General features: G+C 42.3%; 3 protein-coding genes across 3 annotated transcripts in view; all 3 read right to left on the bottom strand.

Moving 5' to 3' along the window:
* Positions 1 to 11118: 11118 nt before the first annotated feature.
* TCEA3 (transcription elongation factor A3) lies at positions 11119 to 35525 on the bottom strand. Its single transcript, XM_015832173.1, has 13 exons — positions 35256 to 35525; positions 29957 to 30019; positions 28363 to 28468; positions 27537 to 27660; positions 24777 to 24848; positions 19804 to 19860; positions 19188 to 19268; positions 18708 to 18785; positions 17134 to 17285; positions 15151 to 15207; positions 14138 to 14292; positions 12750 to 12968; positions 11119 to 11331 (listed from the first exon to the last, which is right to left on the bottom strand). Exons 1-13 carry the CDS (start codon positions 35322 to 35324, stop codon positions 11323 to 11325), a joined length of 1242 nt encoding a protein of 413 aa, XP_015687659.1. The 5' UTR covers positions 35325 to 35525; the 3' UTR covers positions 11119 to 11322.
* Positions 35526 to 46993: 11468 nt separating this feature from the next.
* ASAP3 (ArfGAP with SH3 domain, ankyrin repeat and PH domain 3) lies at positions 46994 to 122096 on the bottom strand. The gene is made up of 26 exons (XM_029287348.1): positions 121971 to 122096; positions 100983 to 101055; positions 98252 to 98397; positions 92325 to 92399; positions 86473 to 86522; positions 84773 to 84899; positions 74535 to 74620; positions 74085 to 74160; positions 71771 to 71857; positions 69133 to 69242; positions 67542 to 67611; positions 65785 to 65872; positions 63883 to 63931; positions 62379 to 62566; positions 61210 to 61343; positions 60332 to 60426; positions 58732 to 58912; positions 57976 to 58061; positions 56901 to 57016; positions 56153 to 56220; positions 55672 to 55773; positions 54040 to 54268; positions 53329 to 53602; positions 50966 to 51137; positions 48365 to 48487; positions 46994 to 47306 (listed from the first exon to the last, which is right to left on the bottom strand). The coding sequence occupies exons 1-26, from the start codon at positions 122094 to 122096 to the stop codon at positions 47232 to 47234; spliced, it is 3006 nt and encodes a 1001-aa protein (XP_029143181.1). The 3' UTR covers positions 46994 to 47231.
* Positions 122097 to 138624: 16528 nt separating this feature from the next.
* Positions 138625 to 144179, bottom strand: part of E2F2 (E2F transcription factor 2) — a 40531-nt gene continuing 34976 nt past the window's right edge. The window contains exons 4-7 of the mRNA XM_015832073.2: positions 142203 to 142361; positions 140939 to 141053; positions 140299 to 140446; positions 138625 to 138872 (exon numbers count right to left, since the gene is read on the bottom strand). Coding sequence (XP_015687559.2) covers positions 138625 to 138872; positions 140299 to 140446; positions 140939 to 141053; positions 142203 to 142361 — 670 coding nt within the window. The remainder of the gene's footprint in view (positions 138873 to 140298; positions 140447 to 140938; positions 141054 to 142202; positions 142362 to 144179) is intronic.

Below are 144179 nucleotides of genomic sequence, written 5' to 3'. Positions count from 1 at the left end.
GGCTAGGATTCCCAATTCCCAATGGCTAAAAGCGTTGTTACTTTCTTTCCCCTTATTTTTCTTTTGTTAATTTATAACTGTCTTATGTATAATAAACCAAACCTCAGAAAGTATACAAATTCAGCAGTGGAAACAATGAAAAGTTGCACAGGCTGAACCCTTAAATGGGGCCAGATGTTTTCATGGGTTTCCAAGAGGGACCTATGACGGGAGATTTTTCAACTTCATGGTCACATAAAACTGCAAAATTGGGACACACAAGCTGCAGATGGCTCTGATATTGTTCACCAGGATTCCAGCAGATGCTCCTTCAGTTCATTGAGTGGGACATATGTTGACATCCTATCCTGAAATACTACCTTCAAGATTGATAGCTGTTGTTGGAGCAGGTCCAGCTTTAATTAAAGGCATTTTCATTTAAGCCCTCTTAAGAGACGTTCGTCTAGCTGCTAGAACACAGCAATCACCAATGCCTTTTTCTGAAATCCAGGGGGAGATATTCCATGCAGAAGCAGAGAGACACAAAGGACCATCCTAAAGAATTGTAATGTGGGTTGGTCTTGCAACTAGGATAGACTTACCATACACAGGATGCAATAATGTAAATGGCCATTGGGGGCAATAAAGAGTACCAACCACCTAGAGGTCCTCTGAAGTATTGCAGCCCCTATAGAACAGACCTTCAAGTAACCCGCTCCATTCTAACCAACTAACCAAATGTGTGGTCATCTGAGTTTAGATTGGTGCGTTTCACAACTGATGTGGACCACTTCCTCTCCTTAATAGTGATGTGCATTATTCCATTTACATCAAAATGCTTTAATCCGGTTCGGTTTTGTTTACTATACACAACTGCAATACAGGTAGTCCTCAACTTTTGACCACAACTGAGCCCAAAATTTATGTTGCTAAGTGGAACATTTGTTAAATGAGCTTGCCCCTTTTTACACCTTTTCTTGCCACAGAGTTAAGTGAATCATTGCATTTATTAAGTCAGTAACCCGGTTGTTAAGTGGATCTGGATTCCTCATTGACTTTGCTGGTCAGAACGTCGCAAAAACTGATCAAATGACCCCAGGACACTGCCGTCATAAATATGAACCACTTGCCAAGCATTTGAATTTTGATCCTGTGACCATGGGGATGTTGCAACAGTCGTGTGAAAAATGGTCATAAGTCACTTTTTCCCCCACCATTGTAACTTTGAACGGTCACTAAATGAACTGTCGAGGACTACCTGTATATTTGCTTTACACTCTGCCTTTCCAGCCAGCCAGAAGGATCAAGAGGGAGGATAGCATTTTAAAAATCCAAAGGTGAGATAAAAGTGAACTGAAAGCAATTCAGGAAAGCAGGTGGCCACATTTCCCTCACAGTCAAGGTCACCTGATTTACAGGTAGAGAATTATTTGCTGCAGCTTCTTCACGGTTAGTTGAGCTGGTGAGACATTATTATGGCCTTTTTTCTTCAAACACACCATTTTACTGGGATGGCTTGTTTTCCCCTTCATCTAAATATTTCTGATATTCATTTGCACTTACAGGTAGTCCTCGACTTACAGCCATTTGTTTAGTGTCCATTTGAAATTACAACACCACAGAAAAAAGTGCCTTAAGCCAGCCTTTGCACTTAAAAACTGTTACAGCATCCTCAGGATCACATAATAGCATGATCAAAAGTCGGATGCTTGGTAACTGGCATATGTTTATCACAATTGCCCATCCTGGGATCATGTGACTGCCATTTGCAACCTTCCCAGCTGGCTTCTGACAAGCAAAGTCTATGGGAGAAGCCAGATTCAGTTAATGACCACGTGACTAACAACTACAGTTTTTCACTTGAAACCTGAGTAAAAATGGTCATAAAATCAGGACCGACTCACTTAAGAATCATCTTGCTTAGCAATGCAAATTTGGATCCCCGCGGTGGTCATAATCTCAAGGACTAGGTAGTTACACCAAATTTCCAAAGCACAGAACCAAAAGTACAGGAGAATGACAAGAAAGTTCAATTATATTGCTGCAGAACAGCAATAGAAGAATCAAGGGATGAGAACAATCCCTTCCAACTGTTTATTACATGAATAAATTCTGTTTCATTCTCGCTAGACTTTCATTTCTTGAAGGTTAAAAACAAACCTCAACCACTTCAGTTTAATCCAGACCCGAATAAAAAGAATCAAGCTGTCCCATATGATTGTTGTATTCTCTGGATGTGCTCGGCTGATTTCCTATCCTACCTGAGCTGCAGGAAGCCACTCCTCACCAACGCGCAGGAAAATGTTTTCACAGGGGAGGAGGGCAGAGCAAAGATGGACAAAGTACAGCTGCCAGCATCTCTCATCAGTGGTCCATCTGGGATTGCTGGGAATTGTAGTTTAGCAACATCTGAGTGGCCACATGCATCCTATGTATTATTGTTGCACAGTGTGTCTGTGCATATACCTACAAGTCAACTGCTGCCTGGATGTGTCCCTGCAATTTTCTTGGCAAGATTTTGAAAGTGCTTTGCCACTTTCTCTTTCCTAGGGCCAAGAGAGAGTGACTGGCTCAAAGTCACCCAGCTGGCTTTGTGCCTATGGCGAGATTAGAACTCAGGATCTCCCAATTTGGTGCTTTAACCACCAGACCAAAGTGGTTCTTGCATAGACAGTGTTTATGATAAAATCATCTGGATCTTTTTAGAGGGAAGGCAGACCAAGGGGAAGCAGGAAGATTGACTCCTGGGAGTTAGGGACAGGCTGTCAAATCAAGAGCCACAAAACGTCAACTCAACATTGAAATTTTCAACCACTTAAAACCATTCATTTTCTTGACATTCGTGCAAAATTACAATAGCACTGAAAATAAAGGACGGGACTATTTTTCCACCTTACAGTAATGATCCTTGTAGCATCTCTCTGGTCACATGGTCAAAATTCAGATGCCTGGCAATTGACAATCATATTTATGAGAGTTGCAGTGTCCCAGGGTCATGTGATCACCTTTTGTGACAAACAAAGGCAATGGGAAGCCAGATTTACTTTACAACCGTGTTACTAACTTAACTGCAGTAGTTCACTCAACAACTGTGGCAAAGAAATGTCATGAAATGGAGTAACATTCACTTAACTGTCTTGCTTAACCACAGAAATGCTGGGCTCACTTGTAGTCGTAAGTCAAGGACTTACCTATATTAAGACATTATTCCAAAGAACTGTATTTTCCAACAAGAAGATCAAGCTCCTGGTTTTTAAGCCATTTTCTTGCCATCCTAATTTTGAACATCAGGAGGTACCTAAAGACTGGTCTCTTAGGCAACCATTCCATCTGGCTGACTGATTTAGTTTGGAATGAGATGCTGTCACGCTGCAGGAATTATTTTCCTGCCCCGTTAATCTCTGGGGCAGCTTGGCCTCACCAAGAAGGGCCTCAGGGCACCTGAAAAAGCTAACAAACTTCCTTACATTTGTGCAAGTTAGAATCACCAGCTTTATACCGTGTGTAGAATAAAATGCAAAATATTTCAGGGTAAACACTGTATTTAAGGCCTCGGCTGCTTCTGCCCAGCCCTTTGTAATGTTGATGAAAGACCACAGATAGGTTTATGGTTTTATGACCGGCCTTGAGAATAAGTGAACTGATTTACCGCAGCTTCTTCGTTTGATTCCCTGCCTGAATCTCATTAGGCTTGAAGCCTAAAATGAAAGGAAATGAAAGAATAAAGAATTCTAAGGAAGAATAAAGTCTACCGGCTGCCTTTATACATTTTAACTAGCTCAGATGGAAAGTTCTCAAGGTTGTATTGTCCAGTGTGCAAAGTTGGATGAGGGTGAGACTAGCTTGCTTGTGCCTTAGTGTAGCATATTGTGCAAATCCAATAAGTGGCCCCTTAATGTATGGTGTCATCCTCGAAGATGAGTTAATTTTTGTAAACATGTTGTAAAAGTACAGGCCAGGGTAGCTACCAGAATCAGCCACCCTAATTTTGTACAGAAAAGAAGGACTAGGGTTGACATGGTAGCAATATTCCAGTTTTTGAGGGGCTGCCACAAAGAAGAGGGGGTCGACTATTTTCCAAAGCAATGGATGGGAACTAATCAAGGAAAGAAGCAACCTGGAATTAAGGAGAAACTTCCTGACAATGAGAACAATTAACCTGTGGAACAGCTTGCCTTCAGTAGCTGTGGATGCTCACTGGGGGGGGGGGGTTAAGAAGAGACTGCACAGCCACTTGTCTCAATCTGTATAGGGTCTCCTGCCTGAGCAGAGGGTTTGACTAGAAGATCTCCAAGGTCCCTTCCAGCTCTTTTCTGATTGATATGCTTGCAGTAGAAAAAACACGATGACCCAATGCATTTAGTTTGTTATTAATGAAGCTATGCCATCAAGTCAGTGTCAATTCTTGGTGACCACATAGATTTTCTCCACAATTATCTGCCCCTAAACTTGGTCTTTCAGGTCTTCCAATGGTGAATCCACCACCTCTGTAACGTAGTCCATCCATTCTGCTGGTGATCACCCTCTTTATCTTTTCCCATCACCTTTCCCAGCATTACATCCTTCTCCAGAGAGCTGGGGTTTCCCATAATGGATTTGAAGTATGATCGTTTGAGCTCAGATGCTTGTGCTTGGAGTAAGAACTCTGTGTTGATTTGGATCGGTTGTGGGTTTTTTTAGTTAATTTAGCAAAAATGACTCATAATAAAAAATCGAACTTGATAAGCAATTGCATTATTAAGTTTATATATAAATAAATTAACGATAGCACTTGCATATATACACATATACCATTGCCTTTCTACAATATGGGAATTCTCTGGAAACAGCAGAATTGCAATTACAAAACTAAGAAGGGGGGCAAAGAGCTCTTCCGATGCTCGGCTACGAGATGAACGGAGAACTTTAGGGGGGTCAGCCGCCCCCCCGCCCCCCGCCAAGTTTTCTCCTGCTCCGTTGGGCGAAATCGACAGCCGTGCCAACGTGCAGCGGCCTTCTATCGCCCTCTAGAGGCCAGAGCTAGGAGAGTTCCTTATGATGGAGGGAATGGCCAAAGGTCGGGGTCTCTGGGTGGGCGCAGGTAAAGCCAAACTGTTGGCCGGGGCGGGGTGGGGGAGGGATATGGGGCGAAAAAGCAGTGCTTCGCGAACCGGAAGGATAAAGGCACATCGCGCAACACTTGCGGGACTTAGGATTCTTCGTGCAAAATGGGAGCGCTGCTTGCAAACTTTAGCAGAGGATCCTGGTTAGTATTAATAGCGTGTGCTCTCCAGGATCGAACTCTACAATTTAAAATTCATGAGGGGAGGGCGCCGTAATAGGTCAATGTTGGTTAATGTAAGGGAGATAAGCGGTTCCAAAATGTGAAAAGTAAAAATAAAACCGGGGCAAGGATAGGATTCAGGGCTTCAGCCCAACTGGGCTATTGTACTCTACAACTACAGTACTCATTTGACAATAGTAATAGAAGTTGGTCGTTTCCAGACTAAAACCCGTCTTAGGGAACAGAACATCACATAAAATATGCATGGATTCTGTGATCTATTGAAATGGAAGAAACTAAGACTGAGCATCAAACTAGGATTCATTGCAGCCCCAACAAGTTTTTGTAAGTAAGAGTTCAAGTATCTCATCTCTAGATTCTGTCCCTGACTGCACGACTGAAGAGACCACACTTACTAGAGGACCAAGATCAGACTTATTTTCAAGCACAAATCTTAATAGCACTAGTATGGAACAAGGGTGATGCTTAACCTGGCTACTTAATTGTTTTCTAGGTTCTTATAGTACGCATTGCCAAACTAACTTAACATGCAACACATGGAGTCACTAAAAGGCTATCCCAACTTTAATCAAACTCAACATGCCCCTGCCAACTTAGTCTGCTGGTAAAGCCATATAAAGACAAATCAAGGCTTACAAAGCCAATGGCTGAGTTCACACAACACACTAAGTCAGGGGTCTTCAAACTTGGCCCTTTTATGACTTGTGAACTTCAACTCCCAGAATTCCTCAGCAAGGTACACTGGATGAGGAATTCTGGGAGTTGAAGTTCACAAGTCATAAAAAGACCAAGTTTGAAGACCCCTGCACTAAGTCAAACCACTCACAGCTCATGATGGCTTAGTGTGGAGTACAAGTTCAGGTTTCTTCAAGATCAGCAGATTGTTCCTTCTACCAAAAGTTTCTCCAACCACAAGTCTTACCTTTCAGGGAGTCTGCAGAGAAATCCTCCTTTGACTTCATGTTGGCCAGCTCACATGGATAGTCCATCTTGATGGAGTTTCTTCCAGGCAGAGAAGCAGTAAAGGTGCTGAACCAGAAATGGGGAAGGCATAAATTCTAAGCCTCCCTTTGACGTGAGACCCAGCTGGGCAACGTTAGGCCAATCCCTCCCTCTCAACCTAACCCATCTTACAAAATTGTAATTGTGGGGAAATAAATGGAAGGAGCATTGGGTATGCCACCTTCAGTTTTATAAACTAGGCAGGCTATGAGTCTAACCCATTGTTTCTCAACCTTGGCAGCTTTAGATATGTGGATTTCAACTCCCAGAATTCCCCAGCCAGTCATAAGATGACAATTAGAGTAGTTATATTTGCCCTAATACTATTAAAGTACCCTAATTACCCTAATTAAAAGGAGCATCTGTTAACCAGGCAGATCAAATGACATGAAAAACATATGAGTAATACGCTTGTAAATGTAAGAGCAATACTAGTTGATATCCAATATTTTGCACCAACAAAGCCAAGTCAAAGTTCATTTGCAGGAAGCAAAGAATGAAATGGGGGAAAACTCAAGAGAAGGTACCCTTGGTTGCCCAACATTTTCAAAAACAGACCCAAATCCAAGTTGTACCTTCCCCCCAACCTGTGTGCCCCTACTCACAGATCACATTGTTGCTGCAGTATGTTAGAGCATCAACAGCTTTCTGCTGTTGTCTGCTGTTTGATAAGGACCAAACTCAGAGTTATGTTCTTAGAGAGACACCAACCCCAGATTTATTAACTTATATGCCATCAAGTTGTTTCCAATTGCTAGTGGCCCCACAGTTTTTCTCTGTGATGATCTGGTCCTAACCTGGTCCTTCAGCTCTTCCAACGGTGCCCCCATCATCATTTTAACTAGGTCTGTCCACTCTGCTGCTAGTCGTCCTCTTCTTCCTTCCTTCCATCTTTCCCAGCATTACAGCCTTTTCCAGAGAGTTGGGTCTTCACATAATTGCTGGAGCAGTGACAGATGGTGCTATGTTATGACACATTACACCAATGGAGGCACATTTGACAAGCTACTAGGAGACAAGAGGCCTTGAAGAACAGAATAAGCAAGCTGAGAGGAATACAAATTTTGTCCTTCATCAATGGTATTAAATTGACCCAAGGATGATTGCATTTATTTAGCATATTAAGAGAAATACAGACATGGAATTTTTATTCTAACCTTTAGGCTTCACCAAATTATCAAAACACTGTAGATGTATGTAGTGAAGTTTTACCAGGGTTCTCAAATGGATTAGAACCTAGGATTGGATTAGATTAGGATTGGTTCTCAAATGGATTAGAACTAGGGGTTCTAGGTAATACAATTCTTAGTGCCTGTAACTTTTATTGCTGGCTCTCCCAACATTGTCTCCTGTCAGACTTCCAAGATTTTCAGCTCCCAGAATTCTCAACAATGGCTGGGTTAGTCCAAGGCGATTCTGGGTGTTGGGAAAATGTTACTCTACAAGAGGTGAATTTTGCAGTCTGTTCCAGTTTTGAATGTAGAAACAGTGAATATAAGAAACAATTAACTAAAAATTCAATTTTCCCAACCATGGAGGGAAATTTTACTTTCCCCTTACTCCCAAAACTTCACCCCATACTTTCTGAGTTGAAGCAAGAGTGATGTGCTCCTTAGATGTTTTCACGAGACAGCACTTTGGAAATTAGAAAAATATTTTGTAACTATCTCAAGGCCCAATTGTTACAAGGATAAGCATGCAACAAAAGTTGTAAAACAAACCTATTCACAAAATGGCTGTGTCTAATAGCCTCTCCCTGCTTGCTGCTTTCCTGCTACAAATTGCTGTAAGAGAATCCCAAAGGTATTTTTTTTTTCAAAAGGCAACTGGACTTTGTTTTTCAAATTCCAGTTGCCTTTTGAAAAAAGCACCTTTGGGATAACCATGACCTGGATGACTGAGAATCTCCATAGATATTTACTGTAAGAGAACTGACTTGACTTCTGTGTATAGGCTGAGCATTAAATCTTTGAGCTGCAACTCAACATAGGGTCCTCATCCTTTGCACCTCTCATTAATTTAGTCAACTAGATCAATACTAGATTAGTGCCAGATAAGGGTCAATGGAATTCAAGGGTGGGGCTTGGACCCTTTGTGGCAATGTGAGGACTCTAAGTTATCTCTGCCCCCACAGCTCTGCCTGCTCTTCTCCTACAATTACTCATTTGCTTGTCCTGTTTGTTGCAACTCAACAGCAGAATCCCTGTTTTTTATGGAAAAGGTTCCTGTCTGTCAGCATTTCAAGGTTGAGAAACATCTCGGCCTGAAACCTTAGGATAGAGGTCTCCAAACTTGGCCACTTTAAGACTTGTGGACTTCAACTCCCAGAATTCTTCAGCCAGCCATGACATGGACCCAATCACTTTCCTTTGTTCTAAAGGGCCTTGAAAAGTTTGGAGTGGAGCAGTAGTGAGGTACACAAATGGTTAAGCATTCCTGTTCAGATCTGATTCCAATGTAACTTAAGCCAAAAAGTTGCTTACATACATTTGCATGCAGCATTTAATTAGTTCTCAACACCCAGTGGTTTGTTTTCATGTCTGCCCCTCTAGGTTAGCTTTATCTTTGGTTTCTTCCAAATTAAAATGGAATTCTCAGCTGTAATATCTCATCAACATACTGTACCTTGAAGATAGAACCAAACCATTTTGTTCTTAATTATTAATCAGTGATTAATCACAAACAGTGGAATGACCTCATCCAGAAGTTGTGGGTGCTTCAACACCGGAAGGTTTAAAAAAGAGATTGGGAAACCATTTGTCTGAAATGATATAGGGCAGTGGTTCTCAACCTTTCCTTCACCACGGACCCCCTTTAAATACCTTTTGTGGCCATGGACCAGCAAGAATTAACTCAAAATTTAAACCATAACATTTCTTCAAGCCTTTGCGGACCCTTTGTGATAACATTGCGTCCTTCCTAGGGGTCCACACACCACAGGTTGGGAACCATTGGTATAGGGCTTCCTGCCTGAGCAGGGGATTGGACTAGGAGACCTCCAATATGCCTTCCAACTCTGTTGTTCTGTTGGAGTCCCTGACTTCAGAACCACAGATATCATAACACCCGATATTTTGAAGTAGATCCCTGTACCGATTGGAGCAACTGGTGTAGGAATTCCCATGTCCCAGAATGGGCAGAGCCACAATGACAGGTGAGCATCAGTTTACTTCTTTCCATTGAGTATTTGGTTTAGACAATTCTAGTACTTGCTCTACATGGCACAAAGTCATTTGAAAATAAGAGAAAAATAAACATTAAAGTAACAAAAAAGGAAATTCCTCATCATGCAATAGCTGTACACATTTCATTACTAGTTCTGTTCCTCCTAGGTAGAGGCAGAACTTGAGCAAACTCTCACATCCCAAACCACTCTAGCAGGATTCACTTGTTTGCTGAAAATCCTTGATAATTTAATAGCAAAATTATAACAGGGAAAGTATCTGCCATTTTGAACGATTTTACATCCCCATTACATCTACTAGGGCTGCTTCTCAGACCTAGCTCCCTCCTTACAAAAAGAAAATGTCCATCTTACCCCAATTTAACTGACCTCCAGAAACAGGAATCCAGAATACCCATGCTAACTAGGGGATTCTGCAAGCCCACATAGCAACTGAATGCCCAAGATGGAGAAGACTGATAAGTAGATGAAACTAGCCACAGATCCATCGATGGAGGATTCATAACTACCTTATATCCAGTGACTGACATCCTTTTCTAAAATAGGTATCGCAAGAACAGTTGCTTATTCAAAACCAGCTTCTCAGTGTACTTGGATGACCCTGAATCTATCATGGTTAATTTGCTATTATTTGCTTTTGTCTTTGTAGTGACGAGGAGCAGGAAGGGGACCAGCTATGTCATCCCTTGGGGTTAGGAAGCATACTTTACATGCAGATTCAGCCAGTGCCTTTTGTCTCATATAAAGGATTCCAGGAAGGCAGCTTTGGGAGAATTTGGAGTGACAGTGCCAACACAAAAAGATCAATGCTTTGATTTAGCCTCAGTAAAAGTCCACAGGATAGGAAACAAAATATTTTGGTAGCTGAGAGCATAGTCAGAAAATGGGAAGAGAAATTACCTGGGCTGATGGTCTTTTCTTTAAAGGTCTCTTCCTTGACATCTGGTGACCTCTCTTGCCCAAAATATACACCCCAAACCTAGCAAAATAAATAAAACGGGGGTTTCGGGGTCACTGTTGGGCTAAACAGTGGATGGAAATGCCAAGGGGATCAACCAATCCAGCCAATTAATGGTCACACCTCTATGAACTTTCTAAGAGAGGCCATCTCTGGTAACATAGGAGAAGTCTAGGGCAGGGGTCCTCAACCTTGGCCACTTTAAGACTTGTGGACTTCAACTCCCAGAATTCTGGGAGTTGAAGTCCACAAGTCTTAAAGTTGCCAAGGTTGAGGACCCCTGGTCTAGGGTATTTGACTCCAAGTTACAGAGTCAGAACTGCGTATATCCCATCCTTCCTTCCTCCCTTGCTGTTACAGATGCCGATTTTGTTACTTTCAATCTGCCTCAACAAACTATACTTTGTGATTTAAATAAACTGTTGATCACCAAGTGAGGCCTTCCAAATCCATGTTCTCGTGACATCAGAATCTTCCTCTGCTTTGGAGACTTCACTAGACGTTGCCTGCGCAGGCACTGCCAAACCAATCTTTGCAGCCTTAAGAATGGAAAATTTACATTTCCTCAAACAAAAGCAGGGAGCAACCCACAATCTGTGGCCTTCTATGCTCAGTATTAATGTCTGCCTTTGCATAATGTAACTGCAGAACACACACAGCCCTCCCAGTGAGGGCACCAAATATATCACCTGAATTAGTACAAAGACAGAATTCCATTTAAGTAGTTCATTCAAACCTACTGCGTTTTTTAAAGAGATATCTGATGAGAGGGGGTTGAAACATCAGCATTTCAACCTTGCAGGCTGTTTTTCTTTCCCTGCTTTATTTCATCAGTGAACAGTTCAAAGGTTCTCTTATTTTTGGCTGCAACAGGTACAACATCTTCGTGTCACTGGCATATAGGTGCAAAGAGCATCAGCAGAACTGTAAAACAAAATGTTTTCTCTTTAATAATGCAGGAAATTGCAATCCAGATGTTTTGCCACTCTGCAGCAGAATACTAAATTCTGCACCAGCAGTTAACACAAATTGGGCATAAGCCAAGCTCCCTATGAAATAAGGAAGGGTTAGGTTCAGAGAGCACCAAAGACCTCAGAGACACAGTGTTTGGGTGGAACTATGGGCTTGTGTGATGCATCTCTTGGTGCCTCCTTCAAAGAGCTGCCTGTTTGTCTGAGATTACACACTAACACAACAAGACACTTCAGAAGTGATGTGTGCATGCTGCCAATACCTGAGATATTTTGCTGGGATCGCACAGCCACTGCACACCCCATGGAAAAGATGCAATTTCTAGAAGACCTTACTCCCTCCAAAGTGCCACTTCGCACTTTGTACAATGCAGACACAAAAAGAACAGAAGTTGCATTGCATTGCATTGGCATAGTGCTGTTTCAGTCACTTACTCCCCCTTCCAGAACCTCTGAGTCTGGAGATGAATTACTGAATTTTTAAACTTTTTTATCTATCAAATTTAGGGATTACGCATCTCACTCACCTAGTGGGCAGTGTACAGCTAAAAGCATAAAAAAACATAAAAATACAAGTAATCCTAGACTTACACAAGTTCACTTAGTGACCGTTCGAAGTTACAATGGCACTGAAAAAAGTGACTTATGACCATTTTTCACACTTAACAACTGCTGCTGCATCCCAGTGGTCACATCATCAAAATTCAGATGCTTGGCAACTGACTCATATTTATGACAGTTGTAATGTCCTGGAGTCATGTGATCCCCTTTTTGACCTTCTGACAAGCAAAGCCAATGGGGAAGCCAGATTCACTTCACAAGCACATTACTAACTTAACAACTGCAGTGATTCACTTAACACTGAGCTGTGGTGGCACAGTGGTTAGAATGCAGTACTGCAGGCTAATTCCACTGCCAACAGTTTGGCAGTTCGATCCTCACCAGCTCAAGGTTGACTCAGCCTTCCATCCTTCTGAGGTCAGTAAAATGAGGACCCAGATTGTTGGGGGCAAAATGCTGACTCTGTAAATTGCTTAGAGAGGGCTGTGAAGCAGTATATAAATCTTAAGTACTATTGCTATTGCTAACTGTGGCAAGAAAAGTTGGGAAAGGGGCAAAACTCACTTAACAAATGGCTCAGCAGCAGAAATGTTGGGCTTCATTGTGGTCGTAACTTGAGGACTACCTGTACTGCTGCCCTTGGAGGTCTTCTGGCCAAAGGGAAGATGAATTACCCCAAATTTAGGGATTGCCCATCTCACTTCACTGAATAACTCTGGGCAATGTACAGCTAAAAGCATAAAAACCATATAAAAATACACAGGCGATGCTAATCATCTGCTTCAAGCATTTACTAGCAATAGTACAAACCTTCCAGCGATTGCCGCACTCATTACAGAGCACGAAAGTCGTCATGGGCTCGTCGGCGCTCCGGGTTTGCACCTGATTGTAGGTGCAGTTCTTTTTCTTGCACTTTCCGCACTGGAAGAGGTCGGTGGCAGTACCTCCTGTCTTTGCCATCTGATGCTCTCGAATAGCTTCTTGGGTCATGGCATTTCTTAGCTCCTTCAGTTCATCACTAGCCATTTCCTGCAATGCACAGCAGTGTTCACTGCACCAACTGCAGCAGCGCCCGTTTAGTTAGGCAGCTTTCATCAGAGTTCAGTCTTGCTGGCCCTGTTCGGTTGCAAAGCTAGTGGAAGCACTGGCACACAATGCTCAATTTGGTTTTAACCTTGGTTAGGAGTTTTTTGAGCAGGGACGACTTTATCTGATAGGTGAATCTGGTTAGTGAATGGGTTATGCCATCCAGAAAATGCTTACTTTAAAAAGTTTAAAAGCAGGGTACGGACACAGCCACAAGTTGTTAATTTGAGCTGAGAGATTAAAAGACTTGGATCAACTGGGCAGCAGGAAAGACCAATGGCTGAGCTAACCCATAATGTACCCTGTTTGGTTTTGGCTTCAATCAGTTGCTAAACTAATGGTTGTAAGTCAAGGGCTACCTATATACAGGTAGTTCTCGACAACAGTTCCTTTAATGACCGTTCAAAGTCACAACCTTTGCAGGTTGTTTGACCATTTTGCACAGTTACAACCTTTGCTTGGCAACTGGCTCGTATTTATACGGTTGCATTGTCCAGGGGTCCAGGGGTCATGTGACAAACAGAATCAATGGGGAAGCCAGATTCCCTTAACAACTGGGGTTACTAACATAACAACTGCAGTGATTCATTTAACAACTGTGGCAACAAAGGTCGTAAAATGGGGCAAAACTCACTTAACAAATGTCTCACTTTAACAGCAGAAATTTGGGGCTTAATTGTGGTCATAAATCAAGGACTACCTGTACAGGGTTACACTACGCTATGCTGTGCTAATTTATTTAGCCAATGACCAGCATAAAACTTGCATGAACCCAGATATGCAATAACTGTTATATATCATTAAAACAGCTGCAAATGCAATTAAAGATTTAAATTAAGGTAATCAAGCTTAACAAACAGATACATTTAAGATCTGATGTATCAGATCTCGATGCAACAGACTTTACACACTATAAAGCCAATCACTGTGACAATATCCAGCTTTTGCATAACGACGCCATCATTCAACCGAAGTAAACTGCCCTGGTGACACCCTCTCTCATTTAACAGACAACCAGACATTTCCTTCCCCCACAACTGATTTGTTAAATTCAAATTTTATTTGTATTATACAGGCCTGAGAAAAACAATATATCGCCTCTTTCTACTGACCTCTGCCGTCATCTTGGCAATTAGGGCTGGCAGGATGGTTCCACACAGCACATTGCGGCGCAAGCCAGGATTCTTGGGGTCCTTCAGGTTGCTAATTCTGCTCCTCACTCGGTTTCGGTATTTCATATCTGTGCTCTTCAGTTCTTGGTAGATATGTGGCAGCATTAAGGAACAATGTTTATTTTAGTCTGGACTAGTTAGTTTGTTCTAGTGATTAAAATACCAGGGAAGAAACCTGTTGTGCCTTAGGCAGGCAATTTGGCTGAGTGACTTTGGCCAATCACCAGGAGATGGCGAGTTCTAGTCCCACCTTAGGCATGACAGCTGGCTGAGTGACTTTGGGCCAGTGCTCCTCTTCCAGCCCAACCCACCTCACAGGGTTGCTGTCGTGGAGAGGAGGAGGAAAAATTATTAAGTATATTCTCTGTCTTGTGTTACTGAAGTAGTAATAAAGGTGAGTTAAAAATTAAATAAACATGTGGAAAATGAAGAGAACATGCAAAAAAAAAATGCATATCTAGAAATTCTTGGGGTTATTTCTGCTTTCTCATCCCACCCTTCTACTCCAAGGACTTTCCCCCATCTCTGAAGGTTTTGATTTTTGTTTTTCGGGTATTCCTGCAAACCTGGGATCTTGTTGCTTCCTCCATCTCCCATACAGGAGGAACAATCCTGAGAATTGCCGTTAGTCCTAAAGCCTAGCTATATCCTTATATATTTCTTATTACTCTCATTTTTAACAACGACTAATATATTTCCAGAAGAACACACTTTCTGTCTGAAGCAGTAGGCAATTAGTTCCCATACAAAATTTCGACCCATCTTTTTAGCCTCCTAAACTTTTAGAAAAAAGTTCAAGAAAACATCTCCTGAATTTATACAATTCAAATGGCTAAAGTTTTTGTTTTTACCCATCCAGCCAACATCTGTCCAATCTTAGCATAAACCTTTCCCAGTCTGATGCATTCGCCACCCATACCAATAACCAGCAGACCCGAATATCAAAAAGATATGATCTTCAATCTCGGCTGCCATCTTATCACAGTTGACCCCAAATTCTTTGTAATCATCTTTGATGGTGACGAAGAAGAGAAAGAAATGAAGATGGGGACAGAAGAAAAAATTGTTCAGCACAACCAGATGAAATTCAGTTTTGTGTCCAACCCCCCAAAATTGAACTTCTATGCTTAGATCAGGAATGTCCAACCTTGGCATCTTTAAGATGCGTGGACTTCAACTCCCAAAATTGCCCAGCCAGTGAGTTGAAATACACACATCTTAAAGTTGCCAAGGTCGGATACCCCTCTTAGTTTAAAAAAAATAAATGCATAAAATGAATAACTGGTGTAAGAGCAACAATAAAAAAATATAATTTCCTATAGAACGCCTATTAATATCAATAATGCAACAAACAGTAGTAGCAGCAGAAAATAATTGTTTACTTCTGAATGTGAATTTTTAAACTGTGGATTGTTGTTTCCACTATATTTATTTGAACCAGGAGCATTTGCAGGTGCTGATGCTTTCATTAAAATGATAAGCAACCAACATCCATAAGCTCTGTCCCTTCCATACCCACATTTAATGTCGTGACACACACCCAAAAGGGCAGAGTTTGCATTGTGATGCTCTTTTCATCATCTGCCTCCCTACAAATGCCTCTGATTTGGACTCACTTTTTATTTTATTGTTGCTCTTCATTTTATCTTATTTTACTGACTGTTTTTATTTCTCTGCATTGTCTTTTATTGTCCTTCCTTTGGAATCTCTATGTTCTGCTGCTACTTGGTGTGGCACCATAAGTAAAATCAATTCTATTGGTATTATCAATCATCTCATGCAGTATTGCAGGCTGACTCTGCTTACTGCTAGGAGTTCAGTCCTGACCGGCTCAAGGTTGACTCAGCCTTCCATCCTTCCAACGTCAGTAAAATGAGGACCCAGATTGTTGGGGGCAAGAGGCTGACTCTGTAAATTGCTTAGAGAGGGCTGTAAAGCACTGCTAAGCGGTATATAAATCTAAGTGCTATTGCTATCTTTATATCAATTACTGTGGAAATGCTTTGTAGTCATGTAATCTAATCCAGGGCTTTTCAACCTTTTCACCCATTGTACCACTTTTAGGATATGGCAACATCCGAGTACCACCAGTCGCCTAGCAAGGTGTCAAAAACTTGTTGACCCAAAACAAGAGAGGAAAAAGTGATGAAGTACAGGTAGTCCTCGACTTACAACAGTTCGCTTAGTGACTGTTCGAAGTTACAATGGCACTGAAAAAAGTGCCCCCTAAGCCACAGCCGAGCAAGACACCTGCCTGCCCGCCTGACGGCGCTCTTACTCCTGTCCGAGGTTTCCATTGTTGTGAGCATTTCTGTTGAGGATTGGCAGCGGGGGTGGGGTGGGGGGTGTTTGGTTTTTATTCCCCCCGTTTGCTGGGTGGTTGCAGCAGGTTTTGGTCACTTCACATGACCCTGGGACACTGTGACTGTCATAAATATGAATCAGTTGCCAAGCATCTGAATGTAAATCACAAGACCCTGGAGAGGCTGCAACATTCCAGCTGATCGGCGCTTCTTCTGGGCTCAGCAGAAGCACCAGGATCAGTGCTGCTTTCCAGCTGATTGGTGCTTCTTCAGGGCTCAGCAGAAGCACCAGGATCAGTGCCGAGCTCCAGCTGGAGCCTGGCGCTGATCCTGGTGCTTCCACTGAGCCCTGACAGCCCCGAAGAAGCGCTGATCCTGTCGCTTCCGCTGAGTCCTGACAGCCCTGCAACTCCAGCCGTCTCTCACTCAGGCTTATGCGGTGCTGCCACCGGTTCAGCTCATTCCCCTCCCCCGCTACCACTTTTCTAGGATGATCGCGTACCACCTGCGAGGTGCCAATGTACCACAGGTGGTACCCGTACCACTGGTTGAAAAGCCCTGCTTTAGATCCCCTTGACTTTCCTCCTAAGTTAACTTCTAACCCCCGCCCCCCAGGATGTTTTTTTTCCTCACCATCCATTTTCAGGGCTGCAGAGACCATCTCAATACACTTGTCCCTAATGGAGTCTCCAGTCAAGTAGCAGGAGGGCAAGAAGCAGACAGAAGTCCCAAATGTTGGCGTGACAGGGCTGGCAGGCACCTCACTTCGAGATCTGTCATTTGATCTGAGCAGGACATCAAGTGAGATTTTTGTTTTAAATGAAAAATGCTAATACTATCATGACGACCACTTTAATATAGCCTCTAGCCCAAGACAGAAGGCCATTTGGGATCATAGAAGTCAAGAGCAATCAAATGATTTTGCTATCCAAGCCAAACTATGCTACTCGCCTCTTCCTTCCCTAGCTGCAAAAATCCAATAGAGAGACATCAGAAAGCTAATTGTTTGCTTTCTTTTCTTGAAGCTCAGGTTGAGCAAGCTGGAGCCCCTGCTTAATGGCAGGGCCTGTCCCAAATTCCAATCTGGCCTGTGCTACTTACACTTTAAGCCAGGGCTGATGTGATTGATCGGCATGTTCATACAACATGCTTAACCAATTAGGAAAGGATTTAAGAGATGTATTTGTACAACTTTATGAGCTTGGTTAACATGCGTTTCATTTCAATCTTTGGTGCTTAGCTTACAAATCCAGCCTGACTGGTTGCATTGGTAAACCCAGCAAAAGGGTTAAATGAATCTCCGGATTATAAGCTTTGTATGAATGCGGCCAACTTTTTTCAAAGCCAATATTGTATGACATGAAAGCTATTTCTTTTGTCTCTCACACACAATATTAGAACTTCCCATGGAAAACTTGTGCAGAATTCATAAGATGCAAAAATGAAGGCTACACAAGAAGTCATATGCCAACAGCTACAAGGCATATCCTTTCACAAAAGGACAGTCCTCATGTGCTCTGTTTAAAAAGCTGCCAATTCATATTCTGGCCTATGGGAAAGCACCTATAAGGAGGAGCAGCCAGGGATCTTTAAGGAGTTTATCCTACATAAAAAACTGGCCATCAAACTGAACAGGTACTCAAATTACTTGTTTACATAATGAGATATTTCATGTTCCTTTTTAAGTATTGGTATTATTTTCAAACTTAAATCTTTACCAGAATTGCGCACCTCATATCCTGCCAATATCTTAGCCTGCAATTCTCATGATTAATGACTGGGATAGTGGAAGTTGTAGTCAAAGATATGTGCAAATTGCCTATCTCTTAAAAAAATTACATGTGTAGCCTTTTTCTGTCCACTCTAAGAAGTTGCAGTGAAGTTGATGGCTTAGATGGCTTTCAAGAAATGTCAGATAAAAACATAGGGAAAATGTCTATTAACAACTATTTGTTTTAGGGTGATATATGAAACATCCAGTTCTAAAGCACTGTGACAGTGAACAGCAGCTCCTGCAAAAGCAACTGAAGAGGGATATTGTCTGCACACTTTGATTGATCTGTTAAACAATGCCAATTGGCAATTGGAGCCACTTAAATTTTTTGCTCCTGCTCCATTTTTATACCTCAAGGTTTGGCTGTCCTCCTCCATGTAGCTAATTTATTCTGTTTTTCCTTTGGTTTGGAACAGCCCCAACCCAACAATACCTTTCATCTTTGCTATCCTCTTTGCTTTTATGAGATCCAGGAGGTGAGGCTGCTGGGTTGGAGCTGGTAGAGGTTCTCCTAGAGTGGATACAGAGAGGTGCGTCTTAACAATTTCAGTTCAGGTCATGATAATTCAAAGCACAATTTTAGGATTTTTTAAAAACAAAGATGCAGCATAGATTCTCTCCATGCCAACATATGTGATCTTGTCTTTTCTAAGGTAGGAGTATAAGAAGAGTTATTTCATCAGTTTATCAGTGGAATGACTTGCCTCCAGAAGTTGTAGATGCTCCAACAATGGAAGTTTTTAAGAAGAGACTGGACAACTATTTGTCTCAAATGGTATACGGTTTCCTGCCTGAGCAGGGGGTTGGACTAGAAGACCTCCAATGTCCCTTCCAACTCTTGTCATTCTGTATCTTGCTAGATCAGTCGGACCAATGTAGTAGCAGAATTAGCACAAGGGCTGGATTCACTTACCTGTCAACTGACAGTCTCTTGGGAGAGGAAGTAGAGGAAGCAGCAGTAGAGCTGGAAGATCTTGAATCTTTGGAATCCCTCCTTTATCAGGGGAAAAAGGGGTGAATAATATTGGCAAAGATGCATACATCGTTAGACCTCCTTGCCATAAAACTGAGTCTAACTCAACTTACGACTGTAATGACTTATAACAGAAATTCTGATCCCCATAATAGTCATAATTCAAGGGCTACCTGCATCCTGTCAATCACAAAGTGCTTGCATACACTCCCTCAAAGCTCAGGATGCTGTGGGCTACTGCATTAAAACCCATTAATTCTGGCTACAGCGGATGGGGAGGGCAGATGGCCAAGTACATAGAATGCAACATCATTACTGCCCTCATTTGTAGAAAGCTGTACTGCAATTACAAACTCATTTATAATGCAACAATTGCATACACAAACGACAACAGTCGCAATGGATGTTGTATTGATGGCGGTGGAGGGTGCTCCGTAGATATTCATTTGTCTGCGGTCAGCTTAAGAATGATTCTCCTTTTTCCTTTCTAATTCTTTACATCTTTAAGAACCTTCATTGGGAAAGGGTAGCTCTCTCCAGAGCCCTGAAAACATACCTCTCTTTTTTGAGCTCCACGTGTGACTTTTGGGAAGTAGAAGCATCTTTGGGATCTCTGCACAGGGAGAACAAATATTAGACTGTGTTACATCTTGACTCCACAATATTCAGAGGCGACTTCTTGATGACGTAATAAATAACTGTTGTCTCAGTTCTGTAATTCATGACCGTAAGTCATTTCTCAGTCAATTTTCTCTAGATAAAACAAGATAATTACAGAATATCTGTCTTCTAATGACAAAAGACAAAAAAAACACTGAAGCATAAGAAAAGGACACTCAAACTTTACAGACATTCCTCAACTTGTAACCAATCACCTAGCAACCGTCTGAAGATACAACAGACCTCCCTGGGGGTACTTAAAATCAGGTGCCAAAATTCCGATGCCTCAGCAGTTCTGTGATCAGATTCAGCAGCCAGCCTGCATTTGCAGCACCCTGCAGTCACATGACCAGGTTGTCAAGATTGACTCCTAATGCACCTCTACTTGCAGCTTGACAACAGAGACAATCTGGGGGGGGGGAGGGGGAATGCTTGGAATGTATTGGGAGCTGGGAGGGAGGTGAGGAATGTATATGAGCCCTTTTCAGCCTGAGAAAATCCTGAGACTTCAAGGCCGTGCAACGGGGACCTTATGAAGGCACAGACTTTTCCCAAAACAAAGCAAACGTGCTAAATTGGTGGTCAATTGACAGGGGGTGGCCCAAATGGGGGAAAGGGTTAGGGTTAGGGGAAATTAATTATGCTGTTTTTCACGTGAAAACCTCAGCGCAGCGCTGGCTTCGCTTCTCCCCATATGGATCTATCAATAAAGTTATACTATTGGTAAAAAAAATGTCCTAATAGTTTTTCTTTTGCTGCATATGCCAATGGGATGGTTGACACAGGTTTTACAATGGTTTTGCCAAAAACCAGCATTTGCTTCCAGTTTTCAGCAAAACTGGCCATAGTGAACAATTGGTTCATTTAATGACCACGGCGTTCGCTTAATGAATGCTGAAAAAAAAGGTCACAAAATCAGGTCAGATACGTGGGTGAGCCATTTTACAACTGGGCTCCATTACAGTCATAAGTTGAGGACTACTTGCTGTGGTGGGATTCAGCTGGTTCGCACCAGTTTGGCAGAACCGGTAGCTAATTTTTTGTTGCCCAGGCCCAGAACGGACTTCCGGAAGCGGCATCCACACAGAGAACCGGTTGTTCACCTATTTGAATCCCACCACTGACTACTTTTATTTCCGTTTCTTGCTCAGCTTTCTCCAACCTGGTTCCCAGAGTGAAGTAGATTTGAGTTATGTAAACTGCCAATTGCAGGCTTCTTATTTCAAGGAAAAGGCCCATTTCTCCGCCAGAGTACAAGAAGGCTGTTAGAACAAAAATCACAACATCTCCACCTAAATGTACAAGGGGATTAATTGGTTCTAAGTGCAAAAGCTGAAATTGCTTCCCTGTCATCTCAGTCAGTCTTGCTTGGAAGACTTATTGTCAGTTTGAGGCAGCTGCCAAAGAACCTGAAAATAAACAGGATTACAACTGGGATTCCCTGGAGGATTTCTCAACTAAACTTGTGGAAGTTTAAATTAAGTTAATAAAGTATCTGAAGAACTGTCTTGTCCTGTCCTGCTCTTTCCTCCTGGGAAAGGCAGCTGGAGATTTCCCATCTACTTTCCCCATCCAAGCAGAGGCAATTATTTCCCTGTGGTTGTGCCTCCCTTCCTTGAAGAGCCCCTCCCTCAACAACATCAACTTTTCCCTTGTTTAGAAAACCCATTAAAACAATGCTGTTTAATAGATCGCCTGGGGTGTGAAGGTTATCACAGAGATTGAGAGTCCAGAGCAGACCTTAATTGTGAATTCTGATTTCTTTTTAACACATGTCCTAATAAGCATGCCAAGAGATGGGATGCGTTTAAGGAAGGGTTGGGCAAACATCTCTAGTCATCAGCATCAGGGGTGAGTAAAATTGTCCTGATGACATCACAATGGAAGCCCTGCAATTTCTCTACAAGGGCGGAGTTTGCATAATGACATCATAACCTGTGTGATGTCATTTTTTCCAACACCCTAACCTGGTCTTTAAGAGATGATGCATCAAAATCTACACAAAATGTGATTTACTAAAGCAAGTAAATGAACTGCATTTGGGGCTATAGAATGCAAAGAATCGGTGCAAAGAATCAGGTTCATTCATAAAGTTGTAGCACAGAAGATTTATTCAAGCTTATACACAAGAATCTCCTCAATTAGTGATCACCACTAAATTGGCTCTAGAGTCTAGATAAAGGTCAGCAGAATTCAAGTAGGGTTCGACTTAGCTGACAATGAAGGGATTCCAAATTGATGATGCATTTAACTCCGCCTCCCAGCTCTGCCTGCTCTTCTCCTACACAGATCCTACCTAGAGCTGAGAATTGGATCTGATGTCATCTGAGATTTTCCCCCACCCCCTTTTTTACAATTTGGTGAAAACCTGCAAAACAATTACAGCTTTCCCCATCTTTCTGATGCCAACTTGAGACCAAAGATGTATGTGTCCTCTTTATAAAGAGGACAGAACAAATCTGTCCTCTTTATCTCCTCTGTCCTCTGCTATCAGAACAAATACCCAGAGTTTCCAAAGTTCATTTTTCATGGTTGTAATGCATGCACAGTCTCTGCAAGGCTTTTCTTTTCTGGATATGGAAAGACGCAATGAAAACTGCATATGAATAAGGCAAAATAAGTAAGCCTGCTGGTAAAGTACCTGGAAGGTGGGGGAGGGGGGGAGGGAGAGAGACATTTCTCTAGAACTGAATGTGGAGTTTAAAATTTTATGAGATTACAAGTCAAGTGAAATTGCTAAAAAAAGGAGGCAATAAAACATACAAATAAATCAGAGAGCTGTGGCATTTTTTATCTTTTAAGCTCATATTTACAGAAGATCCTACATTTTGCTTAGAAAGGGCAATCTATATTATTTATGAGTTTGGGTAGTAAGGCAGCTGAGAGATGAACACCCCGTAAGCAAGAAATGTACTGAGTCTCTCTTAATTTTGAAGGCAGCTATGGGCCAGCTATGGGCCAGCAATTTTTTTAATACAACTGCCACTCAGTGAGGACCTATTAATGCCATCTCTCTCTGCCTCAATAAAGTGCCACACTTCAATATATTGTTTCTGCTATTGCCAGAGAAAGAAGAGGCGATTAAAAGGTCAGGTGGATGTTATCACCTGGCACAGCACAAGCACAAAAAGCTGTTGAATGCTGCTTTTGTTAAGGACAGGTAACTACCATACATGGCCAACAGATGGCAGCACCTCTCAAGGCAGCACCTGATATGAAAAAAGCTAAGCAGGGACAAATGTGGCTAGGGTTTGGATGAGTTATCCTAGGGCTAAAAGATAGATCAGCTATTTTCAAACTATATACTTGATGGCATTCCATGAGAGACAGGGAGGGAAGGAAGGAAGGAAGGAAGGAAGGAAGGAAGGAAGGAAGGAAGGAAGGAAGGAAGGAAGGAAGGAAGGAAGGAAGGAAGGAAGGAAATCAGTTGAACACTGTCAATATTCTATTATTAGAGCTTTGCCTCTTGATTATGGGTCCTGGGGATTCTTTTTTATATAACAGTTTCCATATACAGTTTAATATGCAATTTAATTAAAGGGTAAAATGATATACAAATGCAAATGTGTTGATTTATGTAAACAGCCATCACTGAATAAAAAAGGCACAAAATTAATCTGGAGGAGAAAAATGAAATATTGAGGAAGAAAGAACAAGGGAAGAGCCATTGGGATCTGCATCTTGTACCACCAATTCTATTACAGAATTGAAGAATATTCAATAAATTGGCCTATTTTTACTCAGCTATATAACCATCAAAGGAGAAGATGTGCTGCAGACTTTATTTAATAAACTTTGGAGGAACTTCCCAAAGCCATCAGCTCAGCTCACCTCTGTCATCTTTCAAGCAGCGAGTTAGCCGAGTCCAGGGACAAAATCTGACTCACTAGCACTGAAGTGGAAAGTGAAATTAAAGAGGCTCTCTGGCAAAATAAAACTGGCATTTCACCAAGGACAAACAAGATCAAGGGAGAAACATTTTTCATCTTAAGAAACCTAGAAGCCGACTCCTATCCTGAGATAAGAATGGCACTGAAGGCCTAATAATATTCTTTAATTCAAAAAGCTAGTAATTACTTTTTAAGTTGTAAACCAGAAGGAGATAATTTTTTACTGGAAGCTGCATTTGAAAAATAATATTTGCAGCTGTAAAGATTGTAATATTATTGGATGAGCAGAAATATTTTGGCCTTTTGAGGCAGATTTGAGAAGAGTTAACTATGTCCATTGTGCTGATAAATTTCAGTAATCCCAACTCATTGGGGGGGGAGGGGTGTTAAGGAAAGTAGTATCTGGCCAGCAAATCTTGTCATTTCTTTCTTAAACGGATCTACCCACTGTAAGGAAAGTTGGCAGAAAGGGAAATTCTTACTTTCTCCCCCACAGAAGCTTGCAAGTAGGGAAGAAAAGGTCTTTGGATATCCAGTGAGGAATCAAAATGCAGGTTCCAAAGCATCAAGGCTATATCTGTACTAGTCAATGCTAAGAGTATGCACCAAAAGAACAGTAGGTGACATATCCCTGCAAACGAAGAGATGCATTCATATTTATGTATTTCAGAAAGGAAAATAAGGCCTATTTATAAGTAATAATGTAATAGATCTCAGGTTACTTCCTGCCCTCCTGTTATCTGCAGAGAACAACGGTCTTAGTTAGAAAAAAACATTTGCATCTTGAGGTTCAGGGATTGCTGTGGGAATGTTCTGATACACTCTGAGCTACAAGGACACATTCCTTATGTCTTCATTTATCTATCAAACAACCTCATTCATCTGAAAACCTGATTCCCCCCCCCAAAAAAAAACCCCAGGTATATCTCGTTCCTTTCACATCTTTTAAAATAATTACATTTCCAATTACAGAGCATACCTGTCTGGTTTGGAGACCAAGGAAGAACTACTCTTGAGCATGACTTCGTGTGAGGTGGATTTATTCAGTTTCCTAGAAAGGAAAACAAAGAACAACTGTCAACCTGTGGAGAAGGTCAGAGCTTAGGGATTGAACTATCTTGCTCTTCAACTTGAGAAATTCACACTTCTCTTCCAGGTGCCTCTGTGAAGCCCCAGCTTTCAGGTTTTTCTCCCAAGGTGATAACAATAACTTATTGATCAAAACCAGACAGTGTGCTTTCCATCTGAATTCAGATAAATCAAGATTTGCAAAGGTTCTATGTGATTTTGAACACTTGAAACTGTAAATCAACAAGCAAACAGAAATCAGCAATCTGCTTCACCACCAACCCTGGGAAAAAATCACCTTCACCCATTTTTGTGATTTTTTAAAATTTTTGATTGTGCAGTGCCCTGCTTTTTCCAATCCCCAATCAACCATAATTTTCATTTAATAATAATGTCACCATTTACTAACCAAAAATTATCCAGTTCTGCTTTAAAGCAAGACAAAGGCAAATATCGAGCTAACTGAATCTTTTTTGTTACTACAACTGTAAGATCTAGCAGTCAGATGCAAAAGATAAATGACATTTAGGAAAGCCTCCAATCCCCTCCTTCAATTCTCCCCATTTAGGGAGTCCATTTCAGAACACCCCAAATCTAGAAATTTGATTTCTGCACCAGAATTGAGCTGTAGACTTAAATATTAGTTAAAGCACTCCATTTCTTATACGCGTTCTTTCTTTCATGGGTTTTAACAGTCTGACGTAGGTGGAAAAATATTTTGTGGTCAGAACAATCAAACAGTTAAAGATTTATGATCCATTACAAATTACTCAGAAATCTACTTGTAAAACCCTAGAGCTCTTCTGATTTCAAGAGGCTGTCTTTGCTGTGAAGGGGATGGCTGCCCCCCACAACTGCAGACAACCCTGGGAAAGAATGAACTGCCCCAATTTGTGCCCCCCTGTGCACTCTGAATCAAACCCAAAGCAATGCTCATCCTTATTAAATGCCTTCTCTTCACCCCTTTCTACTTTAAGCAAGTATCTCTAAGCCTTAATTCAGTGATTCTCCTCCACCTCAAAAGATGTTTCTTTTCCATTCTGAGCAGTCCAGATACACTATAGCAAGTGTTTCTCATCCTCAACAATATTAAGATATGTGCACTAAAACTCCCAGAAAGCATGCTGGGTGGGTAATTCTGGGAGCTGACGTCCACACCTTAACATGGCTGCCGTCAAGAAATACTGTATTAGAATGTATATCCTGTAAAACACACTCCGTTGGGAACTACAAATTTCTATGTCAGAATATCTTTTCTTATCCAGTTAAATTGAATCCCAAGGTAGTCCTTGATTTACTATCACAACTGGGACCAGAACTTCCATTGCTAAGCAAGAGAGGTGTATTAAGAAAGTTGTGCCTGATTTTATTACTCTTTTTGTCACAGTAATTAAACAGATCACTGCAGTTAGGTGAATTATGCATTCCTTAAGCAAATTCAGCTCACCCTATTTGATTTTGCTTCTCTGGGAATATTGCAAATAATAATCACATGACTTTGAGTGACTGCAACCGTCCATAAATACACACATCAGTATGACTGCCACATGCCTGAATTTTGATATCGTGACCATGGGGATGCTGTGATGGTTGTTAAATGCAATAACCAGTTGTAAGTCACTTTTTTCAGTGCCGCTGTGACTTTGAACAGTTGCTAAACAGATGATTGTAAATTAAGGACTACCTATGTAAGTGAAGACTTAAGCATCCAGGCCAAAAGTATCTGAAAAGGTTAAATCATGGCAACTGGACCAAAGTTTATTAAACCAAGACATTTTGTTACTCATCCAAGTAACTTCTTCAGTCAAAATGATGATTTGGCCTGGATGCTTGAGTCTTCATTTACATATTGCAATACATTTGGGGAGAAATCCCTGCAGTTGGTACGGCAAGAATTACCACAGTCCAACAGTTCTCCGACTCTCTGCCTAACTATTTTTTTATTTTGACTGAAGAAGTTACTTGGATGAGTAACAAAATGTCTCTGTTTAATAAACTTTGGTCTAGTTGCCATGATTTAACATTTTTAGATACTTAAGGACTGCCTGCATTCAATTCTGCTCTCTCAAGTTTACCCATCATACATAGATAGATAGATAGATAGATAGATAGATAGATAGATAGATAGATAGATAGATAGATAGATAGATAGATAGATAGATGATAGATAGATAGATAGATAGATAGATAGATAGATAGATAGATAGATAGATAGATAGATAGATAGATAGATAGACCTTTATTGTCATTTTTTTTACTGTGGGCAAAATGGCACAAATTAAAAATGAAAATTTGTTGCTTGCTCTCAAAAGTGTACACATACATTAACACACATTTAAACATGCCATATACAACATATGTATAAACTTACACCTTTACATATAAATAGTAATATAAATATTAATCACTGTCCATCTTGAATACATAGCAGAAAGAGGAAGCTTGAGAGTTCACAAGGTTGATATTGTATGGAACAAAACTGTGGCTGAATCTGGATGTTCTGCTTCAGATACCACGAAGCCTCCTCCCAGAAGGTAACAAGGAAAACAGGTCGTGAAGAGGATGTTTAGTGTCCCAGACAATCTTGTGGATTGTATTGCAAAACAGTGTTATTCTAGCTATTCATTGCACGACGGACAGATTTGTGTAAACAGCTTGAATATGCCAATACCTGTCTTTCTGCTTTCCATCAGGATTTTTGCAGACATCCACAGAGTTGGAAAGTGCCCCTTCAGCTTTCCAGCCAGAGAGAGCAATGTCTTTCTCTTTTTTCCCTTTTTGTGTCCCGGATGACTCTGAAAGAAAAAGGGGGCATTCAGGTAGAATTGTAGCCAGCTGAGCAGCATAAGGATACCACTCAGTCACATGAAAAGTACCACAGTCACCCAAGCCCTTGGTATTCTTCCTTAGGTTGGATTGGTAAGGATCAAAAACTTTAAAGTAAATTTGTCTTTGAGAACAAGGGGTTGCAATAAAAAATCTGAATCCCCAATACTAACTCCCTCCCCAAGTTGTGCCATTACATGTCATTCTATTTGTCAAGGGGAAAAAAGTGGAATTAAGGGCAAATGTCACTTATTTCTAAATCCTTCTTTTATACAATGATTTACATTTATTCCCGATTTGTACTATTTTTGTCCTGCACATTCACAGTTAAAAATAATAACCCCCGAGCAGGCAGGGGTGCAATACACTGAAAAACTAGTTGCAATAAATAAGATTAAAATTTAAAAATAAGTTACACTATTTTTCAAAATTATTGTAGACAGATTATCTTTAAAAATAGGTTATAGGTTATAACTAGTTTAAAATCGCCATGATACAGGACCACCAAGGCAAACAAGAGGAAATGGGGCAGATTAAAGCATCTGGAAAGCGATTTTGTATGTATCCAAGATGCCAGTCCATCATTCCCTTCACATCTAAGAATTCCCCAGATCTGCAATGGCTGGTTGGCATTTCTGATCACCCATCATAAAGAACAGCTGGATTCTTACCTAATAGCCTCTTCCAGTTTTTGATAAGGAGTTTAGCCAGAACCACCACTTCCTTGTCTGAGCAATGTTTACGCACTGTGTTGACAGCCACACCAATTTTGGTGGTCTGAAACAAAGCAAAGAAAGATTTGCACTACTGGAATCTTTTGTGGGGAGAAGAATCTCAGTATCCCCATTTTCAAATCATCATTACAAGGGATGCCAAGACAGAGAAGACCTTTCCCTGTTCCAGATGCTGCATTTCCTTAATTCTTCCTCACCGCCAATGAAAACGATGAAAAATCATGTGTCCAATTTATTTATTTACTAGTTTGATCCATTTACAACCCTCCTCAATTGCCAAAGTGGTGACAATGCATTAAAAAGATCCACATGTGTCGAGAGGGGTAGCAGATTGTCAAAATCTGCACAATCGGGTGCAATTATTATGAAAAGAGATGGGGGTCCATTTTAACATCATGCAGATTCTGGTGCTCCCTGGCAAATAGTCCTGATTGAAACCAAGCAAAAAGAAAATGATAAATCATTGAACAAAACCAGAACAACAGAGTTGGAAGGGACCTTGGAGGTCTTCTAGTCCAACCCCCTCCTCAAGCAGGAGACCCTTTACCATTCCAGACAAATCTTAAGACCCTTGGAGCACCCACAACTTCTAGAGGTAAATTATTTCACTGATTAATTGTTCTGTCAACAAATTTCTCCTTAGATCTATGGTTGGTTCTCTCCTTGATTAGCTTCCACCCGTTGCTTCTTATCCTGCCTTCTGCCTTTTCTAATACTGGTAATAACCAGTATTACCACATTGGGTAATGGGGAGAAAACACTGTAAATAACCAAGGGTCAGACATTTGAGAGATGTGATCTTCAAGGGAATAAAGGACATAAAATAAGTGTTAAAATTCTCTTCAGGTTTTCCAACCATCCATCCGACTAGAACTGAAGGATGGCTGAGGGACATCAAATGCTGTATGGCATTGGATCACTTTTCTTCTCTTAGCCTCCCTCTCAGGGCTGTTGAGAAGACAAAGTAGATACTTGGACTGAGGAAGTCCCTCTGCATTGCCTCTGCAGTTCCTGCAGGAAAGCTGAAATTAACCTAACAGAAGCTGATGACAACCGTTTGTTAGAGATGCCTCTCTCCCATGCTGGTTCTGCTGCCAGTAATTTGCACTATCCTTACCATGAGCATATCAAGCATGTAACAGTGTGCTTAACAACCATGCAGGATTCATTTAACAGTGGTAACCGGAAGTGCTGTAACTGCTGTCACTAAGTGGCACGGTAACATGACATCTTGCTTTACAACTGTGTTGCTTAGCAACAGAGTTGCTGGTCCCAATAACCATTGTTAGGTGAAGACTGGCTGTTTTAGTGCTGAAACACTGTGGAATGCTTGGAGTTAAACAGGCCATGAAAAAGGTTTCAATCTACATTTCCCAAGACAGGGGTCTTCAAACTTGGCCTTTTTATGACTTGTGGACTTCAACTCCTAGAATTTCTCAGCCAGCCAGTCTGGGAGTTGAAGTCCACAAGTCATAAAAGGGCCAAGTTTGAAGACCCCTGTCCCAAGAGAACAAAGCAACCCCAGCCTTACCTGCAGCAGCTCAACGGTCATGGTGCAGCTATTCAATTTCTTCAATAAGTCCAGAGCTCCTTCCTAAGAGGGGGAGTGGGCAGAAAGAGCACAGAAGGCATCATTTAGACTTCATTTTCTGTTTTTCTATCGTTTTTCATCCAAGGCAAGTCCTTTAAAGGTTCCATGAGAGCAAAAAGTGCCAGCTTCTGAAGCAAAGAGAGGTTGCAAATGCTCTCATAAAAACGTCCCCCATCTTGAATGCAGCCGGTCACAAAGCATTCGCTTTTATTTATTTCATTTTTGGCCCACCTTTATTATTTTATAAGTAACTCAAGGTGGTGAACATACATAATACTCTTTCCTCCTCCTATTTTCTCCCAAAGCAAACCTGTGTGGTGGATTGGGCTGAGAAAGAGAGGCTGGCCCAAAGTCACTCAGCCAGCTTTCATACCTAAGATGGGACTAGAACTCACAGTCTTCTGGTGATTGGCCCAAAGTCACCCAGCCAGCTTACGTGCCTAAGGTGGAACTAGAACTCTCAGTCTCCTGTTTCTCTTGATCTTTTAGCCCCCTACCTCCTTCACAACTCTTTCATTTTTTAAGTATTTCCTAAGAGTTTCTGTTTGGCTTCTCTAAGACCTTGCTGCAAATAAAATATAAGGCAAGAGGCAGGGAAATTAAATTGGAATATGCCAGCTTCTCAATCATAAGTTTCTCTTCATTAAAACAATTACAACAATTGATAATTGGGGCATTGGCCAAGATAGATCCCAAACAAGGTGTCTGAAGACATATTGATAAGATGATCTTCGGGCAATAGATATTCCCAACTGGCTTTGTTAGCCACAGACAATGGAAATCAAAAGAAGTTGATTTTTTTTCTTTCTCTAATTTGTGACATTAATAAGAACAGATCCATGAAATAGATCAGTGTTTCTCAACTTTGGCAGCTGGAAGATGCATGGACTTCAACTCCCAGCATTCCCCAGCCAATCTTCTGGGAGTTGAAGTCCACACATCTTCAAGCTGCCAAGGTTGAGAAACACTGAAACAGAAAATCTGGAAGGGAATTTGAAGGGAAGACAAAGATCTTTACAAGATCCTTGTCTTCCCTTCCAATTTTGCTTTTGCAAGGCTCAGGGGTGGTCTCTGTGCCACAAAAAGTCAAAGTGCACGTCAAGTAATTTCCATCGTTATGTTCAGCAGCCAAGCCATGATCTGCATTTAATACAACGCCCCTCGGGGGGGGGAAAGCTCCCCTTTTCAGTTTGTGGTCTTCTTGTTTGGTGAAGCTCCCTGCAGAGATGAAAAGGTTAGCAAGTAAGAAGCTCAGCTACTGGCAACAGCGTAGGTAGAGATCTGGACTACAGCTCAATAGCGCCTCTAATGGTGGTGGTGGTGGAAAACTCCTCTTCCATAGCTTTGTTCAAGACTCCATCCAGTGAGGAGTCTTTGGTGCTCTCTGAGCTTGGTTGTTTTCTTGCAGATGTTTCATTACCCAAACTGGTGCAGTCAGTGCATTGATGATGTTACTTAGTTTAGATAATGAAAAGTCTGCAAGAAAACAACGAAGCTCAGAGAGAACCAAGGACCCCTCATTTTAACCCTGGGTTAGAAAAATTCTCCCTTTTTTTTGTACTCCATCCTGTATTAAAACACCGTAAGTAAAAGAAGTGGTAAATAGCTTTCATAAAGTACTGTATACATCCTGATATCTTTTCCGAGCCTGCTAGTAAGTAACCTCTGTTTCAGTAATATCATCCCCATCTGAATGTCTTCAAAGGCCAAAGATAAATCCAATATATAATTTTGCCATCTGTCTCTTGCATAGATTCAGTTCCCAGCAATTGCCAATTTTCTACTCATTTGGAAAGCTAAGGAAGAGCAGAAGGGGGGAGGGAGTGGAAGAGGAAAGAGAAAGAGAGAGAGAAAGTGATAAAACATATGCTTCTTTCTGTTGTTGTCTTCACGCTGTGATGTATGAATATCAGAAACGGAAGGGACATTACACTGCGCCATTTTGATCACACGATGATCTGTTCTAGAGATAGGTAAAGTTTCCTCGGCTAAAGGTCACACATTATTCATTCATTCTTACCTCTGTACACCACCTACTCCACATTTCTATGGAGCTCGCAATAAAACCACTAAAGCATCAAGAGACAAAACATTTAATACATTGTGTGCTTGTTAACTCTATATCCTTGGTGGTAGAGTCAGCAAATGCTAGACACCAGGAAATTCCAAGACTGGCTGGGGAAGTCAAAAAATAGCCTAGAAGAAGGCAGTGACACATTATTTGCATATGATTGCTTTAAAAACCCAATATGCAGTGGTGGGATTCAAATATGTGAACAACCGGTTCTCTATGTGGATGCCGCTTCCGGAAGTCCATTCTGGGCCTGGGCAACAAAAACTAGCTACCGGTTCTGCCAAAGTGGTGCGAACCGACTGAATCCCACCACTTCCAATATGCATGTGTCCATGACATGATCAAGAGCCAAGCTTAACAGGACAAGATTTTTGTTTTTCTAAAAAAGCAAAATGGAATGAAAAACATTGACAACACTGCAGTTGGGACATGTTTCAAAAATTAGAATCGTGTTTGCTTTACTGTCATCCTTATCCCCTTTGGCTTATCATTTTTATTCCAGAAACATATTGAAGCTGACTGTTGCTTAATATTGAAGAAAATTAGTGGCCTGATTCACCCAGGCTGGCCTTCCCCAAATCAAAAGTTCTAATGCTGCTCCAACATAGAACGTCCACCTTTGTAATTGAAGGAGATCTAGGAAAATAAGATTAAAGAAGTTGTTTGTAGTCCACCCAGGCTAGAACAAAGTTTGCAAGGAAAGTCAAACATTAACCTCCAGGTCTAATCTTGCTGTAGAGTGTTCAGTGCTTTTCATGCTTACATTTCTGGGATTTAAAGGGCTAAAACCTCCGATTCTAATCAAATGTGCTGCTTCTGCTGGCAAAAATATATCTTTCAGCTTAAATAGGTTTCTGGAATAAATATCATAAATCAAAGGGGATAAGGATGACAGTGAAGCAAAGATGATTCCCATTTTTGAAACATGTCCCAATTAAGCGACTAGCCTTTTCACCTTTTTTAAAGCAGGGGCACCTTTCAAGAACAGAATAGCTGACAGAAGCAGCCCCCATGTAAGAATTATAAAGTATTACAGGTGGACAACTTTTGTTCTTCACTTGCCGAAGTGTCAATTAGTCTTTTTTCTGCTTCCACATTCAAGACTTCTTTTTAATTGAACCTTTGAAAATGCTCAGTGTGAGCGTTTAAAGTCAGATGCCTTACCAGTTTAATCAGAGGAGGAATTTAATCATCTGAGTTTCTGTACACCATTGTTGTTGTTCTGTTAGGTCTGTATAGGTTCCAGAGGCCAAGGAACACATTTTGGGGAGAGGGCACCAAATGAGATAGACCACATCACATATATATAAGTGAGAGTTGATTTTTGGAAAGGAATTGGATTTACTTTTTAAGTGTCATTTGTCTATTTGGGGATTTATTATTTTTCATATGAAAAATGGTAGAAATTGTCTTGCATTTTCAACAATCATGCCTAGTGGGACTTCTGAGAGACCAAAAAGGAAAGATGAGGATCAGGTACAGTTCTTAAGCTACAATTAGCTTACTCTAGATTAGGCAATACAACAACAATATCGCTATCAGCAAAACAGTAACCACACTCACTATGAATAGAGGTTGGCCAGTTGTAGAAGAGCGAATCACTTTGGTCTAGTGCAGGGGTCTTCAGACTTGGCCCTTTTATGACTTGTCGACTTCAACTCCCAGTATGCCTGGCTGAGGAATTCTGGGAGTTGAAGTCCACAAGTCATAAAAGGGCCAAGTTTGAAGACCCCTGGTCTAGTGGTTAAGGCACCAGGGTAGAAAGCATGAGACCATGAGTTCGAGTCCCACCTTAGTCATGAAAGCTGGCTGGGTGATTTTGGACCAGTCACTCTCTTTCAGCTCACCTCACCTCACAGGGTTGTTATTGTGGCAAAAATAGGAAGAGGAAGGTGTGACGGATATGTTCGCCACCTTGACTCATTTGTAAAAATAATAAAGGCAAGATATAAACAAATTAAAAAAAATATCAATATCAGCAACAAAGTAACCATGAATAGAGAGGTTGGGCAGTTGTGGAAGAGTTGGCCCTGGAATGGATTTATTGAACCAACTTGAATGCTGCCAGTGGAAAAGTCTACGTAGAGCCAAGGTCTGGCAAACAAACATTTGATGAGGCTGAAGCATGCACTATGGGAAGAAAAGCAGGACTGCCTCCTACCTGCTGGCTCAAATCAAAACAGATTTTGTAGCTTAATTACACACCTCTAAGATCTTGTTCCCTTCTCAACCTCCAAGAGCCTTTAGCCGAGACCTTGAATATGGTCAATAAATAATCTAGGTTAACATCATAATTGCCAGTAAATATCTACTTGCCTCCAGAAGTTATGGGTGCTCCAACACTGGAGGTTTTTAAGAGGAGACTGGACAGCCATTTGTCTGAAATTGTATAGGGTTTCCTACTTGAGTTGGGGGCTGGGCTAGAAGACCTCCAAGGTCCCCTTCCAACTGTTATTCTATTATACTAGTAGGAGAAGGACTCTTCCTGCTTCACAAGGGTTCCATTGGCCTGGCATCTTCCAAAATTTCAGGCTGGGTTGTGTCATGTTCAGTTTAAGAAATAGAGATGTGGGCCACTCCACCTTATTGAAAGCAGATAGTGCACAGGGGCCCCTTCCCCTCTCCCCTCCTCCTCCTCTGATATTTCTACTTCTCCCAGACTATCCCTGCCTTAGGAGCCCTGCCCAAAGATCAAATTTAAGAGCTCCAGCCTTTGCCAAACACCTGTTCCCCAAAGCCTTCCGCCATCAGGAGGGTCTGGCTCTGAACGTTGACTGCAACTCAGATGTGATTTCTGCTTGGTTACACACGGGGGAACGGGGGAAGAAAAAGCTGGAACTGAAAGGAAGTGGAAGAGGTCACCGAGTGAATGGGCACTGACTTAGCCAAGGTTACATGAATGTAACCCCCTTCCCCTTCCTCTCCTCCCCTCCCCCGCGCCTTTTCCAAGATGCACGCCTCTCTTTGCCCTCTGAACAATTTGCAAACCCTCCGAAGGGTAACCGAAAGCAGGAAGCGCTTGAAAACAACAACGGCGGATTACACAAACTCCAAAGCCTGCAAAAGCCCGCCGCGGTTGTGTAGCAAGCGAAAGCGCAACCTTAGCCTCCCCCCCCCTCCCCAAGCCAACGCAGACACAACGCGTAACACGAAGTTTTCGCTTACCGTGTTCTTCCTAGACACCATCTTCTCCAACTTTTTGGCCATCCGGATTAGCTCCTCCGCTTGCCCCATGGTTTCGGCCGTCTAAACGGGCGTCCACACGCTCTCCCCCTCCGCCCGGGTCCAGAGATACGTGTTTGTTTATGTACGTATGGATCAAAACACAGCTCGGGGGACGACCCGCCGTCGGGTCTGTTTTCATAACACGTCTAAGGTTTCAGGGGTTCGATTTGTTTATTTAGGAAGGAACGGGGAAAGTGCTTGTGGCATTAAAAAAAAGGGTGGGGAGAAAAGAAAGGAAAAGTTTTTGCGCTAACTAACTACAAGTTGGACCAAGGGAAGAGAAAGCAGGAGAAAAGGGGGAGTGGCGACCCAGGGACTTATAAACGACGGCCATGCAGTCGAAATAGCACCCTGGGACTAGCTAAATATAGGAGTCAAGGATCAACTGGTGGAAAAAAAAAATCGCAGGCAGGGCGAGATGGGCGGCGATTGAGACCACGTGCGAAGGGATGTGCTGAGCTCCAGAGGGTGGGGTTAAAGCAAGGAGACCTTTCCGAGGAGCTGCTTCAGGGTTAGAAGGAGTTCTCGCCCAGCTGCCTTGCGATGCTATTGATGCCCTAAGGCAGGGGTCTTCAAACTTGGCCCTTTTATGACTTGTGGACTTCAACTGCCAGAATTCCTCAGCTAGGCACGCTGGCTGAGGAATTCTGGGAGTTGAAGTCCACAAGTCATAAAAGGGCCAAGTTTGAAGACCCCTGCCCTAAGGCAGTGTTTCTCAACTTTGGCAACTTGAAGATGGGTGGACTTCAACTCCCAGGCAGCTCAGCAAAGAACTCCACCGGCTGGGGGAATTCTGGGAGTTGAAGTCCACACTCATCTTCAAGTTGCCGAGGTTGAGAAACACCCGTCCTGAAGGGTAGGTCTTCCAAGTGACCTTTAAACTCCCATTCAATGGAATGGGGTCCCACACGCCCCATTTTGAAGTTAAGTTATAGCCTGTTGTAACATCAAGGGATCAAGAGCTGTGGCTTATGAGGTTTTGGTTTTGTTTGTTTTGGCCTCAGGTGTGTTAGCTAAAAGTTGTGTTATAGAATCTTAAAAGGGAAATTGGCACCTGATTGGTAGCAGTGGGTTGTTGATACGTTTTGACTGTCAACATTTGAATTGGATTTGGAGGTGGGGAGAGGGGGGAGAGAAAGAGGAAGGAATGATAGTTTTGAACAATATTATTCAAAGTTTGGAGTCATTCTGTTTATAACCTAATTTGACACACCATGTTTTCTTAATTATTAAAGTTGAAGGTACATGTTTTGGTTAACATGTGTATACTTTTCTGTTGTTAATTAGTTCAGCACTATTTTAAAACAAAATAAAATACGGGGGTCATCAAGGTGTGGGAAGTCAGCCCCCAGAGAAGAAAATATTAAAAGGGCAGAAAAATGTATTTCCTCAAAAGGATTTTAAAAGCAGAAACCAACCATGCCCCAAGTCTCTCTGCCCCAAGCAGAAGCCAGCCCTGTACAAATGCAGATGCAAACCATCAGGAAAGTTGGAGCTAGAAGCTTAGGAAGACAAAGACACCTAAAATCTGCATACCCCACCCAAACTCTAGGAGTCATTAGCCCCAGCACCAGGGAAGCAGGATATAACTCTTGGGACATAATAGGATTAACCCACCACCATCAAGAATACCAGAAAGGCACACCCAGGCTCAGGTCAGAATACGTGACACAGGAAATACAAAGCCTGAAACAGGAACAGGAAACTACTTCAAACAAAAGGCTCGAGAGGGTATAAAAACCTACTACCCACATGTGCTCAGTCCTTTTTCTCTCCTCTTTCCTGCCAGAACCATCTTTCTGTCTGGCTCTTCAATAAATTGCAACCTTCTTTCTAAAGCAGTCACCATGTTGTTTATCCCCGGCTTTGACACAATCTTGATCTCCCCAGGACAACAGCCTGCAACACTTTTGAGGACACTCTTTTGATTCCACCTATTCATCTTATCTGTCTTTCTCCCATTCCTTGCCAAATATAATCCTTTTTAGTCTAGTATCCATTTGCATGACAGACTCAAGGTTTATACATTTCATCACTTCAAGAGCCATTCAATCCATGGTACCTTCAGTAATCAGATGTCCATCTCTCCATCTCTTCATTTTCCTTGGTACTCTTTACAATACCACTGAAAAGGCTCTCACTAAAATTGTTATCTTCTGCTCATTGAAGTGCCCTTGTTCTTCATGATCTTGGCTCAGTCTCTGTCTCTTTTCCACCCTAGAATTAATCTCCTAACTTCTCCAACACAGTGGCTTTTATCTGTTGTTCTCCTATCTTCATCAAAACATTAAAAAGAAACTTGTTTTTAAATGTTTTAAAAAATGTTAAAAATAAGGAGAAGCAATTCCCACCTTTCCACTGGAAGAATGAGGCCACAGCTTTGCTTCCCCACCTCATACCACAAAACTTCATTCTTCCGGTGATACCATCACTTCACAGGAAATGCCCCTGGTTTTATTTTAGGGGGGAAATGGGGCCTCTTGTCAGTCATAAAGAATTGGGACCCCACAGTAAGTTCCAATTAAGAGGGCTTATTGCTCATGCCTATACAAAACAATCAAGTCAACAGTCAGTATTAAATTGGTGATGGAAGAGAATCAACAGAATTGAAGAGAGGTTGGACTTAGACATTTGTAGAAATGTAAGGATTCTATACTGATTACTTGCTTGACTCCATCCCCATGCTCTGCCTGCTCTTCTCCTACACCCTTTGCATTATAATGTTGGAGGTCTATTTTGCCTAATCTGACAATGGCTCTATGAGGAAACACATAAATGAATTCTCAACAATATGATTCCTGATTGGGAATTATGAGAGGTACATTCAAAACCATTAATTCAGAGCCAGCAGTATAAATATATTCTCCAAGGATTCCAGCCATGTCTACTCTTGCCAAAAGCAAGAAATTTTCTACCTAATACAAAACCACACTGAATTTCCCAAAACCTTTTAGCCAAGTGAGATCAATATGTCAAGAGTCATGTTGTATTTTCCTGTTCGCAAAGCCTTCAGTCTCTTATAGACCTAAAATGGAAGATATAATTCCTCTCTGATTACTTTGAAATGAAGGTAGACTTCCAAAATCTTTTTCCATAAAAAACAGTACTTTTAAGATCCTGGAGAAGTTACTTTCTAGCTGATTAATTAACTGTATCTTTCAGTAGAGGCTACTACCCCATTATCAGAGAAGAGATTGGGCAGACCCACAATAACTGTATCATATGGAACCACAGTGTTCAGTTTCTTCATCATATTTCATTTAACAGTCAGGGCTCTTTTATCTTCTCAATATCCTTCCGCAGTTATCTTTCACCCTTTTAAAGACAACACACCATTAACATCAACAGAAGCTCCCAAAGCATCACACTGATAAGTCAAAACAAAGTCTTTTGAGCAGAAAAGGAAATGCAAATGTAATAAATACTACTACACTTTTCAAGAAGTTTAAGAATAGTGTGGGAAACTGAAACAATGTGAAAATTTCACCAACTCATATTAATGTAACTTGGAGTCATGTTTTGTATGCTTACAATAACAAAAAAAAGTATAGTGCTGAGTTATTTTACCTGGTGCATTTCTAGGTGTGGATGTAGCCCTTAAAAGTTGTTGCCAGAATCCTCAGGGCTGGATTACTAGGAACAACACATACACACACACAATCAAACATGCATAAACACAGAGAAACTTCAGCAGATTGGCAGTAGTCCATTATTTCTGTCTTTCCCAAACAGCCAATTTTGTCTGGAAATCCTCACTTCTTCCCTCTCCAGAATGAGCCAATCTACAAAATACCATTGCAAGAAAGATGTTTGCATATATCTCAGAAGCAATAAAAACTGTTTTCTTTGGAAAAAGAAAATATGCAACCTTTGTACGCAAGGCCAAGTTAATGACACAAGAGATTGCACCTTCCTACGGTTCCTGCCTCTATGGCTCCTAAGCCTCTGAAACATTCCCTCTAGTCTACATCCTGGGAGGAAGATTGTCTGATTGGTTCACTCAACAGCCTTTATGACAGAGTTTCTCAATCTTGGCATTTTGAAGATGTGTGGAACTCAATCTCCCAGAATGTAGGAGAAGAAGTGACAGAGCCTGGGGGTGGAGTCAGGAGAGGAATCAGCCTGGAGTCCTTACGTTCCACTACTAAGCGATCCAAGTGCAGCCTCCATTGAATTTGATTAACTCTTTATCTAGTGTCAATTTAGTGAGATTAATGTCAGGCTGGGACATTAAGTTCCAGTTAAGATGATTTATTGCTAATGCCTAAACACAAGAATCTAGTCAAATTAATGTCAATACTAACTTGGTGCAAAATAAGAGTTAACGGCTTCCAGGGGATGCTGGTCGTGTTGCTTGTGGAAACATAACAACTCCAGACTGATTCCTCCCTTGACTCCACCTCCAAACTCTGCCTCTTTTTCTCCTACACAGAATTGTCCAGCCAGCATGCTGGGAACTGAAATTCAGGTGTCTTCAAGCTGTAAAGGTTTATCAGGTTAAATGCTGCAAACCTTAACAGGTGCCCACATTGCTAAGCAAGGATATACTGTACTTCAGATCCAAAGGTAAAAAGATGCATGGGGAGGTGAGTGGGGAGAGAGAGAAGCTGTCAGGACTTCCTTAATTCAAAATGCCCGTTCCTGAGATCACAAGCTAATCATGTGAACCTCTGCAAGTTGCACCTTCTTTAAGGAGGTATCTATCGTAAAACCCCTTTTCAACTTCAAATCCCACATGCTGAATGGGTGAGGGGTGACTTAGCACAAAGGGTTTATTAGTTTATTGTGCAGACTGTATGAATCCAGAAAGGGATTTAATTTAGTAACCAGAGAAAGGAAGGTTCTGAGATCCTTCAAGTGGAAGACTGACAGACGATGACTTGGGGTCTTTTGAATGCAAAACAAACCACATCACTGGAATTATGGAGGACCTCCTTCCCAATGGGCAACTTGGATATTTCCCCAGAAGTCTTGATGTTCATCCTAGACATCTCTAGTACATATGCCCAGTGGTGGGATTCAAATATGTGAACAACCAGTTCTCTGTTTGGATGCCACTTCCGGAAGTCCATTCTGGATCTGGGCAACAAAAAATTCTACCAGTTCTACTGAATTGGTGGAAACTGGCTGAATCCCACCACTGCATATGCCCAAATGCTATTAGCTGTTTCCTAGAAGTATAAATCAGCCAGAGACACACTTTCCACATAGAATTGAGAAACTAGAAATCTTGACTTCAGTGTTTTTGTTCCAAAAGAGGTATTTAAAAGCAATTAATTCAAATAGCTAAATAGATCAAACATCGATGATTAAAAGTGAGTTCTGATCATTATCCAGAAAGCTCTCTTTAACCTTGTGATTTATTTTTGTGTGTGTGTGAACATTGGTAACGTAGCTATTACTTGCTTATATTTCTCTTCAATTTTATACAGAACCCAACTTCAGATACAAGAATTTTGAATGAACCTTTGATAATGGACCACATAGCAACGCCACTCTATATATTTTTTAAAAACTTTATTAGAAACCAAGGACAAAAAGGCATTTTTGCTATGACACATTCAGCAATAAAAAAGAAAAAAAATGTGACTTTTTTAAAAAATGCATTAATACCACAAAGTTGCTGTTTGTTGTAATTTCATTTTGCAACAAGAGATAATTTGGTCCAGCAAACCGGTCATAGTACCAAAATATCTTTTTCAAGAAAATCAATATTTTTGCAAGTTTCCAGTCTGAATAAATCTTGCAATATACATGAAGGAAATGAGACACCCTCGTTTTTAAGCCTTTGCAACTAGTAAATGTAGAGGTAAAAGCCCACGGCTGAATCATATCAGAAAAAAGACAGTCCTAATTGTATCAACAATGTATTAAAAATCTGCTTTTCAATTTCTAAGTGTTCTTGCCTGTTGAAAAGGCTTCTGTTTCTTCTCATCATAGGAAAGCTGTTATTCATTCATTCATTTTTTTATTAATTTTTTATGTCACCCATCTCCCCTACAAAGTGACTCTATTCACCGGAGCAAAAATATCAGGAGGAATCCAGTGATCCATTGCTGATTAACAAATCTTATTAAAAGACATAGGATTACATGAGTGCACTTTAGTACATGGGAGGTGATGCCTTTTAATGAAATCTGTTAGCCAGAAAAAGTGCTACCATTTTCTTTCTACCTTTTTCTTTATTTTTGGTTTGTTTCTCATGCAGAAATTCTTGGGAATTTCTTTTGAATTTCTCAGGTATGTTTGAGCCAGCTTTGTAAGTGAGTGAGAATGCAACTATTGTTGAAACTGTTTCTTATAATATGGCTTCATACCATTCTGTAGCCTCCCTGGCTGCTCACCCTTCCCAAATCTGGGGAAAAAAAATCTCACAGGACTCCTCTCCTGATGTCCTTCCTTGGGGCTGAATGGAAGTATGGCGCCAGCAGTGGGAATGAAATGATGTAGACACTGGTGGGATTCAAATATGTGAACAACCGGTTCTCTGTGTGGATGCTGCTTCCAGAAGTCCGTTCTGGGCCTGGGCAACAAAAAATTAGCTACCGGTTCTGCCAAAGTGGTGCAAACTGGCTGAATCCCACCACTGGATGTAGACCACTGGCTCTCAACCTTTTCTTCACCATGGACCTCTTTTAAAAACCTTTTATGGACCACCAAGACTTAATTCAAGATTTAAATCATAAGATTTCTTCGTGGACACTCTGTGACATCACAGCCTCCCCCAGGAGTCTGCGGACCACAGGTTGAGAATCACTGATGTAGGAGATGACCAGGTTGAGGCGGTGTCAAATGCGTCATCAGTCATGAATCACTTCATGCCCACAAAAGATCTAAGTCCAGTCAGATTCTTGTAGAGAGCTTAAGCTTGCAATAAATCTTTACACCAATTTGAACTGTCTGGATCTCTTGATTTTCCTGGCGCTCCATGACAGAAGGTGTGTGAATGAAAACACAAACAGCACCTGTCACACTGAACAATTGCCAGAATTGCATACTCTACCAAGGAAGAATTTGAGAAGTCCTTTTATCTTTCAAAGTACATTTTCTTTCCAGAAGTTCCTACTAGATTGCAATACCTTTCAGAGGCTACTAGCAAAAAAATCTCTGCAAAAGTGATGGGCAATCTTAAAAGAGCTGCTATCATGGTGCATTATTATTAGATGCTATTTGTTATCTGTAATTTTACTAATAAAGTGCTTTTTAAAAAAGGAAACATATCTGACTCAAGCTTGTCTCTTGGTGACATCATAGACTTGTCTATATTATTTTCTCACAACAAGATGGAAGTGGTTTTCTATTATCTTTTTCCAGGACACTTTTTCCCCAAATTCACATCTAGCTAAGAACTCTGGAGGTCTCCCATTAAAGTATTAACCTGGCCTGACTCTGCTTAGCTTCCAAGCCCAGACAAGAAGAATCATGTGCTAAGATGAAACTGTTTAGTTAACGACATATTTTAATGAGTTGACACTGGCAAACTATTGCCCTCCAGATATAAGGGATTAAAACAACTTAAATTCTCTCAATTCTTACTTAAATCTCTGACCACATTTAATCCATGCTTAATTGAAAATGATGGATCTACATTCTTAAACACTGGGAGATTAAATATATATCTCTGATCTAAACAGATAATTATAGTTGTAATTTTGGACAACCTTATCTAGGAAAAGCAATGAATATAGGAAGGTTCGTTTTTTGATTCATAGAATCGCTCAGTTACACTTTTGTTTCCAGGAATATTTATCTGGGAGTAAGGACAATCCAGGATCCAAGCACAGGGACATTTCATTAAGCCTCAAGGTAACAGAATAAGAGAGTTGGAAGGGACTTGGAAGTCTTCTAGTCCAATCCCCTGTTCAAGCAGGAGACACTATACCATTCCAGACAAATCATTGTCCAATCTCCTCTTAAAAACCTCCAATGTTGGAGCACCCACAACTTCTGGAGGCGAGCTATTCCACTGGTTAATTGTTCTCACAGTTAGGAAATTTCTCCTTAGTTCTAGGTTGCTTCTTTCCTCGATTAATTTCCATCCATTGTTTCTTGTCTTGCCCGCTGATGCTTTGGAAAATGACCCCCTCTTCTTTGTGGCAGGCCCTCAAATATGCAGATGTCCCATTGTGGACTGCAGCTTCATCACGACATTTGGAGCTAAAATGGCACTTCATGCTTGAGTATATTTAGTGGTGCTTTTTTCCTTTAAAATTGTTGAAGATAGCCAGAAGTCATTTTTAGAGCAAAACTAATGCTATTTGAGCAGCTACCCCAGACTGTGGAACAGAGAAAATCTGATAGAATGGTTAAAATGGGGCTTTCATTTTCCAGATAAATGCATGCTTTCAAATGTGCCATGCTCTCATCAAAGGTTTCATCCCTGAGCTTTCATTAGCATGTTAGCAGGAGACAAGAAAACAAGTGAACGTACAAATTCTATAATAAGCAGGAACACTGATCTCAGGATAGCGAGAACGAAGGTTGCTTGTAGAAGTTACAGACCCCAAATATGGATGAACGTCTAATGCCATCAAATGTCACAACAAGGCCATCCGACATTGTGTACAAGTCACAAATATAATCAGGGCTACACAATACAGGCAGGTATAGGTGGCCCTTGACTTACGACCAAAACTGAGCCCAAAATTTCCATTGCTAAGTGAGACATTTGTTAAGTGAGTTCTGCCCCGTTTAACAATCTTTCTTGCCACAGTTGTTAAGTGAATTGCTGCAAGTGTTAAGTTAATACCACGGTTGTTAAGTGGCTTCCCCATTGACTTTGCTTGTCAGAAGGTTGCAAAAGGGGATCACATGACTCCAGGCTGCTGCAACTGTAATAAATATGAGTCAGTTGCTCAGCATCTGAATTTTGATCACATGACCACGGGGATGGTGCAATGGTTGTAAGCATGAAAAACAGTCAAGTCGCATTTTTCAGTGTTGTTGTAACTTCAAACAGTCACTAAACCAACTGTTAAGTCGAGGACTGCCTGTAGAGCTATCATTCCTACAAACAAAACTCTTCTGCACCCAGAATTAATCCATATCTTTAAAAAAAGAAAAAAATCACTCACAGAACCCAGATATATGATTAGGAGGGGAGTTGACCTCACCCACAGCAATTAGGAAGAAATGAAATGTCCAAAAGAGAAAGTCATTTGTTATTTAAGAATCTTGCATATAGCCAGCATTTCCTTCTCATTCCTCTGTCTTTAAGAGGACTAATGTTGTAAAAGAACCTAAAACTTTAGGTAAACAAACTGAAAGCCCAAAGCCAGGCTTTGTTATGTATACTTTGTGCCCAGACAGCCTTCTGCCTTTCGGCATTAAAATATTTCTTCATAATTCTTTCTTCCTCTTATTAGTATGCACAAGTGCATTTCTCTAGGTTTTCATTTTTGCCTGAAAACGAACTGCTGGACTTTTCTATATTGTGATTAATTCTGCATGAACAAGAAAAATGGCAATTCATCTTATTCATAGGACCTGAAGTAAATGGGGATTAAGTGGCACTGTTCTTAAGACACACCTTTCATCCGTCTAATTTTCTATCCAGCCTGTTTAACAATGTTCCTGATTATTGTTTGTTCAGGGAGACTGAAGGAACTTCAGTTGTTGCCATGGCTAAAAAAAAAAAATTTTAAATCATCTTTGTTGAGATCATGTTGTACCGTAAGTTTTAAAATCAGCAAGCATTCACTGTGTGTCACAGTGTTTTTCTCTCTGTCTCTCTTTTTTTAATTTTGCAAAATTTCAAATAAACCTAGAGGCTGGCTGATTTTGCAAAAGATCTGACACTGAAAGGTTTGCACAATCGTGAATGGAAAAAAAACTATATGTAGAACGACTCTTTAAAACTGGTCAAACCAGACTGGGAAAATCCGATAGACAAATAGATTTAACCTCTTAAGGTTATATTATATTTTTTTTCATGACCATGTAGGCACTTTGCACAATGGCATATATTCCAGGACATTTGGTTAACATCTAAAGCTTTGGGTCAGTTGCACAAGTTCAGAAGTAACATTTGAGGGGAAATAAATACATCTGTTTTCATTATAAGGAGTCCTCAATTTACACCAATTCATTTAGTGACCGTTCAAGTTACAACAGCACTGAAAAAAGCGACTTATGACCATTTTTCACACAACCATGGCAGCATCCCCATGGTCATGTGGTCAAAATTCAGATGCTTGGCAACAGACTCACATTTATGACAGTTGCAGTGTCCTGGGGTCATGTGATCCCCTTTTGTGACCTTCTGACAAGCAAAGTCAATTGGGAAGCTACTGTAGATTCACTTAACAACTGTGTTATAACTTAACAACTGCAATGATTCACTTAACTGTGGCAAGGTCATAAAATGGAGCAAAACTCACTTAACAACTGTCTCACTTAGCAACAGAAATTTTGGGCTCAATTGTAGTTGTAAGTTGAGGACTATCTGTATTAGCATCCTTATTTTAAAAAACAAAACTTTTAAAAAGTAAAACTAAAGTTTTACTTTAGTGATGGCACTGGAGAAGTAAATTTGGGTTATCATGCATGTTAGACAGTTATCTCTTCATAGCTGGATTTCCTCTGTTGGATTTTTTTTCACTTAGCCAAAACTTTCATGCCCTCTCCTTGAGCTCAGGGAGAAGTAGAGAAAACTTGAAGTTATATTCAGCATTTTATGAAAAAGGCTGAATTCAAATGAAGTGAGTTGCATTTCACTCCCAGTGGATTCAGAGAGAATTTTTCAGGACTCAACCCATAAATTTACATTGTTTTATTTAATCTAGATTCAACCATTATTTTTCTAACAACGATGATGAAGCTTGGGATAGCAGTACTTTTTTTCTACATCAGCAAGCCAATTGAAATGTTTCCAAATTTCTACCTATTGAAAACTGGGATTTTTATCGGCTATTCGTGTCAGAAGCCCCTTCAAATTATAAACATATAATGTTCAACACTGAGCAGATAAAATCATAGCTGAGGACTACAAGCAAGCTTGACAGTGCTGCCTCAAAGATTTTTTTGCAGATTTCTTAAATGGCCCTTGTCCCTTTCAGACACTAATTCTTGCTTGCAGTATTTGTAAGACAACTTTGCACAGCAGGGATTTTTACCCAACAAGGTGGGGTGTTTTTTTTTAATGAAGTTGTTTAGAGAGAAGTTGTTTAGAATTGTCCTAGAAGGGAAGCAAATTCTGATGAAACAAGGTGGCTTTACTTTGCTGAGTAGAGATCCATTTGGCTGGAGTTAATAACGTCAACCAGACAGAGACAAAATCCAGACTCTTCTATCGCAGGGAGTCATTATTCTGCAATAGTTGAATTATTTCCCCATGAACAAGACACGAAGGTGACTCATACAACTAGAGCAAGGATTGCAGCAGCCCTTCCCAACCCCAAAGGCTTCCCAAAACAATCTTCAGCATTGCGATTCCCCCCCCCCCCGAAAACTACTTTCTAAATATTTCTGCTCCCTCATGGCTGTTGACATGGAAACTGAGAGTGGTATAAAACCAAATGGTGCACTGGAGAACTTGGATCCATTCCTCCAAAGCTCAAAGTGGGCACAGGATACATTGAATGAGATCGGATGGCAAGGAGTAGAGTCTCCACATTACACAATGAATGTCACATACTACCCCCCCCCATGATTAAAAAGACAAAAAGTAGTCCATCAAGTCATATTGACATGTATGTCCTTTATCCATGGCCTCTCCCCTTTCTGTCTACAAAAATGAGCCTCAAAATCCAGATTCCACCATTTCTTCCTAGCAACATTATCATGGAACCGAATAAGGAAATGACATCCCATGGAAGACCAGGCTCTGTGGAGATCCAGCAAGCCTCTACACCTTGTCCATCTCCAGAGCAGATCATGCTGCCTCAATATTTTCAGAGAAGACCAATCTGGGTCCACTCAGTCTTGCAATGGCTGGACAAAGTTGGAGGGAAAGACACCTGTCCTTGTGCCATCACCTTCAATGAATCCAACCTGGAAGGAAAACATCTCATGAGGGTGAGCAACTACAAATAAAAAGCAGCAGCACATTAGGCTCTGATCCCAGTTTCTTCCCATAGGAAAAATGACAAGAACTGGATGTGAAGCAATCCTGCTTTATTAGATCTGCAGCTATGTAAGAGGTCTGCTCAAAATCTCTTGTTTTTTAGCAGAGGACAAAGGCTTGGAAAAAGCAGGTGGTATCAAAGATTTCTCTATTTCCAAAGAGGATTGTACACCTCAGTTCTCAGTTGCTTGGGGAGGTTTTGTTTCGCCCTCTCGTTTCATTTATTATTGAGTTCACATTTTCCAAGCTGGCACCTTCTAGTTACTTTGGGAATTCTAGTTCCAACACATCTGGAAGGTACCAAATTAGGATTGGTGGATCAAAGCCTAATAGAAAGGCTGAAGAGTGCAAAAGCTGGGAGGTTGTTTTCATTTGCCTAGTAAAATAATGGCTCTAACACAGATCCCCTAAATGAGAATTTCGTAATTGGGAAAGCTGGAGAACCACTGTCGATTAGGTAAACCAGAAATCCTCTTTGCAGGAAAGCTAAAACTATTTTTTATTGAGTTTGGCTATTGCAAGAGAATCTTGCAAGCCTGATTGTGCTCAAGCGCCTTGACCATCTTATACATTAGTGAATTAGGGATGTGCCACTTCCAAATGTAGTCTGGACTTAGAAGTTGCATCCCCTTTTCCCTAGCCAACAGCTTATGCATGTCTCTATCGAGGTCATTTTCTTTACTCTCTCTGCATGTTGAATTTTTAGCTCCCCTTTCTCCCAAAATGGCTCTTAAAAGTGAACTGATCTACAGGTAAAGATAAAATGAAATTCTCCTATATTAAGTCAGGGGCTGCGCGTAAGCAGGAGATTAGTTTTGGAGGGGAATATGAACAAAAATCATAATCTAGACTAGAACTTGAGTGTCCTTTGCAAGAATGCTTCCCAAGTGGTTTCTCTAAAGAACAAGCTTCTCCTTCTCTTCTGAAGCTAAAAGGAAAATTGCACTACCATCGTAACCCCCTGAGGAAAAGCAGCAAAACTCACCCAATTTTGTTCATCCTCTTCCCGTGTTACTACAATGACTTCGCCCTTGGAGAAAGTCAACTCCCGGGCCTTGCCCCCTTTGCAGTCAGCCAAAGCCTTGACTCGCTTTAACCGTCCTTTGGCCTGTGAAGGGCAGAACAGCCATTATCAGTTTTATGACAAGATCCCTTGCTTCCCCAGATGGCTTTTATGGCTGAAGAGGCAGAGAGGTGACAGCAGTGCTGGGTGTAAACAAAGTTGCATGAGAGCAGCAGCATGGGGCGTTCTCTGCCATAAGGAACCTTCACCAAATCTCTCTCAGTTGGTTTGATCACAGGGCACCCACTTGGGCAATGTATGGACTTCAATTCCCAGAATTCCCCAGCCAGCATAAGCATCGCTGAAAATTATGGGAGAAGTCCGTACATGTGGACCCAGGTTGAGGAAAGCTGCAAGAAAAGTCAAACACAATTCCTAGAAAATTAATGGGGATGTTCACATCATTCTGGCAGCAGTAGAGAAGTGGCGGTCTTTACATTCCTTCAGGATGCAATACAGGCAGTCCTTGACTTAAGACAGTTCACTTAGTGGTAGTTCAAAGTTACAGCGGCGCTGAAAAAGTAACCTATGACTATTTTTTACCCTTACAACCAGTGGTGGGATTCAGCCGGTTCGCACCACTTCGGCAGAACCAGTAGCTAATTTTTTGTTGCCCAGGCCCAGAATGGACTTCCGGAAGCGGCATCCACACAGAGAACCGGTTGTTCGCATATTTGAATCCCACCACTGCTTACAACCTTTGCAGCATCCTCATGATCATCTGATCAAAATTCAGATGCTTGGCAACTGGCTCTTACTTATGACTGTTGCTGTGTCCCAAGGTCACGTGATTCCCTTTTGCAAACCTTTTGGCAAGTGAAACCAATGGGGAAGCCAGATTCACTTAATAACTGTGTTACTAACTTATCAACTGTGGTAATTCACTTAACAACTGTGGCAAGGAAGGTCACTAAAATGGGGCAAAACTCACTTAACAAATGTCTTACATAACAACAGAAATTTTGGGCTCAATTGTGGTAAATTGAGGACTAGCTGTATCTGGGTTTAATTTTTATTGCCATTCCCTGCATCTATATACTACCAAAATCCTCATTCCCATAATCTCTAACTGGGTGAAATGGTGCATCACAGGGCAAAAACCTTTTCAGCCAAGGTCCTTCAAATGGACTAACTTTTGAAAAAAGTCCAAAATCTGGGACCAGTGACTCCCATGGAATTGAAATTTGGCAAATTGTATAAACATTTTGTGGCATAAAAATGATCCTAAAACAGGATCATTATGTCACCGTCAGCCATTCAGTCGTATCTGACCCTCAGTCACTCTATGGATCAGCACCCCTCATGCCTCTCTGTCTCACACCGCCTCCTTCAGATCCGCCATGGTCATGATCAATATGACATAATACAAAGTAGTCCTCAACTTGCGACCACAATTGAGCCCAACATTTATGTTGCTACTGTAAGTGAGACAGTTGTTGTCCCATTTTATGACCTTGCTTACCACAGTTGTGAAGTGAATCACTGCAGTTGTTAAATTAGTAACTCGGTTATTAAGTGAATCTGACTTCCCCGTTGACTTTGCTTGTCAGAAAGTTGCACAAGGGGATCACATGACCCTGGGACACTGCAACTGTCATAAATTTGAATCAGTTGTCAAGCATCCGAATGTAAATCAGGTGATCATGGCGATGCTGCAACGGTCATAAGAGTGAAAAATGCTCATAAGTCACCTTTTTCAATGCTGTTGTAACTTTGAACGTCACTAAGTAGGGAACTGTTGTAAGTCGAGAACTACCTGTATCAAATGCCATAAAACATTTCCTGTGCTGATGTTTGACTATGCTATATAGTTCAACAGTCAAATATATCCTGAATGTATCCCAGTATTTCCTATTATTGTGCTCTGTTATTGTTGAATTGAACGCACTGAGGAATTTGATAATGAAATATCTCTGAACAGATGGACTCAACAGGTCACAAGTTGTCTAAGTCTTACTATAGATCTAATTTTTTTTTTTTAACTGGCTCTCATTTTTGTCTTTTAAGACCTCCCCCTCCTCCTTGATAATCTTGGCTATAAGGATACTCGTATATTTTATATGCATAGACATAAATGAACAACAATTTTAGCTGGAGGAGTCATTACTTTAAAAATGGAAAATTGACACATCCTCATATGTGTCTAAATTGACAGGGAGGCCTTTCAGATCCTGGAACCATAACACAAATGGGCATTCAAAGGCAATTGCTCTCCCTTGCCAGCACAATATTACCCTACACCCGCTACGGTCTACAAAACACATGGTAGATCCATCACTGCCTCCTGGCATGTGTTCTTATTTTGAAACTTGGAGGAAGATGCCAACTACGTCTCTCCCCCGGCTTTCTGAGATCGCTGCCATCAGCTCTAAGGCTGAAATGGACACCCATCTATAACCGAGCCCAGATTGCTGCCCAGTGATACTATGGATAGCATAATGCTAGAAAGGAGACCCCCAACTCCAGACCAGGCTGCTCAAGCTATAAAAAATCACGACCTCTTGCTGTCTCTCCACAACTCACTGGAGCAAATCTTCTTGGCGTTGGCACAGGCAGAGGCGTTGGCCCTGGCACCCCAGTTTTGCACAAAGGCCCTTCTTCTGGGCAACCGGGGCTCTGCGGGGAAAGGGGGGTGCCAGAAAATTTACCCATCGAGCTGCTACTAATCCGTCGATAGGACCTGGTGCTCTCTGAGCTGTAGGAGAAAAGAAGCTGTCTCAGAAATCATTCCTGGTGGTGGGGAGTTCCTTCTCGTGTGACTGTCGAAAGGGATACCTGTTCAGCATGGGGAATAGACCGCCTAAGCTCATGGTCCATCTCACCTTCATGGTAAGAGTGGTTTAAGGCTTCCTCAGAAGAATTACTTAATGGCCATTTCTCGGGGATGCTCCAGTGGTGGGTTCCTCCACTGAGCAGAAGGGTAGATGATCTCCGAGCTGCTTTCTAACCCTTCCATTCTTCAATAGTCACTTGGCCAAGCACAATGATTGAAGTTCTTCTGTTGAGTTAGTGTTTAATCTTGTTGCATTGAACAGGTCCCAGAATTTAAATTCAGACAGAATGCTATGCCATAAGCACTGACTTCCAAGCCATGCTGTCTGAACACCACACAAAGACAAAAGCGAAAGAGCCACATTGTGGCTTAGCCTGACATATGAATCCTGCCAAAGTGTGGTGAGCTCCAAGGAAGACATGCAACGGATGGAACCAGGAAGTAGGCAGATCAGGGAAGATGTGAGACAGTAAGCCAGGAGCATGCTAGAATATGAAACATTTCAGTGGAACAAATCAGAAAATGCACAGCAAAGTATAACAAACAGTCATTGCTGTTCAGGCTTGCCACTGTTACTACTGTTAACTAGATAGGCAGGAGAGCCGCTTCATCACAGAGTATCTGAAAGTGACTTTCTGTGAAGAAGAAAAGAATCTGCTTTGAGAATGATGGTGTTCTCCATTTCTTCTTTTGCAACCCATTCTCATCATAAATCATCATTGCAGAAATCCCCAAACATTAAGAATTGATTCCTAGTTTGTTTGTTTGTTTGTTTATTCTCATGTTCCTTTTCTTTCTTCAATCACTTTCCTTTTTATGCTTGGTCAAAGATTTGGTCAAAAGCCTATTTTGTTTCTCCTTACTGATTTATCAGCAAAACCTATAGTAGAGGACAGAACCCACATCTGGTACAGATGTTACAATAATGTATGTGTGCAAGCAGGAAGAACGGGGAGGATATCTTCTCAAGTTACAATTTTGAATTAATATCTAAACTAAAAAGAAGTCCTACTTTTTTGAAGAGAGAGATTATGCTTTTATAGATATGAATGGCTAGAAGGTGCAAGCCTAAATAGATATAATAGATATTATTAAAAGGAAGTAATATTAGAAACAACACGCATATGGCCTAATTTTGGATCTATTTATATATAACTTTTATAGTGGTGTTTGATTAAAGCAAGCTGCCAGATTACTGAAGATTCTCCTCAATGCCCCTCCTTTGCAAATACTGTAAAAATATTACAGTATGTTTGTTTATTTGAGAAATTAAATACTGGCCGTCTTCATAAGGAAAACTATTATTGTGTCAATGGCAATGGATTCAAACATGTAAGCAACATATGAAGCTCCATACCTGGCTTGGATTCTCCACCAGCTAGATTCATGTGACATGTAAGCAAAACAACCATGCTATGGAAGGCTTAATGCAACAGCCTGGTTCATGCGACATGCAGGGAAAATGGCTGGGTTGCAAACACAGAGAACTAGAAATTATTCTCTAAATTAGACAGTGCAGTATGTACCAGACTACATACTGCACTAATTCATAGTCTGGTTACTCATAGTATATTCAATAAACTCCAGTTGCCTGGCTCCTTACTTGCTGAGCTACTAATGATGGTTTACAAACTGTAGTGGCTGGGTTCTCATTACCCTAACCCATTATATGATTGGCTTGCTTTGGCTTAATCAGAGACAACAGAAGAAACCCAAGTCCTTCCATAGATTTTAGCTGAAAACTATACAAACATTGTAAACTGCTGCTAATAATAGCAATAGCACTTAGACTTATCTACCACCCCACAGTACTTTACAGCGCTCTCTGAGCAGTTTACAATGCCAGTGTATTGCCCCCAATAATCTGGGTCCTCATTTTACTGATCTTGGAAGGATGGAAGCCTGAGTCAACCTTGAGCCTGTCGGGATCGAACTCCAGGTTATGGGCAGAGTTAGCCTGCAGTACTGCATTCTAACCATTGCGCCACCAGGGCTCAACTTACTAAGCTGCTCAACTTAAAACTGATTGATTTTTATTTTATTATGAGATGTACATGGCCACCCTTCTCATGGACAACATGCAACAATCTGGTCTGATAACTTCTGGTCTCACCTGAACCTGACTGGGGGCATCTGTCCTGGTTCAGGAGAGGTTCCAGGGGAAGGCTGCAGAGCTATCATCTGGACAGGCTCTGATCTTCGCCGTTGGGCGGCACCCTCGGCATCAGAGCAGGTTTCCCAATAGGCTGTGCCTTTGACTTCCATAGAGTTACGGAAGTTGGGTGATTGCCGGAATGGGCCACCCTCCAACACACTGGAGATGCTGGAAACCGATGAGTTCCAAACGTCGGGGCTGTCTGGTGAATGGGGTAGTAATTCAGAGGCATCTGGAAAGCAAAGGAAACAATCACTCACGGGAACAGACGCTCTAAACCCATGCTAGCTGGGGAATTCTGGGAATTGAAATCTACAGGATGACAGGGATGGACATCCCTGCTTTAAATAGTTGCTTTATCATGGCAATGAAGCCAGCCATTTGAAGAGTAATGGGGGATTTGTTGCCCATCAAGATTTCACGTATTATCACTTCATATCACTGGTCATTTGGGCCCTAGTTCTTGAGCACTCTAGTTCAACCATACTTTCAAGATCATACATTTCTCAGCCCTGAACTAGAATATATCAGTCCAAATTCTTAATACGTATTGTAAAAAATTATTGTACAACCCGGAAGGATGCTACAAGCATCCTGTTGGAATGAATGGGATGGCAATGCACAGCTTTGACATTTCCCTTGGTTGGCTTGCCAACATTTTTGCTTCACCTGGTTTTGGTCTGCTGCTCCCTTTGGGGGGCTTTTTGAGCGGCAATGGTGGTGGGGTCTTCTCACTGGTTGAGTTTCTCTGACCAGACTGCAAAGGGATCACAATGGTCTCGTAGGTCTTGTTGCTGATATCCATGCCAGAGCAGCCCCACCGATTTGAAGAGAAGAGAGTGGGCTGGCCGGTGGTTGGAGATGGTGAAGACCCAAAAGATCGCTGCAGTGGGCTAATCTATGTGACAAAGCAGAAGAAGTCATCAGCACCTGGAGCCCTATGTCACTTGCCCTGTATACCTTCTGCTTCTCCTTCATCCATTCCCAGTACTCTTATACCATCCAACCCTTCCCCAAAGAACTGAATCCAATAACTTTATGGCACTTGATACCCTCCATGCTATTAAGACTGAAAATAAGGAAACAAATTAATAGGAACAGGGCAAACATGAAGGTTGGTGGAACACAAGCAAGCAGACACCAGAAAAACAAAGCTAAGAAGAACATGGTAGGGTCAGGCCAAAGATCCATCTAATCCAGTGGTTCTCAACCTGTGGGTCGGGACCCCATTTGGGGTCGATCGACCATTTCACGGGGGTCGCCAAGCAAGGCTGTCCGCCATTTTTTTTGTCCGCCATTTTTTTTGTCCGCCATTTTCCCCCCTTTTCCGGCGGGTGCCTTACCTCCCTTGGGCTGGGCCAGCTGGTGGTCAGCCTGCTCCGTCTCTGCCACTTGCCAGCTACGCCTTGGCCGGCGCAGGGGGCGGAACCACGCATGCGCGGCGCTCCCGGCCAGGGAAAGTCCTCGACTTACGACCGGTTGGGTAGTCCTCAACTTACGACCGGTTTAGTCCTCGACTTATGATCGGTTTAGTCCTCGACTTACGACCGGTTTAGTCCTCGACTTACGACCGGTTTAGTCCTCGACTTACGACCGGTTGGGGTCGCGGCATTAAAAAGGTTGAGAACCACTGATCTAATCAAACATCTTATTTTTCATTGTGACCAACTGGCCTAGGGTGAATCCAGGCAAAATATGAAGCCAAATACCCCACTGTTGCTTGACAGAGCAACACGTGTGTCCTCTAAACTGAAGCTTGCAGAAGTTGGGTAGAAGTAAGAAGACAAAAGAAACACAGAGAGTTAGATGAGGAGAAGATGGGGACCTTATTACTGAAGCAAGAGTCAATCTGGCTATGTTCTCACAATATGCTAAAGCAGGCCAGGTGCTGATGACATCTTCTTTTTTGTCTGATAAGATTTAGCAAATGCACTTGTACAATATACTGAGCTTGTTTAGGGGGAATCTTGGTGGCTTAGCTTGTGATGAAAAATCAAGCTTATTTGGTCAATTTATGGTTCGGTAGAAAATGGGTTAATTCAATCACCAGCTTAAGAACATTGAAGGAATGCAGCCAATGTGTTGAAGACCTCTATAAAATCCTTCCTTGTACAGCCTAAGGTCAACCAACCTTTTGGTGTTCCTTTTCACAACCAGCTAGAGGAAGCTGAAGGAAGCTACAGACAAAGCTTTAATATCACTGCCATGTTTCTTGATAGAAAGGAAAACTGACACGGGACTGTCCCACCTGGAACATTATATGATGTGACACAAAAACAAATGGAATTGTTATCCCAGCACCTTTTCATCTAGCTCATCTTCACTGTCATACGAGAACTCCTGAGAAGTTTCCCAGTCGTAGTCCACATGCATAGCCAACTTCCCAGCCTGGGCCTGCTCCAGCTATCACAAAAGGATAAAAGAACATCCTTGGTCAGTTCATCATCTAAGAGGTTCTTCTATTTCTTCAAAGGTTATGATGTCGTTCTCCAGGCTGACACCATGCAGAGGAAATCCTCTGCCTTAGACAGCAGTCTGAGAAAAGCCCACCTCCTTTGGAGCTCCCATCCAGGGTCTGATTCTCCCAGTATCAAAGACCTTCTGACTGGTTGCTCTCTCCAACATCTCAGTCTACGTATTCTTCAAACTGAGACCTTCCTGCTGTAGGAAAGTTGTCAATGCAGCCTGGCCACTGGTCAAGAGGATGGCTATTGTGAAGTAACATTATCTGGAAGGCACAATTCTCCCACCTAAGGTCTTAGGCCCCCTTACCTCCACCTACCAAGTCTTTGCATTCAGCATTCTTGAATCTTCTTGCCATATCTAGAGGCGTTTCACCAGCTGCATTTACTAGAGAAGAACCAAAAAGACACACCAATCTGAATCTGGAGATTTTCAAACAACGTGCTCCACAAACAGCTAGGACAGATGCATCATAATTCTGTGTGGTGTGTAGACATTTGCACTTCATAGGGATAATCACATTAAGCTTATTATATACAGTATCTTAATAGAAATATGATGGTATTACATTCATCAAAGCCCAGCCACCCAACCTTCCAGTATTTGCCCACCATATTATTCAACTGATCAAAGAAAGCATTTCTTTTTAAAGAATCCCCAAACTTTTCCATGGAAAAAACTTTTCTGAATCTACACTTTTACAAGATGTTGCAAAGGATAATATTCTCATCCAGCCTGCAAAATTCCATTGACAGGACCTGACCAGACAGCTATATTTTATTTTTATTCTAGCCCTGGCAATGGGCTCCAGTCTTCTATCATGCTGAGAACAATAGGCAGGTTTGGGGCCATAAAACAAGCTTGGCACACACAATTTATCCTCCAAGAAAGCAAGAATAAACAAGAAGCTCAGGAGGAAAATGTATGAGGGTTGCTTCTGGCCATCTGCCATCCAAGCTGGTTGCATCGCTCTGCCTTATGGTAGGATCGGGGGCAAACTCCTTGGCAATAAGACTCTGAAGTTACCAATCCTTCTCCCTCAGTTTCCAGCCAGGTGAGCATCCTACCTGCATTTGTGGAAGCTTTCCCTTTCAGCAACAACTTGATGCAATTGGGCTGATTATACTGGACTCCATAATGTAAGGCTGTGTTCCCATCTATAGTGGGTCGATCCAGATTTCCCCTACGTACAGATGGATAGCAAAGTGGCAAATTTCAGGTTTGTTTTTTTATATATGCTTTTATTTAGTATCCTATTGATGTATTCATATTAATAAATTAATAAAACTAAATGTTACTTATTTAGTAAGATTGCTTTTACTTAGTATCTTATTATGATTTATATTGATTGCTTATTTAATATCCGATGACTATCGGATATTGTATCTTATGATTTATGATGATTGTATTTTATGATTATGATCATAAGTTACCACGTTGCTTGTATGTACACTGAGAGCTTATGCAGCAGAAACAAATTCCTTGTGTGTCCAATCACACTTGGCCAATAAAGAATCATATTCTGTTCTGTTCTGTAAATCAGAGGTCCCCAACCTTTTGGGCACCAGGGACCGGTTCCGTGGAGAGAGGTTTTTCCGCAGACCGGAGGGTGCATGGTTTTGTGTGCTGCCTGCATCCCATGGATGGGGCTTTGCTTGCTTGTGCGGCCCATTTGTTGGCATGCTGTGGCTCGGTACTGGTCCATGGACCGGGGATTGGGGACCCCTGCTGTAAATCATGGAAAACCTCAGTTCTTAAAATGGACATAAGACACATTCTGCACAAGGAATAGATTTGTACTTCCAAAGTGAACTGCAAATAGAAACATAGCTTTGTTTGAACAGCCACCCTTTTCTCCCCAGTTCTGCCAGTGTAATTTTCCAATAAGTTTTACAACTTATATCTCTGAAGGTTGCAAATAAATTTGGGGGGTGAGAAGGAATTAAAATGGGCAGCATCTATTGCAAACTGCATCAGGAGTCTAAATAAGTAGAGATACTTGCTTCTTTGAAAACATGTGGCCAAGGCTAGTAAGTTTAATTCTTACTCTTCCCTCAATACAAATCATACTAGGAGCAGAAGAAGACTTCCCAGAAGAGGCCCCAGAATCCAGTAACAAGAATCCTTCAGTCTAAGACTTACCCATTCTGAATAATGAAATCCACCAATGGAAGGGAAGTTTTGTTGGCGTAGCGTACTGCCCAATGCAAGGCTGGTTCACCTTGTTCCTATTAGAAAAAAGAAGGAGAAACACTCTGCAAAACTTTCTATGATAGAGGTCAAACCAAAATAAAAATAAAAAGTGAACCACAAAGACATCTGAATTATATTACATCAAGTTGATAGCAATAGCAATAGCATTTAGACTTAGATACCACTCCATAGTGCTTTACAACACTTGCTGGGCAGTTTACAATATCAGCACATTGCCCCCAACAATCTAGGTCCTCATTTTATTGACCTCGGAAGGATGGAAGGCTGAGTCAAGCTTGAGCCCATCAGGATCGAACTCCAGACTGTGGGCAGAGTTGGCCTGCAATACTTCATTCTAACCACTGCACCACCAGGGCTCTTTACTATCCTAAGTTGATATTAAAGGATGCCTCATAGGTGTCAGATGTGAGCTTTTGTTATAACACCTATGCCATAGTGGCCATTAGCCAGATAAAACCACAAAAAATGAAGTTTTTTAAAATAGCCATTATTAAAAACCAAACCCTCAGAAGATTTGGATCACTATAGTGCCCAGGAACAATAAAACTTGCCTGTTTTCAAGATGAAAACTTTTATGTTAAAAAAAAAATCTAAATAAAAATCAGAAACGTGAAGGTCATTTCTCAAAGCAGCCATGTTTTTGCTGATTTCTGTTTCTTGGGCCTCACGCTTTGTCCCACTTACCTGACCTTCAGGACTCACAAGGGGTTTGGACAGATCATGGCCTTCAGCAAAAGCCTGGAGCAGTGCCAAGAGATCCCTGCTTCGGATAGCTTCCCAAACTCGGTAAGGATCTTCCTTGGTAGCTTTGTGGACATACTTGCGTTCCATATACTTTGCCATGATGAATTCCTTCCTGGTATTCCTGCATTTGGGAAGAGAAAAAGTTCTCCAAAAGTGTTTTTTTTTTAAACTTTAGAGCAGGGGTGGGGAGCAAAAGCCCTTTTATGACTTGTGGACTTCAACTCCCAGAATTCCTGAGCCAGCCATGCCAGTTCAGGAATTCTGGGAGTTGAAGTCCACAAGTCATAAAGGGGCCCTTGTTCCCCACCTTTGCCTTAGAGCAAAGTTCCCCAAACTTTCTGGTTTGATGTCCTGGAAGGAAAGGGAGCAGCAGGGAAATGTGCGCGCTTGAGGCTCCATGTGCACAGGGGCTGCACACACCCACGGCACATGCACTGGCACCTGTGCACATGCACAAACGGGCTGCGTGTGTCTGCATGACATTGGTGGTGGTGCTAGCATCCCCGCGCATGCACAAATGGGGCTGCTATGCCCGCGTGGCGGTGCTACCGCAATTCCCGGGGCCTGGTGGCCAATAGGCCACGGCCCAGTACCAGGCCACAGGCCATAAGTTGGGGACACCTGCCTTAGAGGTTCGTAAGAAGGGCTCAGCTCAGTCAGCCCTGTCTTCTATTACAGTGGTACCTCATTACTAATCTACTTGGTTCCGGGAGGTGTGATCAGTACCAAAAATGATGAATACCAAACCCATTTTTTCCATTAAGGAATACTGCCGTGAGTCACAAGGCAGCTGACACCGACAAGTTCTAGCTCATGCATTGAGTACCAAACAAACAATGAGTACCAGGACAACATTTTCAAGTCAAAATGCGATGAGTACCAAATTTGATGAGTTTCAAAGCAATTGAGTACCAAGGTACCACTGTACTTTCAATGGGCAGGTGCTTCTTTATCCATCCCCACTGTTTAGTCCTCAAGTAATTGGTATTTAGAAGCAGGGACTGCCAAGATTTGAAGGACTGGAGATGGCTGTGGATGTGATGCAGAGATGTATCGTCCAGGGGGAAGTCATTTTGAAGCCTAAAGACTGCTGCTAAGCATGACTCCAAATGTTACACATGTGAAGGAATGGATGTTATGTACAGAGCATCCATCATTAATTCTGATCTATGGCTAACAGGTAGCTAGATCCATGGCTAATAAGATAGTCTTGATAGACAACGGCTGGTAAAGCATTCAGCTGGGGAAAGCAAAGGAGCAGATTTCTAAATATCAGAGTTAAATTGCAAAGTCACAATTATTTGCTTATTTATTACATTTATATTTATTAAAATTGTGCACAGCTTGGGTAGCAACATTCAAGTTTTCCTATTGGTGAAAGCAGATTTTTTTTTGGGGGGGGGGGAAATAAATATAGAAAAAATAGCAAGACTAAGAAACGGGTGAATGTTTTTGCCCCAAGCTTGTCCTCATCAGATGTCTCCAAAGCCATCCCCCATCCCAACTCTGCCCCCACCAAAGCAATGCCCATATCACTTACATATCGCTGCTCGAAGAAGGTTTGGGGCTGTTCTGGATTGGCAAGGTGGCTTCCATGACTTCATTAAACTTGGCATTTCCAATGCTGACTGCCAGCTGTAAGTGAGACAAGAGCCATTGTGTCACTGGCAAGATAGGGAACCATCGTATCATATCAAGAGTCAAGAGCAGGGATCTTCAAACTTGGCCCTTTTATGACTTGTGGACTCCAACTCCCAGAATTCCTCGGCCAGGCACGCTGGCTGAGGAATTCTGGGAGTTGAAATCCACAAGTCATAAAAGGGCCAAGTTTGAAGATCCCTGGTCAAGAGCATCCGCAAGCCATTTTGGACTAGCCAATAAAGTAAAAACGAAGGCAAGAGGCTGAGAAAGAACACTTGGGGTGCTATTTTATACCCATCTCCATTTACAATCTAGAAGAAAGTTTGGCCAGTGTGGTATAGAAGAATATCATTACTATGGTTTGTCACATAATCTGCCAGATGTTCAGACTGAAATTGGCATTTTTCTCCGCCTTTCGAGTTCTTCCAAAGGACCTGGGATAGGCAGATGTGGATGCTTGATGGTGTTACAGATATCGTTGCAGGATATATAAGCTATTCCAAGTAAAGCTATCTTTAATTATTATTATTATGGTTAGTTGCACAGTCAGCCAGATGTTTAGACTAGATTTGTTGTTATTATTGCTGCCTTTTCTCAGGAGGTCAAAGTGAGATATTCTGGCTTGAAAGAGAATGACCAGTTCAAAGTCAGTTTCCATGGTTGAGAGTGGACATGAACCTTGATCTCCTTCTCTTAAGTCCAGGACCTTAACCATTATGGATAGTCCTCAAATAGCAGAAAGAAAATGTTCTCTCCAATCTGAGAGTTAGCACTTACCAACAATTCCGATGTGCTGAGCACATCTAGTGTCAAAGATTGGATGCGGGAATAGTGAACCCCTAACTCACGGTGAATCCCTGAGCACTCAATACATGTCAAGATGCCAAGGTTGGTGGAGAGCCAGGTGGGATCTGCAAGACAACAACCCAGGAAGAAGCTGTGACATACACATAACGACACGTCCTTCCCTTACTCATACTGCAAACAGGCATTTATTTCCCAGTTCAATGAAACACATAACATGCCCCAGTTCTCTACTGCAGATGAGATGCTCTTCACGACCTACTGAGACATTCTGAAATTTGTCCTTTAAGCCTGCTGCAACAGTTGCAGTCTAGCATGCCCTTGACCTGGATTCTACAGTTGTGCCATTTTCCATTCTCTCTCCCCTGCCCTTTACTACATTGAGCATTCTCTGCCCTCGGATTTCCAGGTGATTTGTCAGTCAAATCATGTTAGGCCACCAGAGTGGTGGGAAAGTTATCCTGCTCTCTCAAGCAGGATCTGAACCAATCCAATCTCAATCCAATCTCATCAGTCCCAAGTCCCCTAAATTTATAGGGAGTTCTCAACTTACAACCATTCATTTAGTGACTATTCAAAGTTACAATGGAACTGAAAAAAGGGACTTATGACCCATTTTCACACTTATGAACGATGCAGCATCCCCACATTCGTGTGATCAAAATTTGGGCACTTGGCAACTGGCATGTATCTATGACGGTTGCACTGTCCTGGAGTCATGTGATCATCCTTTGTAATCTTCCCAGCTGGCTTCCAGCAAGCAAGTCAATGGGGAAAGCCAGATTCACTTAATGGCTACACAACTCACTTAACAACTGAAGTGATTAACAACTGTGGGGAAAAGATCATAAAATGGGGCACAGCTCACATAACAACTTTCTCGCTTAGCAGTGGAAATTTGGGGCTCTATTGCAGTCATACGTTGAGGACTGACTGTAAGTGGTGGGATTCAAATAGGTGAACAACCAGTTCTCTGTGTGGATGCCGCTTCCGGAAGTCCACTCTGGGCCTGGGCAACCAAAAATTAGCTACCGGTTCTGCCGAAGTGGTGCAAACTGGCTGAATCCCACCACTGTCTGTAAGTGCTTGAGCACATGGGAGCCCTTGCACAAAAAAGGATGCAGTGGGCTGCTGCAACCCACCTGGGGCTCCACAGTCACAGCACCATCGATTTCCTGGCATGTTTTTCACTTCGTCAATGATGAGCTTGGTGAGTTCTTGCAATCCGCTGTTGGCCATGCCGCCCGCTGAAGACACGGAGCCTCCGGGGTCCCCCTTGAAAGCATTGCTAAGGGCTTCGTCCTTACTGTTCTGGAGCACCGAAACCCACCTGTCCAATGGAAGAAAGCACCAACCAGATGCAACTGATTGAATGAAGGAAGTCAGCATATGTGATGTAACTGTTTAATCCAAAGGCCACAATTCACATCAATGTATGTATTATGTGTGGGCTTGTACACAGTCAGCAAAAAGGGAATCTGTCCCATGCTGTAATCAGCCATTTTGGAATGTCAGATCCCATAAATATAGGAATGGGTGGATGAGAGTCAAGTATTTACGTTTCTGAATTATTTGTTGTATTCCTTCTACAACAACAGCAAGTATATTAATTGTGCTTAATTGAATAAATGGCCTATATACTGTATATAGAACACTTACCCTATTCTTTTTAATTGATGTTTTTTAAAGTAACCGATAACTTATATGTATTTTTTTAATTCAAGCCTTACAAAATTGACTACGTATTTCCATCATACGTGTACCATAGTATTATGCGCTCTTTCTATATAATTTTATTATTGTTATCCTTCTGCTCTGTACTGTACGCTAAATAAATAAATAGCATGTATATTATCCCTGGCTGGTAAGTTAAGTTCCTTTTGGCCACATTCCCTCCCTGTGAAGTTATCAGAAGAGCATTACAAGGAAATGGACCTTGTCCTGCTTCATTATAATGTAAACACATTTCATGAAAGGCCTTGGCTCTTAGCAAGCTAAGCATATGTATTGGCATACCCACCAAATGTGTGGACTTCAGTTGACAAATTTCAAAGCTGGCATGGTGAATCCTAAGAATTTTGAGGGTTGAAGTCCACATGCCTGGAAAACCTCTAGGACAGTGTTTCTCAACCTTGGCAACTTTAAGCTGTGTGGACTTAAGCTCCCAGAATTTCCCAGCCAGCATTGCTGTTTAGACTTCAGCTCCCAAAATGCTGCTGGGGAATTCTGGGAGTCGAAGTCAACACAGCTTAAAGTTGCCAAAGTTGAGAACCGCTTTCCCCGTGTCTCATCTCAGCTGTTGGATAAACTCCTCTATCTGGTAATGTCTGTGCTAGATTAGTCGTACCCCACCTTTACAGTAGCCTCTGCGATTGATAACCCCTTCCTGCAGTGACTTTATCAAGGTATTTCACCCCTCCATCTGCCTTCGCTCACCCACTAGCCTCCTCAATGAGTCTGCAAATTTGGCAGAAAGGAACTGAGAGTAAGAGAAAGGAGTATCCAGGTCTTAATTTATTACACAAATATAATAGACATAAGTAAAGTAGAAGACCTATTCCATTACTTCACTCCTCAAGTAATATTTCTAGTTCACGGTTTTCCCATTCAAAAATGCAACAAGAGACCGAGAATCCTCAAACTTACACTATACAGTCCTGCTCTTCTTCTGCTTGAAAGTGGTATGTTCTATTGTCTGCGAGAGAGAGAGAGAGAGAGAGAGAGAGAGAGAGAAAAGAAACAAGAGAATCCTTTGAAGATAAGAAACAGATAAATAATAGTGGTGGCACTTTAAAAAATTAATCTTTATTGTTAGTGGGAGAAGCTGGAGAGAGTACAGAGATAACATAATGAAAGCAAATATTAAATATGCAAAGAAGTCTGCACTGGTTTTTTTTCAGCTTTTTCCACACACACACACACGCACGCACGCACACAAGCGCGCACACACACACAGAGTGGTGCATGGGTAATATGCCTGTCCTTTTCCCCATCAGCAACTGCAGAAAGCCCAAAATTGTTGTAAAAATTCAACAGCAAAATTCCTTATTTTTGGCAGCATTATTTTGTATAGGCTTTAAATAAGAATGTTTATAGGCCTGGGAGCTCTCCAGAGACCAAAACCCTTGCTTATTTATACTAAAATATTGTTGAATCATGCAACAGGATTTTGGAAATTTTGCCTCTGAATTTTAGTTATACAATTTGAGGCTCTTCTGGACACAGTCCAGAACTCTGTCCTAGGGATTCATACCTGGTAAAAAAAATTAACTATATCCAGAGGGTGCTTATTAATACAGAGGGTTTCCCTATGGCACTCTATACAGACTTTGAGGAAATAAAACATAAAGACTATTGTCATTTTTTACATTTGATGTTGAAGAAGGTTCTTGAGAACACCAGGGATAGCCAAAAAAAAACACATGGATCACACAACACAAGCCAGAGTTGTCACTAGGCTTTGATATGATAATTATATAAATGTTTATCATGTTTTGGACACATTATTTGAAGACCTAACTCTCTGCAGCAGTCCATAAAGCTCAGAAAAGTGGAAGGAAAAGAAGAAAAGGACAACGATGGATGGGTCCAGTTGAATCAATGATAAGGACACCACTGGAATAGCTGAAGAACCAGGCTGAGGCTAGATGACCCCGGAGAAAATCTATCTATATGATTGCTAAGAGTTGACACCAACATAATGGTGTGTATCTATTATAATCATATCAAGCTGAACCATTTAAGCTGAAGAGTCAAAAGACTTTCTATTGACTCTATGGTTCACCAATGACTTAACTGAATGATGGAGCAAATTCTTATCCAATGTTCACAAATAGGAATAATTAACATGTCCCAAAAGACAGAACATTATCAAAACAAAGTTCCACATTTCAGGAAAGTATGTAATAGGACTTGAAATATGCACAGTGGTGTCTGCAAAAGAGGCAAGATGGTGGACATGGTAGAATGTTTGAAGTTATGTTCCTTTTGTGCATGGACCTTTGACATTAACACATGTGCCAAAGAGTGGGGCTTATCTGTGTCTCATCCATAAACATGCTTCTTTTTGACCTCTTCTTGGAAATGTTGATGGTTAGATAAATTGTAACCTAAGAATGAGTTGGCAGTGCAATGCAACTGCAAAAAAATATATGTGATTTTAGGCATTATTAATAACACCCTAGTTTTCAAGTCATGAGAATTAATTATTCCAGTAGTTAGTCACCAGAGCAAAACTCATGAGCAGTGTAGACAGAATGAGGACTGCTATTGGCAGATAGATCATAGTTACTCCTACGTAGACTCTTGCATATGTTTCCCTGTATATAAAAAAAAATCTCTACCCTTCGTAGCCATGATGAGTAGGCGGCAATAACAATTTCTTTTCACTTTAATCTAATTCCAATCGTTTCAAATAACTGTCTCCAACCAATTTTAAACTTAACATGAAAGAAATGTGAGAAAAAGCATTCTGTTCTGAGCTATTCCGGTACAAGATATTTAAAGAGGACAACACAGCCATAGTAATATGATAAAATATTTACTTACGGGTCACAAGATCAAAGGATTTTTTGTCCTCTGGATGAGGCCTCACTTGGCAAGTCAAGAGATTTAACTTTACTGGCGGACGGTTTATCTGTTCAAGAAAAGATGGGATGATGAACCAGTATCTCTGTCAAATACAAATATTCCAGGTAGTCCTCAACTTACTACCTCAGTTGAGGCCAACATTTCTGTTGCTAAGCGAGACATTTGTTAAGTGAATTTTGCTCCATTTTAGAAGCTTCCTTACCACAGTTATGAAGTGAATCACTGCAGTTGTTAAATTAGTAACTCGGTTATTAAGTGAATCTGCCTTCCCCATTGACTTTGTTTGTCAGAAGGTCGCAAAAGGGGATCATATGACTCCGGGACACCGCAACCGTCATAAATATGAGTCAGTTGCCAAGCTTCCGGATTTTGATCATGTGACCATGGAAATGCTGCAATGGTCATAAGTGTGAAAAACAGTCATAAGTCGCTTTTTTCAGTGCCGTTGTAACCTCAGTCACTGAATGAACTGCTGTAAGTCGAGGACTGCATATATTTCCTAATTTGTTTATCATATTCTTGGCTTGAGTAATAATGGACAAATATTACCAATAAATCAAATTACCAACATTTACTCTAATTCTATATTAAAGAGATTTAATTGCCGTGTGGCACAGAAGGACACAACCAGATGTACAGCAGACAATATAATCAGATAAAGACTGAAAGTTTAAAAAGCATGCAATTATAAAGAAGTTCACCAAAGTTCTCAGTGAATTAGCTTCTTAAGACCTGCCTGGAAGTTGCTATCACATAAATATTTCAGTGGATTTGTGTGCAGTTTCCAAGGTTTTTAAATACAATTTAAATAGCCATCTATTCCACTTTTTATTCTATTTCTCTCTAAACTTTACTTTCAATTTTCATGAATGGTTGATTTCCCCCCCCCCTAAAAGTTTTGTAGCCTAGGCAAGACTGTCAACAATGTTCATTTGCTACCATCTCTACAGTGACATCTACTTTGCAGGGATCCAGCCTGTCAAAGACAGCCATGATGGATTACATCTTTAAATTCCTCATGTGAGAAGACCTGGGGCTTACCAGAGCACATTCCAAGAGAATATGATACATTCTCATTACAGAAAATAGTATCTTGCACCTCCTTGGAGGCCACAATCAAATAAAATGCAGGACCTTTTCCATTCCATTCTTGTTGGCTATGTTCAGGCAATAGGTTTAATCAGGTCATTATAAACAGAAATGTGCAAAAGCCCTCATTCCGGGAACAGAAAATTCTGGAGAATTCTAGAATGTTCTGTTTATTTCCAGAACACACCAGAACCTCTTTCCAAACTACCGTATGCTGGGCTGGGGATGGTCCTGTGGAATAGCCTATCCAGAAAGATGGGCTTCTGGGCAAGCCTGTCAGCTATGTTCATACCACAGACTTTTAGTTCTTTTGTCCAGTCTTAGCACGTTCTTTGCATCCATCCTGCTTGGTTGATGCATGGTTCAATGTACTATGCAAAACCAAAACATGGATGAAACCAGAGCCAGGTTAAGCATACAAAGAGATTAGTTTGAATATTTCCCAATGGTACATCAACATGAAGCAGAATAGAACAGAATAACAAAGTTGGAAAGGACTTTGGAGGTCTTCTAGTCTACACACACACTCAAGCAAGGGATCTTATATAATTTCTGACAAGTGGCTGTCCAGTCTCTTCTTAAAAGCCTTCAGTGATGGAGCAAATTCCACCCTCCACCCCACTTACTGTGCTATGAGAAATAGTGAGACATCCGTATTTCACCCCACACTTTCTCTTCTGCCACACCTTCCGAATTCTAGGACAAGCAAAGAGGAAGGACAAATGAACACAATATTGAGAATTAGCCTGTGTCAGAGGCCATCAAATGGACATGTTATAGTTCCTGTTTTTATAGATCTGGGTTTGCCACCCTTTGCTACCAGAACCTCTTATCAGGAATGAATCTGTCTGTCTGTCTGTCTATCTGTCGGTCTACTACTAAAGATATAGGCTGCCCAAATCTGTCATTAAGCAAACAAGGTGGTGGTAAAAAAAAATTGAATAAAATGCTTTAGCACTGTAGAAGCCAAACAGGAATGTGCAAAATATACCATTTAGGGAATTGAACTTTCCAGGAAACAGAAGAATGATTTTTTTTGGCCTTCCAGACAATGTTAGTCCTTGATGCTCTCTGAGCTTGCTTGTTTTGTTGCAGACGTTTCATTACCCAAATTAGGTAACATCATCAGTGCTCGTGTAGTACTAATGATGTTACCTAGTTTGGATAATGAAATATCTGCAAGAAAACAAGCAAGCTTAGAGAACACCAAGGACCACTCATGTCAACCCTGAGCTACAAATATTCTCCTTTATTAATGTCAGTCTGGCAATTCCAGGGCTGATCCAACATGATTTGTGGCGTCACAGACATGGCCTGGCAACAGCATGATCCAGGGGAAATAAATGAGATTCTAGTATTCCTGAAACAATTCATTTCTTAAAAACGATACCTTTTGTAGCCATCCTCACTTAACATTGTCACTGTAAGGCAAACTTTCCCAAGCAAAATATCATAGGCCTACTTTCTCAGATGTAAGAAATGGGATAGAACTAGATGACAATCCTTTTCTGGAGCTGTGCCCAAATATCTAATTTCTGAAAGATGTTCTCTTGATGAGATTATGACAGCTTTGGAAAGAAGAACGGAGGGTGGGCAATCTACAGGTTGCCCTTGAAAACAGGGAAAGAGTTTGATATCTCAGAAATGAATGGGTTAATTAAAATAAAATGTTGATAAGGCATTTTGGAAAATGCTGTCTTCCTTTCAGTCAGTGGGCACTCCCATTTCATGTCAACTTCAGATCTTTGTTTTTACAGAACATTGGTTAGTTTTGAGATCTGGGTCAGCTTTATTTTCTTTTCTAGCTCCCACGGTAATTTATTTGAAATCAGAGCAAAGCCAGGGTTTCTTTGCAAGTTTGCAGTCTGTGGGCGGTCCTTTCCTCCATCTGCAGCTTAGACATAGATATGTGGATATATAGATACACACACAAACACAAAACCAAGCAAGTACACTTAGCATAAGTACTGTATGTGGTTTGGAGGGAAGAGAGTGAGTTGTAATCTATTCATTTCATTTCCTTTTTAGGTGGTGAAGGGGAAAGGACATGTTTGTTCTCAAATATCTGTAGTGGTTCGGAAAAAGGTTATGATTCTTTGACACGTAACATTTTCCACTTGCACAGAAGGACTGGGAATGGGAATAACCGTGGCTTACAAATGCCTACTTCCACCCATCCCATCCGGTGATGCAGCACAAAGCACCCTGAGAGCTTACCCATCACTTTTCTTATATAAGAAACCAGACTTCTCAGTCCCGTACTGTTTATTGCCTTGATGCTGATGGATGCTGTACCCACTGCCAGAGTTCTTTCTGTTGAGGTTCTCCTGAATGCAAGAGAAATAAATTTATTTCATAGGCTAACTTGGGCATCTCCCAACATTGTGTCAGCACTCTGAAGATTTTGATAAGAGTTGTGGTTCCCCTGGCAAGATGGCTGCCAGTGGCTCACAAATTCATGCAGCAGAGAACAGCTCTGGTTTACCATCTTGCTATTTTAACCCATCCTTTAGCCCAGCGTCTCTCAACCTTAACAACTTTTAAGATTTGTGGACTTCAATTCCCAGAATTCCCCAGGCTAGTATGGCTAGATGGAGAATTCTGGGAGTTGAAGTCCATAAAAGTTGCTATGGCTGAAAAATACTGCTTTAGCCTCATCTTCATAAATGCTCTCAATTATTCTGGCTTCTTGCTGTCCATTTTGGAATGCTAGGTAGATGCATTTACCCAAGAAAGCCTTGGGATATATGCAATTACTTATTTATTTGTTAAATTTATATGGCTGCTCATCTGATGAAAAAGTAACTTTGGGTGATTTGTAATAAAATTAATAAAGCAACTAATATATAAAAACAGTTATTTAAAATAAAAACAAAAACAGAAGGCCAAGAGGAAACAGGAGATGTTAATAACAATGGAGCCACCTCATAGACCATATTACTGGACCCCTGGAGACCCCAAGCCTGATGGCATAACCAGATTTTGAGTGAGTTCCAGAATATCAGCAAGGATGGAGCCAACCTCACTTCAAGGACAGAGGGATGACCCATAGGGCAGACACCACAGCAGAGGATGCCTATCTTGTGAGACCCACCAAATGTAGCTTCCTAGCCAACAGGACTCATAGCATACCCCAGATCTGATGGGACAGGCTGATATAATTTGGGAGAAGAATCCCTCAAATAATCCAACCCATGCCATGACGGGCTTTTAAGATCAAAACCAGCACCTTGATTTGGACCTGGGAACATTTCTCTTATTTATTTTCTAAGAAAGCCAATAGAACCTATTTGAGTCCAAGCGGCCTAGATAAAAATAAAGCTGGAAGTTGGCAAATAATTTCCTTTATTTAAAAAAATTAAATGTATTTTTAAAGCATCTCTAACATGCCATGGAGCTAAGAACTGGTAGGCACCAAGGCAGAAGTCCATACATCTGTTGGCACCCACTGGGTGCCACACAGCAGTTCCTAGGCTATTTCGTGGCATCTCATGATGCAGCTGCTACTGCTCAAAATCCTTTTTTGAACTATCTGATGGCTTCCTTCCACATACTGGCAGGCCAAAGCAAGCTATTAGAAATCCAATCTGGCAGACTGGACTTGTTTGAGCTGAAAAAAGATAGCAAAATAAAAATATTATTGGACAGTTTTATAGACGTGCAGCCTGCTAATTAGCATTGTTGAAAGAGCATACAAATCAGTTGGATTCAAAAACTATCTCAGGTTTCCCCGAAAATAAGACCAGGTCTTATATTACTTTTTGCTCCAAAAGATTATAGTCGGTACTAAATGTGTCTGTCTGGCTGATGATCTTAACTAGGGCTTATTTTAGGGGTGGGCCTTATATTACAAGCATCCTGAAAAATCATGCTAGGGCTTATTTTCCAGTTGGGTCTTATTTTGAGGGAAACACGGTATCTAAAAACAGGGTTTTTCAAACTTGGCAACTTTAAGATGCATGGGCTTCAATTCCCAGAATTCTCCAGCCAGCTGAGTTCTTTGCTGAGCTGCCTGGGGAATGCTGGGAGTTGAAGTCCACACATCTTAAAGTTGCCAAATTTGAAAAACTTTGAGCAACTAATCAATACCTTTAACTTTCTGTGGTGTAGATGGATACTATAAATCAGAATTTAAATATTGAAAAAAAGGATAAGAGAAATTCAGGGAAATTGCTTTGCTTTTCAGCTATTACACCCTTTTCTTTAGTCAATTCACAGACACATATATCCACACATATCACACCACCCGGATCAACACTCCTGCATTCTGGTAGACCTCAACTTACATCCAAACCTGAGCCCAAAATTTCTGTTGCTAAGCGAGACAGTAGTTATGTGAGTTTTGGCCCATTTTGCAACTTTTCTTGCCATAGTTTTTAAGTGAATCACCGTGGTTATTAAATTAGCAACAGTTGTTAAGTGACTCTCACCTCCCCATTGACTTTGCTTATCAGAAGATCACAAAAAGTGATCACATGACTTCAGGGCACTGCAACCATCATAAACATGAACCAGTTGCCAAGCATCCGAATTTTGATCATGTGACCGTGGGGATGCTGCAACAGTTGTAAGTGTGAAAAACATCATAATTCCCTTTGTTCAGAGCCGTTGTAACTTCGAACAGAGGGAGCCAAAATGTAGGCAGTGCAATCAAACTGCAACAGTCTGATTTAATGGAATAGATTAATATGCACAGTGCAGTGCTCAGATGTTCCTTCAAAACGCATGACCAAATTTTTGCAAAAAAGCAAATCACTGCATCCATTGCAATTTGTCATAGACCCCTGAAGTCCTGATTAAGCAGACCCCCATTTCACCCTCTTCCTGCCCTCCCAAAGGTCCCTTGAAGCTTTACCCCTTTGTTCTCCAGCTGCAGGATGCCTCGGAGAGAATCACGGATCTGAGTGAGCTGTTTTACCTCTTCTTCCTTAGCCTGGCGAAGCTAAAATAAGATTAGAAATTGCTAAGGACAAGCAAGTTGGAGCTATCCTACCACTCTAATGCACTCAAGCATTGCTCTCTTCAGAGACAAGATTACAGGATACAAAACAACATCAGGCCTTACAAGGAGCCAACGTACAGGTAGTCCTTGATTTATGACTAAAACTGAGCTCAAAATTTCTCTTGGTAAGCAAGACAGTTGTTAAGTGAGTTTTGCCCCATTTAACGATCTTTCTTGCCACAGTTGTTAAGTGAATCATTGCAGTTGTTAAGTGAATCTGGCTTCCCCATTGACTTTGCTTGTCAGAAGGTCGCAAAAGGTGATCACATGACCCCGGGGCACCACAACCGTCATAAATATGAATCAGTTGCCAAGTGTCTGAATTTTGAGGGGATGCTGCAAAGATTGTAACTGAAAAAAATGATCATAAGTCACTTTATTCAGTGCCACTGTAACTTTGAACGGTCACTAAATGAACTGTTGTCAGTCAAGGATTGTCTGTACATAGGTTCAGTAAATTTTGGGGAACAGAAAGTGGTTTGGAACAGAAAGTTTGGAACAGAAAGTGGCTCACATAACAGAAAAAATAAGGTTTCTTCCTCATTTGCCTGTATGGAAATTGATTTTTAGGTAGACAGCACCATCTACACAATGTGCCAATTAAATCATAGTGTTCCCCCCCTCGTGTCATTTTCCCCAGCTTCTCATCGCTGCCAACCACCATCCTTAATTCTTCAGAAAGTGAGTCAGGTAGAGAACTGTTCATCTTCCAGGTCTCCTTTGGTTTGAGCAAACAAAAAATGCTCTAGGGGTTTCATTTCAAAACAGACAAAAAAATCCCAAAGAAATAGGGCTTGTTTAGCGACAATTTTGGCAAGGGAAGTGCATGGCTCTTCTCCTTTCCAAAGAATAGTCTTTTCCCCAACATTCTTGTAATATTCTTGGCTTGGTTGAAATCCCAAAAGGAGACAGGAGGCAGGAGTCCCCTCCGTTGTATTTTTGGAGTTAAAAGAAAAGCATCTTGCCTTCAAAAAATCCCTGGATAATCTCTTGTTCTCCAGATGAAAATGCAGGGGAGAAATCATTCACACAAGCGTCTCCACTGGGCAGCTTGGTGGAGTATTTCAAGAACTCATTTGCAGTCAGACTGTTTCTCAACCTTGGCAAGTTGAAGGTGCATGGACTTCTCACATTCAAGGAATAAGCAGAAAAGAACAGAAACCCAAGTTCTGATGTGGGATTTGAAAGAAACATAGAAGGAGCACCATGCATGGAGAGGAAACCCAGAAGAGAACGGAAAGGGTATAAACATGGTATTGAATGGGTCAGGCTAAGCATGGCAAAAAAAAATAGCAACAGCAATAGCAACAGCAATAAGTACTTAGACTTATATACCACTTCACAGTGTTTTACAGCCCTCTCTAAGCGGTTTACAGAATCAGCCTATTGCCCCCAATAATCTGGGTCCTCATTTTACCAACCTTGGAAGGATGAAAGGCTGAGTGAACCCTGAGCCCGGTGAGACTCGAACTGCTGAACTGCAGATAGCCGGAAGTCAGCAGAATTAGCCTGCAGAACTGCACTCTAACCACTGCGCCACTACAGCTCATGCAGGTAGTCCTTGACTTATGGCCACAACTGAGCCCAATATTTCCATTGCTAAGCAACTAAGTAAGTTATCCCCAATTTATGACCATTCTTACCAAGTTGTTAACTGAATCACTTCAGTTGTTAAGTTAGTAACAAGGTTACTACATTCCAGTAGAGGTTCCCCAAGGATGGGTTCCAGCACGAATCCGAAAGCTCGGAAGACTAAATCTCTGATTCTGGTGACCGGCCCAGATTGGATCCTATTAACAGGGTTGTTAAATAAATCTGGCTTCCTCACTGACTTTGCTTGTCAGAAGGTCACAAACGGGAAACACATGACCCTGGGATATTCCAACTGTCATAAATACATGCCAGTTGCCAAGGTCCAAATTTTGATCACGTGACCATAGGGATGCTGCAATGGTCGTAAGTGTGAAAAACGGTCATAAGTTGCTTTTTTTTCAGCACCACTGTAACTTTGAACAGTCACTGATTTACAAACTGTCGTAAGTCAAGGACTACCCGTGCTTATTGAAAATCTAGCCACCCAGTCCTTTTCACAGCTAAGAAAGCCATGCTTGTAAGTCAAGAGCTGAACATGAGTTCATAGTCAGGTGAAAATCCAGTGACAACTTACTGCATGTAAGGAGGCGGCTAGTTTTTCGATGAATGGGTAGAGGTTCTGAGATGCCTTCCAGCCATCTTGGAAGAAACTGGAAACATTTTGAAATCAGCGGAGAAATATTTTAAAGCCAAGGATGGAGAAGGGAAAAAAAGAAAACATGAAGAGGTTAGCCTATTTGCTGCCACAGAAGCAGGTATTCAGCCACATTTCATATTGTTTGAAACAGCCTCGAGGACTTGAGCTCTACTCAAGAAGCCCATCGAAAGGAGTCATTCTGACAAACTGCAGACCCAACTCTGTAGTACACTTACTTACACAGAGCTGAAGAAGCTTCTTGGATGAGAAGTGAAACATCTTCAAAGAAAAAACAAGGAAGTCCAGTTGCCTCATGAAGAAGCATCTTTGGGATAACTATGGCCTGGATGACTGAGAATCTCCATAGACATTTAGCTATACACTTACTTATGTTGCGCATGATAAAACTTGATGAGACTCTGCAGAAAATCTGGCCCTTGCTTCATTTGGCATTCGTTGGCTTTCAGAAGATACTGGGCAAGAAAAAAGCAGATGAGAACAGCAAATTACAATCCAATGACAACAGCTTCTTCAAAATGTCAATACGTTGTTAGTAAAAGAGATACTGTGTGAGCCAACCTATCTGTTGTTCATTCACCATCTAGTTAGAAAATAGAACACAGAATAATAGGGAATGGAAAACACGGAAAGGTGGATTTTTACCTGGAGGTGGTTTAAGATTGCAAAGTTTTAGGTAACTAGGAAGATTTCCGAACAGTGGAATGTCGTGTAACAAAAATGACATCCATGGAAATTTCCTCACTACCTCCATGCTTACACAACCTTTAAACCACCATCAAAGCAAATTAAAAAGCAAATTTGAACATTAATGTTACTATCCCTTGGTGCCTGCAGCTTTCAGCAGAATGCTCAGCATGCAATGGATCAAAACTGCCATTCGGTCTTTCACAAGGCTGGGATCCTTTTTCCCATAGTACAATACATTCTCACAGACATGTATCCGTGGCAAAGAATCCATGTCCCATCTGGTCAGTTGAAGCATGCCAAGTCTTGTGAGAAACCAGAGCCATTTTAGAGTCAGACACAGCCCATTGTGCTTCCCCACCACCACTATCACAACTCCCTTCCCTCTTGAGAATGCAACCAAATGTTTCAGCTGGGGGAGATTTCACAGGGACACAATGAAAAAGCATTCAGCAAAGCTTCTGCCAGATGCCCCCAAATGTTGCAATGGGTGTCTTACAGAAAACCTGACAAGCAAGACTCAGTAACATCCCACAGGGGGAGGTGTTGGGTTTTGAAAACACTTCAGAGTGTTTTCTGTACAGCAGAGCTTTACAAGCTAAGACAGCAACAATATTTATGTCTTTCCCTGTCTTCCTGCCAACAGTGTGACTAAATAAGAGTCCAGAGAATTGGAGATTCAGAAATATTGGAGCCAGGATAAGCCAAGCAAAAGGCTAAGGGAAGGAAGGTGTGTTTGGGAAACTGACTTATTAGCATGGACATTCAATAGCTCTCATCTGCATTCTACTGTAGCACTTAACTGGAGGAAGGCCACTACAGTATAATTTTGTTTAAACTTAAACATAATACGTGACTGAGTTCTTGAGGATTTAAAGCTGGGTGTATACGTGCATGCATACAATTTCTCTGATTTGCAAAAGCAATCAATGACCAGGCCAGCTTACCCATATTGCCCCAAATATGGCTTATTTTATTACTTATATATTACTATTGACATTAATGCTAAGCAGAGAATTTTCTCTGCATTTCTTTGAATCAGCTGGCCAGTGGGCCACATGCAGCCCTGGACAGCTAGTAATGCGGCCCCACAAGATCGTAAACATTTAACATTACGATGTGATTTATATACATGAACTATATATTTCATAAGTGGCCCAAGACAATTCCTCTTCAGTCAATGCAACCCAGATTGGGCCCCCATGCTTCACACAGTTCTCACTTTTCTGGATTGAAATAAATTCGCTTGCACCCTCTCATTCTCAGGAGTAGAGAAATATAAAATGTGGCCTGGTGTTCTTGCCCTTATTTAATAAAGAGGTGTGTACAAAGTCCTGCTGCTCATTGTAATATCCCTGTCTCTGGTGTTCTGTGATCAATTTGGCTTCCGAATGAAGGCAAATATACCGGTATATGTCCCTGGATAATGTTGCAGGATCCAATCTGGGTCGGTTACCAGGACCTCAGAGGTTTAGTCTTCTGAGTTTTTGAATTTGTGCTGGAGCCCATCCTGGGGGAACTTCTCTCTTACCAGAATGTGTGCTTAGGGCTATTCTTATTCTTATTCAGTACGAAGTCCGAAAGCTTGGAAGACTAAACCTCCGCTCCCGTGACACCGAGATTGGATCCTGCAATTTGGCTTCCAAACATAAGAATTCAATCTCAAGGGCACACATCACGAAGGAACTCCATGGAGCTGCTTCCTTATTGGTGCTATATAGGTAGTCCTTGACTTATGACGGGTAGCTTAGTGACTGTTCAAAGTTACAAGGGACCCAGAAAAAGGTACTTACGACACAATTTCAAAGTTCTGCCACTCCTCCTCCACAGTCATGTGATGACATTTTGAATCCTCAACAATAGGAGGGGCATTTATATACCGCTATATTTTATTTATTTGCCCATTAGCGGTATCATGTGGTCACTTGACCTCAGTTTATTATGGTTTCAGGCAAAAAAAAAAAAAGCCCATTGCAGATAATGGCTCAGTTAAACACAGCATTTGCTTAACAACCATTGTGATTCACTTAACAACTGCCCTCCCAAAAATATGGTCAATCATGTGATGACCAGCTTAATGACTGGCACTATTTAATGACCATAATTCCAGGCTCAGTTATGGTCATAAGATGAGGCCTGCCTGTAGTTTTTATAAAGGCAAAATTGGAGAAAATAGAAAAAAATAAATTCAGAGAGATTTCCCAATTTGAAGGAGTATTTCAAAAGGTTGTTGGCACCCACCTTTAGCATATATCATGGTATATGATTCTTTGTGTGTGTGTGTGTGTGTTCGTTGTTGACTCCTGACAAGTGCGTTTCTTAAGAAAAGCAACTGCTTTTTTGCAACTCCCAGTGACTGCTTTTTGCAAGATTTTCAGAAGTGGTTTACCACTGTCTCCTTTCCAGGGTTGTAAGAGCATGATTGACCTAAAGTCTCTCAGCTAGCATCATGCCTAAAACAGTCTAGAACTCAAGGTTTCTAGTTTGATATCTTAATCTCTACATCCAACTGGCTCTCTACCAAATGATGGTTCTACCATCATTTTCACTTTTTTCTTCCAGACTCTCACAACAATCCTGTGAAGAAAGATCAAGCTGAGAAGGAACAACTGCTCCAAAATCATCCAGTTACCTTCTTGGCTGAGTAAGGATATGAACCTGCCCTTTATACTCTAGGCCAGAGGTCCCCAACCCCCACTCCGTGGACTGGCACCGGTCCATGGCATGCCAAAACCGGTCCGTGCAAACAAGAGAAGCCCCATCCACAGGATGCAGGCAGCATGTGAAAGCAGGCCCCCTCTGGTCCATGGAAAACTTTTTCTCACAGAACCAGTCCCTGGTGTCCCAAAGGTTGGAGGCCACTGCTCTAGGCCACTGTTTCATAACCTTGGCAACTTTAAGATGTATGGACTTCAACTCCCAGAATTCCTTAGCCAGGTTATGGAGTCCATACATCATAAAGTTGCCAAGATTGGGAAACATTGCTCCAGGCCAACCCTTTGTAATAGCAAGAGGAAATCTGGATTTTCCCACTGCCTCTTAAGATGACGACTCCTTTCCTGATTCTTGATTGTAGGCAAACCACAATTCATAATGTGCTTTATTTGGTTTTCGCTTAGGGCACTGAATGCAATACATATTGAAGAATTCAATGATCTGTGGCTAACTGTTAACCAAACTGAGTTTTACCTTTATCACCAAGGCTAAAAAGCACACAGCTGAGCCAGATCACTCAACGCAACATAATACTTGTTCCTAGTTCCTCTTGAAACAGGATGTCATAGACATTGAGGAAAGCCAGGCCAGGAAGGAAGGGTGCAAAAAGTACACAATAATGCGCAACATGGGCCAACCAATGGCATGGCTTAACCTACCACTGCTTCCTACATTTAGAATGCTTCCTACAGTTAGAATGCAGTATTGCAGGCTAACTTACTGCCCACTGCCAGGAGTTCGTCCTTGACTGGCTCAGGGTTGACTCAGCCTTCCATCCTTCCAAGGTCGGTAAAATGAGGACCCAGATTATTGGGGGGCAATATGCTGACTCTGTGAACTGCTTAGAGAGGGCTGTAAAGCACTGTGAGGTAGTATATAAGTCTAAGTGCAATTCCTAGTGCTACTTTTATCTGCTATATTATTATAATCATGGGGACTGCCAAGCAGCAATCTAGTCTTCTTTTACTTTACGGTAAGACTTTTTACTCATTTTTATTCAGCTGCCCAGAGTCACCTTGTAGGGGAGAGGGTAGCATAAAAATGTAATAAACAAACAAACAAACAAATGTAGTCCTCGACCTACGACCACAATTGAGCCCAAAATTTCTGTTGCTAAGCAAAACATTTCTTAAGTGAATTTTGTCCCATTTTATGACCTTTCTGCCACAGTTGTTAAGCGAATCACTGCAGTGGATCAATTAGTAACAGGGTTGTTAAGTGAATCTGGCTTCCCCACTAACTTTGCTTGTAAGAAGATCACAAAACATCATAAATATGAGTCAGTTGCTGCTGTTGCAACTTTGAACGGTCACTAAATGAATTGTTGTAATTTTAGGACTACCTGTAAGTAAATACAGTTACCTTCCTTGTTTAAAGAGCTAACCCTAAACCTGGCTTTAAAGCAGGTGTGTCCAACCTGTAACCCACAAGATAATAAAAATATCTTTAAAAGGAAGCTTGCTATCTAAATACATTAACTATATTATGTGCTTCATATGCCGCCCAAGACAACAATGTCTTTTCACTCAATGTGGCCCAAGCAAGCCAAAAGGTTGGACAAAGCTTCAGTTGAACAGTAGGTGGCAGCACTCAACCAATCGTATCTCAACTAAGCAAGTCAGGCCCTGATCTAGGTGACAGTCATTCAAAGAAAGTCAGGTTTGCAGACTAGACCAAGTTTAGAAAAATGTGCAAAAAAAGGCAATGATAAACCTTGTCTCTATTATTGCCAAGAAATAGGTGTCCATAAAGTTATTAAGTTAAGAAGATTTTACCTTATTTTTTTCCAACCTACCATCAATCTCAGATGCTCTGGAACGACAGATCCTAGAATCCAAAACCAATGTACCCGATGACTGGGAATATGGGGAAATATAGTTCTAACCCATTTAGTATATGCAACATGAAAGAAGGCTGATATACACCCTTCTCATCTATGGCTGGATTCCATTAGAGTTCATGTATGACTTCCACTGGGGTGCCTCCCCACTGCAAAATCCAGCTGCCTTGGCACTCATCTAAGTCCTTTACATGAGTTGGCCAGATCTAATCATTTGGGAGAGAGAGAGCCAGTTCAGTGTAGTGGTTAAGGCATCAGGCTAGAAACTAGGAGCTTATGAGTTCTAGCCCCATCATGGGCATGAAGTCAGCTGAGGGACCTTAGGCCAATCCCTTTCTCTCAGCCCTAGAAAGGAGGCCATGGCAAACCACTTCTGAAAAAAACTTCCCAAGAAAATTGCAGGGAGGTGTCCAGGCAATCTCCGAGAATTAAATGTGATTGAACAGGAGAAAAAAAAATCAATTGGGGACTGGTATATTTGGGGAACCAGACCTTTTTGCAAACATGTGTAGGCTGGCAATTTTGGAGATGGTTGCCTAGTCAGATCTGAAGGGATAAATGGCTGGGAAAGGCTGATGACATGAACGAAACAATCCAAGATTGAACTACGGTAATTCCTCTGGAGGAATTAGCCCTATGAGATAGATCACTCAGCACACAGCCTTCCCAGATTTGCTGAGCTACAACTTCCAGGTGCTGATGTACTAGATTAGTGAAAGGCTATTCCCAGAGAGAGGAACAAATGCCAGACTCCAAGAGAGATGCTGATCTCCTTTGAGTTCCCCTATCTGTTCTGCTAGTTGCAAGTGAATCCTTGAGTGCTTCCATGTGCTGTTATTTATTTAACAGTGAAGCTATTCAAAGAGATGACTCACACTCTGGCCCAGCCCCAATCCTTCCACAGAACCCAGAAGAAGGAAAACACACACACACACACACACACACACACACACACAAATGGAAATCACCACCCGCCTGGCATCACAAAACTCTTTAACCCTATCTGGAACGCCCAACTCCTGCAATGCTTCCCTAGCAGCCATAACTCAGCCATTCTCCTCTTTTACTTCTATACAAAGTTGGATCCCTTACATTGGCAGACTACGTACCTCTTTAAAGCCCAAACATCCATTAAATCTGTATCAGGCAAACAGTACTGCTATGAGAATTGGGGTGGACAGGAGCTGGGGCGAGTAACAGCAGCTCACCCCATCGTGCGGCACTTGGGTCTCAAACCTGGGCTGCCAGCTTTCCAGCTGACCAGCTCAGGATCTTTAACCACTGAGCCATCAAGCCCCCAGTTTGCTTTGATAATCATGTTAATAAGCTCTTCTCACATGAAGGACTACTACTAAACATATCCCACTCATAAATTATGCTTTCTAAAATCAGGGAGCACCTTCAGAATTGTGCGAAACCTGTATAGGAGGCACTTCCCCCCATGGTCGCTAAAACCACCATTTTGTGCTTTCCACAATGCATCAGAGCCATGCTAAATTAACGGCATTCTGGGAAATGGAAATTAGCCACTTCCCACAGCAAGACATTCTGGAAACTTCCCACAGGGTGGTAGGTTTGAATGTGGCAGATGTTGATGTGGGCATATCAGAAGCCTACATTAAAGAGAAGGTCCTTTCAGCTGGAAAGCATGCTTGTTGTCTTCAGAGACTGTGAGATCTTTCGGCATTGACTATGTCATTCTTTTGAAAGCATGTCCGTTGGTTGTCAATAGGGAGGGCAAAATGTTTTGAATTCCAAACACCCTACTTGGAGCACCAATCACTCTGTTTCATCTTAAAAAGCCTGAGTGCAAAATAGGGTGTTTTAATTATTCTGGAGGACTTTTAAGCTGAATTTATAGCATTTTGAACTTGAAACTCTTCTAAAACTATCAAAACAGTCTTTTTCAGGCTTGAAATCAGGTATTTCTGCCTCAAAGAGAGGTGTTTTTTTCCCCAATTCAGATCCCTTCTTATTAAAAGGAGACAGCAAAAATTCTCTCACATTTTCTTTGACAGTTTTCATAAATTAAGTGGAGAATTCTTAAAAGCTGTTTGCATTCAGTTCTAGTTTTAAGTGTCTACATAACCCTAGTACAATTATTTTTCTTCTTCTTCACCCATTAACTAATGTATAGCTTTTACTGCTTTAAGTATTTCAAATCACTTTCCAACTTGCTTTAGAGAACTGGGGCATATTAAAAATAAAAGATATAGTAGTTTAGATTTCCCCTTTTTCCTTTCTTCTGTTGTTTCTCTGTGACAGCCCCTCAAGTACTGGAAGACTGCTATCAAATCACCTCTAGTCCTTCTCTTTGTTAGAGTAGACATATCTATCGTGTTTCCTCGAAAATAAGACCCACCTGGAAAATAAGCCCTGGCATGATTTTTCAGGATGCTCGTAATATAAGCCCCACCCCCAAAAGTTAAGATCGCATTTAGTACTGAATTTCCCTGAAAATAAGATCTAACCGGAAAATAAGCCCTCATGTGTCTTCTGGAGCAAAAATTAATATAAGACCCGTTCTTATTTTCAGGGAAACATGGTAGTTCCCTCAATCATTCATCATATGGTTTAGCCTCTGGACCCTTAATCTCTGCACTCTTTCTAGAGTCTCAACATCATTTTCATTCATATCGTGGTGACATTGAGTCTGATTCTCTCACAATATGAAATTCAGGGGCTGCACATGTACTCTGGGACGTGTATTCCTGCCGCAATGAACGCTGTAGTGCAGTGTTTTTCAACCTTGGCAAATTTAAGATGTGTGAACTTCAACTCCCAGAATTCCAGAGCCAGCATGCTGCTACAAGTACAGATAATCCTCGACTTACAACAGTTCATTTAGTGACCGATCAAAATTACAATGGCATTGAAAAAAGTGACGTATGACCGTTTTTCACATTTATGGCCATTGCAGCATGACCATGGTCCCTTGATCAAAATGCAGCCTCTTGGCAACTGACTCGTATTTATGACGGCTGCAGTGTCCTGAGTTCATGTGATCCCCTTTTGTGACCTTCTGACAGACAAAGTCTGGGGAAACCAGATTCACTTAACAACCATGTTACTAACTTAACAACTGCAGTGATTCACTTAACAACTGTGGCAAGAGAGGTCATAAAATGGGGCAAAATTCACTTAATGTTTCGCTTAGCAACATAGATTTTGGGCTCAATTGTGGTTGTAAGTCGAGGGCAATCTGTAGTCCTCAGCTTACAACCACAATTGCGAATGGATTTCTGGTTTAAGTCATTACAGTCCAATCCAGTACATTACGTACATCAAAACACATGATCGAATTTGGTTTTTTGACAGTTTTTACAGCAATCGTTAAGCAAATCACTCTGTCCATAATGTGAACCCTTTGTAAATGGACATTTTCTGCTGGAAACTAGCAAAAAAATATTGCAAATCATGGTCATATGATTGTGGGACACTGCAACCAGTCATAAGGGTGAGTCACTTGCCAAGCAACTGAAATACAGCCAGTTGTCAAGATTCTTTAATCCCCAATTCCTGGAGGTAAAACATATTGGAAAAAGAGCACACGAATCTTGCTTCCTTCATCATGTTCTGCAGCCAAGGAGTTTGGCTTGCTTATAGCCAAAAACTGTGATCAAATATATAAATATAACAAGTCTCTTTTCACAATAACTGCACCTATTTTGCGTGCAATAGCTCAGGCAGCAAGCTGAACAAGTCTCAACGCATAGACCCAAGCAAGGTTTTGTAAACCACCAGGAAGTAGTTTTAATGTGCACAATATACAAAACACTCAGCCTATTGCAACACACACAGACACACACACACACACAGAGGCTCCTTGGCCTATATCAAAGCCATTTTTTGGCAATAGTACAGATCAGGTGCTCCCCGTAAGTACACACAAGTCATCTTGCTCTGCAAAGCAAACAGGATTTGTAGACTGCAACGGGGAAAGTCATGCCACAACGAAAAAAAGGAATAACTCAAGCAGTGTTGGCTGTAAGATCCAGGAAGAGTCTCAGTCCCCTAAATATTGGATTCAGCTATTCAATCAAACGAGCTAATACACTTTTGGGAAACTGTGATTTCATGCAACGGATTGGGAGAATGCCAGGAGCAAGCATGAAGGGTATGCACAGCAATCTGAAAATGTTTCCAGCTGTTTGGATTCTATCCAACCAAGAAGGCCAATTTTCCATTAGCCTGATTTCATCTCCATCCTATACCAAATAACAGAATTGGAAGGGACCTTGTAGGTCATGTAGTTCAACCTCCCCCCCTTTTCATCCTGCTGATTTTTGTTTCTTGGACTCCTCCTTTAGATTCTTTTAGATTTGTTTGTTTGTTAAGATTTTTGTTTTGTATTTTTTAGCTTTTTATGCAATTTTACCTTTGTATATTTATGTTTTTAAATTACTTGTACCTGACCCTCCTTGTGCTGCTTTCTGTAATAAAGATAGATTTTAATCATATGACCATGAGGATGCTGCAACAGTCTTAAGTGCAAGAATTGCTCGTAAGTCACTTTTTCACTGGGGTTGTAACTTCGAATGGACACTAAACGAATGGTTGCAAGTTGAGGATTCACCTACACTCCAACCCTGCTGAAGTTATATCAGCATTCAAGGCAAAAATAGAAACAGCAATATAGCACATAGACTGATATACTGCTCCATACTTCTTTAAAGCCCTCTCTAAGCAGTTTACCAAGTCAGCCCCCAACAATCTGGGTCCTCATTTTTACCTTGAGCTGGTCAGAATTGAACTGCTGGCAGTCAGCAGAATAAGAATAAAAAGAATAGAAGCTGGAAGGGATCTTGGAGGTCTTCTAGTCCAGCCCCCTGCTCAAGCAGGAGAACCTATACCATCTCAGACAGGTGATTGTCCAGTCTCTTCTTAAAAATTTCCAGTGATTCTAACCACCATTCTAACCACTGCAACACCATAGCTCTTAGAATACTAGAGTTTCTCTAGTCATCTCTGGAAGTAAAACTAAAATAACTAATTAATTGCACAGTGACTCTTTCATGACCAAAATCCGCCACTTGAGGTAGCCAATCCCCTCTGCCTCACAGTAGGGCCAGCCTTGTCTGCTCTGCTCCAAGTGGAACTCCTGACTTCTGGATGTGGCTGCCACACACAATGGGAGGAAATTCAGGCTAATGAAAAATTTCTTCCCACAGCTAACAGCTCAGCTGTTATGTGTGAAAAAAAAATCACTACAGGGTCACCAAAGTGTTAAACAAGTTCGTTGATGACTGTAAGCGTGCAGAGGGGTTGCTTATTCCAATGCAACAAAGTTATTTGCTGGGCCAAAAGTTTCCTTCCCCACCTTAGAGAGAAATTAAGGCACAGCTTAGAAGAAGCCATTTCTTACCTCGCACATCTGCAGCTGGAAAGTGCGGCGTTCCTTCTGCAGGTCCTCCGTGATTTCCGTGGCTGAAGGTTCAGTCTGGATGACTCCAGATATCTTGGCTCGCTCCTTCTCCTTCTCCAGCTTTGCTCTAAGGTAACAGAGAATCCCAGCGGCAACATGATGGACAGATTCGGAATAATTTGTGAGGTACGAACGGTGTGCAGGGAATTCTACAGGTTGATGTTGCTGCAATCTGTCTGTACCCGTGGTCATATTTTAATACAGGTAGGTCTAGGGTGCACCGTGATCTACTTGGCTCAGTCCAGGACACGAGACACACTGGCAACTGCCGCTAACCAGCTTTTCAGAATGGAGGTTTTTCCTCAAGCTGAGGCATTTTGCAACAATTACCTGCATTCTTCTGTTGAGCTCTATAACTCAAAGAAGATTCCAGCTTTTTATAGGTAGTCCTTGACTTGCAACCACAATTAGGACCAGAATTTCCATTGCTAAGCAAGGGGGTTGTTAAAACAAGTCACAGTCAGTTTTATGATCATTTTTGCGATGATTGTTAAGAGAATCGTGCAGTTGTTAAGTGAATCCAGCTTCCCCATTGACTTTGTTCATCAGAAGCCGGCTGGGAAAGTCATAAATGGTGATCACATGACCCCAGGATGCTGCAACCATCACAAATACATGCCTGAATTTTGATCACGTGGCCGTGGAGATGCTGCGACACATGTAAATGTGAGGACCGGTTGCAAGTCACTTTTTCAATGTTGTTGTAATTTCAAAAGGTCACTAAATAAATGGTTGCAAGTCTAGGACTACCTGTACGCTTAAAGAGTCAATTTCATCAGGAACCTAGGAAGCTGCTCATACCAAGCCAGACCTTCCACCCATATTGTCCACACTGAGTTGCAGTATATATATTTACGCAGATATTTTTCCCAGCTCATTTTGAAGATCCCATGTTCAGCATGCAAATGCTACCTTCAATTTCGGCTATGCACTGATTTGGGTTCAAAAAGAAAAAGCTGGTTAGCTGACTGCCCTTTTGTGGGCATTCTCCTAGACCAGGGGTCTCCAAACTTGACAACTTTAAGACTTGTGGACTTCAACTCCCAGAATTTTTGAAAACCCCTAGACCATTCAACCACTCCTGGCAGCAGTTGCCTCTTTCCTGAGGATTGCATGGCTGTCTTCCAGAATTGTAGTGCCATCCTGAGAAAATATGTGGCATTTGTTAGGCACAGAGGTACAACTTCTTAATCAAAGTGTGTCTCCAGGAATTGCCCTGCAGTTGCAAAAGACAACGTTGCAATCTCAGAAAAAGAAGCGGCTGCTTTAAGAAGTGATTGACAGGTAGGTGATCTCCAAATGTTCGTCAAAGCACTTTTTGCTTTTGGGATCCATAGCCCTTTACCACTACAGCCAGAAAGATACCGGATAGCCCAGAGGCACATTATAAAGCAGGGGTCGCCAACCTTGGCAGCTTTAAGACTTGTGGACTTCAACTCCCAGAATTCTGGGAGTTGAAGTCCACAAGTCTTAAAGTTGCCAAGGTTGGCGACCTCTGTTATAAAGGACACTCTCGTTGGCTGGTTGACCCAAATCTCACAACCTCCCTTATGGCTTGTCCACAACAAAACACTTTTGTTTAGGAGAAGATGGAGGAAGAAGCCCACTCCTGCCAGAGGCAACAGGGGTTGGTTACTCACACTTTGGTCTCGTAATCTTTCCAAGCCTTTTCAATTTGCTTCTTGGAATCCTGCCCAGGGAAAGAGAAGAAAGGAGAAGGAATCAGCAAGCGAGTCACTGGAGGGTAAGAACACGAACACACAAGCACCCCTATCACTGGGCAAAGTTCCTCCCGCCCCCAAAACCTGCAAACACATACTGTTTCCCTGCATTGAGGGCCAATATTCGAACCATCTCCATGGGGACTGGAGGCTGGAAATCTGGGTTTCTCAGGCATCTTCATAGCAATAGTGTTTCAGGCTTATATACTGTTCCCTAGCGCTGTACAGCACTCTGTGGGCGGTTTATAAAATAGAAGCATTGTTTGCAGATTGCCCCCAACAATCTGGGTCCTCATTTTATTGACCTCGGAAGGATGGAAGGCTGAGTCAACCTTAAGCCCCGTCAGGATCGAACTTCAGAATTTGCCTGCAATACTGCATTTTAACCACTGCGCCACCAGGGCATTTTCATCATTTTAGTAACCCACTCCTGTTGGCCCATGGAGCAGATAGCTTTAGCAGCCCTATAGCCAGGTGTTTGTCTGAAGAAGTGAGATGTTGGGGATAGAAGAAATATGAATTGGAAAAGTCAAATAAAGTAAAAAAATCCATTTAAAAAAATAGAAGTTTAAAAAGAAAAAGGAAGCTCTTGTGCAACATTCTAGCATCAGTGCTTGTTGCATTCCTCAGAACACCAAATAAAAAATAAAATAAATAAATACAAATAAAATAATAAAATAAAATAAAATAAAATAAAATAAAATAATAAAATAATAAAATAATAAAATAATAAAATAATAAAATAATAAATAAAAAATAAAATAAAATAAAATAAAATAAAATAAAATAAAATAAAATAAAATAAAATAAAATAAAATATAAAATAAAATAAAAATGATGATGATGATGATGATGATGATGATGATGATGATGATGATGATGATGATGATGATGATGTTGGAAGGGAAGTCTTCTAGTCCAACCCCCTGCTCAGGCAGGAAACCCTATACCATTTCAGACAAATGGCTGTTCAATCTCTTCTTAAAAACTTCCAGTGTTGGAGCAGTCACAGCTTCTGGAGGCAGGTGGTTCCACTGGTTAATTGTTCTGTCAGGAAGTTTCTCCTTAGTTCTAGGTTGCTTCTCTCCTTGGTTAGTTTCCATCCGTTGCTTCTTGTCCTGCCTTCAGGTGCTTTGGTGAATAGTTTGACTCCCTCTTCTTTGTGGCAGCCCCTGAGATATTGGAACACTGCTATCATGTCCCCCCTCGTCCTTCTCTTCATTAAACTAGACATACCCAATTGAGATTATCCTCAACTAGGCGTTCCTCTGGAAGCAACTTGCATGTTTTTCTTTACTGCGTTTTTCCCCCAATATTTAATCACCATAGCATTTATCCTAATTTTTAACTGCAGGAATTTTTCAGGTCAAGTATGGATAGGAATAAAAAAAAGAGCTGATCACAGAAAGGGCCAAAGTCAACATTAAATATGAGGTGCTTCTTTTGTTTGTTTCATTTGTGGTGAGGTGGGATAATTTCTTTCTGGTTCTCAGCAACTTTTGCACAATCTCAGAAAGAGATGTGACTGCTTTAATGAGTCATACACAGCTGCTACAGTCACAGCCCCAGGTCTCAAAACACCTCTTTCTCAGTCAAATCTTTTAAAGCATTGCACAGCACTAATGCATAATGTGTTATTTAACTGGAGTGCAACTTCTGAATATGAAGCTACATCTCTCTAACTTTCTTGGCAGGCAGATGGAAGGCATTTAGTTTGGTCTCCCATCCAAGTAGTAACCAGGTTCATCCCTGCTTAGCTTTTGCAAGACCAGCCAGGGTCAGCTAGATCATTCAACAACCGAGCTGACAGGTTAGAAAATATTTCCAAGGAAAAAGATCAGTCAGCTATAAGGTTTATCAGATGACCTTTGGTGGATCAGGCTCATGGCCCATCTAGTATAGCATTCTGTGTCTCACCTACAGTGGGATTATTATTATTATTCTATCCACAATAATGCGAAATCACAACTGCCGGTTCTTTAGCTGATGTTGACCTCCATATACATTGAGTTCTTCTCAAGGATCTAGGTTGTCACGCTGTATTGGTGCAGTGCACGTGCGGATCCAAACAGTGTGGCCTTTTGTAACTGACAGAGGGAAATATTGTCAGTGCACAGATTTTCTAAGTACTATTCAAGATTTTTTTGCCATCAGGCTGTTTATGCCTAGAGCAGGATTAGAACTCACAGTCTCCCAGTTTCCAGCCTGAATCCTTACCCATTACACCAAACTGGCTGTCACAGTGGGGAATAGGATACATTTATTTATTATTACGTTTGACTGATGTAATAGATAAATTACATTACATTATATAAATTATTTTAACTTTAGATTGAATTTAGATTTGGATTTGGAGTAAGATTAACATTAGGATTACCATATTATTAGATTACTACTAGATTTGTATTCCCAGCAATTAGAGAATCAAATTAGAGAATCAAAGAAGAAAAGAACAAAGCAACCAGTGCTGTCTTCAGGGTACAGATAGTCAAGGAAGTCAAACAGAACAGTGTTCCCAAAGCTCTTTATCTCTTTTACATGCTTTGCACATACATTACAGAGTTTCAATCACACTCTCGCAGCCATTTATTGGACAGTTTTGGCTACACTGACTGAAGGCTCTCCTGGAAACAACCTTACCCACCCCATGCACTTCAAAATCTAAGGCTCTCCAAAATAATTCCGTTTTTAATTATGCACGAAAAACCAACAGTGTAGGAGGCAATCAAATCTCCAGGGTGAAGCCATTCTACAACCCAGGCACACCAGGAAGAAGACAAGGCCGGTCGACTTCCACCCCTTTCGCCTCGCCAAAGTGGGGAACTGCTAGCACATTTTCTCAGGACATACAAACCAGGCAGGTTGAAACTGGCTAGAGCATTTGAAAAGCTCATAAATCTGGTTTAGAAAAGAGAATGAGAGACAGACAGAGAGAAAGACAGACAGAGCCCTTCCACTGTCATTTCCCAGAGTTCAGCATTAAAGCAAGGTGCCCTTGACTCACTAGTTAGCAAAAGGGTAAAGATTTCCCTGTCCAGTTGTATCCAACTTTAGGGCGCGCAGTGCACATCTCCGTTTCTTGGCCGAGGGAATCAGCATTGTCCAAAGACATTTTCAGTGGTCATGTGGCCAGCATGGCTATATGCCAAAGGCACATTGAACGCTGTCACTTTCCCACTGAAGTGGTACCTATTAATCTACTCTCATTTGTGTGCTTTCAAACGGCTAGGTAGGCAGGAACTGGGGCAAGCAAAGGGAGCTCATTGCGCAGAGTTTGGATCTCGAACCTGGGCTGTCAGCTCTCCAGCTGACAAGCTCAACATCTTTCACTGCTGAGCCATTACACCCCACTAGTTGACAAGCAAGTTTTAATGCCAGCAGCCATCATATCTTGATACTTCATGAATCTACCCACTCTCCTTTTAAAACCCAACAGGCTGCCTTTATCACAACAGACAGCAGTGAATTCTGCAATTTAATTATGAACTGAGTAAAAAGTACTTCCTTTAGTGGTCGCGGGTCTCTCTGACATCTGCCAACAGACTACTGGAAAAGAGGTGATCAGCCGAACACATTCGGAGCCAATACCCGCTCTTAAGTACTGTAGTGAGGTAAGCAGCCTTTTTAGATCTACTATTCCCCACCCAACCTGCTTTGCTTAACCCATTGTGATCTGTTAAGTCTCACTGGTTGGCAGCCCCCTAAACAAAACCCACAGCGCTACTAAAGAATGGGTTCCTTAGATACAGCACACAGGGAACTATTTGATGTAAAGAAATGGCCTGTAGCAATGGGAAAAAATCTTTCCCTCCGCCAGAAAATAAACACCACAGAAGGGCCCGCAAAGAAAACAGAAAACTGAGTGAGCCTGTTTTACAGAACAAAGCTGTTTTTCCTGTTTAGCCAGTTTACAATGGATTAGGCATCAGAGGAGAAAGCAGAGAAATACAAAAAGAAAAGGAAAAACCAGGAACATTTGTACTTGGTTTTTAACTGTGTGCACACAGCCATAGTTCAAGCCCTAAAGAATCATGGTTCTGTAGATAGAGCAACTGTGTTATGCAACTGCAGAAGCTTGAAATGAAATGAAATGAAATGAAAAAAGCAAGTTACCAGTTGCCCAATATGAGATAATTCTGAGAGTCTGGAAAATCTCAGAATGGAATGGGAAGTTAACAAAAGCGAGTAGAGCAAAATTAGCATTTTCTATTACCCTGAAATAAGCCTCTATTCTTGGTCTATCTTATGTTGCAAGAGGTGTTGTAAGCATTTTTACTAGCAGGAAAAAAACAACAATCTTTCCACAAATAAACATACAGAGCAATCATGCAAATGGGTTGAGAAATTTATATCAGTTCCTACAAAGGTGCCACTTTCTAAATCAGAAGTCATACATCCATTCAATCCAAATTCCGGTTAAAGAAATAAACTTGCAGTCTGCTGATATTTCCAAAGCTGCAGTATGGAATGAGGTAGCTAAAAATAAACATTTTCCACAGTTACTATGGCCACTTGCAACCTGCTTCTGAATATAAATACATAGATCAAAACATAAATAAATAATCATGCATATAGGCAAGTCCCACAGAGTTTAACATAGTTTGATTCCCCCACAGAATTGCAGAAGACAGCAAGCCTTACTAAACATGATATGATAGTTTTGTGCAGTTCAGCTCAATGGACACTGTCAGGATAATGATTTAAAAGCTAAACAGCTTATGTAATGATGTAATGTAACATAAGGTGGATGTTGCAATAATAGGAATGACTCAGCAGGGTCTGTGTCTGTGCCTTTAAGAGTCTGAGTATAAAAGGGAAGGCTTCGCTGGAGTCTTTCTCTCTTGTAGTTTCCTCCTGTAATTGCTGTATATTGGAGTTTGCTGTTTCACCATGAAAAGTGGACATAGATCATTTTTTTCAATGCTGTTGTAACTTTGAATGGTCACCAAATGAACTGCTGTAAGTCAAGGACTCCCTGTGATGTTTTCTCCCATGGTGACTCACTGTAACCTCAGTTCATGACGAAACACAAGAAGGGTTGAGCATCTTGGGAGGATGTTGGGGAAGGAATCAAAAAAAGCCAAAATGGTGTCCACAACTGCATGACCGGAGCCCCACCCTTTTTTATATGTGTATGCACATAAGAGGAATAGGACTTTGATAATGCAATTGCAGTCATCACCTTGATTTTTTTTTTGACAATCTCCCAACACACACACACATACACAAAAGCTACTAGGTAGTAGTGCATTAAGCCAACCATCTTTGATCCAAGATACCTCAAAAATATGCCATTTAGCATAGCAATAGCATTTAGGCTTATATACCACCCCATAGCAAAGCACTCTCTGGGCAGAGACAGCACATTGCCCCCCCCCCAACAATCTGGGTCCTCCATTTTATGGATCTCGGAAGGATGGAAGGCTGAGTCAACCTTGGGCCCCAAATCAGGATCGAACTCCAAGCTGTGGGCAAAGTTTGCCTGCAATACTGCATTCTAACCACTGCACCACCAGTTCTCTCTCAAATATATGTCTGCCCACCCCAATTCCCAGCCTGCATTTCTCCATGTAAATCAGAGGTCCTCAACCTTTTGGGCACCAGGGACAGTTCTGTGAAGAAAAGTTTTTCCATGGGTGCAGATGGGGCTTTGCTTGTTTGTGCGGACCAGTTGCTAGCATGCTGCAGCCCGGTACTGATACATGGACCGGGGATTGGGGACCCCTGATTTTAATGATTCCCAATTCCTTAAGAAAAACAAACAAACCTACCACCCGGGTGTCCTTCAGCTGCCCTTTCAAAAGATTGTCCAGAGGAAAGGAGACTATATTGTTCAGATTCTGCACCTGGAAAAGACAAAAGAGGAGACTCACACACCTCCAAACAAAGAAAAAGCAATCTTGAATTATCATCAAATCTGCCCAGGCACATTGGTATTTGTTATGTCCAGTTTGCAAATGGCTGAAAATAATCCTAGTTGGTAGAAAAAAAATTACTGTACATTCAAAATGGCATTAAAAGCTATAGCCAGAAGAGCAGCAAAGAAAACTCCATGTAGCCCTTCTCAACTGCTTTGTATTTAAAATCATATCAATGAAATAAAGTATATTACTGGTAGACTTCAATTTGCAACCATTCATTTAGTGACAGTCCTCACACTTATAACCATTGCAGCATCTCAAGATTTGTGCAATCATGATCTGGGTTCCTATATTGCAGCGTCCTGGGGGTGGGGGGTTGGTTTCACATAACTGTCATTTGCAACCTTCCTAGCTGCTTCTGACAAGCAAAGTCAATGGGGAAGCTGGCAGGGGATGTCCCAAATTGCTTCCATGTAATTTCTCATTTAATGACCACACCATTTAAAGAAAAACTTTCCAGTTCCAGTTGTGGTCATAACAAAGAAGAACTGAATAGATTTCACCAAAGCTTTTGTGAATTTTTATGTCCCAAGATGAGAGGTGGGCCATAAGCTATAGCAGCCTCCCTTTCCTCTACGGCTGGAGAGGCTTTTTCCTTGTTCCAGAATTTTCAGGACGGCCTCAGAAGAATGTTGGCAGTTGAATCCTGCCGCAAACCATCTTCCCTCTTTAGCCATGCAGGCAGTCAGCCCTTCCCCAAAGACCACATTCTAAAACTGGGGTGGAGATTCCCAAAGCTCCAAATCAAAAGATGCCAAAAGGCAGAGAAATCCATTCAATTCAGCCAGAAGTCTGAATAGCTGGGAGAGGAAACCACATTGCAGCATCCAAGTCTCCAGCTAACCTGCATGGGAAAGAAGGAATGGGTTTGGAACAGGAGAAGAATTGGACCGGAGGGGGGGGCAAAGCCACCGTCATCTGAGCCCAGATGGCTGCCCCCCCTTTTTTAAAAAAAAAATGCCACCCACAGGCTTGAAATAGACGGAAGCTGTGGGATAGTTTTGATCAGGTACAGATGTGCTAGAGATGCTGCTAGGAAAATCAAAGCCTCCACCTAAAACTGGCTTTTTCTATTGAGCAAGGAAAACATGCAACCTGGGTATCCAAGAGGCATCACCCATTTCATGAAAATGACACAAATGCTATAATGTGCACTGAGAGCTTATGCACCAGAGACAAATTCTTTGTGGGTCCGATCACACTTGGCCAATGTTCTATTCTATTCTAATGTGCACCCTGAGGCCACAACATACAGTCCCCAACTTATGACCACAATTTGGACCAGTCTTACTGATGCTAAGCAAGATAGTTGTTCAGTGTGTTGTGTCTGATTTTACAACCCTTTTCCCATGGTTGCTAAGTGAAGCACAATAATTGTTAAGTGAATGAGGCGGTCATTAAACAAATCCAGCTACGCCCATTGATTTTGCTTGTCAAAAGCCAGCAGGGAAGGTCTCAGATGGCAATCACATGACCCCAGGAAGGTGCAACCATCACAAATACATGCCAGTTGCCACGTATCTGAATCATGTGACCTGGAAATGCTGTGACGGTCATACGTGTGAAAAATGGTCATAAATCATTTTTTTCAGTAACTTGGAACAGTCACCGAAGGAATAAGTTGAGGACTGCCTGTACATGATATAGTTCAGGCTTCCAACCAGGAAGCTCCAGCAGCTTCATATTAACAACTAGATAGACAACAGCAGCCTTTCCTAACCTCATGGGCTGCAGATGTCCTTCAGATGGCATTTCCATCATCTTCTTCCAGAAAAGCCAACAATCCTGCTGGCTAAGGATACCCACATCCCTAGTTCTACCTTAAGGAGAAAAACTCCCCAACTCATGATGGAGGAGGTTAGTAGAGGACCTCTTCATGCCTAACCAAATTCATGTGTGTGGAAGAAGAACTTCCCACAACTTACAAGAATGACTGAATCATTCAAGATCAGTTAAAAAGATGTGGGAATCACCCTGAAGCAACCCCCTATTTTTGAAGCCAGCCATCACAGACTATAAACCATAATTAGGGCTTAGCATAGCAGGAAGATTCCAGGCATGGATGATTCTTCAACAAGTCATGCTTCAAACAAACCATGGCTGGTTTACACATCACGCTAAGTCAACATTTGGGTTTTCAAGAGAGGATCTGCAAAGGTAGCCATTAAAGGTGGCAAAGCATAACTAAATCCACCACCTAGCCATGGGGTTGGAAGGGATCATGGAGGTCTTCTGCTCCAAATCAGTAAGGATCTATTCCAGAAGCCAAAGTTAATCAAACCAAGGCTTACAGCATAGCATGAGACCCGTTCAAGTCTTCTTCCCAAAATATTGATGGGTGAGACATAGAGGTAGCAGAGAAGATGACCTCTCATATCTCTTCTAAGACTTTCAAAAACATATATGGTACTTTGTTACCTAGGGTCAGAGTTAGTCATTTAATTTGTCTGGTTGCTTAAAAAAGCTCAAGACATTCGTAGTCCCACGAATCTCTCTTTTCCTCTTTAAAATCCATTTATTCTTGGGCTACCAGGGAGCTGTGAACTTGGGTGATAGTGGTGCTAGATGTAGCTTTGTTGGAGGCCCCTTCTGCCTGCCTGCTCTCCTCTTCCATTATCACTTCCTTAGTGGCACCGATGGGCAGCAGGTATTGCATGAAAGCACCCGCCGGCAGTCAGCCAGTATTGCCTCAGCCACACACCGTTTGCAAAAGAAATAATTCGTTGAACTATGGGGCAAGCAGGAGAAGGTCTGTGAAGATTATCTGGGACACTACACATCCTCTTCACGGCCTTCTGGGAGGAGGAGGCTCCGTGGTATCCGAAGCAGAACATCCAGATTCAGCCAGAGTTTCATTCCATACAGCATTAAACTTGTGAATTCTCAAGCTTCCTCCTTCCGTTATGTATTCAAAATGGACAGTATTTAATATTTATTTGCTATGTATATGTAGGGGTGTGGGTCTATACATATGTTGTTCATAGTGTGTTTAGGTGTGCGTCATGTATGTGTTCACTTTGAGAGCGGGCAACTAAATTTCATTTTTTATGTGTGCCGTTGTACCCACAGTAAAAAAAAATTGACAATAAAGGTTATCTATCTAAGATGTGGAATAGGAAGAGAGCAGGCTCCGATCCCTGCCCAGTGCCCATGAAACTGGAAATGTGACATCAGTCTGGTCGTTTCAGACTATTACTTCTCTTAAAAAGATGTATGGTTGCTTTTTGCCTTGGATCAATTGTCCAGCAGGCCCTCATCTCTGATCTGGGGGGGTAGTGGGGGGGGCAGGATGGATTTCTGGATCGCAGGAATCCAGAAGGCGCTTTGCAGAGTGAGATTATTTATTTAATAAATAGGTTTAAATAAATAAAGCCAGAGCAAAGCTATCTCTTCTCCAATCTGCCTCTGTGGTGCTTGGCTGTGGGGAAGCATGCTCTCCACAAGCTCCCCCCACCCAGTTCCTTTAAGATCAACACGATTTGCTTCACTTGTTATCCCCCAAAGAAATTCCATTACATCAGCCTGTCCCAGCGGCTCAGCCAGTGGTATGTGGTATGTTGCACACCCTGTCAGTTAAAGAATTGTGGGGTCTAGGAGGAGAGCCTTCCCTCCCCCACCTTATGGTCTATTCTTCCCCCAGAGGTGAGGGAGACCCCACTCTCCTGTCCTTTCAAAAAGGAGTTCAGACAGGGCTCTGCAGCCTCGTGTCAGAAGCCCAGGGGAGCACACAGCCATAGGGCTGGTTAATTCCCTGAAAGCCCTCCCTTCACCTTTTAAATAATTTTAATCTCTTGCCTCTTCTTAAAAGTTTTTTTTTAAAAAAGCCTTTATATGCAGAAAGTCCTCAACTTACAACCACAAATGAGCCTGAAATTTCCATTGCTAAGCAAGATAGTCATTAAGTGAATTTTGCCCCATTTAACAACCCTTTTTTGCCAAGTGATTCATTGTTAAATGAATCAATTATTAGTTTAGTAACATGGTTGTAAAGTGAATCTGGCTTCCCCATTGACTTTGCTTGTCGGAAGATTGCAAAAGGGGATCACGTGACCCCGGGACACGGCAACCGTCATAAATTCCTACCGGTTGCCAAGCGTCCATTTTGATCACGTGACCACGGGGATGCTGCAACAGTCGTGTGAAAAGCGGTCATAAGTCCCTTTGTTCAGGGCTGTTGTAATTTTGAACACTCACTGAACAAATGATTGTAAATCAAGGACTATCTGTATACTGTTTTATATTTTAACATTTTATTGTATACCGCCCAGAATCCAACATTGTGGGAGTTGGGCAGTGCAGAAATATGAAAAATTAAAATCCAGATCAATGGCTGTTTCCCCAGCCATTGTATCCAGGTGTTTCCAGCAGCATGATGTTCCTATTTCCCACTACCACCCCAGCACCCAGTCCTGATTTTGAGAAATATTTAAGACTGTTAATGCAGACCCCTCTTCAAGCTTAAAGTCCCAGCTGTAGATTTGCAACACCATTGTCTGTTCTCTCTCTTTCTTGTAATATAGCTGTATTAGACATTCTCTCTCTCTCTCTCGTAATATTTATTAGACATTTTACAAAAATATACATAAACAGGGAAGGAAAAAAGAACCAAAAACAGGGATAAAAGAATAGGCTACGAATGAGTCAACAAGGGATTTGCAAATATCATGGAGACTATAATTTTCTAGCATACTGTGAATGATTGTGAATAACTGGATACATCATATCATTTCAAAAGCTTGACAACTGCTATTAAGCTATGAGCAAAGCATAAATACCAGGAACCAGGGTCAACATAGTATAAATCATGAGGCTGTAAATTGCAATAAATCCTATCATACTACTAAAAGATGATTATTTGGGAAGTTTTATAAAATTAAAATACAGACTTCATGTGGAGAGAAACCCAAATGTTGGACACAGCACAAATGTAATTTCTTCAACCCCAAACCTCAGGTTTGGAAACTTTTCTTCCCTTCTTAGCAAAAATCCCAGAGAATACAGGGGGCTGAATTTGATAGGCTTGGCATAATTTGTCCTCTTCATCTCCAGACTTGCACCAAGCTGGGTTGGGGACTTTTAACCTCAGACCATTCCCCTGGATGCCCATGGCTGCTACCCAGGCTGCTTAGAGACCTCTCCAGAGCAGAGCTTCTCAACCTTAGCAACTTTAAGAAGTACCTGGACTTCAACTCCCAGAATTCCCCAGCCAGCATACTGCTGGGGGAATTCTGGGAGTTGAAATCCAGACCTCTTAAATTGCCAAGACTGAGAAACACCACAGCAGAGAGTGAGCCACGGAAGGAATGCATGGGTTTTCTGACGCAGGAAAGGCTCAACAAATGCTAAATTCTGCCCAGTTACTGAGCAGGAGGCCTGCACTTAACCCAAATAAACCCCAGAACTTTCAGCTGTAAAGCAAAGCTCCTCTTATCTTACTCCTACCCTCCCATTCAACAGACCACCTTGAAGCAGCTTCTCTCTAATCCCTCGCCGGCAGTCATTCAGCTCAGGGAATTGGCAGCCTGCCAGGAAGGAAACGTGAATTTGGGATAGCAGCAGCCAAGCTAACATAGGAAACCGTTGCCTACAATGAGGCAGGCTTTTTTGTGACTGCCTCGGCAGTAACTAACCATCATCATTGCCTTCTAGAGACTTTGTCTTGGCTATGCTTACTACTTTTAACAGGGGAAGCTGTGCCCAGGGGCCTCCAACGGACATTTGCATCTTTAAAAAAATAAATCAGCAAACTACACTCCATGCCCAGCTCTGCCCCTTACCAGGTTTTTCAAAAGAGCCGTCACTTCCCTGGTGAAAACAGCAAGGTTGAGGAAGCCAGTGGAAAGTTCGTGATTGTTCTGAGAAAGGTGGTTATTGCCAAAGTTCTCCAGAGTTTCGCTGTATTGTTCCTCATTCTCCACATGAGCTGAGGAAATAATCAGGACAGGGAAAACAAAGGTGAGGGTGGAAGATCTCTGCAGCTCCGGAGATCCTCCTCAGCATCGGCATGAACATGAATTAAATTAATTGCAACAGAAGAGCCAGTCCATCGTTTTTTCCTATGGGTTAACCGCCCTTTTAGGGCACAAGTTCCTCTTGCTGGAAACAAATGGCAATGCATAAATGGCTTGATCACCTTTGCACAAGTTGCTTGTTGGAATTCTTGCGAGTGTTTCTAGATAAGTCAGGGGTCTTAAACTCGGCTCTTTTATGACTCATGGACTTCAACTCCCAGAATTCCTCAACCAGGCATGCTGGCTGAGGAACTCTGGGAGTTGAAGTCCATGAGTCATAAAAGGGCCAAGTTTAAAGACCCCTGAGATAAGTGATCTGATAAAGCAGGGGTCTTCAAACTTGGCAACCTTAAGACTTGTGGACTTCAACTCCCAGAATTCCTCAGCAGCCAGGACTGGCTGAGGAATTCTAGGAGTTGAAGTCCATAAGCCTTAAAGTTGCCAAGTTTGAAGACCACTGTGATAAAGCAATCCCTCGGTATTTTTAAAACAAGGCATACAAACTACAGCTAGTCCTCGACTTAGAACAGTTCGTTTAATGACCATTCAAAGTTACAACGGCACTGAAAAATGTGACTTATGCCCGTTTTTCACAGTGACGACCTTTGCAGCATCCCCACAATCATATGATCAAAATTCAGATGCTTGGCAACTGGTTCATATTTACGACCGTGGCTGTGTACCAATGGGATCTCCTTTTGTGACCTTCTGACAAGCTAAGTAAAATGGGGGAGCCAGATTCGCTTAACAACCAGGTTACTAACTTATCAGCTGCAGTGATTCACTTCACAAACTGTGGCTGAGGCTGAGTGTGCCTGGCTGAGGAATTCTGGGAGTTGAAGTCCACAAGTCATAAAAGGGCCAAGTTTGAAGACCCCTGGACTAGTGAATCATAGTAGACCAACATTGTTAGCCCTGAAGTGAGGCTAGGTATCGCAGGCTACCTATGAAGCCAACCCCCCAACTTAACGTAACCTGAGGAAACAAGCAGGCATTCTTGGCTGCTGAGGAGGAAACCAGCTGTCAAGGAATGTTTATAAATGGTGTAGCCGCTGCAAGAAAAGCAGAAAAGTGTGAGGCGTCTAGAGAGGGGAGGCAATAAGCAAAAATAAAAAAAAAAAAGGACCAGGAGAAGTCTGTGAGACGGAGAAGGGAGGTCTATTGGCTTTAGCTGAACATCAGGGTGAATCAACATTTAATGGCAATATTTAGATCAGTGTTTTTCAAAGCTGACAACTTTAAGATGGGTGAACTTCAACTCCCAAAATTCCTTAATGGGGAATTCTGGGAGTTGATGTCTACATCTCTTAAAATGGCCAAGTACGAAAAACACTGATCTAATCAATCAGATACACATACTCCTTCGATGTTCCTTAATCTATAGAGCTATTCGAAAAAACCATATCCTCCCCATAATTGATAGGTATCCTGGTCGTTCAGAAAGTATTTATCTCCAGTGGCTGCTTAAGGACGAGCAGGCAGTGATCACGGTGCAGGTGGCTAGATTCTGCACAGCAGCACGGGGGATTCGCCAGAAATATAAACATTTTAGATCTTTTTAATAATCTTTTATAATTCATTTTATTATGTGTTTTTATCCAGCATTAGACTATACTCAATGTATTTTTATTGTCAGGTCAGTATGATTCAGTTTTTCTGAGGGTAGCTAGGTTTTGTTATACTGTCTGCAAAACTAGGCAGACCTTGGTCACCCACTGATTACATCATTAATTGTAATATATTGCTGTGTCTTCTTGTGTTGGTTCTGCTTAGTTTTGTTTTATTTGAATGTTTAATTTATGTGTTGGCCTTTGGCTGTAATAATTGATTGATTGATTGAAATTGATTGATACCTTTATAAGTCTTTGACCTGCAACCATAATTCAGCCTGGAATTATGATCCTTGGGCATGGCAATTGTTAAGCAAGTACCACATAACCACATCCAATTTTACAATATGTTTTGCAGCAATCATTAAGTGATGGTTAAATGAACCCATTTTCCCCAATGGGGTTTTTTTTTTTTTTGCTAGAAACCAGAACTAGATGCCAGAAATCAGCAAGAGAGAGAGAGAGAGAAAACCACACCAAAAATCATTATCATGTGAACTCAGGATGCTGCAAAAGGTTGTAAATATAAAAGGTTTTACTTTAGAGATTCTGCTTGAGGGTATGAGAGTTGTAATTATTCTTCTCCTCCTTGGTGGGGGCAGTTTTTGCTTAGGTCTTGTAGATGGCTTGGATCAGTGTTTTTCAACCTTGGCAATCTTCAGATGTGTGGACTTCAACTCCCAGAATTCCCCAGCCAGTATGGGACTCCCCGTTGAAGTCCATACACTTCAAAGCAGCCAAGGTTAAGACACACTGGCTTTGGTGCATACATCTTAACATACAACTGCTTTCAAACTTGTATCTACAAATCCACATCCCTTCCATGGGTGATCAGCCAGATGGCCTCTTTGGCTGATGCACCAGCTGATAAAAGAGCATTAACTTACTGAGCCCAGAAACATGAATCGCTTTCACGTATTTCCTGATCCGCTGAAGAATGGCTTGGTCTCCATCCAAACTCTGAAATACAAAAAGGGGGGAAAAATTGCAAAAGCTTTTAAATGTAGCTAATTTAAGCCCCTTTTCAAAAAAACAAACAAACAGTGATGTCCTTTGGAAAACTGTATGTCACAAGTATTCTCTTAACCAATGGCAGAGTTTATACAAAATAAAATTTTGAACCACTCTAGCTGGTTAATGCAATTATGATTAATAATTGGTATAAAGGAGGTATAAACATTAACCTAGCCAGGATGATTGAATGTATGGTGACTTTGCATCAGCTGCAAAAGATCTAGACCAGAAAGGGGCTGTTTTCTGCCCATCTTCAACCTCTCTGAGGTCTTCTCCTTGACCATGGTAGAAAACTTGGTGCTAAGCTAGATAAACATTTAAAGACAGCTTTTTCACAGTGTTATTTCTAACCCAGACATAAGAATCCCATCTGGCCTCATTTGTTTGTAATGCTGTTACCCATCCAAAAATTTTGGCATGAAATGGGATATATCCACCTCAAAATGAAATAGCAGATGAGTGCCTGGCTTAAATTTATGATATGAGTCAATAAACAAAGATTGCAGGGACAGATCTTAGAAGAATTCTAGGACCAACTTCAACCACAGAACAAGAGAGGGCAAGGCAAGGAAGGTCCATAAGATTAAAATCTACCATAACATAAAAGGTAATTATAATGCGACAGTGTCAAGCCAAAGGTTACAAGGAACAGCCTTCCCATCAAACTGGACCTCGTGTTTTATCTCAATGGAACTTAATTTTTCATATCTTATATCTCACCAACCACTCTCATAAAAATACCTGTCCGTCTTTTTCTAAGAAGGACATTTCTGTGTTTATAGATATCCTGTTACTATACAGATAGTCTTCGGCTTACAACCACTTATTTAGTGATAGTTCAACAGCACTCAAAAAAGTGACTTGCAACTGTTCTTTGCACTTATGACAGTCACAGCATCCCCCACAAGAACGTGATCAAAATTTGGGCACTTGGCAACCAGTATAGCAAGAGCAAGAGCACTTAGACTTATATACCACTTCACAGTGCTTCACAGCCCTCTCTAAGTGGTTTACACAGTCAGCCTATTGCCCCCAACAATCTGGGTCCTTATTTTACCAAACTCGGAAGGAAGGAAGGCTAAGTCAACCTTGAGCCGGTGAGAATCGAACTGCTGAACTGCAGGAAGCTGGCAGTTAGCAGAAGTAGCCTGCAGTACTGCATTCTAACCACTGCGCCACCTCAGTATGTATTTACCATAGTTGCAGCACCCTGGACTTGTGTGATCACCATTTGCGACCTTCCCAGCTGGCTTCCGACAAGCAAAGTTAATGGGGGAAGCCAGATTTGCTTAACAGCTACATGATTCCTTTAACTGTGGTGATTCACTTAACAACCATGGTGTAAAAAGTCATATAATTCAGCATGGCTTAACAACTGTCTTGCTCAGCCACTGAAATTCTTGTCTCAATTGTGGTCCTAACTCGAAGACTCCCTGTATGTAGCATTGACCCTAAGCTTTAAAAGGTATTTGCCATTGCTCTAAACAACAATAGACACAACTGTACAAGCGACGCGAAAAAGATGGGAAAGACTTGAATCAGCAAAGAGTTAATTGCAGTTTGGCGAAGCTTCAGTCGTGATAGCAGTGCTGGAAAATACTTGAGGAGTGTAATCGTTGGCAGGAAAGGCAAGTCATTGTTTAGGGTCAAACAAGGGATAACATTTGCAGTGATGAATAAAAGAAGACGGTTTTCTCACTGTTGGGAAAGTCAGCTTGGAGAAAGAGCTTGTGCACTATCAGTTCTTTGACTGCCTCCTTTTATCCGATGAAACTTTAGCATTTTGGCTCCTGATTTTAGAAGTTGGTAGAGGTGCAGGGAAAAGGGGCACAATGGCTCAGCAGTTAAGATGCTGAGCTTATCACCATGCGATGGGGTGAGCTCCTGTTCCTTGCCCCAGCTCCTGTCCACCTAGCACTTCGAAAGCATGCAAGTGTGAGTAGATAAATAGGTACCACTTCGGTGGGAAGATAACAGCGTTCTGTGCGCCTCGGTGTATAATCATGCCAACTACATTACTACGGAAATGTCTTTGGACAATGCTGGCTCCCTCGGCTGATGAGCACCGGGGCGGCGCTAGAGTCAGGCATGACTGGATGGGGAAACGTTTACTTTTACCTTTACCTTTAGAGATGCAGGGTTAAAACGGGTGAAACACATGGAATTCATTCATGCACCTGCCTCCTCTGGTTTAACTTACAACCATTCATTCAACAACCGTTCATAGTTATGATGGAGCTGGAAAAAAGGGGACTTATGCTCCTTGCCCACAGCAGTCTTAAGGTCACTTGATCAAAATTTGGGCACTTGGCAACTGGCAGCATCCTAGCATCACGTGACTGCCATTGATGACCTCTCCAAGTCAGCAGGGGAAGCCAGATTTGCTTATTGCCCACCTGATTGGTGATTGGCTTAACGACCATGGCAAAAAAGGTTGTAGAAGTGAGTGCGATTCACATTCCGCTTCGCTTAGTGATGGACGTTCCGGTCCCAATTGTGGGGATAAGTTGAGGACTATCTGGGATTTGGAGAATCCTGGAGGTTCTCACATTAACGGCTACCCCAGGGTTCACTAAAAGAATTTTAAAAATCCATGCCTTTGTGGCAAGGAGTCTCCTTCAATCTGAGCTGGGAATTCCATAGATGTGTCCATATCATTCCTTGGCCATAGTAAAGAGGCTGTTTTGCCACTGGCCTCTTCAGAAATGTTTTTCCACTTCTCAATCAGATCTGTAACTTTGGATATTCCCTGGAGAACTCCCCCCCCCCCAGTCCTACCCATCCTTCTAGACAAAGTATTGGGTTGCAGGAACTGTCCCATTAAGCCTGCTTGCAGAGTTGATCATGATAACTGCATTTTTCACAAGAGAAATTCCTGGAAGCTATCTGTTTGCATCATACACACACACACACATTATTATTACCATTATTATTATTCTTTTTGTTGTTGGAATTTAAAAATAAAAAGAAATATCGAAGCCGGGATGCCAAACACCATTTTTATTCTTGAAGTCTGTCTAAAGCCCTGCAGGAAATAAATATAATGCTTAGAGGCTGGAGCTTCTCAGCATGCTAGCTTGGTGTCTAATTTTTTTAAAGTTATAAAAATCAATGCGTGCATTTATTCAATCTTCAATGCGTGCATTTATTCTTCTGTTGGTTTGTCAAAATATTAATCAAGCGAGCAAAGAGGTGGCTGTTGCCAAGGGATGCAGTTGCTAAGGGACTTCTTAATTCCTCACCTGCAGGGCCCTTTCTCAGTTAAGATGCATCACCTAAACCAGGGGACTTCAAACTTGCCCCTTTTATGCCTTGTGGACTTCAACTCCCAGAATTCCTCAGCCAGGCATGCCTGGCTGAGGAATTCTGGGAGTTGAAGTCTACAAGTCATAAAAGGGCCAGGTTTGAAGACTCCTGACCTAAACTCTAACACCAGATTAGACTTAATGTGTGTTCTTCTGCAGAAGCATTTACTCCAGTGTTTTTCAACCTTGGCAACTTTAAGATGTGTGGATTTCATCTACCAGAATTCCCCAGCCAGCCAATCTGACTCCAACTAGGAGGAGTCCAACTAGCAGGGTCTCTAGGCAAAGAAATCCTTTCCCATCTGCTGCCAATTCTCTTTTGCCTGGAGCTGAACCTGGAATTCATTGCCTGCCAAAGATCAGAGAGGCTGTGAATTTGCCCCAAACTACCACAGTCAGACTCCAGTTTCTCCCATACCTCACATGACAAGAGTTCACCTGGGCAAGGCAGACATGACAGCAGAAGTCTTGGCATGCCTGATCTTGTTAAAGGAACTGCAGCAGAATCCAGGGAGGGGTGTCTTTCCCAGGTGGGTCATGTGCACAACAGAGACAGGCTGTCAGGTTGAGGGATTATTATTATACAGCAAATGTTGCAAGAGGAATCAGACTGGAAGGAAGGAATCACATCATTGCAACACAGTGCAAACCTTGCACTGCTGTTTATTCTCCTATTAGGAGAGTGCAGATAGTTCTCGACTTACAGCCATTTGTTTAGCCATTCAAAGTTATAATGCCAGTGACTTACAACCAGTCCTCACACTTACAACCATGGCAGCATCCCCAGGCTCACATGATCAAACTTTGGGCGCTTGGCAAATAGGAATAGAATAGAATAGAATAGAATAGAATAGAATAGAATAGAATAGAATAGAACCTTGGAGGTCTTCTAGTCCAGCCCCCTGCTACCATCTCAGACAAGTAACTGTGTAGCCTCTTCTTAAAAATCTCCAGTAATGGAGCACCCACGATTTCTGGAGACAAGCTGTTCCACTGGTTGATTATCCTCACTGTCAGGAAGTTTCTCCTCAATTCCAGGTTGCTTCTCTCTTTGTTCAGTTTCCAACCATTGTTTCTCGTCCTTCCCTCTGGTGCTTTGGAGAATAGTTTGACCCCTTCTTCTTTGTGGCAGCCCCTCAAATACTGGAAAACGGCTATCATGTCTCCCCTATTTTTTCTTTTCTTTAGACTAGCCCAGTGATGGCGAACCTTTTAGAGACCGAGTGCCCAAAACCCGCCCACCCACCCCTGCTCCGCCTCCCACCCTGTCTGCTCCGCCCCCACCCACCCCCTGCACCACCCGCCCACAGGGCCACCCACCACCTCCATGGCCTGCCGCAGATCACCCAGGGGCCCTGCAGCGCCATGGCAGCCATGCCCTCCACCCGCACCCCGCAACATCATCTGCGTGCAATGGGGTGCGAGGGTGGGGTCTTGTCCCTGCTGCCCAGCTGCCATGTTCTTGGCTGTGCTGCTCCGTGTGGGCCACGCCCAGGGACAACTCTCCTCTGGGGGGGCTGCTGGTGAGGAGGGGGCTGTGGGGGGAGGCAGGGATGGGCGACAGCGTGTGTGCCCACAGAGAGGGCTCCGGGTGCTGCCTCTGGCACGAGTGCCATAGGTTCACCACCACTGGACTAGCCAAACCAAAGTCCCGTAACCGTTCTTCGTATGTTTTAGCCTCCAGGCCTCTGATCATCTTAGTTGCTTTTCTCTGAATTTTTTCCAAACTCTCAACATCTTTTTTATGATATGGTGACCAAAATTGGCTTCAGCATTCCAGGTGTGGTCTTACTAGGGTTTTATAAAGCGGTAATAATACCTCGCGTGATCTTGATTCTATGCCTCTGTTTGTACAACCCAGGATTGTATTAGCATTTTTGGCTGCTGCTGCACAAGTCAAGTGATCGTCCACTAGGACTCCAAGGTCCCTCTCACAGTTGCTCTTTTTAAGCCAGGTCTCGCCCAATCTGTACTTGTGCCTTTGGTTTTTCCTGCCTAAATGTAAAACTTTGCTTTTCTCCACATTGAAACTCATTTTGTTGGATAGGGCCCATTGTTCAAGTTTGTCTAGATCTTTTTGGATCCTGAATGTATTTATGATGGTTGCAAATTCCTAGGGTCACAAGATATGCAATCTGCAATCTACCCAGATGGTTTCTAATAAGCAAAGTCAGTGGAGGAAGCCAGATTCGCTTAATGATTCTGTGATTCGCTTAACAACTGTAGCAGAAAAAGGTTGCAAAATTGGGCACAACTCACTTAAGAAGCGACTCACTTGGAAATTCTGGTCCCAATTGTGGTTGTAAGTCTAGGACTAACTGTAATCTCTCCTTAATACTTTCAAGTTTTTAAACATCCTCTCCAAACTGGGCACAACTGTAACCCTGTGCCTCCATTAAGCAATCCTAAAGGGTCTATTCCAGCATTTCCTGACAAAACAATTAATTCCTTTTCTGATGGGACAATTAATCAGTGGAACAACTTGCCTCCAGAAGTTGTGAATGCTCCAACACTGGAAGTTTTAAAGAAGAGATTGGATAACCATGTGTCTGAAAGGGTATATAGGGTTTCCTGCCTGAGCAGGGGGTTGGACTAGAAGACCTCCAAGGTCCCTTCCAACTGTTTTTCTGTTATTCTATTCTGTTATTCTGCTTCTCAACCATGCTGGCCGGGGAATTCTGGGAGCTGAAGTCCACACCTCTTCAAGCTGCCAAGACTGAGACACACTGGTCTGTTTGGTTGTACTCTTTTCATAAATAATGACTTACACAAGTTTAAAAATGAAAGGGGTTACGGTAAAACAGACTAATATAGCAAGATTAGGGAATAGTTTCTGTTTGACGGTCTTACTGTAATCATCAATGATTCAAAAGGGATCTCACTTGAGAATGAGAATTGGGATGTACAGATTATATATGAGCATCTTAGGGAATTTTCATTGTTGTTTTGGATGTTCTTGCCAACAGAAATCAAACCAAACAGCTGGTCTGATCCACTGCAGTGGAGCATCCCTGGGCACCCATCCCCAGATAAATGACTCAGACCCAGAATAAAGGAGAAAAGTAGACTTTCTTCAGAAAGAGAGAGAGAGGAAGGACATCTGCTCTGCAGCTGGAGATGTCCTTACAAAACCCCCTTCTCTCTAATTCTATTAGACCTACAGATCTCTCTGTGCAAGGATCCCATTTACACTTAGCATTCCAGAGGAGGTTTTGAAGCCCTTCCAATAGACTTTGCCAGTCAGCAAGAATCACAGTAAGCTTCAAAAAAGAGGGTCTCTTTGGAAGCATCTCTATTTATTACATAATGGACACTAGTCAATCAATGGGTCCATTCTCCATCTTCTCATCTCAATAAAGTGGGTACCAGTTAGTACACCATACACGCCGCCAATTGGCAAGGAAACCTGGCCCGAGAATGACAGCAATGTGATCTAAATTTAGGAGGAGCGTCATACATACTCACAAATAAACAAAAGGAAATCCTTGGGGAGCAAGACAGAGACTGGCACACACTTCTCAACCACGGGCAGTCTGGGCAGCTGCCATGCCAAGGAGTCCATAAACAGAAATAAGGTCAATCCATGATTATAAGCACCAGCTCCTGTCCAAGAATTACAAGATGCCAAGAATTTGGCATACCAACTACACACTGTCCGGTCACTGGTTTTTCACCTCCAGGAATTTGAATCATCAAAAGGAAAAGCAAACATAGAAACTGTACTTTCAAGCTGATTCAAAATACACCACCTTACTCAACTTGGCAACACATTTCTAGAGTCAGTTTGATGTAAGGCACTAGCTAGAAACTGGGAGCCTCTAAGTTGTTCCCAGAAACATTTCCTCCCAGGAACAATTAAGGCATGGAGGGAATTCTCCTTCAACACTTAGCAAGCTCCCGCTTTCCTCCAAAACTTGAATATTTCCTGCATATCAAGACATACTATAACTATTTCTCAGTGTACGTATGAATTTGCACCTGGACATTTCATGCAAAACAGGAACTCTTTGGGGGTCATCCATTTTGTTTTTGGTGGGGAATGGAGGTGGCATAAAAATGGGTTTTTTCATGTTGCTTTTGCCACCATCACTACTCCATTTAAAAAAAACTAATCAGTATATAATGCATTGGACCGAAAGAACAAGAATGTGGACAGCTGCCCAAGAGGAGAAAGGAAAGAGATTCAGATAGTCTGAGGATTGCTAGAAAAACTTGATAGCCCAGAAAGTTATGAGGTCTTCTAACTTTATTGTTGGGGGTGGGAAGGAGAGAGAGAGAGAGAGAGAGAGAGACCTGGTAAATTTCCTAAATACTCTTCAGTCTTGGAATGTACAGCATCCAGGATAAGAGCTTTGTTGTTGTTAGTTGCAAAATCGTGTCCAACTCTTCAGCACCAGTGGTTGGGGCATAGACTTGGACTACTGTAATATTGAATGGTTTGCCTTGGATTCACACTGAGATCATTCTGTCATTTTGGGGATTGTATCCCAGTATTGCTTTTCCTACTCTTTTATTGACTATGAAGGATACTTCATTTCTTTTGAGGGATTCTTGCCCGCAGTAGTATACCTGATGGTCCTCTGAGTTAAATTCACCCATTCCTGTCCATTTTAGTTCACTGATTCCTAAGATATTGATGTTCAGTCTTGTCATCTCTTGTTTGACCACATCCAGCTTGCCTTGATTCATGGATCTTACATTCCAAGTTCCTATGGAGAAAAGATTTTTTACAGCATCGGACTTTCCTTTCACCACCAGATGCATCCACAGCTGAGCATCCTTTCGGCTTTGGCCCAGTCGCTTCACTCTTTCTGGCGCTACTAGTACTAGCCCTCTTCTTTTCCCCAGTGGCATATTGGACACCTTCCGACCTGAGGGGCTCATCTTCCAGCGTCGTATCTTTTTGCCTTTTGGTACTGTCCATGGGGTTTTCATGGCAAAGATACCGGAGTGGGTTGCCATTTCCTTCTCCAGTGGATCACATTTTGTCAGAACTCTCTGCTATATGACCTGTCCATCTTGGGTGGCCCTGCATGGCATAGCTCATAGCTTCATTGAGTTACGCAAGCCCCTTCACCACGACAAGGCAGCAATCCATGAAGGAGATAAGAGCTTTACCTCCAAACAAAACTAAGTTTAACCCCACTAGGCCAATAAAAATTACTTTTTTTTAGTTCTAGTTCCTTCATTGGAAATGTCATTAAGTCATTCTGCAAAAGTGGATTTCCAATTGGGATCCAAGTTAGGTTAATGTCCCTCAATTTTTTTTATCTATTGTTCATTTTTACAATTAGAGTCAAATGGCTTACATCAGTGATGTCTAACCTTTCAACTTTAAGTCCTATGGATTTCAACTCCCAGAATTACCCAGGCAGCATGGGTGGCTGGGTAATTCTGGAAGTTGAAGTCCACAGATCTTAAAGCTGCCAACGTTGGACACCCCTGGCCTAGACTCTAGAGCTATTGCATGGATCAAACTATTAGAAAGCACAGCCTACATTAGAAGTCCTGATGATCCATAAGGACCATACAATAGCCATATCAAATTGATATGTATTGTAGAGGTCTTGCTTGTATGACATGCTTAAAGAGGTTCAAAAAGGGGAGAAGAATACAATAGCACTTAGACTTATATGCTGCTTCACAGTGCTTTACAGCCCTCTCTAAGAGGTTTACAGAGTCAGCCTATTGCCCCCAACAATCTGGGTCCTCATTTTATCAACCTTGGAAGGATGGAAGGTTGAGTCAATCTTGAGTCAGTGAGAATCGAACGCCTGGCAGTCGGTAGAACTAGCCTGCAATACTGCATTCTAATCACTGCACCAACACGGCTCACCACCAAAGCCATATAAATATCCTGATCCATTCAAAAGCAGGGATAAAAACGGTAGTTTTGACCCCCAAATAGCTTCAGTCTTTGAGTGAAGCTTAAGTGTCTACATTCAACTATACCATGCAGACAAGGTTAAAACTACCCCCAGCAACAGGGTACCAGCTATTTGTTTTTAGCACTTCTGTGGTCACCTGGAAGGAACCGTAGCTGGTTGAAGGCAGCCAAAGTGAAAGAATAGCACAAAAACTCACAGTCAGATTAAAGTCAACAGTTATGTAGAAGAGTTTTCCTAATCTCCAAATGCCCCATGGAATGTGCTTTATGATGATCCCTTTGGAATTTAATTGAAACCTTGGAAGCCTGGGAGATATCCAAACACTTGCAATGAAGACAAGATGTTCAGAAACTCCCCTCTTTGAACTATCAAAAGAACAGAATATTTCTGGCTCAGGATGGAACTGTGAGTCCTTGGTACTCTTGCAAATGTCTCATTACCAAACTAGATAATATCACCAATGCACTGATGATGTTATCTAGTTTGGTAATGAAATGTCTGCAAGAAAACAATCAAGCTTAGAGAGCACCAAGATTCTTTCTTGAACTTCATCATAAGGTGAACACCAAACCATCTGCACTGGAGTTTCCTCCTTCACTCAACACTTGCCCCATCCAAAAACAATTTCTTTCCCATCAAAACTCGAGAAAGAAGAATAGCAGACGACCTCTTTGACATGCCCATAATCCTTATTGATGTTCACTCAATGTATCATGATCTCCTTCCGTTAATGATTGTTGGCAGGTGCATCCAAAGAAAGCCCAGATATTCCAACTTTCCTTCTTCTTTTAGGGCCAATGCAGATTTAGAAAACAGAAAAGCAACAACAGAAGCATGTGGTGTAGCTCTCTGGGAATTGAAAGCAGGTAAGGACTCACCCGGTTTATTAAAAGGGAACCAAGAGCCCAGGTTCCATGTAGGTAAGACAGAGTGTTCCATTCTGAAATAAAGTATTTGATTGTCCCAAAATCTTGCTCTAGACTCAGTTTTCAATCAACACAATGAATAGGAGCGTTCGTGATAAACAGAAATAAATATGTGCCCTGCCTCCTGCTTCTAATCAAATCAAATCTTTATTATGGCTATAAAGCCAACAGGACAAGAAAAAGAAAAAGAAAAAAACGGGGGACATATAGCAGATGAAAAATTAATACAGAGTTGCAGAATACATACAGTAATGCAAAATTGTGCAATCCCAACTGAACAATGGTCAGGCAGGAGAAAAAAAAGACAAAGTCACATGCTCTGCCAAGAAATTCTCTCCTGGTACATAATGTTAGTACATGGGTAATATTTGTAGTACATTGAGAGCTGCCCAGAGTTGCTCTGGAGTCCAGCGGTGCCAAAATAAAATTAAATAAATGTTCATTCAGAATGCCAAATGCCTGCTAATCTCCCAGACTCTAACCAGCAAAAGCAAAGAACCTGTGTAGAAAGTTTCCCCTCCCCCTTGAAACACTGGGCTATAAAAAATGTTAGATTTTTTTTGGTGCAGGAGAGATCATAAGAAACAGGGTTCGCCCAGTCTCTTGAATATTCAACCATCTACATGCACGGAATCCTATTTCCAAACCAGAGACAGCAGGGTGGGACAATGGAGAGAAGGATGATTACCGTAATTAATGACACCACCAAGCATTGCAAACTTGAGAGAGTCTGTGTTGCAAACTTCATACAAATCTAAATCACAAGAAGATTTAGAGGAAAGCAACTTGCTTTTTCGGTGTTATATACTTCTTTGCAATTCCTGAAGTACCCAGAAACTGTGCTGTTAAACAATGGAAACTTTCTTTTTGAAGAGCCAGAGGGGGTAAGACATTGGATCAGTTTAACACAACTGAGTAATTAAACATAAAAACGCATAAAATCCTAGAAAATCCCAGGTCACCTGGAATCTTGCAAAACTCTTGCTCGCTCTGGTATTTGGTGACAGAATAAATATTTATCCCAGAAGTCAGTAAGTTTATCTGGCCCCAGACATGTGGATTAAGGGCACCCTCTCAATGCTAAATATTGAGACTCTGAGCACTAAAAAGCTTTATCCTAAATACCAAATAATCATAAAAGAATGTGAAATAGATTTAGTTGCTTCCTTTTCCTTAGCTCAACCTTCTAATTTCTTCAGCTGACAATTTCCGACTCCTTTTCTGTGTTCTGCATAATGCTGAATACTCTAAAATGGAACAGTGCAATAGGTAGGCATATCGGTGGCAAAGTGGAAAAATAGTCTGTGATACAAGACTTTTGATATGACTATTTTTATTCATATAGTACTACACATGGAAATAAATTGTTTTTATTCAGATATTGCTGATATGGAGGAAAACGGATCTCTGTTTCTGAATAAAGGAAGTCCTTGACTTACAACAACTGAGACCAAAATTTCTGTTACTAAGTGAGACATTTCTTGTTTTGCCCCATTTTACGACCTTTCTTTCCACAGTTGTTAAGTGAATCATTGCAGATGTTGAGTTAATAAGACAGTTGTTACCGGTAAGTAAATTTGGCTTTCCCCATGGAATTTGCTTGTCTCAGAAGGTTGCAAAAGGTGATCACATGACTCCAGAATATTGCAACTGTCATAAATATGAATCAGTCTGAATTTTTATTACATGATTGTGGGGATCTGCAATGGTTGTAAATATGAAAAATGGTCATAAGTCACTTTTTTCAGTGCCAGTGTAACTTTGATTGGTCACTAAACAAACCATTGTAAGTTGAGGATTACCTGTGTTACAAATAAAGGGTGTTGCAAAAGAATTCACAAAGATCCTAATGTTGTGATTTCATTGGCTTGTGGCCCTATCTCAAGAAAATGTGCCCGTCTCATAAAATGGATGACAGTCTACAAAAACTGAATGCTATTATGCAAGAACTGGTCACTAGGTGCCCTACAGATGCTCTAAACTACAGCTCCCACAATCCTTCGCCATAGGTCATGTTGCCTAGAGCAAATGAGAGCTGAATCCATAATTTCCAAAGGGACTCCCTAGCCAGAATATGCTTGTCTGTCTAGTTTAAGCTGCCAGCAAGACTAACAGGGAGAACATCATGCAGATATTTAACTCTTGTTCTGTCTGAGGATCCTGCTCCGCAAATGTCAACTCCACTCACCTCATTTTCAATTTTTTTTTAATTGCAAGGACAGTGCTTTATTTTGTGGTAGAGCAGGTGAGGCACTAAAAGAGAAACACTTGCAGGGAACCAACATGTAAAGATGGTAGAGTGGTAGGTCCCTCTCTTCCCTACCAGATTACGTCATTCTGAATTTCTGCCCTTGAGGATCTGCAGGTGTGGCTCCACTAAAATTCAGTGACAGAGAAAAGGGAGAAGGGCAAGGAGGGAGAAAAAAAAGAGAGTGGAGAGAAAGAAAAGGAGAGAAAAGAGGGAGAGAAAAAGAAGGAAGGAAGAGAAAGTGGGGGGAAGACAAGGAGGAAAAGAGAGAAAAAGACAAGGGAGGAAAAAAGAAAAAAGAAAGGATGAAAAAGAGAAAGAGGTAGAATAGAATAACTATATACTAGACTAGACTATATAGACTAGAGTCTAGACCATGGGTCGGCAACCTTAAAGACTCAAAGAGCCATTTGGACCCATTTCCCAGAGAAAATAAAAAACCGGGAGCCACAAAACCCTGCTGTTTACCCTCCCTCCTGCACAGAGTGCCCCACTGCCACTGCTTCCACCCATCCACCCCCGACAGAGCGCTCCACCGCTGCTGCTGCTTCCCCCCACACACGAAAAGTCCCACCACCACTGCTTCCATCACTCTCCTCCCCGATGGAGCGCTCCACCGCTGTTGCTTCCCCTCTGCACGAAGCGCCTGCCGCCAGCCACTGCTTCCCCCAACCCCCGACAGAGCGCTCCACCACTGCTGCTGCTTCCTCCCCCGCATGAAGCATCCCACCACCACTGCTTCCCCCACCTTCCCGATGGAGCGCTCCACCACCGCTGCCTCCTCCCAGGATGTAGCGCTTTGCCGCTGCTTCTCCCTGTGGCGAAGGTGGAGTTTGGGAGGCAGCAGCAGGGCGTAGCCCAGGTGTGGCCCAGCAGCAGCAGCAAAGCTTGTCCTCGACACACAAGCGGCCACCAGTGGCTTGGGTGTCTCTGCTCCATCCAAGTTGAAGAAAGCGGAGGCGCAGCAGCAGGATTGCTCTCAATAAGTCAGGCACACACGAGCGAGCAGCACACCTGGCTCTTATTGTTTGAGAGCAATCTCACTGCTGCACCTTTGCTTTCTTCATCTCGGACGGAGCAGACCCATCCAAGCCACTGGCAGCTGATTGAGTGGGGAGGACGATGACGATGAGAAGAGCCTGAGGGCGGCTGGCCAGTTGAGTAGGCCGGGCGATGGTGGCTGGTGGGCTGGGGAGGGGGGAATCATGGCTGCTTGGGGGGTCCTCTGCCAAGCCTCATGGCAGCAGCATTGGCAGCAACCCCCACCCGGCCCATTTCCCCAGCTCCGTACAAGTTGCTTGGCAAAAATCCCGCACACCCACGGCCCCGATTGGATGTGACACCTTCTTTTCAGCTCCATCACGGTCCTCCATCACTTCCTCTGCCACCATGGCAGTCCCACAAACAAAAGAAGTGGGACTAAAGAAGTTCAATCAATTCCAACTTCGCAAGATCTTTTTTTTTCTGCAAGAAGTTGGAATTGATTGATTGAACTTTTTTAGTCCCACTTCTTTTGTTCGTGAAACTGCATACGGCAGCAGAGGACTGGGAGCCACAGTAGACGGATGAAAGAGCCACATGCGGCTCTGGAGCCACGGGTTGCCGATCCCTGGACTAGACTATAGACAAGACTAGACTATAGACTAGACTAGATTATAGACGAGACTATAGACTACTAGACTATAGACTAGACTAGATTATAGACGAGACTATAGATGAGACTATAGACTACTAGACTGTAGACTAGACAATAGAATAGAATAGAATAGAATAGAATAGAATAGAATAGAATAGAATAGAATAGAATAGAATAGAATAGAATAGAATAGAATAGAATAGAATAGAATAGAATAGAATAGAATTCTTTATTAGCCAAGTGTGATTGGACACACGAGGAAGTTTTCTCTGGTGCATAGCTTGTATAGCTACAAGAGGTGGAAACAAGCTTGTATCTGTAATTGGATAAAAAGAAGGATAATATGAGAGGATTACATTGGTTTTTGATTGGAGGTTTAAGAATTCTAAATCCCTAAATTTGCTTTCCCCAAAATGCTGCTTAATCAATGAGTTTCAGCTAGAGATACTATGCTGACCTGGCATACACTTGGAACTTGTAGAAAAAGGGCACTGTGATCCAAACATATCCAGAGGGGGCCCCAGTTCACAAGAAATTAACTTAAATTCTTGCCAGGAATCTTATGATTTATAGTATTGATGGCTAGATAGGAAAGATTATAGAAAGAAGAGAGTTATATTCTAACCAGACAGTAAGATATAAATTTATAATAGTACTTGTAACTTGCTGTAAAGATCAGAAGCTACTTTGTTGTATTTTTCTACTGTTTTTTTTACTGTTTTTTTCCTTTCCTGAACTTTCAGCTTTTTTTCCTTTAGTTTGTATTAGTTTTATCTTCCTTTTCTAAAAATATTTTTAATAAAAGTTATATTACAAGTAGTCTTTGACTTATGATCACAGTTGGGACCAGAATTTCTATTGCTAAGCAAGGCAGTTGTTAAGAGAGCGGCACCTGATTTTACCATGTTTTTTACCATGATTGTTAAGTGAATCACTGCAGTCAGTAAGGGAATCACATGGTCGCTAAGCAAATCCAGCTTCCCCCATTGACTTTGCATGTTGGAAGTCAACTGGGGAGGTCTCATATGGCAATCACATGATCCCGGGATGCTACAAACCATTGTAAATACCTGCCAGTTACCACGACAGTGGAGATGCTGCAAAGGGCGTGTAGGGTTTCCTGCCTGAGCAGGGGGTTGGACTCGATGACCTCCAAGATCCCTTCCAACTTTATTATTATTAGTTGTAAATCGCTTTTTTCAGTGTAATTTCAGTCATGACACGAATAAGTTGAGGACTGCATCCATGTGTATATAAATTCTTACCAGGAGCAATTTGCCCTCCTGTTTAGAAACATCAAAGGTGTGTTTTCCTTTTTATTCCCTGGGGCAGTGGTGGTGAACCTATGGCACGCGTGCCAGAGGCGGCACTCGGAGCCCTCTCTGTGGGCACACGTGCTATTGCCCCAGCCTCGACTCCCCCCACGACTCCCTCCTCACCAGCATCCCCCCTAGAGGAGAGTTGCCCCCCGAGTGTGGCCCACACAGAGCAGCGCAGCCAAGGACATGGCAGCCAGGCAGCGTAGACAAAACTCTGCCCTCACGCCCCATCGCGCAAAGTTGATGCTGCGGAGCATGGGCAGAGGGTGTGGCCACAATGGCGCTGCTGTGCTACCTGGGCGATCTGCGGCAGGTCCTGGAGGCGGTGAGTGGCCTTGCAGGCAGGTGGGGCAGGGGATGGGGTGGGGGTGTAGCGCAGGCGGGTCCAGTTTTTGGGCACTCGGTCTCTAAAAGGTTCGCCATCACTGCCCTGGGGTATAAAAAACTAAGCCCTTTACAAAAATCGCCATTCTATTAATTAATCCAAAGGCAGAGTCCGGCATGAGCAACTACTGAAACCACAGCCACCACAACAGGGACTGTTTCTAACACCAGAAGGAAAAGGCAATTCAGTTCTTCCACTGGCCTATTCCAGCTCTTGCATAAACTTAATGCACATAATTTAAAGTAAACATTTGCAGCAAGAAAGCTGCAAGCCCAAGTCGAGATACTGCCACAATTTCAAACAGACCGGATGTTTTACACTCAGTTATTGCTAGAATGAAAAATGAGAAGGGGAAATGCCATGGAGACCGTTTACTGAAGATGCCAAAACAGATGTTTCAAATTAAATTCAAGATTAAATGTTTGAGCACATTTATTGATTACATTCATATTCTACTTTTTCTTCCAAGTGCTGCCATTTCCCTATTTTTTTTTCTCTTCACACAAACTTTAAAGTGGGCTAAAATGAAAAATAGCAATGGCTGAATGCTAATCTCACTAGCATTTGGATAAAAGAAACTTAGATTCAATTCTCATATATTTTTCGCCCAAGCAACAGTCAGCTGGGCCAAGGAAAGTGAGTTTATCAATGAAATTTTGTTCAAAGCCGAAGATGAATTTTGATGCAATACAACAGTTTTGCATTTATTAAGTGGCCAAGAGGTAACAGAACAATAAACAGAGTTGGAAGGGACCTTGGAGGTCTTCTAGTCCAACCCCCTGCTCAAGCAGGAAACCTATACCATTCCAGACAAGTGGCTGTCCAATCTCTTCTTAAAAACTTCCAGTGTTGGAACACCCACAACTTCTGGAGGAAAGTCGTTCCACTGATTAATTGTCTTAACTGTCAGGAAATGTCTCCTTAGTTCTAGGTTGCTTCTCTTCTTGATTAGTTTTCATCCACTGTTTCTTGTCCTGCCTTCAGGTGCTTTGGAAAAGAATGGGTTGATCCACTCTCTTCTTTGTGGCAGCCCTTCAAATATTAGCACACTGCTATCATGTCACCCCTAGTCCTTCTTTTCACCCAATTCCTGCAACTGTTCTCCATATGTTTTAGCCTCCAGGTGTGGATAAATGCCTTGCCTTCCATTACACAGCCCTTTCTCAATCTGTCTGCAACCTCCCTGCCTTCTCTATTTGCATTACATTCCAGAGCAGGACATGCCAAGGGAATTCCACCCACAAGGCCTTTTCAGACTGGGAAGTAGAAGCAGCCAGGGAGGCTGTAAAGTGGCAGACGCATCCTAGGGCAGACCCACATTTCCAATTCATCCCAAAGGCAGCACCCACACTCAGCATTCTTGGAAGGCAAATATGTATGAAGTTACCCTCCATCCGCCTTCAGCTTTGGGCCCGTCACTCTCCCTCAGCCCAACCCACTTGACAGGTTTGTTATTGTGGGAAAAGTGAGAGAGGAAGGCATATTAGATACGTTCCCCAGCTTGATTTATGAAAATAATAAAGGTGGAATATAAATAAACTTCTATTATTAAATAAACTTCTGTGGCATTTGGTTTGCCTGCTGCAATTCAATCCTTTGTAAGCAAAGCTTTCCATTCCAATCAGCAAGTGTGCCTCTGATGGGAACGTCTCCCCTCCTCCTTCTCAGGGTCACTGATGGGACAATGCAACATGGAGATTTTTTGGTTTGTTTTAACCAAAGGAGAGCTAAAAGAATTTTGCCACTTTCCTTTCTAGCCTATAAAAAGAGAAAAATGTAAAACTGGAGTGTCCTTCTTTCTCTTCTTTTTCTCTCTCCTCTTTCGTTCCCTCTTTCTCTCTTCCCCCTCAACCATCCATCCTTCCATCCAGTCCACGGGGGGGGGGGGGGGGACAGACAACTCCATCCACCAAAGACTATGGTAAATCTAGTCCATACAGAACATCAAGCCATCGGTATGGTGAAAGCAAAGAAAAGGTTGAAATCTAGAAACTGATTTATTAAGGCAACTTCATTTCCACCTAATTTATGCATGATAGATAAACAGCCAAGGTTACAGAGCAGAAATGCCCTGAAGTTTTTCTCCTCTAGTAGTCCTTGACTTACAACAGTTCATTTAGTAACCGTTCAGTTTACAATGGCACTGAAAAAAGTGACTTATCACCATTTTTCACATGACCATTGCAGCATCCCCAGGGTCATGTGATCAAAATTCAGATGCTTGGCAACTGGCCCATATTTATGACAGTTGCAGTGTCCTGGTGTCAGGTGATCCCCTTTCGCCACCTCCTGACAAGCAAAGTCAATGGGGAAGCCAGATCCGCTTAACAACCGTGTTACTAACTTAACAACTGCAGCGATTCACTTAACAACTGTGGCAAGAAAGATCACAAAATGGGGCAAAACTCACTTAACAAATGTCTCACTTAGCAACCAAAATTTTGAGCTCCATTGTGATTGTAAGTCGAGGACCACCTGTACAATACCATCACCCTAACCGCTCCAACCACCTACTAAACTCAAAAACACCAACAAAAGGAATGTGATAGAAATTCTCAACCAGCCCGAGAAACTGGTAGACAAAGAGAAGCTTCTTTTGCAGAGGGAAAAATGTCCAAGAAATGGGAATTCTTATTTCAGCATTCTGTAAGCTGCAAGAGAATTGAAGGAAGGAATAATATGAACTTCGTAGCGAGAAAAGGGGAAAACCGTCTCTTCCATTCCTCCACTGAGTCTAATAAGCCTCGTCAATGCTGTTATGTGCTAGGCAGACAAACAAAAACGTACCGTTTGCTAACTTGATGGAAATCAAATAAGGGAAAGATGAGAGATAAGGAGAACAGACTGGATCAAATAAATTACAGGACTGCCTTTAGCAAAATACAAGTTGCAACTGGAAATCTCAACTGGCAATTGATCTCTCCTCCATGCTGCTACCAGGAGTCAAATTTGATTCATTGGAATCTGGCAGATTATGACACCACCTCTTGCACCTATCACATAATTAAGCCCTGGCAAGCCTTACTTTCTCCCTTGTCCCTGGGATGTAGCCCTTTTCTCACCTCCAAACCATTAGTGAAACTGCCTTAAGCTTAAGAATCGCCTTGTGGCGAGATGGGCAGCAAACAAATTTAATAAATTTAATAAGGTGAGTTACAAAAGTACTTTGTCCCCAATTCCATCATCACCCGATGGTATCTACATAAAATCAATTAAGCCTACCACCTTTTACCTTGGAGTGAGTTCAGATGACCTCAGGGAATTGGGAACAGAGACAAGTGGGGGCAGAAAAAGAATCATAACCAGGAACAGCAAATGCCACGCTGGTGTTGCCTGCAGTAGATTTGATGCAGGAGAGAACCATGTAGCCTTGACCAATTCCGGAAAAGTCAGAGGAAAATATAATGCAGATGCACCTGGATTCTTAGGACCAAAAATGAGAGCACATTTGGTCTTGTGGTTAAGGTACCAGGCTAGAAGGCAGGAGGCTCTCTGTATTCAAGTCCCACCTTAGCCATGAAAACCAGCTGGGTCAGTCATTCTCTCTCAGCCCAACCCACCTCACAGGGCTGTTGTTGTGAGAAAAATAGGAGGAAGAAGGTGTGTTGGATATGTTTGCCACCTTGAGTTATTTGTAAAAACAATCAAGACAAGATACAAACAAAACAAATGCAGTGGATGACACAGTGCTAAGCATGTCTCAAGCATCTCTCCATTTGGGGTTTTTTGCACTCAGTACCCCACCCCCACCCCCACCCCAGACTTACTTCACTTTCACAGAGGAGCAATGCACTGGGATAACAGAATTGGGAAAAGTTAAGTTCTATGACAACACACTACCCTAATTTAAAGAATTTGTGACTAGATTATCACCTTACCTGAAATAAGGATTTAACTACAGGTAGCTGAATAAGCCCCAACAGGCTACAAACCCATTTTTAATAAGCCCATGGCCTGGTCTACAACAGCAAAACAAACTATATCACTATGCAGCATGAGGTGTAAATCCTGCAAGACAGATGAATTGCATGCACACCTTTCATAGGTTGGCTGAGGAATTCTGGGAGTTGAAGTCCACAAATCTTAAAGTTGCTAAGTTTGAAGACCCCTGGCTTAGAAGATATTAGAGGAAGAAAAATTGCTCTAATATGCTTCATAGATTAAAAAAAAGTACATAGAGCAGGGTTGTCCAACCTTGGCAACTGATGGACTTCAACTCCCAGAATTTCCCAGCCAGCATGGGGAATTCTGGGAGTTGAAGGCCACAAGCCTTAAAGTTGCCAAGGTTGGCCACCCCTAGTGTAGAGCCTTCTCCCCTACATTTCAGCGTCATCTTCTCAATTGTTTGTCCTCGGAAAGGGAAGCCCAACCTCCGTTAACACAACTGTGATGCCTTGCCAACTGGACAGGTGTTGTGTGGGCTCTGCACCACGTGCAAAGCAGGATTTCTGACTTCCAGGTCTGAAACTCTTCCCTTACAGCTGGACTTGGGATGAAAGACATTAAAAGGTTGGGGATGGGGGGGGGAGGTTTAAGGGAGCTAAAAAAAATTATAGGCCACAGAACATTGCTAGTTAAGAACTTCACTCCTCTTTAACTTGGTCGGGCTCCTTCCTCCCTAGAGAAAGCTGCCCCACGGTGAAGTTATCCGGGTTTCTGGAATTAAGCCAATGTTCCGGGTTTGCACGACTGCACTGAACCAGACATAAACCAGCTAAACGGGATGGATGGGGGTCAGCCAACCCGCTAGGCTAAATTGTGGCTAGATCATCTTTGGTTCGAGAAGGCGGGTGATCGTCTCTTCCCCCAGCAGACTTTAAAAAAAAAAAAAATTCTAGTTAAGTGGCAGAGCGCTAAGGCGTTGAGTTAAGGCAAGGCGGCCGCAGAGCTGCTCACCTGCAAATACCTGCCCCACCGAACAAAGGGAAGGTGGCTTCCTTCCGGGTAAACAGGCTGGCTGGGGAATAAACACCGCAGCGGGTCAGGTGCGCCCAGCCAGCAGAGCACCGCGTCTCCTTCCCAGCGCAAAAGGAAAGTTTTGGCGAACAAGAGAAAGTGAACTTTCTCCCCTGCCTTGCCCGGGGGCTCCTTTCTGGGAGCGAGCAGCCTCCCCTTCTCGCATCTCCCACCCCCCCCGCCCCCCGCCCCACTCACCTCTTCCAGCGCCCCCACCGCGCCCCGGCACTTCTGCATCTTGGTGGCGAAGCCGGAGACCAGCGGCGAGCTGAGGTCCTCCGAAGTGACGGCCACGAACTCCGAGACGCTGAGCTGTTCGGGCATGTTGGAGCGCAGCGTCGCCTCGGCGATCGGAGGAGCTTCTGCGCCCGAAGGAAAGAGGAGGCTGGGGGGGGGGGGAGTCACCCAAGGCTGGGGAGGGGGCGAAGCCGAGAGAGCATGAAGGAGTCGGTGGGATTGGGAGGGGTGGGGGGTCTCCCTCGGCGCGAGGAGCGTTGCAAAAGAGAGAAACGAAGCCCCCCCCCCCGCTTGGTTTGAGCTGTTGAGGAGACCCCACCGGATCGGTTTCGCTTCACATCCCGCGCTCCGGCTCCGGCTCCGGTCCGGCGTGCGATTGACTCGAGGCGCCTCCAAGCGCCTTTGGAAGTTACTCCCCTCCCTCCGCGCCTGCCTGTTCGGAAGACTTTCATGGCAGTCACGTGGGCACATTGTTACGCCGCCGGAGCCGGAGAGCGCAACGCTTTGGACCCCCGCCCGTTAAAGGCAAAGGGCGTCCGGCTCCTTACGCCTCGCGCTTCATTGCTCTCTTTCCAACCCACCCCCGCGCCTTTCACGCCCCCCCCCTCATCGGAACGCACCCTCTCTCAAAACAGCGACGAGGGCATTTCCAGCTGTTTGTTGGTTGTTTGCAAACTGCATTTCCATTTTGAAAAGCATCTCCCGGCGCAAAAAGCGGCGGGGGGGGGTGGGGTGGCTTGAAAGGGAAAGCTTCGAGGCTTTCAACTTCCTCGGAGCAAATCTTGCGCGGCGGGGTGGGGTGGGGAGAGGGCATGCACGGTTGGGCCGGAGTAATCCACCCAGCAGTAGGTGGGCGGGCTCACTCTTACTCTCCGGGGTATCCGTTTCTGGCTTTTCCAGTGTTTAGTTTGCTGTTCTTTTCTGCGGAAAATTTACTTCAAGGGCCCCTGTGAAGGTGTCAGCGGTCGGGGTTTTTTTTTGTTTGGTTTTTTTGCACGGAGGTTTTTCAAGGTAATTTCCGCACCTGTGACTTAATAGAGTCTCTGCATAGGATACCCAGGTGAAGTGCTATAAAGTCAGACTTTATAATGGTTTTATCGATGCAACGACGACTGGAGGACTCGAGAAGGTGCAGAAAAACAACTGAAAGTCTGGTGGCCCCTTTAGACGCAAATAAAAGAATCACAGCATTGATTCTCACGGGCTGCGCATTGCGCAGTGGACACGCTGTGGCTGCAAAATTTAAACCAATTGCTGGAAGAGGTTGCTGGGATCACGATGCAAATTGTCTTGTTTATTCATGTGTAAATCCTAGGGAGTTCAATGGGTTTACTCCCACATACTGTGTGTGGGATGTCACATCAGCTGAACCCTTGTCATTCAGAAGTAAAACTCACTGATTGGGGGATCTCTTTAATGCAGTGGTTCTCAACCTGTGGGTCGGGACCCCATTTGGGGTCGATCGACCATTTCATGGGGGTCGCCAAGCAAGGCTGTCCACCATTTTTTTTGTCCGCCATTTTTTTTGTCCGCCATTTTTTCCCCCTTTTCCGGTGGGTGCCTTACCTCCCTTGGGCTGGGTCAGCTGGTGGTCGGCCTGCTCCGTCTCTGCCACTTGCCAGCTACGCCTCGGCCGGCGCAGGGGGCGGAACCACGCATGCGTGGCACTCCCGGGCAGGGAAAGTCCTCGACTTACGACCGGTTGGGTAGTCCTCGACTTACGACCGGTTTAGTCCTCGACTTACGACCGGTTTAGTCCTCGACTTACGGCCGGTTGGGGTCGCAGCATGAAAAAGGTTGAGAACCACTGCTTTAATGTCTAGTGCTGTGTTTCTCAACCTTGGCAACTTTAAGCAGTACGGACGTAAGCATATTGGCTGGGGAATTCTGGGAGTTGAAGTCCACACATCTTAAAAGTTGCCAAGATTGAGAATTATTGAGGCGTTCAGTTCCTCCCATCCCCACTTGACTCATCCAATGTTGTAGCTGGAAAGATCGTAGAGACCGCCTGTCCCAAGCCCCCAGCCAGGGCAGGAATCCACAATAGGAGGGGTCTTCAAACTTGGCCCTTTTATGACTTGTGCATTTCAACTCCCAGAATTCCTCAGCCAGCATGCCTGAGAATAGCATCTTCAATAGATGGTCATCTAGCTTCTGCTCATCTTCAGCAGAGACTACAGTCCCACCTTGTTCCTTGCTGGATGGCTTTTATTGTTAGGAAACTGTTTCTGAAGTCCAAACAAGAATTGGTAGAGGACTGGTTTTACAAACAAGGAGAAAAGTTGATATTTGCTAAGAGATCCTGCAGGAAAGGGATAAGAGATAAGATAAGATAAGATAAGATAAGATAAGATAACCTTTATTGACATTTTTTTACTGTGGGCACAACGGCACACATCAAAAATGAAATTTAGTTGCCTGTTCTCAAAGTGAAACACATACATGACACACACCTAAACATACTATATATAACATATGTATAGACCCACACCCCTACATATACATAGCAAATAAATATTAAATACTGTCCATCTTGAATATATAACGGAAGGAGGAAGCTTAAGAGTTCACAAGGTTAATGCTGCACCGCCTTCCTGTCTGAAGCAGGGATGCTTCCAAACCAGACTGTGATGCTGTATGACAGGATGCACAATAGGTAGGTTATCTAACTAAACCTCACAGGCCATAGCAGCTGCCTTTGTAAAACATACACAGGTAGTCCTTTACTTATAACCTTTCATTTAGTGACCATTCAAAGTTATAACAGCACTGAAAAAAGTAACGTGACCATTTTCACACGACATTGCAGCATCCCCAGGGTCATGTGATCAAAATCCAGATGCTTGGCAGCTGGCTCACATTTATGACGGTCCCCAAGTCTCATTTTTCAGTGCTGTTGTAACTTTGAATGGTCACTAAATAAACTGTTGTAAGTCGAGGACTACCTGTACTTTGGAGCAAGTAAACATATGGGGTATTTATTTATTTATTTATTTATTTATTGTTTATATTTATATCCCGCCCTTCTCCTTGTGGACTCAGGGCGGCTAACAACCAGATAAAAATACAAAATATCAAAACTACAGATTTAAAACATAATTAAAAAACAAATATTCATAATTGGTCTAAGTGATTTAAAATTATGTTAAAACCCCCACTAAAAATATAAGGTATAAGGTTATCATGGCATAAGCATCAGGAAGGAATTTCCTAGCCTCAGTTTAATCCTGTGCAAGGAAATAAATCACTTGGTCAATAGGTGGCCAAACACATTGATCAAGTCAATCCCAGATATTTCAAATAGAATTCATCAAATAAAGTGCACAGGAATTCTGCCCTTGGAGTCTGCAAAATTTACAAAAATTTAGAATAGAATAGAACAGAATAGAACAGAACAGAGTTGGAAGGTACTTTGGAGGTCTTCTAGTCCAGCCCCCTGCTCAAGCAGGAGAACCTATATCATCTCAGACAGGTGAATGTCCAGTCTCTTCTTAAAAATATCCAGTGATGGAGCGCCCACGATTTCTGGTGGTAAACTGTTCCACTGGAGGCTAAATCTACCACCAAAGACAAACTGAGTGTCAAAGGCCCTAAAGGGTTTCAGCTCTTTTAAGAAGTAGACAAACAAGGAAATGCTGGTTGATTTTTGCAGTATTGAGATTGTTAAAATGTATCTGGATAAATGCTTTCTTTATGAAACTTTCAATAATACCTGCATTCTTTCCGAAGCTAAATAAAATGTCCTACACTCTGCTGGGCAGGTATCTAAGCTTTTTAAAGTTCTATTTTACATCCATGTCTCCTTCCTAATAATTGGTGGAATCTGTGGGACCCAGTTTTGGGTGGGGAGAGGCAAGGGCTATTATACCCAGACCCCTTGGCAGGCAGGTTCTATATTATCAAAAGAAGTAAGTGGAATGGAAAATTTGTTATTTAAATGAGAATTAAATATAATTAACATTATTACTCTCCAGATCTGTAATTACTCTTATTTAAATTGTTACATATTTCATCTTGTTCTCTTCCTGTCACGGAAATTTTTACAGCTTCAGAAGAACCTTGGAAGGCTCTGAGGGCTGCGCTCCCAAATTTTTGAATATCCCACCAGCAATTCTGGAGCCAAGGATTGTATGTGTGTCTAAGAGGCAAATGTGGTTTAGCCCTTTGTTTTGTTGCCAGCTGTTCAGGGGAAAACACCTGGCCTGACTGCTTCTGTCAATAGTGGCTGCCAATGGAGAAAGCAGCAGGTGACGAGAGTTCAAGGTAAAACATCAAGCAATGATTCTTGCAAAACAAGGCATGGCTGACAGCATAAAGATAGATATTTCTTCAAGTTGAGTTTCTCCTGAGGACACACCCAGGCAGTCTGTTTGATAACAGTACGAAAGTGACTTGCCATTCTCTTCTTCCTGAGTGTTACAGGGAGTCCCTGATTTACGGCCACAACAAAGTCCAGTGTTTCTGTTGCTGAGCAAGACAGTTAAGTGAGTTTTGCCCCATTTTGCCACCTTACTTGCCACACTTGTTAAGTGAATCACTGCATCTGTGATGTTAGTACACGGTTGTTTGTGAATCTGGCTTCCCCATTGACTTTGTCAGGTCGCAAACAGTGATCACATGACCTCAGGACCCTGCAACCATCATAAATATGAGTCAGTTACCAACCTCTGAATTTTGATCATGTGACCGTGGAGATACTGCAATGACTGTTAGTGTGAAAAATGATCATGTCACTTTTTTCAGTGCCATTGTAACTTCAAACGGTCCCTAAATGAGCTGCTGTAACCTGAAAGTCCCATTGCCTCATGAAAAAGCATCTTTGGGACCTGGATGACTGAGAATCTCCATAGACATTCACCAGACTATTTTGGAAATTCCCAGATCTGTGCTTATCATTTCCTGCTGAGACTTTGGGCTCGGAGCAATTCTGCACAGATCTTGACTGGGCCCGTAGCCAGCATCTCAGGACCGGCTCTGAACTTCAGAGTGAAGCAGCCAAATTTAATTTGAGAATTCCTTGCTTTTCCCCTCTCCCCACTCTTGCATGATGAAACCATCTGGAAAACTCAAATGCTTCCATTTCTTTTGTCTGTTTTGGTTAACCCTAACAAAAGCATCAACCAGCGATGGATTTCAGATGTGGTTTCCTCCTTGGACCAAGGATTGTTTTTGACATTCCACTGTATCTGACCCAAAACCCCATCAACTCCTTTGCTCTGGTGTCATTGTGACCAGCTTCCTGGGACCATTCCAGGAAAGATTCCCGGATGGAGTGTTGCAACAAGCAGGGGATGTGTATGTGGATGTTGCAAGGCTAAAGGTTTGGGCAGCCCCCAATCCCAGATAGGTTTGCGTGGCTGGGTCTCTCCTCAGCTGCCTGGAGATGCACTCCTGAGCAGAAGAATGTGAAAAGGTTGATACAAAAGGAAACATCTGATTTCAGAACCATTATTTGTGGATTGTTTGCAGGAAGGCAACTGACACAGTTGGGTGGCACTTGGAGCAAGAACTTCTTCCCACCCAGTTTTTGTTCTCCACTCACTGTCCTGAAATTTCCTGTCAGCTCATCGCTAATGTCATTTTTCTCTCCGGTCCCTTGCAGGCCCTCCCCTCGTTTTGCAACGGGATGGTGACATGGCACTGTTGCAATAGCATCAGTGAGCAAAGACTGGTTTGAAATGGCTGCAGTTCAACAACAACACTTGCAACTGAGACAAGAATTACTTCCTTGCTTCGCTGTTTCTCTCCTCTGCATGTTCATTTTAGCTTCATTTTCTCACCAAAAGTAAGAGCTTTGGTTTCTCAATTGCTCAGGGCAGAGATCCAGCATTTGTATCCCATCAAGAGCCATGGGAATCAGTGGTTGATATTCATTCAGGTAGTCCTTGACTTACAGCCATTCACTTAATAACCATTCAAAGTTATGACCTTTGTAGCATCCTCATGGTCACAGGATCAAAATTCAGCTACTTGGCATGTATTTATGAGGGTTGCAGTGTCCCGGGGTCATGGGATCCCCTTTTGCAACCTTCTGACAAACAAAGTCAATGGGGAAGCCAGATTAATAACCATGTTATTAAATTAACTGCAGTGGTTCACATAACAACTGTGGCAAGAAAGGCCATAAAATGGGGCAAAACTCACTTAACTGCTGTCTTGGTTAGCAACAGAAATTTTGGGCTCAATTGTGGTTGTAAGTCAAGGACTACAGCTTTCTAGGAGTTACGTTCCAGATCTGTGTGGTTCACATTTTTTTTCCCTTTCCTTATCACAACAACCCTGCAGGGAAGGCAAAGTCAAATTGCACCCACCGATTCCTTCCACCAGGCTATTTTTCTCCAACAAGTCGCATTAACCCAAATGTTTTGTCTAGATTCAGATTTTACCTTCCTTCCTTCTCCCCCTTCCTCAGCTTTGTTGTTCATCGGTGAATTCTGGTGGCATCCTTAGGACCAGCTGTAAGACCCCAACAGGGCATTGTTACCTCATTCCAAATTCTGGGTGGATTTCCTAATTTCTCATTCCTAACTCTGGCCTTGGGGAAAAAGGTCTTCTTGATTAGGATCATATCCCCGTCAAGAGTTTTTCTCATCTCTGCAGTCTGTGGTGGGTGGGGAAGAGAAACAGCAGATCTCAACCTTTCATCTTCTGGCGTGGTTAACAGAACATAATCCTCACAGTTTCTCTCCGTTGCTGCTGCTAGTTTCCAGGAAAAACGCTTTATCTGAACTGACTAATTTTTTGCAGATGAATGAGATACCATTTGGGGAAGCATAAATTCTGGGAAAGCAGTGAGGCACTCAAGATGAATTTACAGTAATTATAGGACTACTTAGCCACCAATCCACTCCAAAATTCATTATACGATTCTACTACAACCAAAAAGGGGAGGGAAGGGGAGGGGAGGGGAGGGGGAGGAGAGGGAAAGGAAAAGGAAAAGGAAAGGAGGTTCTCTAAAAGTGGAGGATCAATCTTGGGTTAATGAAAACCCTACATAAATGTAATAAAAATTACAATTCTTTTAACTTTTACCAATGGAATGGATTAAATCAGTGTTTTTCAAAGCTGGCAATTTTAAGAAGTGTGGATGTCAACTCCCAGAATTCCCAGCAAGCACACTCCCCAACTTCAAAATTCTGGGAGTTGCAATCCACACATCTTTAAAGTTGCCAACTTTGAAAACACTGGATGACATCAAGGGCTGGCTACAGTGGCTGTGACCATATTTCCCCAAATTTTGGAGGATAAAAAAGGTTAAAATAACTTTTAAATGGTAGAAGACCAGGTATTCAGTCCTTTATGGTTTACAAATGATTTTCAGAGGCACAAGCAAACTGAGGGTCTGGAGGAAGGAAAAATAAAGATGACAGCAGTTTGGACCCACAGGCTACTCACTCCTGGATTTAAAGGAATTATAGTTGTTTTAACATCTGATGTTGTTTAATGAGGACAAAAGCCAGTGCTGTACAGTGCCAATCCATAATTTGCTGCGGTATCTTTTGTTTTGGAAACTGCTTACAGTAAACAGCAATATTGCAATCAACACAATGAATGACTGGACCGGCTTCAGAAATTATCTTTGTGGGAGAGTTGTGTTAAGGTGACAGCCAGGCTGTGAAGTTTTCTGAACCACAAAAAGTACAGCGCAAGTATGAATGTTTATGATGGTTTGCTACATAGCTTCCCTCATTCCCAAGTCCTTGAATCTTTAACACAGCCTGTGTGTGGCCTAGTTAGGGAAGCGCTGCAAAAAATCAATTGAAAGAAATTGCTGGCGTGAAAAATGCTGAATTCAACAGGTACAGTCCTGTTTTCATTTGTGGGGTTTTTTTGGGGGGGGTCCATACATGCTGCATTTTAGCCCAGATCATTGGCAAATTATTTTCCTAGCCTCCTCTTCCTCATTAGAGCAGGTAGACAGGGAATGTTGTCAGTCCCCTCTCCTAAGGAGCTCCATTTATGGGACCAAGGAGGGCCTTCTCCGTGGTGGCTCCCTCCCAGTGGAATATCATCCCTATGGAGATAAGATTGGCCCCCACTTTGACACTCTTTAGTAAGGACCTGGAAGGCAAGGTTTGGCCAATGGGCCTGGGTGGGGAAGAAGAGCCCATTAAATGATTTGAATGTTGTTGTTGGGGAGGGGTGAGGGATAATTGTTTTTTTGGTTGTTGCAGTTGTTTTGTATTTAGCATTTATCCTTGTAAGCTGCCCGGAGTTACCGAGAGTGAGTTAAGTGGCCATATAAATTTTCACAAATAAATAAATATTATAGTTATATTTTTATTCTGTCTTTTCCAATCAAATTAAAATATTGTTTTGCAGAAAGAAAAACGGGGGATTCGGCAGGCTATGGAGAAGCATAAGAGATTGGACTGCTCCCTATCCAACTCTATTAAGAAAGCCAATAAGGGTCCTATCAAAAGTGCATTTTTAATAACTCCTTTGCAGATTGATTGCTATTCCGGATTCCATATTCTGCAATAAGCTGACATGTGGCTAAGCTAAGGGACCTGTCTCCAACCACCTTTTATCCACCAGAATGCTCTGGGATTCCCTGTTGGCCCTGCGGACTTTCTTAAGGAACTTAAATAATGAGGGCTGTAGTCCCAAGTTTGTTTACTCACTGCCTAGGAAACAAAGACAGGTGTGGGCTACAAGCATCTCAGTTTGTTTCCTGATAAATGGGTGTCTGTCAATTTTTCATAGGTAACTCATCCTATGGCATGCATTTTGTGACAACCATAGTTTCAGGATGTTCAGATGTGGCCACTGGCTCATAAAAGAGAGCCAATTGGTCTTTGGGTCAAGTAACTTAAAACTAATAACCACCATAAAACAAATAGTTTCTCAATGTACTGTTGTAATTTGAACCCAGAATTTTGGTCCTAAGTCATGGCAGTTGTTAAGCAGGTCATCACGTGATTACGGCTGATTTTCTAATCTTTTTTGTGGCAGTTGTTAAGTGAATGCGACAGTCGTTACATGAATGCAGCAGGCGTAAAGCGAATGCTATGGTCATTAAGTGAATCCATTATTTGAAGTGCTTTTTTTTGCTAGAAACCTGAAGTAAACACTGGTTTTCAGCAAAACAAAAACCCCTCATTATAAATTGCAGTCATGTAACCACAGGATGCTGCAACAGCCATAAATATGGACCAGTTGCTAAGGGCACCAAAATGTGATCACATGACCCCCAAGGTCGGGGGAGGGGAGATAACATCAGAACTTCAAATCCAAGTGATAAGTAGCCTGGGGAGGTCTGTTGTAACTTTGAAGTCACTAAGTAACCAGTCGTAAGTCGAGGTCTACTTGTAAAGTAGAAGAGCTGCATACAGGAAACGATTCAGGATTAGTTTGTAAAGTTTGGACATTTCAGCGTGGATTTCTCATGTCAAAATCCAGCATTCTCCCCATTGCATCAGATGTTTTGGCCAGGCTCTGGGGTGCTTAAAAACTTAGAATCATCCATTAGGAATAGGCCAGAGTCTCAGTTCAGCTCTACAATCCCAAATAAAGCATCTCCAACAAATGTTTTCTCCAGCGTTTGGACACGTTCACTGAAATGGAGTCCGCCATCTCTCCAGGTCACCGGTTCCACTGCCAAATTACTCTGGCTGTTCAGTTTTTTCCAACTTTTTTTATTGGAATTTGCTTTGTAACTTAAATCCAGTATTCAGTCTCCTGCCTTCTGGGATGATAGGAAACAGACCTCAGCTTTTGTTTTGAGAGATTCTGCTAGCTAGACTTCATCATTTAGCAGTGCAATTCAAAACTGTCTTTGTAGCCGATTTAAAATGTTTCCTCCTTCAGTTTCTCCCTCTGATCACTTTTGCTAATTTGACAGCCACATACAGATAGTCTTCGACTTACGACCATAATTAATAATAATAATAATGTTGGAAGGGACCTTGGAGGTCATCTAGTCCAACCCCCTGCTCAGGCAGGAAACCCTATACCATTTCAGACAAATGGCTGTCTAGACTCTTCTTAAAAACTTCCAGTATTGGAGCACTCACAGTTTCTGGAGGCACTGATATAATCCACTGATTAATTGTTCTAACTGTCAGAAAATTTCTCCTTAGTTCCAGGTTGCTTCTCTTTTCAGTTAGTTTCCATCTGTTGCTCCTTGTCCTGCCTTCAGGTGCTTTGGAGAATAGCTCGAGTCCCTCTTCTTTGGGGCAGCCCCTGAGATATTAGAACACTGCTATCATGTCACCCTCTTCATTAAGCCTGGAATTAGTCTTGTCTTTATACTAGATGTTAAACCATGTGACCAGAGCCTAACTTATCACATTTTCTGAGGAGTTTAAGAGAATCCATTATACCCAAATGAACTTTTTTTTTCTTTGCTGGAAACCAGAAATAAATGCATGAAATGTGTCAAAAACATTGAAAATTGCGATCACATGACCACAGGACGCTACAGTGGCCATAAAGGTAAGCCAAGTTGTTAAGGGCCCCAGATGTGATTGTGTGATCACGGTGTGTGGCTGTTATAACTTCAAAATCGGGTTATTAAGGGGTCTTTGAATAGTCACTATGCAACCAGACATAAATTGAGAACTATCTGTAATGGCAGATCATATTAATGTATCCCTAAACTTTTCCAAAACAATTCTATTTAGCAGGGAGACTATTACAGTTAATAAATTTACTAGTTGCCTCAATTGTTAAAGCAAATCTGGGAAACATTAATATACATAAAAGATTAATAAGATGAATGGCTTTGCTATCCTCCATCTCCTTCATTTGAGTTAACAACGAGTAGGAATATTTGAGCAAAATATGAATACATAAATCGTATTGTTAAAGGAAAGTCAAGATCAAACCAGGAAATCTATTTAAATAAGTAAACATGCCCCAAAGAAAGCATTTCAGGGAAATCCAAGAGTTTCCAGGAAAAATAGTGGATGGAAGATTAATCTGTTATTAGCTCATGGAAGACGAAATTATAGCAATCCAGGAGAAAAATAGAGAACAGAATAGGAAGAAAATATAGCATTATTTTTGCAGGAATCATTTATTTTCCTTGACTGGAAGCATCATCTCCAAATACCAGATTGCTTCACCTCTAGAAAATATTTTTTATATATATTGGCTATATATTGATCGTGTCCCTGGCTGCTCACATTGTGCCAAACCCCATATTCTTTAGTTTTGACATGTTTAACCCAGCCATTAAGATTGATAAACATTGATTTATAGCCTAATAAGTCACTTTGGTCTAGTGGTTAAGGCACCAGGCTAGAAAGCAGGCGGCCATGACTTCTAGTCCCACCTTAGCCATGAAAGCCAACCGGGTGACTTTGGGCCAATCACCAGGAGATTGGGAGTTCTAGTCCCATCTCACCCATGAAAGCCAGCTGGGTGACTTTGGGCCAATCACCAGAAGACTGTGAGTTCTAGTCCCTCCTTAGCCATGAAAGCCAACCAGGTGACTTTGGGCCAATCATCAGGAGATTGGGAGTTCTAGTCCCACCTTACCCATGAAAGCTAGCTGGGTGGCTTTGGGCCAGTCTCTCCCTCAGCCCAACTCACCTCACAGGGATATTAGGAAAATAAGAGAAAAGAATAATCGGTATGTTTGTTGTCCTGAGTTATTTGTAAAAATTAATAAAGGTGAGAAATAAATAGATAAATAAATATAAAGTATTGCACGAACTCAACTAATTCAATGAACCATAATTAAATAAACCCTAACTTATTACCATGTGTTGATACTAAGTGCTTCAGGTCATCTTTCCAGAAAGCTCTGGAAACAGGTCTTCTATTTGAAGCTCTTGGTTTTTCCACGATAGTTGAAAAACATTTGATCAATGCTGGATCAAAGACAACTTCTACACTTCCCTGCCCCCCTCGATTGTTCTCCTATTTGGTGGAAAGCATTTTCCATTTCCCTCCGTCCCAGAGAACATTTTGAAAATAGTCTCAAAGTTGCTGTATGGAATTCTGAGCAAATTTTGATCGCACGACCAAATGGGGATGCCGCAACGGTTGTTAAGTGTGAAAAACAGTCGTCATTTTTTTCAATGCGGGTGTAACTTTGAAGAGTCACTAAGCGAAAGGTTGTAAGCAGGGGACTTTCTGCAATTAAAATAAACAAAGCAAAAAGTAGCTACACATAAAGAGCTGAAAATGAGTCCCAGTTTGGTTCAAACGTTTTATTTCCTTCTTTTTTGTTGTTGTCATTGCTGCCCACAAAAAAATAAAATAAAACACATCATCAAGTGCCTTGAGGTTATTTTTTTTAAGTCATACACATCTCCATCCACTAAGGCCAAGCCAAACATCACAAAAAAAGCCTTAGAACACATTTTTAAATACTCTGGTTCAAACAAAGCAAATAAAACCCACACGTGGCCGAACAAGCGTCAAAGATGGTTCCTGTTATAAATACAGTGCAACAATTATATACAACTTTTACAATTTTAAGACAAAACCCAGCAGTGTCGCTGGGTCAAATGTATTGGTAAAATTTTAAAGGTGGCTTGCACAAGAAATCTCTCCTGCGCAGGCGCGTGTAGAATTAAGACTCGAGCTGAGCTGCAATTCATTAAGTACAAGCTCAACCCGGATTAAAACCTGGTGTGAGAAAGTAGCATCAAAAAACTCTGCTAACAAAACAGTGACATGATGAACTAATTATTCTATAAGCCTAGCTCCCAAAAACAGCCTTCTGCAAACCTCTGCTTTTATGGAACAACAGCTCTTCAAATCCATTTGCTGTACATACAAATAATTTCATTGACGAAGAAATCCACAAAGATGTGTGTCTTCAAAAAGCTTATCAAATAGTAAAAAACACATAGCCCTTTGTTCAAAGAAGAGAACACCGGCACCACCTCCCCCCCCCCCCACACACACACTTCCAACACTGTGCATATGAGCCCAGGATTTAACTAAGATGAGTTACACACTAAGACAATTAAGTAAATGACTGTAGCAGGGACCAGCCACTAGCTGAAATTGCTGCCATCTCCAAACTACTACTTCTCTTTTTTTAAGCAGGGGTGGCACAGAGTGGGACAGCTCACCACAGGACAGTTCAATTTAATTATTTAAAATAATTTAAATTTTTGTCGTTCACATTTCATTTTGTCCCTTCTTTGGCATCCTTTAGTTATTCTATTCCACTATTTCTTTGATATTAGTGTAACTCTTGTCCCGTGGTGGGTTGTCCCGCAGCAAGTTGGCTGTAGCGAGTTGTCGTAGATCTGGGGCGACAGGTTATGAACCAAGGAAGAAAATAGCATCGAGACATGGAAGTGTGCTAAGGCTCACTCTTGGGTTGGTGCAAGGCATCTGTGTCAAGAGGTAAACTGTGTGCAATTCTAATGAGATCTTCGGCCTGACCAGCATAGCTTTAGCCACCTTGAGCAAAGCTGGGACACCTTTCCGCTATGTGCCCAACGTTGGCGCCTTCTGCTCCCACGTTTCTTGCTCAAGCAAGGAAATTGAGAGCGGGTGTAGCCAGAAAAACTACACTGGGTTTAAACTGGGGCTCTGAAAAATAAGGCAGAGAAGCTGTCTGTGAATGACCACCACCGACGTCGTGAACATGAACCCACTTCCTTGCAACCAAAATAAAGATAAATCACTACATTTTGCACAAATGCAAAATTTGGAATACAGGGTGTAATTCAGATTTTAAGAGCTCAGCTAAGGAAAAAGCATAGATTGAGGATTTCCCCCCCCCCCAGTAAGATAGGTGCCCAAAAACACTATACAGAATCTGACATCCACTTTCCAGATAATGCAATCTTTGAGTTTCTTTCTCACATTCACCCACGTGCATGCACAAACACACATTCATGCCTCTGGTTATTCACTACTGCAACAGCCTTCGTTCCAATTGAGACGAGATCTTTCTCCTACCGCAGCAAAGGAATTAATATTTTGAGCAGCCCAACTATACATCTTTGCATGTAGAAGAAACAAGCATGTCAAAAAAAGAGGCTAGGCTGACATTTCATCCTGAAATCTAACTGTCCTCTGCACTAGGTTAAGATCTTCTGACTTCCTGAACAGATTACAGCCTAGATACAGGGTCCCAACTTGGCAATAACTCTACATGATGATGTGGTTAAGGCAAACCAAGGGCCCCTTTAAAGCTAGGCTAAATTTGCTCAAGGAATTCAGTCTCATGAGTTGCGAAGAACAAAAAAATCAAGGATGGGTCCAAACTGTGCAAGATTGGTGGCTTAAGGATCAGTAAAGCTCCAGACCTTAAGCCCCAGGAAGATCCCTGGATCCAGGTCATCTTCTATATATTTAACATCTGGGATCTCCCTCCCTTTAAGACTTGTGGACATCAGCTCCCAGAATTCCCCAGCCAGCATAATTCTGGGAGTTGAAGTCCACAGGTCTTAAAGTTACCAAGGCTGGGCACCTCTACTCTACATGTTGATGAGAACAGAAACAACCCAAGTAACATTCTAGTTCCCTGAGAAAGGATGCATTTACTACAGATGGACTTGTGTCAACCTAAGGCAGCTAGAAATGACGATTATACAGTTACTGGAAAAGACTTCTCTGCCTGTTGATTTTTTTCTCCCTTCCATCATGCTATTTAAGGAAGGCATGCATAACCGTTAACATCTCTTCCTTTTAAAAACCCAGGTCTAGAGCCGTTTCACCTTTCATAGAAATAAATTAATTTTGAACTAAGTAGCCCCTTCCACCCAGCAGCAGCAAATATGTTGCTTAGCTCTGGATAAAGGAAATGCACTGCAATTTTATTTAGAGCTGCAGGTATGTGACCTTACGGCAGGGAAACATGTATTGCCAGAGATCTTGAATAATGAATGTATTTTGGTAGACAACCAAATTTGGTTATTTGATAGTTGCGGTCAAATCCAGTGTCACTGATACAGTGAAGCTCTGCTCCGACCAGTGAAAAAAAAATAAAGTATTGCTAAGACACCAGTGTCAGCTTCAGAAGCAAAAGATTTGTAAGAGTATGCAAATTTTCAAACTGCAGAAAAAAATGTGCAACTCCACTACTATAATGTTCCCCTGTAAGATCACATCTGCTTTATATATTATGAGGCAGAGGCTGCATTATTACACTTGTTAGAATATATAACATGGCTGATGGGTCACCATTTTTTGATAGAGAAACACATACTTCAGAATTAAGGCTATGGTCAGGCTTAAGGGACAACTGAAAACATCTGATCCAGAGGTCCAAATCTTGGAGAAGTGGAGAATCACTACATCAGGTGGTATGAGTATCAAGGGAACAAAGAGTTGAACACTTGGACCCAACAAAGAATGAAGTTGGGTAATCAGGAACAGTCCAATTATGAGATGAACACAGCCAAGTCAAAAGACCAGACCTTTCTGGGGAAAGTGTGTTTGCATGAATTTAAAAATGTCCTTTTAACCTGCATCGTGGGAAAGAATGTAGCTGTCTTCTTAGACCTCAGTTTTTAGCAGAAAAGAAATCAACCCCCTCTTATTTTATTTATCCAGAGCTTGGGGTGCAACCAAGATTATGACAAGCCAGGTGGTTAAATCTTCTTTTTCTTTCTTTTTCAAATCCCACTCTCCCTCACCAGCTGGGCTGATGAGAAAGCCTCAAACATGTGGAGGATACCACATTGCCTCCGAGGTGGAATTAGAACCTTTTGCAAGGCATTGTGAAGTCAGTTTCAAACCAGGGCATGCTGGGATTTTCCAAAGTTCAGCTTTAGGGTAGTAAAATGTGGAGTCCCCCCAGGTTCATTCTGCACTGAGCAGCCTCAGAGACGTGTCTGGTTGACCTAGGCACGCTTAGATGGAGGAGAACCCTGGCACCAGGAGGAGCTGGCCTAGCTCCTTGTTCACTTTCCCCCAGAGGGATGGACTGTAATATTTATTGGGAAGCTCATACCAAGAAGACAGCCACTTTCAACTTCCTGTTCCTGGTCAGGAATCTTGCAAATCACTTCCTATTCCACGAGATTTACTTTTGGATAATCTAACTATGTCTGGGTGCTAGGGTCGGAGTGTGTGTGTGTGTGTGTGTGTGTGTGTGTGTGTGTGTGTGTGTGTGTGTGTCCAGAAGGAAATTAATGGATTTGGGTAGTCTCTGGAATGCTATCCCTGGGGCAGTCAGGTATGCACACTTCGGAAGGACAGATTTGTGGGTCCTTATCAGGGGGTGAAGGGTGCCCGATGGAGGCCTTATGCCCCCTGAGACGTGTGGGCTCCAACAAGAAAATATACAACTGAATTAAGACTTCCTGGTTTCTCCAAGGCATTGGCAATTGTGCGTGCAATTTCCCATTGGGCCTGATGAAAGAAAGAGTCTAAAATCTGATCCTCATCCCTTCTAAAAAGACAGACAAAATGCTAGAAGGAGGAAGAAAGGCGAAGCTTCCCCACAGCAGTATATGGGGTGCTTTACTGCACTGGGACCCATTCAAAATCCTTTGGGAGAGCCTTGAACGGGCAAGGATTTTCTAAACTGAGGGAGAACGACTAAAAGAGGCAATCTTGCAAGCCATGTCCTTTGGACAAAATGCAAAGAGGCGCTGCTAAGAAAAAGCCCAAAGCTTCGGAATCTGGATCTCTGTGTACACGCAGGATAGGTTATTGGTAACACCGCAGGAAGAGCCGGGGAGCTCTGGGGTCAATTTTTCAGCAAGTCCCCCAAGTCATAGGCATCAAACAAGTCACTTACACCCTCACCCTCCTCCAATCCCCATAGATAATCCTCTTGGTCAAGGGAAGGGGAAAAACTGACAAAGGGGCCTGGGTCGCCGTAGGCTGCAGAAGGAAGCTGGTCCTCTGTCTGCTGCAGGAGGTGCTGAGGGGGCTCCAGGAGTCCATCCTCTCCCTCCATCAGGCAGTTGGGCAGCTCCATCTTCACCAATTCCACTGGGGAAACAAGAGAGAGTCAAGATACAACATGAGCATCGCAATAGAGAGGGCAAGGCCAAGAGCTGGCACCACTGGGCACCAAGTAACAGAATAACATAGTTGGAAAAGACCTTGGAGGTCTTCTAGTCCAACCCCCTGCTCAAGCAAGAAACCCTAAACCATTTCAGACAAATGGTTGTCCAATCTCTTTCTAAAAACTTCCAATGTTGGAGCACCCACAACTTCTGGAGGCAGGTTGTTCCACTGATTAATTGTTCTGACTGTCAAGAAATTTCTCCTTAGTTCTAGGTTGCTTCTCTCTTTGGTTAGTTTCCATCCATGCTTCTTGTCCTGCCTTCAGGTACTTTGGAGAATAGGTTGACCCACCCTTCTTTGAGGCAGACCCGTGAATACTGGAACTCTTCTAAGTGAGGTTGAAGTCCCAAGATGGAGCCCAACTGCTGAATTCCAGGAGCCAGCAGGATCCACCAGCATCCTTAATGTTGACACCGTTTTGCCCACCTTCTTCAAATGAGTGAGCAGGCTCCACATAATGAGAAAGCGGGTAGTCACACTTGCCCTGCCCCCTATTTCCTCCCCCTTTTGGGCCCAGAAAAGGAAAGAGCAGGCAAGGCGAGAAGCAACCATTTGGACTAAATCTGCCCCCACCCTTTTCCTAAGGATAACCTGGTCTTATATGAGCTTCCATAGCCAGGTGCAAGACAAGGGCAAAACAGACTTTGGTGAGTGTGCCCTATGATGGGTTTCCCTCCCTAAATAAATTTGACTGGGCACTTATTTTTAGATATTTCCCATGATTGGTGATGGGCAGAAGACCAATTACAGCCTCTTAGTGGGCTACACAAAGTCTGTGGGCTGGGAGGAATTCCTGCACAGACATTGGGCTGAATGAATCTTCTCCTAATCACAGAATCATTGTGTTAAAGCAGAGGTCTTCAAACTTGGCCCTTTTATGACTTGTGGACTTCAACTCCCAGAATTCCTCAGCCAGGCATGCTTGGCTGAAGAATTCTGGGAGTTGAAGTCCACAAGTCATCAAAGGGCCAAGACCCCTGTGTTAAAGGGCTTCAGAGGTCACTGAAGGTATATCTGACAGTGCAGGAAGTGTGTCACTGCAGCACCCTTCAACGTTTGGGTGTTCCAGCCCATCACCAAGGGAGGAGAGCCACCAAGGTCACTTGGTTCCATTAATGAACCGCAAGTCTCTTCAGGAAGCTAACAGTCTGAATCATCTGATGGATCAAAGAATGATCAAAGAACAGCTCCCAGGCCCAGCTGTTGACGGCAGAAGCCTGTTAGAAGGGGATTTGCCCTCAAAATACAGAGTCAGTCCAGCAAGTAACCCCGGAGGACATCTTTCCGAATGAAGTGAGTTTTTCCCAGAAGGCCAAGATGATCATCCCTTCAGAGTTGCCAACATTACCTTTCGCCGTTGTGGGTTTAGTAACCTCCTGGTGTGCTGAAAGAGGAAAACAGCTCTCCTTGGCAGGACTCTCTTCCAGAATTTCTTCTGGGCACAGGTAGACTTCAATGGGGCCATTGGTACTCCTTAGGTGGAGCTGGACATTCTCCTGCAGGAGGGGGAGGAGGAACAGATCAAGAAAGAGTATGACTCAGTACCCTCAAACCAAGGGCGCCTGTCTGGGAGCAAACAATTACAGGTAGTCCTCAACTTATGGCATTACGGTTGCAAAGTGGGTCACTCACATAACCAAATTGATCTTACCACCTTTTTTTGCAATTGTTTTCTACGGGTCAAGTTTTGCCCCCCAGAATCCCCCAGAAGTAAATACTGATTTTGGGCAAAAACTTCGTAAAACGCAGTCACGTTACTGGGGCCTGCTGCAAACAGCCGTGAATGTGGGCTGGTGGCCGAGCACGCAAAATGCGGTCACGTGACCTGGTGGTGGTTGCTGGAACTTTGGAACCAGGTTGTAAGTGCCCCTTGGGGATCTGTCATAACTTCGTGCAGTCACTAAGCAGCCAGTTGTAAATCGAGGACTTCCTACAGTTAACAGATTTAGCAGCAACCGAAATGAAGAATAATGAATTTCCATTCCCACCTCACAAACATCAGGCACCTCAAGACGAGTTTCAGGGGGCGCTCTCACCACAATCACCGTCTGCTCATTAAAATTGCTGATGGCTCGGATATCCTGATAGGTGACATAGGCTGACGTAGGACACAGAGGAAAGTTAAAGAAAACACCGCAAGAGACACCAAACTCTGAATTGTGATGGGCAACTATGGCAGCTTTACAGCCTGTGGACTACAACTCCCAGGAGTATTGAACCAGCATATATGGCCTGTAGACTTCAACTCCCAGAATTCCTGAGCTAGCTATACTGACTCAGGAATTCTGGGAGTTGAAGTCCACAGGCCCTAAAATTGCCATAGTGGCCCACCCCAGGATTAGGTCAAAGAAGGAATCAAAGATTTTGAAACGGCTCCTCCAATCTTATCTGTATTCCAAGTTTGTTCTATTTCTTGAGTTTCAATCAGCCCTGTTTGGGCTTGAACTTACATCTCACATTTAGAAGTGGGTTGTTTCGAACGCAGAGCATTCACCGTGGTCCGAACACCCTCAGAATACTTCTGGAAAGGTTGAAAGGAGTTCAAAAATTGGGGGGGGGATGGGAGGGGCTGAAGGGGTAAAATGAGTGTAATTAGGAATCCTTCTGCTCCTTAACCTTCCCAACCCCCAAATTAAAACAAAATAAAGCCAAAACCTTTTGGTTCTATCCTTGTTAGAGATATCTTGGGGATCATAAAGGAAATTTAGTCTTGTGGTTAACACATCAAGCTAGAAACCAGAAGATTGTGAGTTCTAATTCCACCTTGGCATGAAAGTAAGCTGGGTGGGTTTTGGTCCAATCATCAGGAGACTGGGAGTTCTAGTCCCACTTTAGGCATGAAAGTCGGCTGGGTGACCCTGAGCAAGTCAGTCTCTCTCAGCCCAACCCACCTCACAGGGTTGTTGTTGTGGAGAAAATAGGAGGAAGGAGTATTGTGTCTGCTCAACACCTTCAGTTATTTATAAAAATAATAAAGGCGGGCTATAAACAAAACAGACGCAGGGAGATATAGTCAGCGCTTGGCTGCAGCCTGCAATCCTGGGCCTTATGGCTTATATTTAAAGAGGATAACAGTGCACCTCGCCTTAGCTGATGGGGCGAACCCCAAGAATTGCTCTGCACGGAGCCTTTTGAACTCTGAACCTTTGGCCACTGGTCTTCAACGCAGGGGGTACCAGGAATGAATCGATCCCCCTGGAAGTCTGTCTCTGATCATTGTCCTCTTCACCCACCCGCCGCTCAAAAGGATATCTTTGGTTGGGCTCATCTTCGGTCAGATGCTTTAGCTGCAGAGAGGACTCCTGGATCAGCTTGTCCAAAACCTTCTCGTTCTTGGAAAGCTCGGCCAGTTCTTGTCGCAAGACGTGTTGTTTTGTGGCCACGGAAGAATCTTCAAAAAGGCCCGTTCCCCTGGATACCGTATTAATAATAGATCAGATGAGTCCATTTGCTAAATCAGGGCTCAAGTTTTCACTTTCAGCTCTCTTTCCCCCCCCTTTTTTTTGGGGGGGGAGAATTATAAATCCTGATACATTGTGTTATTTCAACGCAGATTTCAATGCGGTCGTATTTATGGGCTGGGATGAAAAACTATGAATATTCTATTATTCAGAAAGCTTTAAAGTATTGAAAAGAAAAAGGAAGAAAAAGTAAAAACAAAATCTATCGGTATACATTGCAACTTAGGATGCCAGTCTTACAAACGTAAGATGGTGTGGCTTTTCATCCAAAGTTAAGTACAATGTGAAAAAAATGCTTTCACCTCTTGGCAGGAGGGAGATTCAAAGGGTTCTTAAGAAGAGGAAAAAAAGAGACACAGAGACGTTGATCCCAAACATGAGCGAACACAAAGGGTTTCAGCCAAAGTAGAGGGAGAAACAGACTTAAGGAGATTGAGATGAAATGTGGACATTAAGGAAACTGTTTTGAAATGTGGCTCTGCCTGATAAAGAAAAGCGGAGGGTATTAAGAAGCAAAATCTGAGAAAATACCCTCCGCCTCCTAGAGGCAGCAAGGAAAACTGTAAACCTTCTTCTCCGTTTAAGAAAAGCAGTATCCAACTAGTCCTTGGGATGGAGTTTAAAAAGCAAAACTCATCTGTTGGTTCTGCAGAAAAATGCATCATTTTGGCATTGGTTTTAATGCACTGCAGGTGGTTCTCGACTTACAGCAGTTCAGAGTTACAATGGCAGTGCAAAAACTGACTTACGATCATTTTTCACACTTAACAACAGTTGCAGCATCCCCATGGTCACGATCAAAATTCAGATGCTTGGCAACTGACTCAACATTTATGACGGTTGCAATCTCCCAGGGTCACGTGATCCCCTTCTGTGACCTTCTGACAAGCAAAGTCAATGGGGGGAAGCCAGATTCACTTAACAACCGGGTTACTAATTACTGCAGTGATTGATTCACTTAACAACTGTGGCAAGGCAGGTTGTAAAATGGGCCAAAATTCATTTAACAACTGTCTCACTTAGCAACAGAAATTTTGGACTCAGTAGTGGCTGTAATTCGAGGACAACCTGTATTTCTTGCCCGGCTGATTGCAAGAAAGGGTGAAATTTGGAACACGGGAACGTCAGTTTGCAATGTTTTTCTTCCAAACCCATTTTCTTTCCTTGCGTGCCCTGTCTTTCAGATCAGAGGTCCCCAACCTTTTGGGCACCAGGAGAGAGGTTCCATGGAGAGAGGTTTTTCCGCGGACTGGAGGGTGTGTGGTTTTGTGTGCTGCCTGCATCTCATGGAGGGGCCTTTGCTTGTTTGTGCAGACTGGTTGCTGGCATCCCGCGGCCCGGTACCGGTCCACGGACCAGGGGTTGGGCACCCGTTTTAGATTGCAAGCCTCATGAGGTCTTATTATTGACCTTATCAGTTACTCCAGGAGAAGTAGAGAAGGAGAAAACCACTCAATCTGGATGAATGAATAAAAAGCGCTCAGCTGCAGATCCATGTAAAGTTGCAGGGAGCTTGGTAAGACTTAAGACAATGTCAGTTGACACAGGAATTCCTGTGGGTAAGGGAGGGGATTGTAAGGCGTGACTGCCATGCTTAGTGGCGGCACCTCCTTCAGTCTCAGTTGTCGTTGTTAACTGAATCCCATAGCCGGTCATTAGACGAGGCAACTTCCCACCAGCTTCCTGCCACCCAAGTCACTGGGGAAGCTGGCAGGAAGTTGAAAGTCCCAGGCTTGCAAACAGGTAAGTAGCTGCTGTGAGGTGGGAA

This window comes from Protobothrops mucrosquamatus, unplaced genomic scaffold (assembly GCF_001527695.2).
Source record: "Protobothrops mucrosquamatus isolate PMUCROS unplaced genomic scaffold, P.Mucros_1.0 scaffold_23, whole genome shotgun sequence".
NCBI classification, from domain to species: Eukaryota; Metazoa; Chordata; class Lepidosauria; order Squamata; family Viperidae; genus Protobothrops; species Protobothrops mucrosquamatus.
Note: the sequence above shows the minus strand (reverse complement) of the source record. Positions and strands in the feature narration are given on the sequence as shown.

Excerpts from the sequence above, each read along its gene's own strand:
- TCEA3 (XM_015832173.1), bottom strand. The coding sequence starts at position 35,324 with ATGGGGCAAGCGGAGGAGCTAATCCGGATGGCCAAAAAGTTGGAGAAG. Across the intron at positions 30,020-35,255 it reads TGGTGTCTAGGAAGAACACG|GAAGGAGCTCTGGACTTATT; the intron begins GTAAGCGAAAAC and ends TCCCCCTCTTAG. Across the intron at positions 27,661-28,362 it reads AAACTGGAAGAGGCTATTAG|AGTCATCCGGGACACAAAAA; the intron begins GTAAGAATCCAG and ends TTTTTCTTTCAG.
- ASAP3 (XM_029287348.1), bottom strand. The coding sequence starts at position 122,096 with ATGCCCGAACAGCTCAGCGTCTCGGAGTTCGTGGCCGTCACTTCGGAG. Across the intron at positions 84,900-86,472 it reads AAAGATTACGAGACCAAAGT|AGCAAAGCTGGAGAAGGAGA; the intron begins GTGAGTAACCAA and ends CTGTTACCTTAG. Across the intron at positions 54,269-55,671 it reads AAGATGAGCTAGATGAAAAG|ATTAGCCCACTGCAGCGATC; the intron begins GTGCTGGGATAA and ends TTTGTCACATAG.